The sequence below is a fragment of the Callospermophilus lateralis genome, chromosome 15 (genome assembly GCF_048772815.1).
Source record: "Callospermophilus lateralis isolate mCalLat2 chromosome 15, mCalLat2.hap1, whole genome shotgun sequence".
Taxonomy (NCBI): Eukaryota; Metazoa; Chordata; class Mammalia; order Rodentia; family Sciuridae; genus Callospermophilus; species Callospermophilus lateralis.
In genome coordinates, this window is record NC_135319.1 from 81988859 (window position 1) to 82133037 (window position 144179).

At 39.6% G+C, this 144179-nt stretch overlaps 1 protein-coding gene across 2 annotated transcripts; it reads right to left on the reverse strand.

The window, feature by feature from the left end:
• Positions 1 to 61867: 61867 nt before the first annotated feature.
• Rab11fip2 (RAB11 family interacting protein 2) lies at positions 61868 to 99384 on the reverse strand. 2 transcript variants are annotated; one of them, XM_076834791.1, is made up of 6 exons: positions 98625 to 99384; positions 93428 to 93870; positions 92248 to 92716; positions 82852 to 82894; positions 71297 to 71342; positions 66030 to 66113 (listed from the first exon to the last, which is right to left on the reverse strand). In XM_076834791.1, exons 1-5 carry the CDS (start codon positions 98975 to 98977, stop codon positions 71316 to 71318), a joined length of 1335 nt encoding a protein of 444 aa, XP_076690906.1. In that variant the 5' UTR covers positions 98978 to 99384; the 3' UTR covers positions 66030 to 66113; positions 71297 to 71315. The 2 variants fall into 2 exon arrangements, with proteins under 2 accessions (XP_076690905.1, XP_076690906.1); XM_076834790.1 differs by lacking the exon at positions 82852 to 82894 and having other exon boundaries at positions 61868 to 66113.
• Positions 99385 to 144179: the final 44795 nt, after the last annotated feature.

Here is a 144179-nt window from a genome sequence, read left to right on the forward strand (position 1 = left end):
GAAGACCAAGACCCCAACTCCCTTACTCCTCAGCTGGGACAGCTCCGGGGAACATTCCACACTGTCTCCGAGTTCTCCATTGGAACTGCGCTCTGGGGGGCCACCACGGTAGCTTGCTGGGTGGTGCACATTTATTCCTTCCCTGTCTCCCTTCCCCATCGCTGGCTATGCTTCCTAGGACAGCTTCCATATAAACACCTACCGTCACCCCCGTGCCTCAGGGTCCCTTCTGAAGGGAACCAACCTGCGACAGACGTGGTGTCCTCACTTTGGGATTCAACACCACCTCCAGGAAGCACAGGCCACAAGGTTCCTATACAATTTACTTCTCCACTGCCAGGGCCTGCTGAATTAAAAAGAGAGAGAAACCATCTTCACAAATCCTAACTCTGAGGAGCATGTGGTCTGGGGCTCCAAAGTCATGTGACCTGACCCCCCCCCCCCCCGAAAGACAAACCTGGGCTAGGACTGGGGATTGAGAATCAAACGCTTTGCCGGCAAGATCTTAAAAGGGGAATTGTCATATTAAGAATTCAGGGTGCTTTCCCCAAGTTCCTTTCATGTTGGAGGATTTTTCTGTTCCCTCTGAATGCACACCATGATAGTGTTAATCTCATATAAATAGAAAACAGCCCCAAAATGTATAATAATTGCATACACCACTCCCTTTGTCAACTTTTTGATTTAGTGCAACTTGCTGCAGAGCCGGGTTTTATTGTGTTATGATACGACAGTAATCTTTTCTGTGGCTTTCACTTTATTTTGTTACATTTATCTAGCGTGCCAGATTCACACTCCCACAGTAACCATATGGGGAAAAGCCACAAAAGCTGTTAAGTACATTTAATTACTGTTTTGATGAGCTCATATTTTAATTATGTTTATTGATTCTGTGTATATTGAAATAGTTTTAGCATTTCCAGAAAAAAAAAAAAAACCCGGAATCAATATGCAGCAATTACTGAGCACTTTATGATTGTGTGTGTGTAATTAAAACTTTCATAAACTATTTTTGAAGAACATATCCCCCTTAATCCTATAGCGGTGATTAGCTGGGTTTCTGACTGTGCTTAGGTAAGCTTTGGTTTCTCGTCTATGTAGAAGGAAAATAGGGTTCAGCGCAAAATATGTTTACAGTCAAATATTTCTGACTTTAAATGTCTCCCTTCCAAAACAGCAGAATGCACATATTGTACCTTACATGATTTGTTAAAACACCGCTAACAATGATAAAACACAAATTTAAACTTCCTAACAATTCGATGTTGCCAACTCAAAGATTACTCCAACTGTCAGCCATACATATGTTGCTGCTAACTGACAGATTATTAAAAAAACAACAAAAACTCAGTCCCTCAGTGCCTGCCTCCCTCCTGTGCTCCTGCCATCGATGTTTTGAGTTCTTAAAAAATAAAATGCATAACTCCCATGTTTTTCAGAGAATTAAAATAGAACCCTTATTATGGTGTACATTTCCTTCTACTCATTCTGTCCACGAAAAAAATGAAGCAAAAATAGGAAGCCGCCTCTTTAAAAGGTGATGCCAGCCCATCTGCTCCAGGAACAAGTGCTTCCGGCTCAAACAGCCTCCCTGGCTCTGTGTTCGAGAATGTCATCAGCATCACCTGACGCTTTCAGAAAACTGCAGATTCTTGGGTCCTACTCCAAGCTTCAGAGCCCAGGAATCTGAATTGTGAAAACCTTCCAGGCTGCTCTCATGTACCCTGACGTCCGTGCACTGTGGCAGCGTTCCCAGAGGCCTCTCCTCCTCACCATGGTCTTCTCATTCTACAGTTGGGCCCTTTGCAACCTACGCCAGTAGCCATTGTAGCTTTGAGCTGCAGGAGTTACCTGCAGACAGATTGCTCACTAGCCTTTGCTAACAGATGGCTAATATGCTTTTGGGGGCCACAACACTGGAGGTGGTGGGCCACCTCCAGTCCCCTGATGAGACTCGGCCTACATCTACCCACTCTCCCAACCAGCAATGGGCTGCCCTCCAGCAGGACACCTGTCTGCTAGAACTGGCCTTACGCAAGAATTGTTTGTGATCCAAACTTACTCAAAGCCTGATTGAGATGAACTCATTAATTTCTAGGTCTCCCATGACAAATGACTACAAACTGTGACTTTAAGCAACAGAAATTTATTCTATCAGAGTTCTGGGGGCCAGAAGTCTAAAACCTAAGTGTTAGCTGGGTCGATTCTCTTTGGAAGGCTCAGAGGGAGAGGCTGGGCCTGCCTTTTTTGTAGCTGCTGCTGGTTGTTGGCAATCCTTGCCACATAGACTCCCCATATATGTGTGTGTCTATGACACGTATATACATAAGCATCAAGATGAATAAGATAGATAGACAGATAGATAGAAGATAGAGCCATGATTGTTTGGGGAGTAAGTTGTGAAGGGTCTACTGCAGAATGAGAAATATATATACATACCTACACACACACACACACACACACACATACATATATGTACACATAAATATACACATAAAACATGAAATAATCTGCTGACAAGATTTACAAGGTGGCTGTGAAGTTCCAAGTCTGTAGTGAATAAACTATAAACCCAGGGGATATAGAAGTGAGTTCCAGTCTGGATCTGCAGGCCTGAAGTCCAAGGGGACTACAGGTTAACTCCAAATCTAAGGGCAGAGGAGACCAATTGTTCAGCTCCTACAGGCCAGGAGAGAGAATTCATGCTTCCTCTGTCTTTTGTACTGTTCAGGCTCTCAGCGGGTCTGGTGGTGCCCACCCATTTTAGAAAGGAGCCTTCTGTTGTCAGTCTGCCGATTCAAAGGTTAATCTCTCCCAGAAAGTTCCTCACAGAAACACCCAGAACTAATGTTTGATCTGATATCTGGGCATCCCATGGCCCAGTCAAGTTGACACCTGAAATTTTGTACCATAAACCTCCTCTTAACTTGATACATCTGCAAAAACCCTGTTTCCATATAACATCCCATGAACATGACTTTGGGGCCACAACACTGAGTAATGTCATGGAGGGTTGTTTGAAGAAGCATTTTCATCCTTTCTTCTCCAGTCTCTCATATTCCACGTTTTGCCTTTAGATGCAGTCAGACCATGAAAAAGCTGCCTTCCAGATCTTACTGATTCAGGTCCACATAGAAATGCTTCCTGGTAAATGCTGATGAACTCTTCCTGACCTTGACATTATAGTGGTGTGTTACTTCACATGTGGCCCATAAATGATGCCTGTCCTCAAATTGCGTGCCTGTTGGTCCCCAAAGATGTATGTGGGAGGCTGTTTCCCCACCAATGCTGGTGGCTGTAAAGGACACTGTCCACATTACATTTGTCCCCATGGAGCTCCTTGGGAGACATGTAGGTTAAGGGCTGGTTAAATCCTTCCCAGTTGAGGAACTACTGTGTGTATTCCTCTTCTCACTGATGGTGTGTCACCATTTCTACTTGACACTAGGAATCTTAGCTGGTGTCATAATGGAGGCCAGGCAGGTAACTGAGAGTTTGGCTTTGGCCAGGGAATGTGAGGAGGTGAGAAGGGTCAGAGGTTCAGGCTACGTCAAACTTGAAAGCACATAACTCATCTCATGGCATTCATCTCAAAAAATTTTTAAAATAAATTCATTATGGGAAATTTCGAAATACACAAAAAATATAGGGGTATGATGAACTTTCATACATCCCTCATTCATATACAAAAATTAACATTTTGCTAATCTTATATACTTGTTTCACTTGACTTTTTAAAAAATTTTGCTTATCTGTTTTAAAGTAAATCTAATTTGCAGCTTTATTGGCATATATGCCATTATCACACTTAAAAATTAATAGTCATCCCTTAATAGTAATCCCTTAATATTTTCAATTCTTAATCTATATTTAAATTTTCTGAATCCAAAACAAAGTTGATTTTAAACCAAGTCCCTCTACGATGTCACTACACTGTATTTGGTAGTGACAGCTCTTGAATCTCTTTGGTTCTATAATTTACGCCTCACGTTCCATAATTTGTGAAACCTGCCAAAAAACTCCTTTTACGCATTATGTGGACCAAAGAAAATGAAACTTCAGCTCTCAGTTGGTCTCAATGGCTGCCATTTTGCAATATTTTCTTTCAATTTTTCCTCCCATCATTTAACTTCCTTTTAAAACTTCTGTTTTCTCTGGTTCCAATTTTTTTATTTGATTTTTATGCTACCACTTTGTTCTATGTGTTTGGGGCATAAGCTCTCAAATCCTTGATGGGCAATTTGGGATGTAAGTAAGTTGAATTACATTAACAAATGTAAAAAGTCGTTCAGAAGTTAAACCCCAGTGTTTAACCCTCATCCCTAGTGCTCAGCCTGCGGGTCGTGACGGGCTGGTGGGATCTGATGGCTAGTTGCCCACAGCGTGTGGGGGGCCCTGGGATACCAGTAATCCCTCCAATCGGAAGGAAGGGTGGAGCCAAGGAAATGCCTCTTTTGCCTTTTTATGTTGTGACCAGAAAAAAAAAGCAAACCCGTGGGGTATAATAACCATAATCTAGAGTTTGACACTTATGCATGAATTCATCCATGTGTTTGACATAAAATCCAACTAAAACCAACAACATTGGGGTAGGGAGCCAAGATCTCACTGAGTTTTTATGGCATTTTATTGAAGGTCTTCAAATAGTACTAAACAGAAAAATAAAACAACTTTTAAACAAAGCCAAACAAGAATTAACAGGAAAACTTCTTATTTCTTATTTTGAGGACTGGGACATTTCCAAACCATCTTTAGGGCACATTTGCTAAAGGATTTACATTTGGTAAAGGATTTACATGCAGAGAGGGAAATTTTTCCTTGTAAAAAGATTTACGGCATTTTTCTCTCAGAATTCATATGTAACGTACATGCAGGACAACGGCTTAGGAGTCATTCGAAAGGAAAGAACAATTAGCTCATGCATAATGTTGACAGGGGTTGGTGGGACTTGTGCTATGTGCTCAGCTTCAGCCCAGGTTTCATAGGGAATTAAAAAAAATTGCAAGGCCAATTTTGCCATCCAGGAATCAACAATCCTGATGGAGGTTGGAAACCAACACAGGGCAATCAGGGTATTGGCTGATAAAATAAATGGTCAAAAAACAAGCAGCGCCTAAGGAACTTGGTGGGTGTATACCCTGGTGACTCTTGTCACCGCCCCAGCCCATCCCCATATGCTAAACAGTGAGCTCATCTGAAATGAAGGGCCCTCCTCTCCTCACAAGCCTTGGGCACCTCCCCCTGGGTTAGAGTGGGATTCAAGCCCCTTCACCTGACCTTGAGCCCTCCTCGGTTTCTTCCTCATTCGTCTTTCCAGCAGTTTCCTCTCCTGCTTCTCTCTGTCGGTCCCTAACACAGGCCCAACCCACCAAACCTTAAACCCCCTGCGACATCTCCCCCAAGAATTCTCAGGCTTTCTCCTCCCTGAATGGAAGGTCAGGGTGGTATAGGAAACAAGACGAGCGCTGCAATGTCAGTTTTCACCATTTATAGCGCTGCGTGATCTTGGGCAAAACCCTCTCTCAGGGTATTGGACAGTTCTTTCATGTCTGCCCTGTGGTTCTTGAGGACCCCCACTCGGTTGCCAGTTTGCTACCTACACGTGGGTTTGTGGGCCCTCTTCCCTCCGCTCCCAAAATGAGGAACGTAACTCCAGGCAGGAGCACAAGGAAGAGACCCACCATGAGGACACAGCTGGTGACCAGGTCAGAGGCTCAGGGAATGAGAGGGAGATGTCTGCGTTGGCACTAGGAAGACAGGAGGAGTGGCTTTTGCAGCATCCCCGGTGCTGGCTCCTTCCTCATCCCCGTTCTCTGCTCCCATCACAGATGGGCCCTTTAGGACTTGCTGAGCAACCTTACCCAGTAAGCTACACGCACTCGGGTCTTGACTCAAGCTGTTGACAGCCACCGACTTTGCCACTTGCCTCCAGCTCTCTAAAAGCCTGATTTCATAAGAGAATGATGCGATCCCAGAGGCATTTGTGAGGTGTGGCTGTCCTCGTGTAATCAGGCCCAGACCACTGCAATGTGCGGGGCAAACCTTTGGTTCCAAAGTTTCCACGACTTTCCTTATTGCTATCAGTCTAAAAAAAGAAAATGTCACAACCCTGAAGGTCTTGAAGGTCTACTTAGAGGTAGGAGATGACAGGGATGTCTATCAAGAAATGGAAGACCTGCTGAATAGCTATTCTGTGCTCAGAGACCACTCCCTCCCCCAGAATCCACCTTTGGTTCCTGTACGTCACTATGTGTTCCCCTGGATAGCTAGATGAGCTGGGAGAACGTCCTTTTGACCTGGCTTTGCCCATCCCTTTCCTGGTCACGGCCAATACATGCTCAGACACATAGCTCCTCCTTCAGAAATAATAAGAGCCATAGGAAGCAGAATTCAGGAGAGCAGCAACAGGCAACTCAGGTTGGATCATGTGCCTGAATTTGTCCCTGTAGCAAGAGAGTTAGTTTTTGAGACGGAAAAGAACCTCTGACCTCTGTGTAGCTCAGTACACTTGCTCCCTTTTTGAAGTTATTTTCACCCCACAAGAGGTTCAGTAGCCATGCTGAAAGTTACCGGAGTCGGCCAAATGTCTTCCCAACACACAAAGGGCCGACATCCTTCATTTAAATCTATTCTGCACATCAAAAAGGGACCCAGTATGAAAAATTATGCTCTATATGTATAATATGAATTGTCATGCATTCTGCTATCATATATAACACATTAGAATAACAAATCTTTAAAAAAATTAAAAACAGATGGTGGAATGAGATGGACATCATTACCCTAAGTACATGTGTGAAAACACAAATGGTGTGAATATACTTTGTATACAACCAGAGATATGAAAAAATGTGGTCTATATGTGTAATGTGAATAGTAATATATTCTGCTATCATATATAACAAATTAGAATAAAAAAGAAAAAAAAAGGGACCCGGGCTTCAAAGACTATGCCCCTCTCAATGGTATTTTTCTATAAGAAATATACTAACTGCTATTTATCAAGCACAAAATATGTGTCAAGCCCAGTACTGAGAGCTTTGTATTGGGGCATTTAAGTTCAGTGGCAGAACTAGTATGTTGTTACATGCAAGAATGTTGCTATCAGCATGTTACAGATGAGAAAGCCAAGTTCAAAGAGGTAAAAAAAAAAAAAAAAAGCTCAAATAGGAAGAAAGGGAATGGAGATTCAAATCACACCATTAATTCCTTTAAGGATCAATTCTGACAACAGTCATTCTCTTGCAAACCACACAGGACTTGGTTTTGCCAACCTGGAGCTTCCAAAAGTGGTCATATGTTCAATAACATGGCCTATGAATATTTCCAGCTCACCAGGTCATAGAAAAACTCAGTCCCCCAGTTTGTGCCTTCCTTTTCCCATGTAAGATAACGTATTTGAAGGTAGTGAGGATTAGGATACAGATATCTTTGGGACGTGGCTGTTACTTTGCCCATCGCTGTGAGGTTGTACATGCTCCTAGTCCTCGTCTTCCCAAGCTAGTTTATAGAAAACCCAAACAAAAGCAAGTCCAAAGCCCCTGCATCTGTCTCAAAAGGTGTAGTTCTTTCCTTAAGCCAGTAGCTATGCCTCAGTATTTCACAGAAGCTGTAATCTTGTGTCAGTGCTTGGGGGAAAGTGGAAAAACAGAATTCACACACATCTAGTGCCCGCCATGGGCGCTGGCACATGCATGGAGAGAATCAGGCTGGGGCCTCAGGAAGTGCAGCCCGGTGAAATGAAGGCAGATGTTGGGAAGAGGCCTTTCGTTGACTTTGTGGGTTTTCTCCTTTATGAAGGATTTTCTCTGTATCTCCAAGACCTCCTCTGGTTTCCCTCCATCCAAAGCATAGGCCCTGTGCACAGCCTTTGTGCTCTGCTCTGGTCTTACTACTTCTCCCTCTTACCTGTCACCATGGAAACACATCTTGGGATCCTGTCTCTATCATCCTGTTCTCGTCCTTCCTTTCCCCAGTCCTTTCCTAAACTCACACCCTGCCACAGATTTTAGCTCTGTCCTCTGGGTTCATTCCTTGGTTTTATCTTTGGTTTCAGGAACCCTCCTGGGATGCAGACCTTCACTCAGGTCAGGTGCCTGCATCATTTGCGACACGATCCCTCTGTAATTGTAATGTGCCTGGGCTTGCGTTTTCTGTATGATTAATCAAGTTATGACTGGGCAATGCAGGCCTGTTCCAAATTTTATAAGATGCCTGGGAGTTCCAGTGCTATTTGGGGGAAGATATAAATAGGAATTGTTCATTTAAAAGTCTTCCCAGGTGTTGAAAAGCAATCACCCAGTAACGCCACAGTCCTGTATTGAGAAATTTGCCAGAAAGACTCTATTTCTACTTGCAGGTTTGCAGATCTCATACTTTAAAAGCTGGATGGAAATCTTCATACATCAATCAACACTTATCTTTCAAACAGCCTTCTGGACCTGGGTCAGTGGAAAATTAATTTCATAATAGAACCATGGCTTTCTTCTTGGGAATCTGAGATGTTTGTTCATTGCCAAGAGCACAGAGCTATAAAAGATAGTCCCTCATGTAACAGATCCTACTTCATAAATGTGAGATCAGGGTAATCCTTTAGAATTTGGGGAGATGTTTTCAAAATGGTGGAGCTCAGAGCCACTGTGGTCTCTTTCTGTGATTGCTTCAAGCAGTGGCTCAGCAGCTTGGCAAGACTCATCAGGGTTCATGCTTGACCAGACCCTCCCCACTTCCTCCCTATAGAAAGAAGGTTCCATTCTTCTCTATTTACTGAGAACCTACCATGTGCTCCAGGTGGTCAGTGTCTCCAGCGTATGATCAGCAAGGCCCGTGGCTTTTATCCTGGAGAGTCCGCATGTCTCCACCTTCAAGTTCCTGCCTGGTCTTCTTGATCTGCACCTTCAGTTTCTCTAGTGAGTTGAACGTCCCAGTTCCCCCTGCACCCGAGTGGTCTCCCTCTCGTGACAAAATTAGCCTAAAATCTGAAGTTTTCTCATAGCCTCTGTGACAATATCTAAACTCCCAAACATGGCCCCTGCCTCTGGCCCATCTGGCCTCCCCGGGTAGCACTATCTTAAACTCCCTGCTGGAGCCCTGGACTCAAACCAGAAGGAAACTGACTGTTCCCTCAAATGCCATGAACTTGTTCTTCCTGCCTTCATCCAAGTGGCTGCTCTATCTGAGATGCCATTGTTCCCTTCTCCACTATCTCTATTTGGTCACCCTTCAAGACTGAGTTCAAATGGAAGGAGAGAAAGAGCAGTGGCCTGTGAGCCAGGGATCCTAGATCTGCCATTCACTGGTTGTGTGACTCAAAGCAAGTCACTTCTCCTATGTAGGCCTATGCCAATATTTGTAGACTTGGAATGCCAGATGGGTGATCTCATTCCTTCCTGGGATAAGTCTGTGCCTTTGACTATTTTTCCAAATCCTCTAAATCACCTCCTCAAATTCTCCCCCAATTTAAAAAATACACACATTAACTCACAATTTCATTTCTGGGAAAGTAACCCTAGAAATGAGGGCTTCTTGGTTCTTATTGTGGGATTGTTTGTGCAGACATACCTACATGGAAACAAAGCAAGTGTCAATCAATGGCAGAGTGGTCAATGAAGAATAGAACCGTGGAATATTAAATAATCACTAAAAAGAGTGATTTAGATTTATTATAAGTTAGTTTGTGGGGATTTCTGATTTATATTGTTAACTAAGGGGAAATAAAGGCTACATACTAACACACAGAGAAATGGTGAAAATATGACTATGCTTTATCAAAGAATGAGTCTCACAAGACTTGCTCTATATGTTTGAAGAGATTTCAGGGCATGGAGAAAGATATGCAAGGATGTACTCCAGATTGTTGGTGACCTGAGTGCAAAGGTGGACGAGAGCTGGGCAAAGAGAAAGAAGTAAACCAAAAGTAAAGGTGTCCAAATTTTTTTTAAAAGTTTATCAATTTTAAAAAAGAAAAGTATACAATAATATTCACTTATGTGAAATTATATTTCTGGGCACATTTATCTTCAATAAGTGATGAATTGATATATGGTCACTGAATAGGAAAGGCAGGTCTCTCAGGACAGCAGAAGTGCAGACAGCTGTCATTTTTCACTGTCGTCCTTTTCAGGACTCCTTGCCTTGGTTTTAGTGTGTGTGGGTTCTGATCAGAGCAGCAACTGTGGCTAAAGCCCAGGGGCTGTCTTTTGTGCACTGGATGCTTCACGTCCAGTTACTCATCAGGCCTCAAGCTGACACGTATGACATTGGTCTAATGAGCAGCCCCACTTCTAAAATTATCCAATCAAAGATGAGATTATCAATTTAGGAGGTGGCATGGCTCAAAACAATTCCCTTTTACTTTTGGAAGACGTCAGTGCCATCAATGGACACAATATCTAGTTCAGTCACTTCCTCCCTCCTATCCTGCTCCCATGGGAGATGAGGTTCAAGGTCAATGACTGAATCAGAGTCAAAGCTAGGACCTGAACCTGGGCATCCTGTCTCCTTCTCAATCCCTAGGACCACCCCTTATGGGGACCACAGACACAAGGCCTCTGTCTCCCTCTGTCCCTCTGGCCCCTGATGTCTTACTAGCTGCTGCCTTGAAACTGGGATGGGGCAGGGGTACCGAGTGGACCCTTCCCTAATACTACCATGTATCCCAGGACTGGAGGGATACTCAAGTACTCTTGGCATCTGCCTTATCAGCAAAGGTCCCCTGTGAGCCCACTGCCCCTAGGTGGCAAGCATGGCCTCTCCTCAGCTCAGTGGCCCCCCTTCTCAGGTCTGAAAATTGAATGTGGCACAGGGAATGCCTGTCTGAACCAGAGTCCCACCTGGACACTACACCAAGCACAACTGCCTGGCTGATCAGGTCACAAACACTGGGAAATGAGTGACCTCCCTTCTTGCTGCTTCCCCTGACCTGGCGGGGTCACTGCAGCCCACCTGCCACACTGTTCCTGGAGTCACCAGAAGGCAGCTCCCTGCATTCTTCATCTTCCTGTCCTGCCCTGGGCACAGAGCCGGTTCTCAGTGAAAGTTGACTGAAGTAGGATAGCTAATCCCCACTCTCTCTCTCCAACAAAATGATGAAGCTGGGAAAGGGTTTGAAACATAATATCTCCTGGTTTATGAGAGTTCATGTGCACATAGAGGAAAACAATTGATTTCTAATATGAACCTTATTAAAGTTATTACTGGGTTTAAAATTGCATTTTGAAGACTGAGTCTAATGACTAGAGAAAACTATTAAGCCTTTATATAGAGGAGAAGTTATTTTTTAAATGCACCCTCTGTAGAATATATATCCCCAATTAGACTTGCCAGAGAAACTGACTTAAGTTATCACTGGTGCTGACTTCAAAGGAAAGCCGGCCTCTGAGCCACATCCGACACTGCCAACTTTTAGCTGTTCTCTCGCAAGTCATAATTAACATTAAACTGGGCCTAAAATTATCATAATTTATGTGGTAGTGGATTAGCAGGGAAACCCATGTGCAGCTTCACCACAAACATGGGACAGAGTGACAGTTTGCATTAGTCGGTGTGTCACGGGCCCATTGGGAAGGCGCTTGGGATAAATTGCCACAATTGTGTCCTCGTCATTCTACAAGTTGCAACAAACCCAGCAGCAGGTCAACTTGCAGGCCAAGCTGCCTGGAAGTTCTGTTATTACCATGTCAGGACCTTGAGGGGTGGATGCCCTGATGCCCAGTCTTCATTAGGGACATCAGCTGAGTCCTTTCCTTCTCAGTCCAGATGGAGAAACTGCGACGGCCGTTTCTGGTTCATTTCCAGGCTTTTTTTTTTTTTTTTTTTAATTTCTCTTAAGAAATCTTTGCTGTTCCTTTTATTACTGTTAATAATGATACTCAAATCATAATATTAATGAATCAAGCCGGTCCCAGGAGCCAGCACAGGGCTAGGCACTCCACCTGCCTTGGCCCTCAGCCAACTTGTCAGAAGTGAAAAGAGGGAGAGGCAGGGAGGTTCTATGACCTGCTCAGGGTGACACAGCTCATGATGGCCACGGATGCGGCTCCATGTCCTTCTCCAAGGCATGTCATTTCCTGAAGGTGACTTGGAAAGCTTAGCAAAGCTTCATCACCCTGATAGCCTTCTCGTGTGTGACTCAAAAGGAGGGAGTAAAGTTATTTGTTCCCATTATGTTGGTGTTTGGGTTTTTTTCAGCAAGTTTGAAAGGAACTACCGTAGTTAGTCCCAGGTCTTTGCTTTGCTCATTTACTTTCTATATTCATTTTTCAACATTCTAGTTCCAGAAAACTCAAATTATCCAATCAAAGATGAGATTGTCAATTTAGGAGGTGGCATGGCTCAAAACGGTTCCCTTTTACTTTTGGAAGACGTCAGTGCCGTCAGTGGACACAGTATCTTGTCCAGTCACTTCCCCCCTCCCACCCTGCTCCCCTGGGAGCTGAGGTTCAAGGTCAATGACTGAGTCAGAGTCAAAGCTAGGACCTGGACCTGGGCATCCTGTCTCCGTCTCAATCCCTAGGACCACCCCTTATGGGGACCACAGACACAAGGCCTCTGCCTCCCTCTGTCCCTCTGGTCCCTGATGTCTTCTGTCTGACCCTTCCCAGCCCCTGCCTTGAAACTGAAGTACTCTTGGCAGCTGCCTCATCGGCAAAGGCCCCAGGTGAGTCCACTGCCCCCGGGTAGCAGGCATGGCCTCTCCTCAGCTCATGGCCCACCTTCTCAGGTCTGAAAATGGAATGTAAAGCCTTCGTAAGTCTTGCTTCGTTAATCTCCGTAAATTAATCTCCGTAACAACTGGGGCCGGGGCTCACTGTTAATTTCTCATTTTACTCCTTGAGTGAGGAAACCAGGAGCTGAAGGTTAATTGACTCCCTGGTGCTTGGCCCCTGACTCAGAGGCTCTCAGGCAAGCACTTCCCTCTGGGCTGAAGAATGGAAGGCTCACGGCCAGGAGGCTGGGGGAGCGCTGGGCCCTCTGCTCTGATAGAACCTCCCTCTTCTTCTCTTTGTGCTTCTGGCCCCTGCCGAGTGCTGCACCTGATCCCCTGGCAGGTAGAGAAATATCTGGAAGGATGAATTCCCTCCCATCAGTGCTCAGGACTTCTTGGATTTCCATTCATTTGTTCACTTCATAAATATTTGCAGAATGACTTCCAGGTTCCAGGCACTGTGCTAAGTGCTGGGGATGTAACAGGAGAAGTGGGGCAAGCTCATTACCCTCACGTGTTCCATAAAGCATCTCTGAGAGTATTGGCCCCTTATTCCTTCATCGCTCTGGTTCTTTGACTGACCCCCCCCCATCACTCCTGGAGCAGGCAGCTGAAGGGAGGGGGTGGTACTCTTACATTTTCACATACACACCCCCCTCCAGCCCTGGGATCCATCATAGTATTAGGGAAGGGTCCACTCTGTGCCCTGCCCCATCCAAATGATTTTTTTCTGCCTTTCTAATATGAGGGGATGTGGTCAGTTCCTTAGCACTCATGGGCAGGTTCACACGTGTACCTGTCACCTGCTCAGGAAGGCTTTCTGCCTTTTTCATGAGCTGGGGCATCGTTGGCGAACGTCTTACCAACAACAGGATGAATTTCTCACAGTCCAAGATCAGGGTCAGCAGGGGCAGAGGCAGGTGAGAGTTCTCTTCCAGGCTGCAGACGGGGACCCAGTGGGAGGAAGGTGAGAGAGCTCTAGAGCCCCTGGTACAAGGGAGCCAACACCATCCATGGGAGCCTCACCCTGATGACCTCGCCACCTCCTTGTTATTCTTTTCTTTTCGTTTGAAAAAAAACAACAATGGAATGGAAGCAAGTCACTTTGGCTCCTTCTTTTTGAATCATGGGCTTGAAGGCCACCTGGATGATGAAGCTTTGCTATTTTCCAAGTCAATTTTGGGAAATGACATTTTGGAGAAAGATGTGGAGCCACGTTCATGACCATTGAGCTGTGTCACCCTGAGCAGGTCACAGAACCTCCCTGCTTTCTCCTCTCTTTACTTCTGACAAGTTGGGTGCACATGAGTGTAGCACTGAGGCAGGGGGAGTGCCTAGCCCTGCACTAGCTCATGGATGGCTTGATTGGTTAGAATTATGATTTTATTATTATTTGGTTAGAATTATGATTTTATTATTAACAATAAAACAATAGGATCATTGAATAAAGAAATTTCTATTGTAGATACTTCTAACTTTGTTAATTACGAAGAATAAAAAGGTATAAAAACAAAACAAAATTAAAACACAAAACATTTTTCTAAAAAAACAAGTCAGCCCCAGATGTTCACACAGGTTTTAAGCACCCAAAGAGGACACATTGGAAAAAAAAAACAAAACAAAAACTTTCTTCCCTCAATTTCATTAGGCTTTAGCTCAAAGCAGTGTAGAATCTTCAGAAAACTCAGGAAAGGCTGGAAAAGTGTTATAGACTATCAGGTGCCCACTCGTCAGCCTCAGAATGCCTAAGCCTGTTACAGTGTGTCAGGATGTGCCTAAGAGGATGCATACCTTTGTTTTCCTGGGCGTGTGCACATGTGCGTGTGTAAGCACAGGGTGCACACTTGTGCACATGTGTCTCCTTCACCTTCAGCTAACTTGCCATCAACAGGGCTGAATTGGTACTGCCTGGAGGTCACTTTTAGAAACTCAGGGTGGGCCACCAAGGGGAAGGCAATAAAAGTGTCCTGGTGGTAGACAGCAATCGGAGCGGATACACAGTTTCATTCAGCTTCAGATTAGTCTAAATTAAGTCCTGCGGCCTGCAGAGGGGTCTCGGCTTGGAGGGCAACCTGATAGTGAAGCTAGAATCTCAGTCTATCGATGTACTAAATTGATGGCAATGAAAAGAATCCTCCCCAGACACAAAGTACACTTGTTTTCAGATTAATGTGTCCTGAATGTACGCTTTTCAGTCCCCACTCGGGAGGAGTCAACGTGCGCCTGCTCCGGGGCAGAGGCAGGGCCAGGGGAGCATTATTTTGTGAAGTATTTGTTTGCAGAGGTGACCTGGCCACTTGCTCGTGAATACACTAGAGGACTATTCTTTCCTGACATCACATGAGGCAAATTCACAAGAACACTAAAGAGTTTGTTTAAGTTGGTGGCGACGGAGGGACAACCTAGAATGCATGCCAGATGCACCCTACATGTTTCCCCTGGCAGAGTCTAAAGCCACCTTGGCTGGGCCCCATTTCCTCCTTCCACTTGCGGAGGAGCCTCTCAATTACCCGCTGTTAAGCATCTTGGCCTTATCTTTGTGTAACCAATGCCTGTTTCTCTTTTCGAAAATGACTAACAGGAATTCAGGGCATTGTGTTGAATTTTAATGGGTTATTTTGTTCTCAGATGCCGATTTTCTCAAGGTCCTATCGTGGCTTCCTCTCTCTTGCTCCTTGAAAAATAAGACTGGTAATCTTCGTCTCTGACAAGGTTGAGGGTTGGCACCTTTCTAATAGCAGGGAAGGCTCAGGGGTGTAACACTTGGGGATAGTCATATGGGAATCGATAGCTGAGGTTCTTTGGGATTATGATAAGGAGTTCGCTTGAATTATGAATGGGCGAAGTCAAGGGGTTCAGGCACTGGTCTTCTCACGTGCTCAATTGTGTCGGCCTTCCTCTGGGCGGATGGTGAGAACCCCTCGGCTACTTCCACAGGAGACAAGATGAGCCATTATCTACCTGTTACTAAAGCCATCTCTAAACTCATGAGCAAAAGTGGAGAACAGATACAGCTCATGGGAACACAAGAGCCCAACAGCTGGGCTGGGCTGGGCTGAGCTGGGCTAGACTAGGCTGAGTCTCTCTCTCTCTCTCTCTCTCTCTCTCTCTCTCTCTCTCTCTCTCTCCCTCCCTCATGCCCTCCTTCTCTCTCTCTTCTTTTTCCTCCCACTTCCTGTCTCCCACCTTACTCTCTTGTATTTTTGTTTTCTGAGAAACCAAATTCAGAATGCTGCCTTTAAATTTCAATAACTTCTTAGATTCCATGTCATGAAAATGATCCTGGCTTCAACAGCCTTGACTTAGACTGTACTTCCTGTGAGTATGCCGACATTCCCAAGACAATTATTCCCTTTGCTAAGACCACCAGAGGGGATGCACTGCACCCTTTATAGCACACACCAAGCCCACCTTTCTCTACACAAAATTCGGCCTCAACCCAAGTACAGACTCCTTCAAATTTGAGAGACAGAGTGTTATCCTGATTTGGGGAAACAGGAGATAGTAGAGTTAGCTCCACTTGAAATTCTTTGAGGCTATTATATGATTGGTGCAAACATGAGTTTAGTTGGTGAGCCAACCTCTATTTGGATTCAGTGTAAACTATTCGGGGTTATATGTTTTGCAAAGCAAAAAATAAATGTCATTTAATGCATGCAGCATTTTTCTTGTTGCTTAAAACCTTGTGTGGATAACCAGTATTTTGAACAAATAAAAGTCTATTTCAAGAAGCACATCCTTCATTCATTTAAATAATTATTAGGAACATTTGATTCCTAGTCCCTATTTATAATTCTTCCTCCTTCACATGAAGTTGGACTGAGTCAGTACCTGTCCCTCCTAAGCAGTGAGGAAGGTTTCTTGCCTGGGCTCTTGTGGTATCCAGCTTCCTCTGCCTGCCTCAATCCAAGATCCACCTCATACGCCATACCAGCTACACAGTCTCAAGTCAAGAGTCAGGTCTAGTTCATTCTCTGACTTAATGTATTCAGTAGATTCCATCTATTCCTAGAAAATTAGCTACAAAGAATCCACAGCTTTTTAACACGGTCCCAAACCACTTCCCATTCATCTTCTCCTCCCCTTCACTCTGACACTGGACCCTTCTTCTTGTTTCAAACAGGCCTGTACTTTCTCTCCACGGGTTTCTGTTTTCAGTACCCTTCCCACCAGAAGTCTCCTCTCGGCCCTAGCTTCTGCCTGCTGAAATCTTTCTGACCATTCTCAAATCCCACCAGTCATGGAGTCTCCCTGGATTTCTTCACAGATTGGATCTTTCCCCACTTTGTCTATGTAGCTCAATATTTATCCCCCTTATTATAGCCATTTATCCAGTGGAGATGTCACCCCTACTAATTATGCATTTGCAAAACACAAAGCCAATGTCATCTTTGCAGCCTGGCAATACTTTGAACTTGGTAGGCATTCTCTGTGGCATTGAACTAAGGAGCTGTTAGTGCCACTTTTGAACCCAAATGCTAGAATCATAGGTAGTAGCATATGGAGGGACCTTCACCTAACCCACCAGTTATGACTCAAATTGAATCAGAATAACCTGGCAGCTTCTTCAACATCCGCTGTCTGAAGTCTTCATCCTAGCCATCCCAAAAAGAACTTAATAAGAAAAGTTGGGCATGGTAGAAGAGGAGAGAAAGGTAACAGGGCAGATGCGTGATGGCGCCCTTATTATGAGTGGTGTGATGAAGCAGAAAAGAATGAGCTTTGAGATCAACAGACATGGACTCAAATCATGACCCTGAGGAAGTTACTCAGCCTCTCTGAACCTTTGCTCCTCCACTGATAAATTGCAAATACCCCTATCTTAAGAGTTGTCACTTACAGTAAGTGAGAGTTTGAATGGAAATTGCCTTGTGTGTTTTATGGCACGTGGCAGGCTCTCTAATGATGGTTAGTTCTTTCCTCTTCCTTGCTATGATTCACATGCAGTGCTGAGTGCAATTCTATGCTGTATACTTAATTGAATAAGTCAATCTGCATTCACTCACCAAGATGTGTAGTGAATGAGCCAGACAGTGTACAAAACCTCAGCACACTCCAAACTCAAACATCCCCTAATATCATTTATCAATGGATCTGAAGTTGTTATATTAAATTATTATATACAACATCCCTCTTTGGAAGCCAATGCCAGACTCAACATCTATCATGAACTGCTCTGCAAAGGTTTGGAGCAACATAAGTTGTTTCTCTTGGTTGTTCTTGTTCTTGTTAATCTACTTTAACCCATCCTGATGTGAATGAATGGCTTTCAACCTAGAAATAAAGGTGCGATATAAATTCTAGGGAAAAGGGGATTTGTTTTTACCAGTTCCAGTTTAGTCAGCTTTTCCTTCGAGCACCCGTCTTCCTTTCTTTGTCTGGTGTTTAATAAAAGGTTTATGAGTTTCTGTTTTTCTTAGTTGGGAGACCAGAACCAAATTGAAATCACCATTGCCATTAATCCAATATGGCATATGTGGATGGAGACACACACTATGACATTGTAATGTGTTTTATAAGCAATGTCTATTTTCTTTCATTGTTTCACCTTTCTGTTGAAAATTTAATCTATTTTCCTAGAATCTGGTTTTTAAGGATGTATTAGTTGGAGAATGTATATTTTACACTGTGGTTATAAGTAACTTGTAAAAATCAATAAAATGTTCTTTGTTAACTGTTGTACAGAACTGGCAGTGAACTGAGAATAGTTTTATGTGTAAGTCCAGCCCTGGGGTCTACTCCAAAAGTTGTCAGATGTCGTCATAAAATAACCCTAAGTTAGACTAGTAAAAAAAATTCCCGCAAAGAGAAATTTTTATAAAATGAATTATATTGAGCTATCACTGCACATACTGAGAAACAAAGACACATGATTTGCTCCAATCCAAGTTTCTTTAAAATCCCAGCTAACACAGGGACAACAGTGAATATACACATCTCTCTACATTTTTCAAATGCTTTTATATTATTAACTCAGTTGGCTAGTCTTTCTGCAAACACCTGAGCACTTAATTATGTTTTTGACACTGCACTAGATGCTGAGGATCTGATGGTGAGAAAAATGAAGAATATAAATCCATAAGAGAATGGCAGGACACTCTCAATTCAGCAGCAAGAAAACAAAAACCCAATAAAAGCAGGCAAGACTTCAACAGACACTTCTCCAGAGAACAGATAGTTGGCAAATAAGAAGATAGATGCGTGTTCAGCACCATCAGGCCGTGAGGATGTGTAAATCAAAGGCACAGAGACACATCTCAGAATTGCTCCAATAAAAAAACAACACGGGCAAAACTAAGTGGATGTGCTGTGGATGTGAAGCAGCCAGGCCTGTCTTATGTTACTGATGGGAACACAGGATGGTACCATCATCATGCTAAGAACAGTGGGGCAGCTTCTCATGAGCACATACTTATTACATAACCTTGCATTTCTGCTCCTTGATATTATCTAAGAAAAAAAGCACATTCATATAACCCAGTACATGAATGTTGATAGCAGTTGTATTTTCCAACTGGAAAGAACCCAAATGTCCTTCAACAAGTGACTGGGTAAGCAAATTGTGGTACATCCATATCCAGGAATCCCGCTCAGCAATGAAAGGGAGCAAATTATTGATTCACGAGAACAACTTGGATGGGTCTCAAGGGAATTGTGCTGAATGCAAAAAGCCCTTGCCAAGAGTTACACAGTTTATGACTCCATTTCTATAACATTCTCAAAGTGACAAAATCATCGTGATGGAGAACACATAAGTGGCTGCTGGGGAAAGGTGAAGCCATGAGGGGGTTGAGCAAGGAAGTTTCTTTGCTTGGAAGGGGCAGTTTCATAACTTGATTGCGGTAACAGTTACCAGAATCTAAAATCTCATAAAACAATAGACACACATTTATGTACAAACTGCTAGAATCTGAGTATGGTTTCCATCTGAATTAATAGTATTGTACCAACAATTCCTGCTTTTGAAGACAGGCTGTGATTGCCACCAATTCCAACCCTGCAGGAAACCAGGAGAAGGAGTCACACGCATTCTCAGTACTGACGTTGCAACTCCTGGTAGTCATACGTATTTCAAAATAAAAAGTCGTAATTGGAAATAGCACAGAAATACACATAAATGACAATTTGCGGACGTGCCATGGAAGAGATCCACAATGCTCTGAAGGCCTCTGAAGCAGGGATTGACCTGGTCATGCAGGTCAGGGAGCGCTGGAAACCGAGCCAAGATCTAAAAGAAGGCTGGAGGTTAATGAGGTGAAAAGGGCAGGAGGTTCAATCCATTTCTCGTGACTTAGGAAAAGTTCAATAAGGTAGGAAAATAGTTCCTTCCATGAACTTCCAGAGCCAAACACACACGAAGCTGCAGACCAGCCGTGATGGCTAAGGTGGGCTGGGAAAGAAGTCTACAGGGACCTAGAACTAAGCTGCTGGGTAAATTAGGAGGGCAGGGGGTAGCAAGAGAGGAGCCGAGGAGGAGCCAATAAGTCAGGAGCCCTCAGAGCTAGTCTGGGAATCTCTGCAGGGCTGCTGGGGTAGGCAGCAACCTCCAAAGCCCTGGCCACTTTTGGCAAAGGTTTCCCACAGACAGGTGTATTCAGCAGGCAGGGGACCTTCCAGGGCAGCCTGCCAGAGGTTTCTGACTTTGAAGGGCAGAGCATCAGAGCATCGGCGAAAGAAGAAGAGGAAACGTCAGGTTCCTCCCCTGCATCACATTCCCTTCCCCAGCCTGGCTGTCAGCCCAGGGGGCTCGGGATGAAACCCAGGCCATTGCTGCCACCCCCCCCCCCCCCAGCGAGTCTCCTCACCTCCTTGAGCAGCAACTTCTCCTCCAGAGTGTAGATTTAGACCATATGACCTCGCAGCTGCCACAGCACTTGGGTTCAGTGATCCTGCTGACGTATGACACCTGTGTTCAGCTTCACCTTTTGCCTAGCTGCTCACCTTTGTGAGTACCTCGCTGAAGACCAGGAGAAATGGCCATTCATATTACAAGGAAGTTTCCTCTAAAGCCATTCTTTTCCCCTAGGGGCTTCCACAGTGATCTGGAAGCAAACCTACAAGGTGTTGCATCCCTGCAAGTTATTTTGCTAGGTCAAGTACAAAGATATATTTCACTAAGTTCTGATGAAAATGGGAAATTGGATGTACCATTATATAGCCTCCCAACTGAGGGAGAATTTAAATTTTCTCTTAGTAGTGATTTGACTGAGCTAATATTTATACATTTAATAGGAGTTTTAACATTTTAGTTAAAATGTTATTTTTACAGTAGTCCCCTGATCAGAAAGATTTAAATTATGTTCATTAGTGGTGGCATGTTCAGTAACTGAAGTCATAACATTAGAGTGAATCCGACTGACAGGCAGAAGTATATTTGCTTAACCAAAAAAAAAAAAAAGAAAGAAAAGAAAAGAAAACTTGTGAGACAAAGGCAGGCGTGAATAGGAAGGGATTTTCTTTCTTTGAAGGTTGTCATTTTTCTACTGACAAATGTTTTCCCACAAACAAATCATTACTTACCTTTCCACCTAGTCTGATAAAATAACCACAAATATTTTGAATGCCTGCATTGAAAAATGGATTTAGAACATTCGGCGCTTACAATGGCCAGTTCTGGGGGTACAGAATGGCTTTCAACTCTCAACCAACCGAAACATGCATGTTTATCTTTAAGCCTATGCAGCAGAAGCATCTAATTGATCCCACTTGGGAGACAGACTGTGAATAATAGGCCATTATATTTTGATGAGACACACAATTGCCTTGAACCTGTCAGGAGTTCAGGTGTGGGATCCAGCTACCTGGGGCCGTTGGTGGAATGTGATGGTTTGTGGGCTCTTGCTCACGCATCTGCCTGCCGCAGCCCATGCAGGGCCCGGCTCCATTTCACGGGAATAACTCACCTATTCATGAACAATGAGGTTCAAATTGTACTTTTCCTTAACACAACATTAACTCTCAAAGAGCTGGAAATTCAGCACTCGGTTCCGTGAGCTTAGATTGCAAATCAGTCACTGAGAACATTATATGAGCAGTAATCCCATTAACTATATCATCTTGCAAATATCTAAATCCAGTTAATTAACTTGTATTGCAAAAGAGCTCGAAGATATAGTTTTCAGAGAACAACCATACATTTTAGGGCCCTAATTATACTTAAAGCAAATTTCAGGCTCTGCTTTTTATACCAAAAAGGTGGAAAACTGCCTTCTAAGGGGGGAAAAAAAAGATTGATGGAAGGCTACGTTTATGAGATTTGAACAGAAAAGATATTCAAACATTTCAAAAATTAACTGCTTTCTTACATAAACTTTTTATTTGCATTGTAGGGAGCTTTTTTAATAAAAAGGATTAAACAAAGTCTGTTATTTTAATTAAAATTCATAGCGATACAATGTCATCTTTACAGTGGTCATAGAAATTAACTAGTTCATGGATTTGGCTACCCTTCAGAGTTTATAATAATTTGACTTGAGCATGTTACTAAAAGCTATAAAATAAGGTGTCTTAAAATTATCATAGGAAGGATTTAAAAATAAAAAAAAAAATAATTTCACCTAATGAAAATCCCTGTCACTGAGTTGGAAACATATAGGACCAACAATTGCTTACTATTTTTTCAGGTGTCAATGATTGTCTGGGATAGGTACATACCTCTATCACTGTCTGAGATATGTCCATAGACATATGTGGGTATATATGTATTTTGCATAAAATTTGTATAAATGTGTCTACACATACGTGTGTGTGTGTGTGTGTGTGTGTGTGTGAAGCCTCCGATAACACCCACTCCTTCCATGTTCATTTTGGACTTGCCCATAACATCACTATGGTAGATCTTCATTGGCATTTGTCAGCAAAAATAAATCCTCCCAATATGTGCTTTTCATTATGCTTCATGAAAAATCCACACCCTTTAAGTGTGAAATTCAAGACTGACTTATTTTGCAACAGTTTAAATTGTGGCTTCTCTAGACTATTTTTCAACATAGACACATAAAGAATAGCAATAAAATATAACAATACTTTAAATGTAAATTGTGTTTTTCTTCCAAATAGTTCAAATTCTTATCCTCCATATAAATCCATACTCATGTATGTGTATATATTTACATATACATATATACACATGTAATATATATATATGAAATAAAATATTTTTTAAAACCTCAGTGCAAATTGAAGTTTGGGGCACATACAGTTTTTAAAAGATGTCTACAGGATTGGATTTATTCATGCTAAAATCCAAGACCCAATTTGGGGCATCATGGTTCATTGTTCCAAAGAATAAAGTCCTGAAAACATCCAGGGATTCTAACACTGTCATTCTCACTCTCCAAATGTCATCAACATAAAACATACTATTTTTATTAGAAAAATGTGTCTCATTGGGGTTTATGCCAAAACAGTTTTGAGGGGCTTTGTTACTCAAAGGCATACGGACAGACTTAGAAGATGAAGAATTTAGTTGCTGACCCAGCCTTTGAGACAAATTGTTACTGGAATCTACAGAAAGCATGATCATCTGACTCCAGCATCGTACAGGCAGCGGCCTTCTGATGGGCTTGTAATTTGGGGAATGTATATATTCTCGTAAAGACTTTTGGAGACTCCACTTCATAACCATTGCCAAGTGTCTTCTATGTGTTTTCCAAGTGATGTTCATCCCCGTGAGAGAATCATCTCATTTTTTCCCTCCTAACAGTTCTGTGAGGCAGTTGCTGTCATTTTACAGGGAGTACATATAGTACATTTTACGGATGAGGAAAACTCGGCTTAGAAACTTCTAGTCCAAATCACAAATCTAGAAAGTTATGAGGCTGATTCCAAAACAGGCCATCAGATACCAAAACTCATACTTCAACCCAATTGGCTACGCCACTCTGAGAGTACCTCTCCTTACATCCTTAACTTTGCAGTACCCAATTTTGCTCCTGGAAACTCACATTAGATTTAGGAAATACATTGAGTATTGATGTTTGACCATGCATTCCGCAGTGGTATAAAGGAGCTTAAAACAACATATTCCACAGGAAACTGAGCACAACTCTGAACGTGAAATCTGTAAATGCCGTCTTCCACGGGATAGTGTGCGCACCTAGTCCCTTGCCGTCGAGAGTTCCAATGGCAACGTTCACACCATTTGTGTTGACACCTTTTACCTGCAACGTGGCCAGAATGCCGCAAAGCACATTTCAAATTCTTGAGCTCAACTTGGAGGACTTGGCTGTGTCTGGTGAAAGGGTTAAACGTCCCCCAGGCCTCTCACTTTCACTTGCTCCTAGATCATGTTGTCTGAGAGCCAGGCCCCCTGCACCATGGCAAACCGAAGACGTATCCTAATGACAGTATAATTAGAAGTATCATTGTGGTAATGATTCTTTTCATCTGGAGCACAGGCTGCACAGAAAGGGGCTCTCATTCAGCTAATTCCACCTGCCTCTCCCCTGGCTTCTCCTGGGCTTCTCCCCCTAGGTCAGTAGCGAGTGATAATACCAGGTGTTTGACAAGTCCTCCGACTTGGGGCTCATCAAACTAATTAAAGAGAAACACATCCAAATTCTAGTGAATTATTTTACTTTAAAAAAATGCTCCCCATTCATCTGGTTTGGTGGGTTTGATTAATGAAGACGACAAAGGGACCGTTGTTCTTGCAGCCCACAGCCACTTGGTTCGGGTTCAGTGGGCCCAGGAACAGGCAGCCAGACCTTAATCTGGTCTTTCTTTCCTACTTAAAAATCCAAAGGGTAGAAAAGTTTCTGATTTTATCAGACCCGCCAAGGCAGGAAAAGAAAGACGAAAACCATCTTGATCCACTCACTTGATGTAGCCAGAATTTATTTGTTTAACTTAAACACCCCTTAGAAGACGTCCATTGTTTATTTGCCACACATAGAATAATACAAGACATTAGGAAAACGTTAGATCCATTGATATATTTTAATATCCCTTAAACTAATAAACCCCATGACCTTGTCCTTGAGAAAAACCTTTGCAGTACTGTCCCTCTGCACTGCTCACACCTCTCCTGGGGTGCTATTCTCCCCACCCACCGGCATTACCCAAGGACACCCAGGGGTTGAATTTGGGAGTGAAAAATGGAGGTTTTGATTCTTAACAAGAGTGATTTTTTTTAATCAAAGGATTTTTCATTTTTGCAGATAATTAGGCATCAAATCTATATCTTAAATGAAGTTGTTTGCTGCATTAGCAAAATATGTCTGCATAATTAACTAAGTAAAGCATTTGGAGATACAGTTGAGCATTTAAAGGTAGACTAGAATGTATGTGCTCCCGCCAGGTTAAAAACAAAATCCAACCAGACAACTATACTAATAAATTTAACATATTTTGTAAAAGCATAGATGCTAAATTTAACATATTTTGTAAAAGCATAGATGCGTAAGATGTGGCTTTTAATAATGTTAGCCAAATTCATTACAAGATTATGGTTTTAAAAGCCGTAAACCATAAATACACTCTCCAAGTTTCAAAGCCCTAAAATGTCAAAATATCCAACCCAATATCTTCTCATATGGTATAAAGGCATTGCATAACTTTTCAATATTATCTTTTTAAAAAACTAGGCATTTGAACACCATTTTTAAATCCATCACTTATTTGAGCCTAAATTTTAAATGAGATCTTTTCTTTCAGCAAGTTTCTCTTAAATTTTTGAATTTATTTTCATGAACCTAAGTGTATTGCTGATGTAAACTGTTTAATGAAAAACATCTTTTCCTTTCTCTTTACGTGCTGAATGCAAATCCAGTCTTGTTAATATCATCTCACCAGCTTTGACTAATAATGAAAATTAATTTATGTCTAAGAAATGAATTCACACCTGTGATGTTCAATAGTTCCCAACCGTGAAGTTTCAGATTGAATCAGTAAGTCCATATTCAAATGATTCTCCTGTTTGTCTGAAGAAAAACTTGATAGATGGTAAAATGGGTTCACTTCATGTTTCCTATGGGGTTTTGAGACATGTTAACTGCAGGATGTTAATAGAAAAAAAAAAGTTACATTGTTTGGCTTTAACCCATTATAAACATTTAAGAAATATACAGAAAAGTTGAAAGAGCAAACAGCTTTTTAAATCAACCGACAAATCTCCAGGGAAACAAAGCTAAACACATGTCTTCCCTGCAGGACTTCTCAGATCCTTCAACGCACCTATGTGCCCAGGCAGTCTCCAAGAGAACAGAAAACTTGTTGTGTTCCAAATTGATTTGCAGCATCTTGCAGTGTTAGAGTCCCCTCTGATGTACCTGAGATGTGCTGTTTTTCAGCGAGATTAGAGGTTCTGTTATCTCCATGTAGAACTCTACCCTCAAAAGCAGGGAACGTAGTACCAAGCAAGTTTATAAGAAGAAAGATGCTTAGGAGAATCATGACTTGAAAATTCATCTGCACTTGAAAGGTTCACAGCCTAAAATTTACAAAAGTGTTTGGAAGCAGATTATTTTGCAGTTGATTTAAGCAAGTTACCTCGCTCTGATTGTTAAATTGCTCCTCTCTCAAATGGACTCATGTTGTTCTAAAAAACCAGGCAAGGATTTGAATCTGGCAAGAAAATAATCCAAATGAATAAAGGTCTTGTTTCTCTTTAATCCTCCCATTACCTTATAAAGTCCCTTTTTAAAAAAGTGAAATGTAGTGGTTAGATTTTTTTTTAAATTTAATGTGAACACTGAAAGTAAAACTGTGGATAGTAAGTCAGCTGGAGGTTTTAGCAAAAATTATTCTGAAATTCTCCCTTAATTCTTACTTCGCAGTGTGGAATCCAGTCCATGTCAAGTCCTGTGTTATTGAATGCCCTGCTTCTTTTGTAAGGTTAAGGATTTGATTTTGGAACACATGGGTTTTCACATGTTAATGTTGGAATTGAATTCATTTGTGAACATGTTATAAGACACAATAGGAAAACTATCAAGAGGCAGCTTTAAACCTTTCAAAAATATATATTTTTAATCATTATTTTATTTCGCTTCTTGCTATAATCCTGACAAGCACAAACTCAGCCCCCACCATCAGCTCTTCAAGAAATTGCTAATATCTAAAAAATAAATCTTATCTTTTCCACTCTCATTTCCATTCCAAAATAATGCATTATTCTGTTTTCCCCCTGCGTCTTCTTTTACCACCTAGCAAACAAAATTCCAACTACGGCTTCAAAAATGACAGATTTTGTGGGTTTTACTTTTCAGAGATGATGTCATTTGTGGGGAATTGTTGGGTAAACCATACACTCTTTTCAGAAACCTGCAATTACCTCTCTGAATAAAGAGATCAATGTCATGTTTCTAGAAATAATGGCTAATGATATGTCTCTCGAAAGGAAGTGGTGTTATTAATTACCTCACTGTGAACACACAGTTTATAGACAGCTCAGAGGGCCACTCGCCCAATTAAGTATAATGACTGAAGCTTCAGTTAGTCCATCTGCACGGCCTTCTAGAGTAACAAGCCTGCAGCTTCACAAGACTCCTAAGGCTGAAGCGCACAGCGAGGTGGGCTCAGAGGCGATCCCTGGTCAGCTCTGGACAGTCACCTCACTGCCCAGCAGGCGGCAAGACTGGTCCCTCCTCCAGTCTAATCACCCAGCTTTGTCCCCATGTCAACTACCTTGGGACTGACTGCCCACAATTTCTGTGCCAAGTTATATTAATTTATATCACACATTTAAATAGATTTGATATTATGTATATATATTTAAGGGAGTATAAATATATAAGCTATTTAAGGTTATATTAATATACTTGTATAAAAACTATATAAGTTTAATAAATCATAATTATATATATTTTTATAATATACTTTATGTAAGTTTTATAGGTAATTATTGAACTATACATTTATATACTATATAAAATATAGAGTATAATAATTTGAGTCCCATTAACATACAGAAGGAACCAGAACAAAGCACCTGCTAACCCAGGGGTTCGCAGCTAGAATTCTCCTCTGTCAAGAATAAAGGCCTGAAACACGAAAAAACATACTCCACACACATGCACCTCTATTATTATTAAATGCTCCCCTTCTTTCCAGCAGATGAGTCTTTCTAGCAATTGGGGTCCCTGCCTGTAGATCGTGCTTTAGGATCAGTTGATGTCGCTCAGAGGACATCCCACTCCTTTCCCTCTTGGCACAAGCTCGTCACAACAGTCCTGCTCTGTTTCCTTGATTTTTCCTAATTGGCTATGGGGGATGGGCATTGAGCCCCGAGGAATGACGTGGAACCTTTGGGGACAGATTGGCAGGGACTACAGGGGGAGGAGAGCTGGAACTCGGGACCTGGTCCTCATCCTCAGGCTCCCAATGACTTCAGGAAAGACACAGCTTCACCTTGCCTGGGGCCATGGGGAACACTGGGCCCACATTTTGGGCTCTCAGAATGGTGGTTTCTCAGCTGCTTTGGCCACCCAGCTCCACGGTTCATGACGTCCGCGACAAACCTGCCCTTCCCCATCCAACCCCAAGATAACACCGTCTCCCTCAGGGTTGGGGAGACTAGGGAGGCCTCTTGGTAAGCATCTGAACCCTGCATGAAAAGCAGGGTCAGGCCTGGCCCCTGGAGGCCTCCTGAACAGGCACAGAGCAGCCAGGGGTCTGTCCCCATTGGGAGAGCCACACCTGCCCTGCCAGCTGCTGCTTCCTGTTCGGGTGTTCTGAAGGTCAGGGAGCATGATGAGTCCCCAGAGCCTGGGGCTTGCATGGTGCTCTGTTTGCTTCCTGCAGGAATACCCGGGCCATTTTCTACCTGGGCCTTAGCTCCACCACGTGGTCATGTCAGGGTCCCATGGACAAGGCGGCCCTCAGAGAATCACAACCAGACGTTGCAGTCCAACAGAGTCGTATCCGTTTCAGTTTTGGTTTGCCTTGATTTGGGTTTTAAACACCAACTCCCACTCCTGGCCTTCTTTTCTTTCTTCATGCATTCACAGATATTTATGGAGTGCCAACCAGGTGCCAAGAAGCACCATTACCCCTGAGAGGAAATGTTGAGGCCGGTTTGGAATCCCACCTTCACTAACTCCTGATAGTGACTTTTGAAAAACTGCTCAACCTATAAGAGCCTCAAATAGCCCACCTGCTAAATGGGATCCAAAGTGTCTGTGTCGAAGAAGAGCTGTGATGATCCAGACAGCTCTTACACAGTCGAGGTTTCCGGTGAACGTGTTCCCTTCCCCCACTAACAAAGGTGGCTCACTAAGTAAGAAGTCATGAAGTCACACTCTCTAACCCTGAAATGTGCTTGTTTGTAAGTAGGTATGAAGATGTCCCACTCCCCAACCAAGGAAATGCTGGACTTTCCATGGCTCCCACCAAGCCCACAAAGGACTATTATTCTCTTACAGATGAGAAGGCAGGTAATGTCCCAGAGGAGGGATTAGGGGTACCACATATTTACATGTTAACTGTGTGGCTCACCCCATCTTGGATGACAGGGACTCCTGAAACTTTCCTTTGGCTACTTTAAAAAGATGCCCATGTTTCCAGTGTAGAACACATGGGGGAAAGGATCTGTTACATTTAAACACACAAAGCATGAGCATAACTCCCAGATAAACAATGGCATGAGATTTCCAGGAGACCGGACATAAGGTTCACAGCAGAATCCTTTGTGTATCAAAAATTAGAAACAAATGAGGTCCCACAGGTTGACAAACTGTGGTAGTTATTCAAAGGAGTAGTATGTAGCAATGATAATTAATAACTCGTCCATATGTATAAATCTTAGAGATAGAATATCAAGTGAATAAAAGAATATATCCATTGTGATTCTAGTTATATGCAAGTTAAAACATGCAAAAGTAAAATAGGTGTCTCTGCATATTTTAGAGAATGCATACCTAGGTGGTTAAACTGTCCGTAAAGTGATATCAGACATGAAATTTAGGGTAGTGATTGTCCCTGAAGGGAGAGCCAGGACAAGTTCAGTGGTCAAGTATGGCTGCACTGTGAAGAATGAAAGATCGACTCATCATCGGAGAAAATGCCCGTTTATTGAGGAACAGCTCTGCATATTTATAGAGCCGGGGGTGGTTTGACAGTTATGACAGTTTAATGGTTGAAGGGTTTGACAGTTGGCATGGGGTTCTTTCTGATTGGTGGGTAAGGATCATGTGAGCCAGCAGGGCTAGTCTGATTGGTGGGTAAGGATCATGTGAGCAGCAGGGCTAGTCTGATTGGTGGGTAAGGATCATGTGAGCCAGCAGGGCTAGTCTGATTGGTGGGTAAGGATCACGTGAGCCAAGAGGGCTAGTCTGATTGGTGGGTAAGGATCATGTGAGCCAGCAGGGCTCACTATTGGATGGCTCTTCTCGGGGGATGGGGAAGTTAGTCTTTGGAGCCGCATGGACTCCCAACAAAGAGAAGGCTTCACGTGTAATATACACTCATGTGCGAGCAATATTTTATAAAAAAAAAATGCTTTAATGTTTCCCATTCTATTTGGTTCTTGAGAGCTGAGTTTCTTAGGAGAATAAATATAGACATAAAGAGATATGTACAAAGATATGCACAACAGTGTGCTTTATAGGAGAAAAAGGAAAATTAGCAGCCAGATGTTCCAGTGTGGAAATGGCTCGATAAACAATGGTGTGATCATTTCCTACCAAGAGTCCTTGGCTACTGGTTTGTAAGAATAGAAAGTGAGGAAACTCATGAATCTCCCACCTTCCAAAGTACCACTCAGGAGGCAGACTAGTCTAGCAATTGGGAGGTGGGATTCTGTAGTTTGGGTTCTTTTATTGACCAGAGATATTCATTTTAATTAAAATTCTCTCTAGATCTCTAGCCACATGATCACAACGCAAGTAATGTAAATCTCACATTTTCTGAAAATATGAGTTATTGCTGGCAGACACTTTTTAAAAACTTTCTTGAAAAAACTTACACAGCAAAGAAACTAGGCTTTGAACCAAGAGTTTTAAGCAAGAAAACCTCCAGGATGGAGGTTGCTAGGAGTACAAGAGGTCCCATCAGTGGGGGGCACTTCCCTTTCCCCCTCCCAGGGCACTAGCGGGTCAAGCAGTAGCTCTCAGGGCCTATCCTCCACATACACCTTGGAGTCCCTGCAGCTTTGTTGCTTCAAGTGTCCCTTGGGAACTTTATTTGGACACCCTTTGAAGCTCAAGAATATTGACATTATGTAGCAATGACCATCAAGTCTTCCAGCTGCCTGCCCAGCTTCCAATCTCCACCTCACCTTCCACATTGGCAGGGGACCCTAGGATGACTTGTTCCACAGCCGCCTGCTGAACAACAGGTCTAAGATGAAGGATTTTCCTCAGTCTCCACCACCCCTTTGTGGTCCAGGGATGGAGCAGGTGTCTCAGGTGTCTTGGACCATCTCTAACTCAGAGGATATCAAATCCATCCAGAAGCCACAGTAGTAGCCATCAATAGCAAATGGCAAGCTTTGTGCTGGGGTGTGGCAAGGCCAGTCTCTCTAAGGTGCACCTCGATTCAGAACATGCACTAGTGGCCCATCTCCCATCCCCGTGTTCCCTTGCTCACGCACTCAGCAAGTGTCTTTTAAGCCCCTGCTATGCACTGTGCACTGTTCTGGTGGGTGATGTGCAGTAGTGAACAAGACCATCACAGCCCCTGGGAAACAGAGAAAAAGCACATAAGCAAGCCACTAAATAAAAAGTATATTTTCTGCCAGGTGCGGTGTCACTTGCCTATAATCCCAGTGGCTTGGGAGGCTGAGTATTATGAGTTCAAAGCCAGCCTCAGCAACTTAGCAAGTCCTTAAGCAACTCAGTGAGACCCTGTCTCTAAATAAAATATTTAAAAGGGCTGGGGATGTGCCTCAGTGGTTAAGTTCCCCTGGTTTCAATCCCCAGTACAAAAAAAAAAAAAAAAAAAAAAGTATATTTTCTGCGACCAAGGGCATGAAAAGAAACAATCAAAAAGTTGAAATAGAGAATATTCAAAATGGAGAACAACTCACTTTAAATAGGGGGCTAGAACACCTTAGGTTAGGAAAGGTGAGGAGAAGCAGGAAAAGAGAAAGGGAAAGGGTCTCCCCAAAATCAGAAAGAGCTGCAGATGCCTTGAGATGGGACAGCAGCTATGTGTTAGGTAAACTGAGCAAGGCCAGAGAGGGCAGGTGCCATTCCCTTCCAGGAAGCGCAGGACTGCCTGCCTGGCACAGGAGTCTAAAGATCATATTAGCCTTCTCCTCCTGCTCTTGCAGGTGACTTGGGCTCAGCTGTTCAGACTCAGGGTGGGCGCACTGGCCAGTCTGGCCAGAAGGCTGGCTCCCAGTCTGGTGAAGACAACCCCCTTTAGGGCTCTGTTAGAATACCCACAGTGGGAAAGGACCCTATTTAGTCCAGATACATCTCTGGCAATCCCAATAACTAGAAGTCCCTCAAACTCCTAATCTCCCACTTAGGGAAGCTGGGTAGTAGGAAAGCTTCCAATACGATCAGGCCATCAAACAGTTTTGCTCCGCATAAAATCCAGTGGAAGCCCAGCCCAATTCTTGATTCATCTGGCCAGCTGGGGATTAGATAATCCTAGAATGCCAAGCCGTGAACAGAGGAAAATGAAGGGCTTGTCTGGCCCTCCGGGCAGCTGGAGAAAGTAAGTAATGCTTTTCCAATCATACTTAGACCCTCTGGTCTCTGGGCTTTGGCTAAACTCCAACAGGCAACTGCTGATGAAGGGACCCCAAGATGAACGTATCTAATGAAGCGATGCTAATAAACGCTTAATAGTAGCTTCAATTTTCTACTCTACCATTTATTATATAATATAATATGCATGCTATATAAAATCATGTCCTGAAATAAAATATAAAAGAAACTTTTAAACCACCTATAACTTCGCTATCTCAACATTAATATTTTTTTCTGTATAGAGTTACTTCTAGTCTTTGCCTTTAAACACTTTTACCTAGTTCTAGTCATATCTGCTCTTACTTGTGTTTTTAAATTTTATATTGCATCGTGAACTCTTTTTCACATTCTTCCCAGCCTTTATAGTTAACATTTTATTAATGGTATTATTATACTCCTAACCAAAGGTACTATAACTTATCAAAGCAATGCCTTTCTTTTGGACAGTTATGATTTTAGTATTTTACCATTCTGAAGAGCCCTGCCATCAATATTTTCATGCCTATCACCTTTTTCACAATTTGTAAGAAGCTTGATATTATTAATTTTGAAGACATTTGTTCTTGGTAGCATTAGGTCTTTTTCAGCGGTCCATTACTTTTCTTAGAGACACTTCTAAATGCAGGTGATTTATTATACAGCTGCTTCCTGGTGAAAAACTTTCTCTTAATGACTTATGATGCCAAAGATACAGATGTTGACTCAGCAAACTTCCCCTTAGCTCCTCTGGAACGTCCTGGGCTTTTCCCTTGTGTGAGAGGCTCTAGGGGAAGGGTCCTATTCTATTCCAGTTAAGGCAACAACATCTCCCTCTTATATGCACCTTATCTTTTTTTATGTCGCGTCATAGAAAGAAAAATGCAAGCCTCTCTTGGGAGGGAGAGAGCCGGAAGGGGCCTGTCCTTAGTCAACAGTGATGGGCCATCTGGAAGGGAGCTCCAACCAGAGAGGAGCAGCGTGATATACAAGTCAGAAGTCCTTTCAGAGGGCACGGCCTGTGGGCTGTGCATACCTTAGTGTCCTAGGTCTGTCAGAAACCCATGATGAGATGCCATGGACTGGGCAGTTTGTGGAACAATGGACATTTTTTTCTTATAGTTGTGGAGGCTGGAAGTCCAAGATCATGGTACCAGTAGATTCACTTCTGGTGAGGACATTCATTTCCTGGCTCCCAGAGGGCACCTTCTTGCTGTGTCCTCACTCAGTGGAAGGGACCATGAAGCTCCCAAGGGTGTGTTTTATAGGGTCACTAATCCCACTCATGAAGGCTCTGCCCTCATCTCTTCCCAAAGACCCCACTTTCCAATACTATCACCTTGGGGTTAGGTTGGGAACCATGAATCTGGAGGGGCCCAAACATTGAGACCAAGGTGCCTGGGACAAACTACATGGGCGTTTTCTTAATCTTACTGAGTTAGAAGTGCTCACTGCATTGCGGGATCCGACACTAAAGAGCATGCTTTGTAATTTTCAAATCTGTATTTATCCAACCCTTGACACTCACAGACAAGCACCAAACAGGAGCACACGCAGCCTGGATGTTGAGTCCGTCTCCACATCTTTAGCCTCATAAGTCATTAAAAGGGGTTTTCACCAGGAAGCAGCTTTATACTAAATCACTTGCATTTAGAATTGTTGGTAAGAAAAGCAACAGACACTTGAAAAGAAGATGCTCTACCATGAACAAATGTATGAAAAATTAATAAATCCATGTGTTCTCAAAGTGAGTTGCTTAGAGAAAATTTTTCCCTGAAGACTTTTTTTTCCCTTCGGGGAAAGTATAAAAAAGGGGGATAGGAGGTGGATAAGGGGCAAAGAGCACTGTTCACAAAAGTTTCACTTTTGACAACTTGGTTAAGATGACTCAATACAATTCCTAGCTCCCCTAAGCAGAAGGGGTAAGAAGTTACAGCTGTGGCACACTTTGGTAAATCTAAAGAATGACATTTTTGAGAATGACTTTTTATCAATCTAGCCAAAATTATCAGTGGAGAATTCATGTTACTATAAAATAAAAATGCCAAGGAATTCACTTTTTTACTGTCAAATTGAGATTTGATGGAAGAAACAGCCAGGCAATTAATTATATTTAGGAACCATGCATCTTGGCTTTGAAGTTAACTGTATTTCCCTGTGGCTTTATATTGGGAACAGCTTTTATTAAATTCAATTACTTTTCCCTCTGGTCTGCTCCATAAAGAAAGGTACACTCACAGAGGAGGACAGCTCTTAACCCAACTATTTCCACTGGAAAGATGGTGATGGAGTGGCTTTGGCCGCTAATATGCATCTGACCTTTATGAGCACAATAACAGATGAGAGGGAGTTTCTGGTGGTCTTCAAGTTTCACCACTCTCTTGTCAGCCAGCAAAGAATGCAAGGGTCTTCTTCTCGTTCATGTTGCCTACATCCCCAACCCAGAAGGGAACAGCTCAACTCACCCATAAACCCTGGGACCAAGGGACTCCTCCCAAGAGATTTGTAGATGCATAGTCACTGGGATGTGGAAGAACTCTGAACAAAATCCCAGAAAGATCATTGGAAGGAAAGTCACCAGTTCTAGACTAGCTCTGTTCCAGCCAAAAGAAGCTTCATCTTTTCTGCTCCATAAACCTCCTGTTCTTCATCTGACCAGCAGGCAGACATGGTACCTCTGGACCTCCCTTTCGCATATGGCTGTCATTAGGATCAAACAAGACAGTGAGATAATAAATGAGGGATAATTGCAAAGCATCAGTAGGATTGTTGGTAATAATGTATGAACTAGCAAATTTCTGCTTCAATGTCATTTAAAACAAAGTGTGGCTTTAATAATTCTCTTGTCCAAGTGTACTGAGATATATCTCACTGTAAGAATGGCTTCCCCTCCCTGAAATGCACAGGCTAAAATGTTTTTGAGAGCTAATGCATTATTTGATTGGAAAGTGACTGAAAAACTTGACTGTGTCGTCCACCAGTCAGGTGGCAGCTCCCAATGAGGGCATTTTCTAACTGAAAGTATAATGTATTTCTGCAATAAAATGACCAATTTTACAAGTCCCAGGCATTGCTTAAAAAATGGTTGTATTAGGATCAAAAGCTTCGGTGCCACCTGGGACCAATAAGTGGTCTGTTTCTTCCAGAAACATCACCTACTTCAGCCCCAATCCTGGCTTAGTGAAATTAAGAAGCACAAGAAAACACAAGGCAAACTCAAAGAGCTCTAGAAGAATTATGTAGGCAGAATCCAATATTATGAGCAGGTCATTTTCCTCCAAGTTTGTCACCCAAATGAGCCAAGGTTAAAGTACAATCAGCACGATTTCTACCCGACAGCACTTCCAAGGCTGGATTCAAGAGCTCAGCGGGAAAATCTGTAAGAAGCAGCCTGGCTAAATGGAACTGAATCTGTGGTTCAGACCCTGGATTTTCATTGTTAATATTGTGGATGTGTCACTTTTATCACCTGTGCCACTTCTGTCACTTAGAGTGTCTTTGTGACAAAAGATCATTAAACTGCCACATTGAGACATCGAGTGGATGGAACGTGTCTTCTGGTGTTTTCTTTGGGTGCCTGTGCGCCAAAGCTCAGTGGGATTTAAGAGAAATGAAAAACGTAGGCATCCAGAAATGTTGGCATCAAACCACTGAAGAATTCTACTCACTGGCCCAGAGAATGGGATCGGGATGGAGCACGGGGCAGGTTCTGAGATGGGTGTGCTCTGAGTACAGTTTGATCAGCCTGGACTGTAACTTACACAAGATGGCGTACTTCATTATAAAGGTCGAGTCGATTGTCTGCCGTGTGCAATGAGTTCATTTAAGGTCCTGGAGAAAGATACAATGAATCTGCAGCTTGTGAGCTGCATCGGGGAAGAGTTGTGTGTCTTGTTCATGTATTTATCTGAAGAGAGAAGCATAGGGCCAATGTACACTAACTGCTCAGTAAACACTTCCTACATGAAAAAAATAAACAAACTAATGGCATTTAAGATTAGGTATAGGCCACCAGCAAGATGGAAAAAGTGAGTAGAGGCATTTAAACCATTGCCTTCAATTCCAATGACCTCCCCCCCCAAAAAAATGGGGAGGAAAGGGCAATTTTGGGTTATTTCTAGAAACTAAGAAGGGTACCAACACACTTTACCCCTCATCACTTAAGGATGTGCAAAATTATTAGAATTCAATATTTGTCAAAGTTTCTTAAGATAAAATATATGTGCAGTGCCATGAAGAAGTCTCAAATATACCATCCTATGACAGACACATGCAGCCATGTGATCTAATGAGAAGAAAGTATGATCACCAGCACATTCCCTCCAGTCCCATTTCTGTATAAATCTCCCTCCAACATTCCCAGAGCAAGCTGCAATTCTAACTTTGCTCCTGCCATGGGTTAGTTGTGTCTATTCTTAATGCAGAATTAATGGAATTGTATAACATATACTTCCATATAAGGCTTCTTTTACTAGGGCAATGCGTTGTCTTGGCTTCTTTCAGTAGTTTGATACTTTTCACCGCTCCATAGAATTTCTTTCTGGGAATATACCCTCTATTAGCTTGGTAGTTTTACATATATAGCATTATTATTTTAACAGATACTCTGGACATTTTTTAAATTATCTGCTTATTTTGAGATCATCATAGATAGATTCACAGGCATCTCTAAGTCCAGTTTGTCTGTTTTTTCTTTTGTTGTCTGTGAAGCACTTACACTTAAACTTCTTGACTATTGAGTCTGAAGTTTCAATCATTTGTGGGTCTTTTTCCACTTGCTTTTTTGCTCTATCACCCTTGCTATTGGTCATATTCCTCTGTCTCTTTGCAAGTCTCGTCTTATTGGTGCACAATTGATAATGTGTATAAAGAATCATGGATGCTTCACATTAGGTCTTTCACCAGTGATGGTGTCTTCTTTCCTCTGGCAAATAGATAAATGGAGGGGCTGTTCACTGAATCCCAATCAGGGATTGAACTCAGGAAGGACTCAGTTGATATTTCAGTAACATATGGTTCAGTTTGCTGAGTGTGGTAGTGCACACCTGTAATCCCAGTGATTCAAGAGGCTGAGGCAGGAGGAGTGCAAGTTGGAGGCCAGTCTTGGCAATTTAGCAAAATCCTGTCTCACAATAAAATATTTAAAAAGGAGCTGGGGATGTAGCTCAGTGGTAGAGAACCCCTGGATTCAGCCCTTAGTACCAAAAAACAAATAAACAAACAAACAAAAAAACCATCCCAGCAGCTCAGGAGGCTGAGACAGGAGGATTGAAAGTTCAAAGCCAGCCTCAGCATAAGTGAGGTACTAAGCAACTCAGTGAGACTCTGTCTCTAAATAAAATACAAAACAGGGCTGGGGAGATGGCTCAGTGGTTAAGTGCCCCGAGTTCCAAAAAAAAAAATCTGATTCATCTCTATTTCTCAGGTATAACACCTCTAGGCTTTGGATGGAGAACATGGGTGCTCTGCCCTAAAAGACTGCAGATTAATTTCGCTCTTTAGAAGTTTTGAGAATGATTTTTCTGTTCAATCACTCCACAAAGCTTCAGAATTTAGCCAGTGTCACAGATGACCAAATTGTGTACATAGAATAACTAAAAGAATTGACCAATAAATACATAAATAATCTCTTAAAATTAATAAGTGATTATTGCAAAGCTACAGAATATAAGGTTAATATACAAGCATCTTTTGTCTTTCTATATACCAGCAATGACAGTAAAGGTTGAAATTAAGAAGAAATAATCATTCACATTATTACCCAAAGCAATAAAATGCATAGGTAAAAGCCTAGCAAACCATGTATAAAATCTGAGTGAATAAAATCATAAAACTATGATGAAAAAAACCAAAGGACTAACTAAATGGAGTTATTCCGTGTTTAAGGATAGGAAAACTTGTTAGCGTTAAGTTGTTAATTCTTCCAAAATTTATGTCCAGATTCAGCACAATCTCAGTGAGAATTCCAGCAAGTTATTTTTGTAGATATCAACAAACCGATTCTGAAATCTACATAGAGAGGCAAAAGACCTAGAATATCTAACAAATGTTGAATAAGAGAAAGTTGGAGGACTGTGATTACCTGACTTCAAGAACTAGTATAAAGCTAAAATAATCAAGACAGTAAAACAATATAGACCCCAGAAGAAACCCATGTGGATATTGTCAGATGATCATTGACAAAGGAACAGAGAAAAATCTCTCCAGAACGTGGTGCTGGAATAATTGGACATCTACATGCAAAAAGTTAAAACATAGAGCTTATACTTTTTGCAAAATTTAAGTCAAAATGCATCATAGACCAAAATGTACAATGCAAAAATATTAAATTTTTAAAATATAACAGGAGAAAATCTAGAAGACCTTGGTTATGGTGATGACTTTCCGGATATCGTTCCCCAGACACCATCTGTGAAAGAAATAATCAATAAATTGAACTTCTTTAAAATGAAGAACTTCTGCTTTGTGAAAGACAAGATAAAGAGAGTAAAGAGAAAAGCCAAAAATTAGAAAAAATATTTGCAAAAGACATATCTGATAATGAATGTTATCCAAAATATACAAACTTAAAATTCAACAAAAACCCAGATTTATTAAAAATGGGCTAAAGATCTGAATAGATATCTCAGTAAGGAAAATATACAGATGCAAATAAACACATGAAAAGATGTTCAACATCATATGTTATTAGGAAACTGCAAATTAAGATGAGATCTTATTACATTCTTAACAGGATGGTCAAAATCCCAAACACTGGCAACACCAAATCTAGATGAAGTTGTAGAACAAAGGGAATCCATTGCTGTTGGAAATCCAAGATGGCACAGCTACTTTGGAATGGTTTGGTAAGTTTCTTATAAAGCTAAACATACTCTTCCCATATGATCAGGAAACTGCACTTATAGGTACTGACCTAAGTGAACCAAAAACTAATATTCACACAAACATTTACACTTGGATGTTTATGACAGCTTTATTTAAAATTTCTAAAACTTGCTGGGCATGGTGCTACACACGTTCAATACCAGCAAATTACAAGTCTGAGGCAGGAGGATCACAAAATTTGAGGCCAGCCTGGGCAACTTAATGAGACCCTGTCTCAAAGTAAAAATAAAAAAAGGGTTGGAGATATAGCTCAGGGATAGAGTGCTCCTGGGATCAATGTCCAGTACAGTTAAGAAAAAAAACAAAAGGAAATTTAAAACATAATTTCTGAAACTAGGAAGCAGTCAGTAGGTGACTAGATGAAATTGTCATACATTCCGTCCAAAAACAAACAAACAAACAAACTACCACCACGCCATGAAAAGGAACAGAGGTACCTTAAATGCATTTGACTAAGTGAAATAAGTCAATCTGAAAAGATTACATACTGAATGACTGTAAGCATGGAACATTCTTGAAAAGGCAAAATCATAGAGACAATAAAAAGATCAGTGGTTACCAGGAGTTGCGGACGGAGGAGGGAGTAGGAAGGACACAGAGGCTATTTGGGGCAGTGAGTCTATTCTACGATACTCGAGGTTGGATACATGTCCTCCTCCGGTATACATTTGTCAAAATCCACAGCATGTACCACACCAAGAGTGAGCCTTAATGTAAACTATGGGCTTTGGTAACCACATTGTGCCAGTGCAGGGACCTGGATTGTGACACTCAACACCACTCTGCTGTGGGGTGTTGGTGGTGGTGATGCATGGGTCAGGGTGAGGCATTGGTGGGAAATCGTTGTACCTTCCACTCAATTTTGCTATGAAAAAAAAACTGCTGAAAAAATGAAATTTATTAAAAACAAAGATAAACATGGCCGAGGTCTGGCAGGGAAGGCTGGCTCTGCATTTTTGGCCGGCTTCTTCTCTTTAGTGGGACTTGGCCTCTAAGTGCTATGAAATTGTGGAAGATTTCATTCTGGCTTTTAGAAGCTTCCAGTCTATTGCTGGAAGTAAAACTTATGTCTCAAAGTGTTGAGAGCCACAGCCAAATCGGCCCCAGCAAACTTCCAACTGATTGGCTCACAGCGGCCCCAACAAACTTCCAGCTGATTGGCTCCTCTGCGGTGATGCTCATTGGGCTGTTTCCCTGCCCTTTCAGACCACGGAGCTGCTCATTGGGGGACTCTTTTGGCTCTGCCCACGCGACCCAGCCAATCAGCCTCAAGAGCGGGAGGAGTGGGGGTTGAGAGACTCGCTGGAAGCCGGTGGTGGCATTTGGGCTCAGAAGGAATTCCTGAAGAGCTTGTGTGGTTCAGTGTGTGTTCTAAAAATAAAGTTTGTTTCTGCTTGACAAGTGGCTCCTGAAATTGTGCCGAGCCAGACTGTGGCATCAAAGTAAAGTATAGCTTCCCAGACCACATCAGAACTCATGTGTTCTGATGTACTGGAAGAAAACTTACTGAGTGTCTGACTGTCCACCTGCCACCTGGTTTGTCTTTCCCTAGGAGAGCCCTCTGCCCAAGGTGAGTCTGCACTCAGCCTTGGAAATGTACCTGTGGTGGAAAGTGGTAGAAAATAAGCCCCTCACCTTGAGCCACACTGATGGGTAGGCAGTGACATCTCTGACTTTCTTGAAGTGATATCACTTGCTTTCTGTATTTTATACCAATAATGTTCAATTTTTAAAAATCCCTCTCCATTATATGCTTCAAATCATATCATATTATAACATCGATGACTATGACCAACCAGCTGTAATTTTATGTGAGAGTGCAGAGTTTTTCACAATACTTTCATCTGGAATGTGAGCAAAATTTATTCAAAGACAACTGAGTAGGCTAACATAATCCACTTCTGAGGAATAGTTTTCCAGCTATTTACAATAAAGACGGGATAGAAGGAGAAAGACTGATTGCACAGCCTTAGAAAAGGGCTGAATGACCTAACCAACAATATGCTCATCTTTGAAGAATTTGGGGGATGACATTATTGTGTGTGTAATGATGAATCAGAACAGAGATATGCAAAATCATCTGACAAAGGCAAAGGGCCTCCTAGGACTTCATTGTTGCACTGTAACCTGGCAGAATCTATCCTGTTGCAAAATAAAACTAGTAATAAGAAGAGCTTGGGATGTGGCTCAATGATTAAACATCCCCAGAGTTCAATTCCCAGTACCCAAAAGGAAAAAAAAAAAGCCAGGAAGACAGAGACTTGTGTAGCCAAACAGCAGGGACAAAAGATGGTCCACAGAGGTTGATAACAGTCACAAGTTCTGATCACCAAATAATTCTACCTCTCTCCTTCTAGGCACATGGTAAAATTGCATCGCCTGACCCTCCTGTGGTCAGAGTAGAGCTATTTAACCAGTCCCAGTCAATAAGTTGTGAACACAAATAATGTGTCACTTCTAGCCTTGAGGATTTAACTAGTCTCTAGAGAGATCTCTTTTCTTCTACTATAGTCACCAAAAACATTCCATAGTGTCAACTCCATCATCCAGGGTCCTAGAATAAAGAAATCTCAGAGAAGAGCTTTCAATCAACCTGCAATGGATTTGTAGCAGAGGGAGAAATACAGGTTTGTTGCTTTTAGGTACTGAGATTTGGGAGGTAGTTGGTTATTGCAGCATAACCTTGCTGATCCTGACTGGTACAGTATCCATGCTCTTTAGGAGAGAGCTCCCTCCCCTAAGGAGTCCATCTGTCATTAGGACTCCATCTCATTTAAGGAGTTAAAAACTGAATACTTCAAGATGTCTAAATATCACTGAATATCCAATTCATTAAACAATTCATACAAACAACTCCCCTGGCTCTGACCCCAGATGCATCCAGTGATCTCATTACAATTGGGCATTGCATAAGCAATTGCTATGGAGAAAGATACCAGTTCTTTGAGACTGGCTAAAGTCGATGGATCTTCCCTCAGTGGCTGACAAATCAGATCTCTGAGTGTGGAAAAAGCCAGAGATTTTTTAAAGGCCAACTGAGGGGCTTAAGCAATAAAGGGATTTATTGCCCACATAGCTAAAATATTTTACAGTCATATGAGCTTCAGTCACAGTTCAAGTCAAGGGTTCCTGGTGTTCTCTGAGGTCCAAATATGTTTCTCCCACATTCCCCCACCTTTGCTTTGCTGGATGTGATGATGTTGCCTCAGGCTGGCTTCCCTCAGAGTATCAGATGACTGCTCCCATGATTCCAGGCTTTACACACTCACACCGTCTAGAAGAAGAGGGAATGTCTTTATCCCAGAACCCCAAACCAAAGACTTAAGATTAACTCATTGAATCACCTTGGAACCATGTCTCCCTCAGAATCCATCATTGTGGGGAAGAGTAAAAGGAAATGAACAGAAGGTTCTGGGTGACGGGCTTGAGCTAAGTCATGAGCTCCATCTAGTTCAGGAGGCTGGGATCAGCTTCCCTGAATCACAAGAAACTCCATCCATAAATATGGACTGTTGGGGAATAGCTCAGTTTATTTTGTGTTACCATAACAGAAGAGACTGGGTAACTAATAAAGGACTTGGATTCCTTTCTCAGAGTTCTAGGGGCTTGAAGTGCAAGGTCAAGGTGCCACCTCTGGGGAGGGCCTGTGTGCTACGTCATTCCATGGCAGAAGTCAGAAGGGCAAGAGAGCAAGTGCAAGGGAGGGAGAGAGAAAGAGAGGGCTGAACGCACATGTGTACCAAACCTACTCTGTGATAACGAACCCAGTCCCTCCATGATGGCTTTAGTCCATTCATGAAGGCAGAGCCCTTAGGACACACTCACCTCTCAACGGTGTGACATTGGGGTCAAGTTTATAACACATCGACATTGGGAGACACTGTCCAACCACAGCAGGAAGGTTAAATCATAGACAGTATGGCTGTGTGCACATGCTACATTGCCAGCTAGTTCTCTCTCTTAGTAAAGGTCCAACCTTCACTTTCCTCCAAACTCCTGCACATGAATTTTGATGCCATATAGCAACCAGTCCCCTTTCTCTCCTTTCCTCACGCCCCACAACTGCATCTGTCCGCACACACTGCTGTTCCTCAATCCTTGGTGCCTCCTCCACAGCTTGTGCTCAGTGGCCCACCAGAGTAGGCCAATGTTTTGGACTTCTTTGTTCCACATGAGGCATATGCTGCCGTCTGCAGGTCAGATTATTCCAGAGGGCTCAGGTGTCTTTCTGCATGGATTCCAATCTAAATTTCATTTTGTGTCAACTTAGAATTTCAAAGAAGGAGTGGGAAGGCATTGGAAGAATCATGCCATTAGAAGATTTCCCTGGAACGAGGACAGGCCTAGTCTTCTTGGGGGGCAGTAGTTTACCAAACTTCTATTATTTCAACTTAGTTTCCATTTCTCCTCCATCAACTATGTCCCTCCCCAGTGGTAGCAAATGTTGACTAAGCCTTACTACATACCTTTCATGTACTCATTGAAGGTTTTTACAACCATTAGCTCATTTAATGCTAACCACAACCTAATTACCTCCTTTTAAAGGCAAGGAAACTGAGAATCTGAGAAATATGGAGGCTACTCATTCAAAGCCACATAGTTGGAAAGTGCCAGGGTTGAGATTAAAATCCTGGCAGACTGGCTCTGGCATCCACATCTGTAGTCACTCTGCTGACACTCCCCTGTCATTCAGGATGATCATGGCCCAAGGCTTTTTCAGCAAAATTTTTTGAACAAATCAGTTCAATAACTTCCTTCAGTAATATAATTAATTAGGTAAATAATAACAGTAAGAAGTCATGGGATTCTTACTGTGTACTCAGCTTTATGCTAAGCACATAAAAATATAAAGCTGTTCATGTCATATAATAATACCCTGGGGAAATGGGGCTTAGAGAGCTCAGGTAACTTGTTTAAGGTCACACAATGAGTTAGAGGGGAGGCCTGGGTTCGAACCCTGAGCTTTTGATGCCATATCTCATGACCTTGGCCACTGACCTGTGAGAAGTTTGCATTTTGGTCTTTTGGTCAAGATTTTAGATCAAGAGGGAATCACAGTTTCTCAATTTTGAAGTCTTTTATCACCCATAATTCCAGGAGCTCAGTAGACCAGGGCACAGGCACCGGGTACTCAATATTTCTCCAAACTGACACAGCTAATAGCTGGTTTTTTGAAGTCTGGCGTTTAGATGACATTACCCGACAAAGACACGCTGGCTCGATTCTGTGTTAGATACCATGATAAACTGGCTTTGCAGAGGAAAGAAAACATATAGAATCCCATTTCACACCTATTATACTGTCAAGGGTATCATAGCTTGTAACCAGCAATAAAAGCAAGACATCATACATCAATCACTCTGGGCACAAATTATCGGGTCTAAGCAAGATATTAAACAAGGACCTGTTGAGGTTCTGGTTGAATATTTCTAGTTTAGGGATTAACAAATTGAATAGCACCAAAATTAAAGAAATGCTCTGTTAAATGAGAAAATGTACAAGGGCATCATTTATGAACCACAAAGCTCCACGCCTCTCTCAGTATTGGTAGCGGCCGGATGACTCTAATACTTCTAATTCTGAACCCTTGGTCATCTCATCCCCTACTACCCCCTTACTGTTCCTCTCCAGTCTTACTCGCCTCAGGAACGGGCCTCCTATGGAGGGCACAGGAGGCCTGTAGGGCCATTCCTGAGCATCCACAGGTCCATCGGGATAGTAGAGCTCAGCTCTGCCTATCTCATCTCCACCTTCATCCCAACAGCTATTATCCCTTCCTGGATGTTAGCAATGCCAGTAGCAGGTCCCCTCTGTCCCTTCCAATCTCTTCTCAATGCTGCTGCTTGAATCATAATTTCAATATCAAAATTTGATCTTTCACCCCTTCCCATGCTTAAAATGCCTCAAAGGTTTGGCAGTAAACAGAGGCTCGGCCCACTGACAGATTCCACCCGTACAATGGTGCAATACCCATCCACCGGTCTGCTTTTTACTCAGTTTTTATATAACAGGGTTTTTTTAAATGCTAATTTTGCCCAAATGTAGGCTGATGAGCGTATTCTGAGCACAGTTAAGTTAGGCTAGGCTAAGCTGCGCTGTCTGGTAGATTAAGTGCATCGTAGGCTTTTTTTCCTTGTATTTTCAACTTGCAATGGGTTTATCCAGGTGTAGCCCCATTGCATATTGAAAAGAGTCTATATTTCAAGTGAAATTGCCTCTCTTTGGCATGATCTGTTCTCCACCAGTGCCCCACCCAATCAGAACTCCTCTCCCCAGCCTCTCTCCAGTTTCCTTCTAGCCTCCCTCCAGCCTCCCCTCAGCTCTCACTCTTGGGGTCTCCACTCCATTCTCACTCCTTCTCCGGTTCTCAGTGCAAATGTTACCTGTCCCAAGAAGCCTTCCTTGACCATCTGCATTGTCAGATAAACTACAGGACACCAAGTTAAATTCAAATTTCAGAAAAATAATGATTATATTTTTAGTATATCTTAAGTCCAAATAGTACATGGGGCATAGTTATACCAATGACTTATTCATCTTTTATCCAAATTTCAAATTGAACTGGGCATGGTGTATTTTTATGAATTCAATCAGGCAACCCTACTGACCCAAGTGACTCCCCATATTGTTCTCAATCACATCACCCTATTCATCTCCCTCATTCAGTCACCACCATTTAAAAATATACATGGACACATTTACTTGTTGATTGTCTCTGTCTCCACCTAGGCTCCGAGCTCTTTAAGGGCAAGACCTAGGTTTATTCTATTCATTAGTATGTGCTCAATGATTAGGATATGATGAAAGCTCAGTACATGCCTAGCAAGGAGGTCAATAATTATACAACAAATGAATAAATGCATATTATTTTAGAAGAAGAGTGAGCATCCTCTTTTAAAGAACTTCTTCCTAGGTAACATGGCAAAATTTCACAAACCAAAGCAGTAGAATATGTAATCATAATCCAATTAGCTCAGTAATTAGACCTTAATGTAACTAAGTTCAGTGGATGATGAATTGAGGAGACTCAGTGTTGAGCAACATTAATGTTACTTTGACATCTTTCCAAATGATAAAAATCACTGGAGGATTGTGAGTTCAAAGCCAGTCTCAGCAACTTAGTGAGGTCCTATGCAACTTAGTAAGATCCTGTCTCTAAATAAAACATGAAAAGGGTTGGGGATGTGGCTCAGTGGTAAAGTGCCCCTGGGTTAAATTCCCAGTACAGAGAGAGAGAGAGAAAGAGAGAGAGAGAGAAGAAATTGTAATCCTAGTACTCTATTTGGCTCAGTGGTGAGAAGTATTTATAAAATAATATTAATTAAGACATTAAAACTGGATTTAACCTAAAATTGTGCTACACCTTTATTTTGCAGATGAGAGGGAGGGAGGGAGAGAATGGATATGTAAAATAAAGTTGACTTCATCTTGCACAGTAGAAAATGATAAAAATGAGGATCTAAGAGAGAGCACTATAAATTTAAGAGAGAAATGGAGATAAGTATCAAAAGCAAGAAATAAAATAAGCTTCCAGAGAACTCAAGTAGGGTTGGACAAAGGGGAAGGAGGGTGTGAGATTATCATTTTTAATTTTTTGCATTATAGAAATTACAAACATTTAAATTATATGCATGTATTACTTGAATGAAAATGTATTGGACAAAAACTTGCACCAGCAAAAAAAGTCATAAAACAAAAAATGATAATCTTTCTATTACATGCTGAGTTAGTTAGAGTTCTCCTGAGAAGAATCAACAAATAGTGCATGCACACAAACACACACACACAGAGAGAGAGAGATTGAGTTGAAGGATTTCAGTCACATTGTGTCAAAGTCCAGAAGTAAGGCTTTTAGGAGCTGATTGAATCATAAGCATAAGGGCTTTAACCTCATTAGTGGATTAATCCATGAAGTGGATTATTGGGAGCTGGTACCTGGTTGGAGGAAGTAGGTCACCAGGTCACTGAAGGCATGCCCTTGGGGACTATATCTCATCCCTGGCAACTTCTTCTTTTTCTCTCTGCTTCCTGGTTCCCATGAGCTGGGGAACTTACCTCTGCCATGTCCTTGTGCCATAAGGTTCTGCCTTGGAGCCAGATGACCATGGATTTCACCCTTTGAAATCATGAGCCAAAATAAATCTTTCCTCCGTTGACTTGTTTATGTCAGGTGTTTTGGTCACAGAAAGCTAACACACCCAGCTCTCTTCTTTTCAACTTAGTGGGAAGTGATATTTCATTGCCCTCTGAATCCAATGAGTATTTCTAAGATTAACGCAGTAAAATTTCTCTGAAATCTCAAAAAAGTCTTTAAAAACTCAATTGTGTTCATCTCCAGACCTGGAAGGTAGATGATTCTCATTTATAGTTGACTCATCCCACACCAGAAGATAGAGTCAAAATCTTTTTCTTCCCAACAGTAAGTGCTTTGAGACATTTACCTGTGAAATTCTGACTTCTACCTACAGATAAGAAGGTAGGGATGGAGCTTGCCTTTCTTCTCCTTGTACTCTTTTGGGCAATAAGAAGACAGACTTTCTACCTCTGACCATGATGGCACATGCCTCTACTCCCCGCAGTTTGAGAGGCTGAGGCAGGCAGTTTATGAGTTCAAAGCCTGTCTCAGCAATTTAGCGAGGTCCTAAGCAACTCAGACCCTGTCTCTAAATAAAAAATAAATAAAAAATAAATAAAAATTTTAAAGGGCTGAAGATGTGAGATGTGGCTCACTGGTTGAGCACCCCTGGGTTGAATCCCAGCTACAAGGACAATAAAAAGGAAGACAGACTTTCTATTATGGAGTTTTTTAAAGTTACATAGTAGAGCTCCACGGCATAGTTGTTAGAGCGAGCCTTTTCAAATGACTTTTTTAAAAAAGAAAACTTTACAGTCTCAATTTAAGATGAAGAACATCTCTGAACACAGAGCAGCTTAATAAGAGAATAAGAAGATGACTGGGGCAGAGTCCTGAGGATGTCACCTTGTCATTATCGACAGTATTTTCTTCCTTTTTAGCATGGCATAATGTAATCCTCCAATGCTTAGGTACTTAAAAAATATTTTCCCTGCAGCAGCAGGAGTGATTATCATGAATGATAAGTGAATTTGTCAGCATTAGCACACCCAAGTAGCTCCCATCAATCCACACCGAGACGTGCCTGAGGCTGGGGGACTCCTGAGGCCTGGGCTGAGGCTCTGCAGAGCGGCTTGGGTGGGTGCTGTCCTCTGTTTTTCCTCCTAAGATTGCAAGAATATTATGTGTAATCTAATATTTGCTAAAATATTGAAAACTCCTTTTAATTGAATAAATTTACCAAAAAACTTCATGGATTTAAATGGTCTTACGAGTCATTTGCCAGAAAAGATTGATTCCTCTAATAGGATCCAGCTGTAACTTGCCTTGAGCATGGTACAAATTCTTTAGGGGAACTGATGGCTTTTTCTTTTTCTTTTCTTTTCTTTTTCTTTTTTTTTTTTTTTTTGTCGTTTGTCAGTGTAGTTGAAAATGATACTCAATAGTTCTATTTATCAGTAGGGGAAACTTGTTTAAACACATTCAGAATGCTGCTCCTGTTTTTATTAAATCTAATCCTTCTGTTTCTCTTGTTAAGAAGGTTTAAATATAAACACAATCAAATTTGTTCTTTGTGAGCTGTTAAAGCCCAACAGTAATACAAAGTGAACCAAAATAGCTCTCCAGAATTCATATTTGAGATGAAATGCTATTTATTTGTAAGGCGGAATGATAACACCTAAGGAGATCAAAAGGGGACTGAGGCAGAACCTTATGCTCAAGTGAAACTAACGACTGAATTGCAGAATCCTAGAACGAAGATTCCTCAGGACAGACACCAGGTCTTGGTTCCTGGAACGAGCCCATCTCCCTGGAGGTAACTGTTGATTGGCTTATTATTATGGAATTGCAGTGACCACCATAAATAACACCTCCTTCTTCCACCCTGAGACACACAGAGGATCAGACAACTGGAGACAAAAATATGAGTTTTCATAAGTGGTGTATATGTTGCTCAATTTAGGTTTTCATAGTTGTCTTATATATAGACTAGAATATTTGGGTAAGATCAAACTAAGTTAGAGGACATGGCTGAATCATGCATCCACAGTGGGCTTCTTAATCCTTCATCCTGAATGAGATGCACCTGGCCTCTGTGGTCATGCATGTCTCTAGCTGACTAGAGGTCCCCTTGCAAAACACAGCTGCCTCCTGAGCTCACTGTGTGACCAAGACATCCCCGGAATGCACACGTCCTGCAGACATGCTGCCCAGAGTGAAGGTTCCCAGTATCCTCTCCAACCCACCAGTCAGCTAAGTCAGACCCTTCCTGATAGATAGCTGAAATTGTCCCAAATGCTTTCCCTTCTGGGAGAAGAAGGGAAATTGTTGCTCCTCTATAGAAATACACACCCATGGAAGTGAAAATTTAGTTAAGTGTGGGGGGGTGTTATTTCAAAATTAAATGTTTTATTATTCTCTAAGAACTTCACTAAGAGCTGGAATTCTCAACTTTATTCTTATGACCAGAGCAAAACTGTTGGCAAATATCCCTCCGGTTCACTTTAGTATTCATTCCGATGCTTAGATCTGTTTGGAATCTGCCTTCTATTTAGATTAAACCATGTTATTGTCAAAGGCATTACTTGATCATACTTTCATGTACACATTTGCATTTTCCTTCTGTTCTCTGCCACGATTGATCTGGCATAAGGTTTTTGTAACCTGTTGCTGGGAAACTCAGTCAGCCTATGCTTAGGCAACTATTTAAATCGGGAAACTGTTCTTTAATGACCTTAATTGGCTGGAAAGAAAAATCCTTGTTAGAGTGTGCCTTCCTATTCTGTTTGGGGTTTCAGAATTTCCGGGTGTGTGACAAATATTAAACAAACGATCAGATCACTTTGAGTTGGCAGTTCGGGCTCAGATCAAAGGTACCATCATCAAACACTTAGCGAGAGGTGATGAAACCTGTCGTGGCTGCAGTGCAGGCTGCAGAGCCGGCAAGGCGTCCTGGGGTGTCTGCAGTGGCTCCTGGGAGAGTCAGATCAATGAGGAGGACACCTCCGTGTTGATGTGCTGCAGGTGTCTCCGCATGCGCCACTCTTTGATTTCCACACGGCTCTTTTGATATTATTCAAGCCTTGGTTCAGATCAGGTTTGACTGCTCAAAACTAAACTACTAGAATTGTGGAAAACTTGGGACCTCCTCTCTGGATTTAAAATGGTATTTTCTTTAAAAAAGAAAAAAAAAAAAAAAAGGTGAGGGAGGTGGGGAATGTAAAAGCCCAGATCACTGTATTGTATAATCATGGGAGAGACTAGAGACTCACCAAATCTACCAACCCCACAGCACCCCAATCCTGCCGGGCTACTTCCTCGACCTACCAAATAAGAAAATAGAAGCAAACAAGTTTAGTAACTGGGCAGAATTTCAAGGCTTGCTGGTGAGTAGTTTAGGCCTTCCACTGAGTTTTGACCCTCTGTTTACATTAGTCTCTGCTATTTTGGACACTCGAGTGAGGAACTCCTACAGATAAATACAGGGCACGGGTCGGGTGCCACCTGGTAAACTGTCTTCTGCATACTGTGCTCATTTGTCCAAGTGGCAAGTCCTGCCATGGGTTGCAGATTCAGTCCCTCCACATCCCAAGATTCAACCAAGCGTGGATTAAAAATATTTTTTTAAGAAATGCATCAGTATGGAACACATACAGACTTTTTTCTCATTATTATTCCTCAAACAATATAATGATCTAGGTAGCATTTACAGTGGATCAGGCCTTCTAAGTAACCTGGAGGTGACTTAACATCCACGGAGGATATGATGGCGATCAGGGACTTGAGCATCTGTGGATGTTGGTGTACAGGGAAGTCCTGGAATCAGTTCCCGTCAGATACTGAGGGACAACCAAACCGCTTTCTAGACCACAGCACGACAGTCCCTTGGTTCACACGCTTTTCCAGTCTGGTCAGCTGTCACTTCCCTTCTAAATCTATCCTGCATCATAGTCGCTGCACCAATAGTCCAACTCCACTGGAAAGGTCAAAGCTGAATCTGGGACACACAGATAAGCATTGACCCCTGAGTTTTTGCCTCCTTGCTAGAGTGGACTCAGAACATAATCATTAAAAAGGTGTTGGCCTCGAGGTTGGGATCTGTTTGGGGAGTTATTTGGAGGGTCCTGGAGGTTCCTGTGGAGTGACAGGGAGAGTTTTGGCATCAACTTTCAAACTGTGACCCTAAAGAATCAAAGCAAGAGTGAGGGGAAGGGACAGAAGGGCAGGGCAAGAGCACCATCCTGGCACAGGTGGCCTCAGAGAAAGCAACCGCTGAGGATCCAGACCCACCAGGCCCCACGTGTGGGGTCTGGAGCCACATGGGTCCGTCTCACCCTGGCCTTCCTGCTGTCTGAAAAGGCCCAGAGCTGGACACCTGGGGAGTCTGCAGGGCTCAGGGGAGAAGGCCAGGGGTGGACGCTGACAGAGGGTCCCGACAGCCCCGGAGGATAAAGGCCCAGGAAAGAAGACTGCCAGGTGGCACCACTTCAGTGTAATTAGACAGAGGAGGGGGCTCGAGGCCCCACAGCAGACACCTGGGGGGTGAATGCAGAGAGGGTCAAGGGCAAAGGTGGAGACACACAAGCCACCTGGGACCACTGATGGACACTCCCCCCAGGGTTGCCGAGTGAGGAGGCGGGTTGGTGAGTCTCGGATCAGAGGGTGGGGGCAGGCAGCGAGGTTCAGGGTCTGGAAAGATGTTTAAAATGCTCCTCTCCTGCCTGCCACCCCCTGACTAGCTCAGAAAATTTCAAGAGAAATTCCCAGACTGAATTCCACAGAGTTTATCGGGGAAACCCTGGAGAATCTGAGGAGCAGCTCCTTGCTCTGTGGTGTTCCAGCAGAGACAGCATCCGCTTTCAGGGCAGCCTAACTCATGGGTGCTCTGCTGGGACAGCCAGAGGACTCTGGAGGCCAGCTGCACAGTGGGAAAGCCCTTGGCTGTCACCCCAAGGAGCTGGACTCTTGTTCTTGACTAGGTGTGCGCTCCTTGCCTCTAGGGCAGTGGTTTCCTTGAGATGCTCTACATATTGTTTTCCAAATACAGACCCTAAATTATTCAGAGAAATAGTGTCTTAAGTCAAAATCAGATAGCCAAATTGTCCTGAAATTGATTAAAAGATACATCTTATTTCTAAAAGTGGCACATGCATATTGAAAAATTAAAACAGATTAAAGGGGATTTAGAAAAAGTTAATCTGTCTCCCATACAAATATCTAGTCCTGCTCATCAGAAATTACTGCCATCGGTCTCATCTATTCTTCTAAGGAATGTTCCAGCAAATACATACATACACGTTTCAATGTACAAATCATAGGAGCAATCTCTGCATTTTAAGTCTGTTGCCTTTTTCTCATCCCTTAACAGTATCTTGGATATTTTGTCATATCAGCCTATATACACATCTTGTGGCTTTTTACTTGCTGCATAGTATTCAATTTGATAACAAAAACTGTTTGACTAGTTGCTTATCTCTGGCTTTCCATTATTAAAAATGCCACAAATACACATTTTAAAACATGTTTTAAGATATTTATAAAACAGAATGATAGGATAAAATTGCTGGGTCAAAATTGTTTGCATCAGAGATATTAATAGACATTGTGAAATCGCCCTCCCAGGAGGAGCTTATCTCAGTCTACTCTCCAAATGATGCCTGAGTTCTCTCACCCCAGCAAGCCTGCACGTTCACATGACTGACTGGTGAAGTGCTTTGCTTATTCTAGTTCACCAAGGTTTATAAAGCTGTTTGGACTTCTTTGGCCCATTCATTTTCTGAATATTTTCTAACAGTTTGTCCCTTTGGCCATTTGCCTATTGACTTAGATTACACTGCTTTTCGTTCCAACAGTGAAACATTTATAGAGTCAAATGGAAGCATATTTTCTTGATAGAATTTCAGTTTTATGACTTGAATAGAATCTCTTTTCTAAGATTATTAAGAAACAAAACAGAACAAAACTCCTATGTCCTACTCAGAACTCCTCATCTTTTATGTTTAGAATTTTAACCCCTACAGAATCTACTTTGGTACAAGGACAGAGGCAGGATTGGAATTTGCTTTTTTCCCAGATGATATTTCAGTGGTTTCAAGACTCTCCTAATCCACTGTTTCCCACTCTTTGGACCTTTGCTTTCATTTTTGAAGGTGTCTAAGTTTCATCTTGTGAAGGCAATTATTCATAGTAAAAAGGCAAATCAGACATCATTATTCTTGTTTCTGAGAAGTGTTCAGTTCGTTTTATTTAATTTAGAAGCTGCTTTTTAAAAATCCTTTTTATATTACAACTCAATCTGCTCAGTGATTTGGTATTCATTTTTCTTCAAACCAAAGAATGCATGTGTCATAAATGTTGATGAAGTTTTCTTAAGTAAAATTTAATCCATCTTTCATTTCTAAATGATATGGTTGCCATTCCAGGTAGAAAATGATAGTGAGTTGTTTGCCATGCAGCACCAGAAGGCAGGAAATGGACATTATTGCTTCAATTATTCAAGAACTGTCCCTACACTGGAGATATTTTAGTGTTTTTTCAATCTTGCTTAGAAACATCTCCCAGGTTTCAATTACATTTATTTCAAAATTAAACTCATAGATGAACTAAGAGAGTCATGCTGGAGTTGCCTGTGAGCTCATCATTAATCCTTTATGCTAGGGAGTGTATCTATCATTAGCTCTTGCCTTGGATCTGCACTAGAGAGAAGAGGAGAAGTCCTGACCTCGCAGGAAGATCATAATCAAGTTCTGCCAGCTGGTTCTGCCATTTTTAACTCAAGAGCATTTAACTGGCTACTTTAGCTTGAGTAGGCCTTAAAAGATTTTAAAATGCTCTTCAAAGTGGGAGTGTGGGAGGAAGCGCGGACTTCAGGAGCCCCCGTAGACCTCACTAATTGGTCATGGCATTATTTCTCTTTGCCCATCTTGTTAACACTCTGTATCGTTAGTATTTAGAACAGTGTTTTGTACAAAGCAGATTTTCAGTACATGTTTGTTGGGTGGAGAGAAGAATGGATGGTGAATGTTGGATTGGATTGATGGGTGGATGAGTGTTTTAGTTAGCTTTTCATTACCGTGACCAAAAGACCTGACAAGAACAACATAAAGGAGGGAAATTTACTTTGACTCTCCATTTCAGAGATCAGTCCCTGGTGGGCCAACTTCATAGCCAGAGGCCATGGGGAAGGGAAGCAGCTCGGGACATGCCAACCAGGAAGCAGAAAAAACATAAATCCCACAGGCACAACCCTAGTGACCCACTTCTTCCAGCCACACCTTACCTGCCTAGAGTTAACACCCAGTTAATCCACATCTGTGTGGATAGATTAATCCACTGACTAGGTTAAAGTTCTTGTAATTTAATCATTTCACATGTGAACATTTTTTTGCATTGTCTCACACATGAATTTTGGGGGGACACCTCATATCTACACAATAATGAGACCGCCAAGTGAAGCCTCAGCAACTTCCACAACCCAGCAGCAACTATTGGCCGATCCATTAACACTCAAGATGAAATCTATTCACCAGGCCTCACTGAGGTTTTATTCCAGACTCATTCTTCCTGACTAGTTAATGAAATTCATGTATATTAAGGAAGTACCTTACAGAAAAGGCTATCTTGCTTGATGTTCTTGCCACAATGATGTATTATTTACTTTGCATCATGATATAATTAAATAAACTTTTTATGTCTAGAATTTCTGTAAAACTCCTAAACAAAAGGATCGATGTTCTCCCTATTTCAATTAGGGACCGCTCAAGGTTTCTTTCCTTCTCCTTAATTACAAATATAAGTCAAATTAGAATGGGAGCTCCTCCCTCCTCCCTCCATCGAGGACAACGTAAAGTATTTTATAATAACCATAGTTGCCATATTTTAAAGTGTAGATGATTAAAATCTCAGCATGCTACCCTCCAAATCACATGCAACAAAAAAGTAAAACCTTCTTGCAGTGTTTGAAAGAGCCAGCCACTGCACTCTTCCCTCCCCTTCCCCCTCAAACCTGCATTTACTGAGGACTGGATGTGACCTGAGTTACAAGCAGCAGGGAAGCAAAGGTGAGCAGGCGCTTTCTCCTGTGTGTGCACAGAGCGGGGCTCTGGGACAAGTCCACCAACATCTCCAGGGGTTGGGAGCCCTCCCTAAGATAAAGGAGTGAATACAGAAGTCAAGTGAGCATGGCCATCGAGTTCTGGTCCACTGCCTACAGATTTGAAATGAACACTTACTTCTCCTATTCCCAGTTCACTCTGGCACTATTTTTGCAGCCACATTTGTTATCTAGGGCCAATTCTGTCTGCCTGTTAAACACTCATATCTTCATTCATTTCAGAGCATGCTCCTGAGTAGGTTCACATAAGTGCTCATAGAGTCTCATCAAACCATATAGATTTTAATAAAAATAATGTTCTCATATATACCCAACAAAACAAGAAGACAGGTACTGAGCTAGGTGTCCATGTCAGGGCTGTGGTGACTAGAGTCCCAAAACCCTTTGCCAGGAATTCTTTTTTTTTTTTTTTAATAACTATTCTATTTACTCATTTATATGTGGTGCTGAGGATTGAACCCAGGGCCTCACATGTGCTAGGCAAGCACTCTACGCTGAGCTATAGTCCCAGTCCCTGCCAGGAATTCTTAGTATATTTTTATAAAATCACTATTATAGACCTCGAAATAAGAACAAGAAAATGTATCAGATGGGAGGCCAGCAAGGGTCAGCTGGGGAGCTCTGAGCAGAGTGGAGTGAGCAGGATTGGAAATGACGCCAGATTTTAAAAATGTATCCACAGGGAGCTCCCCTGGCCATCGATTTGAGAGAGTTTCCAAAAACATACAATTCAAAATGATCAATGTGTTAAACAGAGAAATCGGAATATGAAAATACTGAAGGTAGGAGTTAATTTGCCATTTAGACATACATATGGAAGTTTGTTTCATTACTAAATATGTGGATTCATTCCCTATAAACAAAACTGAAGAGTAACTGAGGTGAAACCCGTTTGACGCACAGTTTGCTCAACAAATAGGCAGAACCAGGTGTAAAGACAACTGAAAGGCAGTTATGAAATGGTGGGTTAGTCTGCGGGAATCAAGGGAAGGGAGAGTGGCACTTTATTCTATGGACATAAATTTTCCTGGAGTCAGTGATAATGTCAATCAGGGGGAAGGCTGAAATGATATGATAATATCCCAACAGAGACGTATGTGGAATAGACAATCAGAAATTAGATATGGCACACTGTTGTGGTTTTCTTACGTTTTTGACAAGGAGATAGGCCTTGGGAATTTGGGAGACACTCATGAGTGGGTCACCGTGGCATTGTGAAACCATAGAAATGGGCATGAAAAAAGTTAACTGTTTTTAATTCCAAGGGGGTATAATTTGGGCATCAAAACAGGCGGGTACTGCTAAAGTGAACACTAGGACTGAGAATCCTGCCAATCCAGACATTCTCTTGGTTTCATGGGGACCAAATTTTGTCCCATGCATGTACCATTCTGACACGTTCTTATGGGAGGCATCCTGACAGGCAGTAGCTCAACAAATTGAATGAACAAGGGCTCCTGAGGGCAGGGTGTGATTTTTACAATGGCTGGAAGGTGGCTTGATCTCAGAATCCAGGTGTCCCCATGTAGCCCAGGGATTTAGAAAAGCTGAGCTCTCAATCTTTCACAAGTGCCCTTGCTCTGAGGGACCCACACATGGTGTTCTCTTCACTCTCTACTGCCACAGTCTGGCTGGGCACAAACAACCAAGCCACCACAAAGCACTTGTAGGTTCAAACAGCAATTCTTTATTCCCAGAACTCTCACCAGCACTCTCCACATACGCTCCCCGGGAACACTCTCACCCTCCACCAGGCTCTGCGTGCACTCTCTCCGAACCCCATGAGAGCTCAACAGGAACTCCCAAGTAGCCAGCGCCCTAGGCAGCAGGAGCCACCCTATTCCTGGAGCCACCCTACTGCCAGACAGCAGGGGTCTATATACAACTGAATACACAGCTTAACTTAACCATCATCATCTCAATGGCTTGGTGGCATCACCTCTTTACCACTCCTTCTGGCAAAATGCCATGCGCCATCCAGACTCTGTGGCCCTCAACACTCTACCAGTTCAGAGGGAAGAAACAAACAGGTACCCTCAACCTCCACTAGGATTAAAGTACCCTTCAAGGCCTAGGATTCCAGAAGCATCAATGCACTAAGCTCAGTTTTTGCAAGAGAACAAGTGACACCTGGTGCTCCCCATAAATATACACCCTGTGACTGACCCCAGGCCCTTGAGTCACCTCCTCCTCACAGCCTCCCTCTCTCGTTTGGTTCATGGACTGTACACATCTCCATGGCCTCTTCAGTGATTTCTCCCTCTTACTGCTGAGTTCTTCGAAGTGCAATTCTGATTTGTATATATTTGTATATTTCTATATATATATTTGTATATATATTCCTATATTTATATTTAAAATTAGATCAAAATGAATATGATTTTTTGATGCCATCTCAGTATAGTACTTACCTAAAATAAGAAGACACCTTCAGTTTTGGAAAGACTTATGACTAGATTTCACACCACATTTTTAAAAATTAAAATACATGGATTGTCTTCATCACAAACTCTTCCTGAATATTTCATGTGTTTTGAGCTTTATTTGCTGTACATATCTTCACAGTGTGCACAGTATTCAAATATTCCCAACAGATGGTCTCACGTGCTACATATTATATAGCATTAAATGAATAGTTTGGTAAACAAATGAGTCAAGAATTAAAATATTTTACAGCTTATAAATCATGAAAGATGTTCAATAACAGTACATTAATTTAAAAAAGTCTTCAAATGTAAACATAAAAACATTAAATGCCACTATTGGATTAGTCAACTGTTCATGACAAATGAATTATTTCTTTAAAAGAAGTGGATCTCATAGACTATGACCTAAATTCATCAGGTTGATGGCTTGTTTCCCTTCTCAACCCAACTCCTGCGGCTTTCTCTGCCATTTCCCTCTCATTAATGCCTCCTTAATAACTAGGAGAGGAAACAAAACTCATGAGCCAATTTTGTTCTCTTAAGATTATCTTCAATAAAATGCCCCTGACATTACTCCACAGATGGGCAGAAACCACTGACACTCTCCCCTTGGATGTCATGGCATACCCCTACGTCACTTTTAATGCACAATGACTTTTCCCTAATCACTCGGTGTCTTTGATACTGGATGCAAGACTCAACTTTTAAATTTCATTCTATTTCCCTAGAAGTGAGACCTCAATAGTCCTGACTATGAAAAGAATATAAGCTCTTTATGAACAAGTCATTTGACAGAATAGCATAGCAACGTTAGAAAATGGCCATGGTGTAAAATCTCCCACCTAAGTCACCGCTGGCTTCATTTGTTCATTTAAGGTCCATTACACATCTTCAGGTGCACATTCTTACCTCTGCCCTACTCCACCTCACAGGGGCTGCGTCCTCAATTCCCTGTTCTACATTGTCATCTAAGCACACTGTGAAGCTGGGGAAGAGCCCTGAGAAATCATTCTAATAAGTTCAGGTGCTGCGCTAAGGACGACACTTTAAGCCAAGGATACAACAACCCATCTTTCCTGATCTGGCAGGGATAAAAAAGTATGGCCAAATTTTAAAAGGCTAATGTACAAAAGCAAAACATTAAATAGAAAGTTCCACAAAAAACCAACCCATGTGATTTTCTGTTACTGAAAATCGCCATACACAGCACAATATTATGTAAACTGATCTTTGGGATACTTAATGGTTTCTAGACAATTTTTAACAGAAAAAGTAAGAGTGCCATCAATAAGATATTGCAAAGTCACAACTACCACAGAGGAAGTGTGTTTGGGTTCCAGGATACCCTTTTAGAATGCTCTAAGCACTAGGGCACTGGTCTCAGACCACATCTCTGGTTACCAGCATGTTTTCTTTCTTCAAGCTACAGCACAGCCAGGCTCAGGGACAGGTAAACCAGAGGAGGTCTTTTTTTTTTTTTTTTAATTAAAAATATCTTTATTGTGTTAAAACATTTAACATGAAATCTCATTTTAAATTTTGAGTGTATAATGCAGTAGTACTCACTACAGACACAATGTGGCACAGTGGATTTCTAGAACCTCAGTTTGTATAGCTGAAATTTTATACCCAGAGGATACTCACTCTCCATTCCATCTCTTCACATGCAGCCCCCCCCCACACACACACTATTACATATGGGATACTCCATATCGCATATGCCACACATACCCCTCCACCAGCCCAGCTTGGAATCAGACACAAGATCATTTCTGGCAGAAGTACACAACACTGACCTCTCAATTGTTCTTACCCTCAGGATAGTGACAATGATCATAAGATGATGCCCAATGGTACGGTACATCAGCAATACTAAGGAAGAGACTGCAAACTAGTAGCTCTAAGGTTTTGTTTTGTTTTTAAATGAATTTTCTGCCAACATTTGTAGTCATATTTCTCACAAAAATCTGTACTGCTTTCAGTTTCTCTAAGAAGATCAGGTTAAGCAACCCTGGCCTTGCGTTCATTTCCAAATGGCAATATGAGCAGGAGCTGAACAGCTGTTGCTCCCTGTGAGTGGGTACAACTAGCTCTGGATTGCCACTGTCCTGTGGTCCCTGTTCTTTACACCTGAGCTGCCCTCTCTCAGTTCCCCAACCTGGCTCTCCTGTTGGAGTCTGTAATCCTCACACCAAGGGTGGCAGCACAAGTGCTCATGTTTGCTATGACCTGCTGTCTCTTATTCCACTTTCCTGTCACTCACCAGAGTATAACAGAAGGCGAGTTAATGGTAAGTAACAGTACTGTTCTAATTTATTAAAAAAAAATATTTACAAACTTCAGTACTCACATCAATAATAAATAATCAGACTTCACGGTTCACCACAACACATCAGAATTGAAACCTCCTGACAAAGAAACTTGATGTCTTCCTCCCAGCACAAATCTTAACTTCTTAGTTAGTACAGGCAACTAATGATGAAAACATTGAACATTTCAGAATCGAGTTTCAGAGTGCAAGTAGTTTAAGGAAAAAATAAAGCACTTTTACTTGATGTAATTATAGATATATAAGAATCTTGCTTTATAAATACTTACTGGATAACCATAAAATCATGAAGTTGTGTTGTTGTGTATAGTTATTTAAGGAGAAATGTAAAATGTTGGGCATTTAGATGACAAGCCCATTCAAAAATAAACATTTCTGAGGCAGGCATTAAAATAAAACCTAGATGAAAAATAGTTACCTTTAAGAGAATAATAGCATTCTATTCCCAGGTTGCCCCAAATATCTTTGTCTCAGCAGATGGAGAAAGAAATGCACACGCTAGGGGGTAGACAGAAAGAGGAACAATGTAGAGGAGACTCACTTCGGGTTATGGAAGTTGAGAGCAATTAAGAGAGCAGGAAGGCATTCCGACCTGTGGAGATATCCCTTGTTCCAAATGTATATGACTTAGATCTGAAATGACCACGGATCACACCTCATCCTCTAGAACAATACAGTTTACCCACACACTTCCGTCTACACTACACTTGGATACACATTCACACATTAGACCCATGATGCCCTCTGATGGCATCTCAGATGGACAGGTGGGCACTTGGATTACTATTTTAAGGGGACTGGATGTGTGATCACCTGTTGAACTCTGGAGAATAAGTGGTGAGAAACCATAGGGTGTGCCAACCCCACTCTACTCTTTTTTGAGTACCATAGTTTTTTTGTTTTTTTTTTCATTTAACTTTCCTCCAAATCTTTGTATGTTCCTTAACTAACAGGGCCGCTTGAGGGAAAAAAATGAAAACACAGAAACAGAAAGCACTTGGCATAGGCCTGAGCCTACCTATAAATACTCAAACATCATTTTCTATCAAATTGTAAGCACCATCCCTATGAGGAATGTCGTATATGTAGAGAGTATTCACATCTATTGAAGAATGTTCATACCAACATACTTAGAAAGTACTCTTCTGCGTGACTTTCCAGGGTCATTTTTATAGTGAAGCAATTCTACAGGTCTGAAGGAATACTTGCAACAATACACCAAACAAGGGGCATCCTAAGTGTTTATTAACTGACAAGGAAGGCTGGGTGTGGCGCTGCACAACTGTAATCCCAGCTACTCGTGAGGTTGAGGCAGGGGGATTATGAGTTTGAGGCCTGCCTCAGCCAGTTAGTGACACCCTGTCTCAAAATAAAAAATAAATAAAAAGGGCTGGAAATGTAGCTCGGTGATAGAGCATCCCTGGATCCAATCCCCAGTATTGCAAAAACAACAACAAAAACAATAACAACAAACCTTATGTACAAATGTATTATGATAGCACTGTTTTACCTACAATAAGAAATTCTGAGGGCTGGGGATGTGTCTCAAGTGGTAGCGCGCTTGCCTGGCATGCGTGCGGCCCGGGTTCGATCCTCAGCACCACATACAAACAAAGATGTTGTGTCTGCCAATAACTAAAAAATAAATATTAAAAGATTTAAAAAAAAAAAAAAGGAAATTCACAAATGAATTACATTTAAACACTTTAATCACCTACAATAAATCAACAATCATATATTATATAAAAATTCTGATTCATGCATCAGATTACATAAATTATACAATTGCCGCATAATACAATTTACATACTTCTGAGTTTGTACCTGCAAAAATGAACACAAGTTACTAGAGCATTTACTTAAGAAGGTAGGTGTAATACTCTTCAGTTATAAATAATGCTTATATCATCCAAATACATTTCTAAATCTGCAGCATATTTTTGTACCTTAAAATACAAACCATCTGGAAGCTTCAGAGATTAATAGGACCAAATGCATCAATTCCATTGTAACAGTGGATTATTTAACAGAAAATAAATGAAATAAAATGTCAAATCTAGTTTAATTCTTGAAAAGCTTCTACCCTTCTTATTAAATAAATCAGAAACTCCTTCATATGCAGATTAATTAGTTAAGGTGCTACCTATTGCATATTAAATACTTTCAACAACTGCATCTGGATTATTCAAGTCCTTAATCTGTGAAAACCAGGCTCTCAACGTGTGCTGGCAGACCCTCACCTCCCTCCATGAGCCAGCAATGTGATCCTTCCCGTCCTCCTTCAAGAGCTGAGGTGAATGGGCATGGTTTCTGCTGTACTCATCCACACAGGTGACACCTACCAGATCTAAAAGACATGAGTTTACGAACATCAAAAAACTTTCAGCTTGCTTTACAAATCCAAGGTAGAAAGCTTTCTAAAAATCTACAGAGGAAAATAAAAGCTCTAATGTGACAATTACTGTAGATACATTAAAGACAGCAAGGTCTGGTTTTTCTTTTTTTAAGATTTTCCTTGTTAAAGAATAAGCACCCTTATAAGTAAGGGTGGTAGGTGGGGGATACTGGGATAAGGGAGATGGTGAAGGAAGAATGTGAAGAAAGCAAGTCTGTCACTAATGAGCTTAGTTTCACTCAGGTTTCCATTCACGAAACCCTTTTAAATACAAGGCAACATTTTCACAGCTGGAAAATTACAACTAAATCTTGATTTACTGCCAAAAGCAAGAGATGTAGTTATGTATAATCTATGGATAACAGTACCCTCATGGGAGGAGGCGAAGCTAGGCGCAATACAGAAGATAGCAGCAAAAAGCAATACTTAAACACTGCTCATAAATGAGTTACACAATGATTTATATACAATTCTAAGTAATAACCCTGGTACTCAGTAAGTGAAACTTGACGCCTAAAGTGGTAGAAAGTTTTGGTCAATATTTTCAAAGCTGATTTTTAGAACTGGGAGGCAAAATGGTGGTAAAACAATACTGGTTTTAAAATATGAGCAGAAAAGTTTAATTACATAACAAAAGTATATTAGTATAAGATAGACCAGATAACATCAATTCTGTAATATTAAAAAATCCTCTTGTTGGTGGAAGCGTTTCTGAGCGAGCATGCACTTTTAGGCATAAAAGCAGAGGTAAGATCTGCTTATAAGTCTATTGTACTGTGCATTATTTAATGTGAACATGTATTTAATTTCCATTTCTAAGCTACTAACAAAATATATCATTAGAATACTTAAAGTTACACTTTGGAAAAATAAACTAAAGTGATCTTTTTGGCCTTTCTTCTTAGAATGCCAGAAATTAAAACGACACTGTTTATACTTCTGCTCAAGCACAGGAAACACTGTCATGTTTACTTGGGAACTGGTTTTACTTTTTGTTTTTAGTTTGTTATATTGACTGATTATGAAAATACATGGTAAGTTTACTCTGGTCATGAGTGAAAATTCATAAACATTGGAACAGAACATTTTTAGGCAGTAGTAAATGTAGATTTAGTTTTAAATACAACACATGTTAGCTTTTAAAGATAAAAATAATGATCTAGTTACAGCCAATCACTTATAGACAACAAGTCTACTCTTAACAATTTTTATAGAGGGAAAGAACTGCTCCTGAAAAATAATTTCCTCAAAAAAATAACAGTACTTCTTGAACCACACTTTTAAATGTTTTACTTATGGAAAACATACTCCCAATACAAAACGGACATCTCAGTGCATTCTAGAAAATAAAAATTTGACGATAGCAAACCATAGTAATCTATAGATATCTGTCATAATTTTGAAAACACATGTATTTTGGTGTTTTAAAAAAAACTTAAAAGAGTCCCAACAATACTATCAGAAAAACCTGCTAAGAGCAATGTTTTGTAACATTTAATAAATGCTACTTTAAAATGGCACCACGCTAAAAGATAATAATTAGCAAGACCTCAAATGAGAAAATAAAATCCCACTCTAGATAAAGAGGTTTAATATAGTGCTTTAATAATGAGTAGAGGGGAAAATTGATGAAAGCTATATTTCTTAATTTCTTAATTTTAGAAAAGTATTTAATTTTTTTGTATTGGGAAAAATTTTCACAATTTCAAAATGCATGTTCTTATAGGAAAATTAAAGAAACTCAGAAAATACAGACAACAAGGGGTTTTAGCTTTTGAATATAAGCTTGGCCAAGTATTTTCTGATTCAAAATATTATGATAAATAAAACTATTATGTCTGCTTTTTCTTTAACTTTCAATGAGGTCTTAATAGAGATAAGTATTAAAAAATGCAATTCATTCATTCATACATCAGCCTCCATATGGAAATTAACTTTACCTTTTAAATTCAGAATGACAGAAATACACTTTCATAGTATTTTAGATTTTTAAAGCTGAAAAATTAAACAGAAGATTAGCAACATTCTTAGATCACTGTTTTTTCCCACTTAAATTTCAGAATAATTTTGTACAAATAAATAGAGCTGATCCATGGAAGGAATAAACATTTTAAGGGAGTGGACTTTAAAAAAAAAAAAAAGAACCCCTAATTTTGTGATAAACCAATCACTGGAGAGTAGATATGGAATACTATGTAATGTCAAGCTAGTAAAAATCTGCTCTAAAAATTCACTTCTCTCCAAATAAGTCTTATTTTTGGTTCAAGACCCAAAGACAACCATCTGTTCTGTTACTGATGAAACTTGAAACCAAGCCTAATTTTTCATTCCTAGAAACTGCCCATTGCTTTGGGTTATCAGACACAGATGAGCACCTACATTTTTCCCCATTATTTTCAGATGTAACTTTGTAATATTTTCTTTGCTAATGATTTAAAGGCATGCAGAATTTCAACAAAACAAATTGCATTAGCTTATCTTCTGCTTAAACCTTAAACAAAACTCATGTTAGGTAAAAAAGCAAAGTAATTCATGCTGCTGTGAAGTTAATGACGTGTCTTAAAATTTGTCATTCTTTAAAAAGGGACCGTGGATCACAATTTTTGGAAAAAGAGCAAAAGTGTGACGCTGGGATCATAAACAGCAGCTCACTCTGAAGCCAAGGCTCACAGTCAAGAGCAATTTGAAGCAGCTTCTCTAGAGGGACCGCAGTACCAGTAATGACGATTTGTCTTGCATCAATACAGCGAACGTACCATTTCCAAACTCAGAAATTGGTATCCGTACCTTAGAGGCAACCAGTTGCTTTTCAATGTACTAAAAACACATGTATATATGAGGTATATGCATGTATTTTATATACAAAGATACATGAACATGTATTCATGTATGTATATAAAATTTAAACTGATTTTTGTAGTGTTTACAACGAGCTATATTCATGAAGCTAACTAAATCTGCAAATTGACTTCTGAGAATTCAACCAGTCTCCATCTGCTTAATGCAAAAAAATCTATTCCTGAGGAGTAACTCGTGGGCTTATGAAGATATTTCTTGGCCTATGGCAGATAAGTGGGCCAGCACCAGCACCCAGGTGAATCCTACAGAACTGCTTATTCATTGAGAATCTGGCCCATTTTCACTCAAAGGTTGAAAGCATTTTGCTCACTTCAAAGGTCCCTTTTGATAGTCCCTGCTAGTAATAGGTACGGCCATTTTTCTTAGAGGAGGAGAGTATGCTATGAAACCTGGCAGAGGGGCCTCTTCAAGTAACAGTTTTTTTTCTTTATTTCTTCTTCCCCTCTCTCTTTCCAATTATAAATGCAGTAGACTTGGCTTTATGAACTATTGGCAAACTTGCCAGCTTTCCTGGATGGTTCATATGGCACTCTGAGAATACTGGGCGTTTCCTCCATTACCCTGACCAAGAGGTTGTCAATGTAGTCCTCAAGTTCCCGGATGTGGGTGTCTTTCCTCCGAAGGAGTTCTTTGTGTTTCACCAGCTCCTGTAGTACCTCTTCATAGGTCAGACTGCGGTACCCTGCAGTGGCATCAAAAGGATTGCTGTCCTGGAACAGAATAGAGACTGTCACATTTAGCAGGCAGAGTATCAGGGACAGACCCTATGAATTATTTAGAACTTCAAGTTATGGTTTTTCAAACCCTGATGAAGTTTTCTTCCATCCTCATCTACAACTAATGTGCCTGTTTGCAGACTGGCCAGCCAGTTCTGAGGCAGGAACTAAGGCAGATGTACCAAAGCCTGCATTGTAACCCTATGTTCTAAACCCCTTTTTTTCACATTGTGAACAATTTCCTAATATAAGACACTGACCATATAATTTAAGACTAAATTAAAGGATGAAATATTCTATAATTTAGAATTTAAGTTAGTAGCTGTAACTAAAATAGGGTAAAACAAAAGCTATCCAAGATATTAACTCAGAGGAACCAAACTACCACTTGGATATCGGTCCTCATGGAATTGCTTCCACTGAACTGTGGTTTAATGTTACACCTCGGCTTTTTGTTGGAAGATGCCTACAAGAAGCAGTAATATCAAATCTGCTTCACCAATTTGCTGTGACATGTTGAAGCACTTGGAATTAAATCAATGAGCATCCTTATGCAAAGCTGCATGGGAATAACTTGTTTTAATTTAGAGGCTGGCTGGGCCTCTTCTCCCCTAAGTTAGTGGTTTGTTTCCTTTTCTACAAACAACACCTATCTGATTTACCTTATTTCCCTTTTTGCTTTACCTTATTTCAACTACAACTATATTAACACTTAGGGTTATTGTATCTGTATTCTTTACTGTCTCACTGCTTATAAGCTTATTCTATTGATAAAAAATTATTTTCAAACAAAAGAAGTATAACCAAACAATAAAGAAAGGGGTACTGATTTAATTGATTTTTAAGGAAAAGAATTCCAATATTAATATATGGCAACCCCCCCCCCCCGCCTCAAAATATTTCATAGTAATCAAGAAAAGCACTTCAGCAACTCTGCAGGCAGAAATTCATGCTGGGCATTTCCAGCAGTGGGGTCTGCTTGGTCATTAGGGAATGAGGTTCCAAGCCAGTGGCCAACAAGAGGCCATCAGTGGAGCTGGGCTAGAAAATAAGATACAGAATAGGGAGCAGGGAGGATGAAATGGTAGGTCCCAACTATACTAAACATCTTGAAAACTATGATTAACGATTTTTAGACTCTATGGTAAGGGAAATAAGAAACCAAGATTTCTAAACAGAGAAATTATGTGGTCAAAAGCTCTGTTCTAGGAAAATTAAAATGGCAACAGTGAGTGAGATTGTTTGGAGAAGCTAAAAGTAAATCCAGGGCTACTGACAAGATTTAACAAGAAGGAACAGAGAGGGTATCAGAGAAAAGGGAGTTTAATCTCTATAAGCTGTATTTAAAACAAGTTATTTTATTTTGGCATTAGAAACTGGGAAAAGATGCAAGTATATTAGTTAATATTTATCTCTGTCCCTAAAAATATTTCAAATATTGATCTAAAACTACTGAAGGAAGAGTAAGTGTTGTCTGAATTTTTACCCTTTTCTCTTTCAGATCAATTAAGTCCACACAGTTCCTAGTTTATTTAAATGGTCATAAGTAGTGTAGAGTTATATATCTTATTATACATTTCCTAATTACATTCTTAAAAAGAATTTATCATATATTAAACAGCTATCTACAGAAATAAATAATGAACACCATAAAGATGAGTAGATTTGGAAGTTTGTTAAATACTCGCTACTGTTTCTACTCAAAGTAGAAACTCTGCATACACTTAAGGCAGAACCAAGCTGGGGGTCATTTTCCTAATCTGACCAAGAAGGAATCTCCACAGTCCCTTTCAACTCTAAAATTCTGTGCCCTACAGAGTGAGTTTTTCTAAACATCATTTTAAAAAGTAATGAAGTCCATCTAATGTGACTTCAATTTTCTAATAAAACATTTACTGAAAATAAGGAGTTTGGTGAGAATTGCAGGGGTTAATGAAATTAAACTAAATGGAATGTGAGTGATTGGTTGACTGCTTTGTTTTTTTCTTAATTTAACATAACAGCAGCATCTGCTGGAATCTCTAATCTTAATGAAATTATACATACATGAACTGACTTCTCCAAACTAATTAAGTGATGATATACAGCTAAAAAATGATTTGCACTGTTATATTTAGTACTACATCAGTAATTCTTAATGTAGCTAAAAAATTTTTTTAACATTTCATCAGAAGCTCAGGATGAAAGACATGTTAAAAATTCGTCATTTTGACATAAGTAGTCTAAATTAATGCCATCATTTAAATCAGTCTAACAACTTAATCTCTCAAAATAATCTATTATCTCAGAACACTGCTCAACACTTTTAGCCATAATTGAGAATATACAGAAATATTATTTGTCTTATTTTCCCCCCTCATAATGACCTAATACTAACACATGGAAGATTTCTTGGGAATACATTTCTATTTTTTTTTTTTCGGCTAATTTTTCCTTTGTCCTTTTATGTGAAAATTTTACCCCAAATTTCAGCATCAAGTTTCTGGGCAGGAAAACATCTTAGAAACACATGTACTATAAACTATATTCTGGAAAAGAATATAAAATAATTAAAAACAGTTTCAGGCTTAGTTCCAGATTTTATTCAATATGTGGAAACCACGTAAAACTTCTAATTTTAGGCATAAGGTTCTTAAATTGAGAGATCTACTCAATGAATACATTTATCCTTCAGTTTACTGATATGACACCAAAGAAAATAATAAAGATTAAGATTAGCTAACACAAGCAACAGAAAATGAAAATATTTTCTGTTTATAAAAATTAAGAGGAAAGCTCTCAGGCAAATATAAAGATTGCTTTTTTCAAGATACATTTACTACTAGTCATGAAAAAACTTCAAAAATTGAGAATTCTCCAAACTGGCAAAGACCAAATGCAGCACCTACACCAGGACTCCCAAGTACTCAGTATTTTTCCTGAGTGCTCTATCCAGCACATGTGTTTTTAAGATGTCTTCTTATTTTGAAATTTAATGTACATTTTCCTTCTCTCTCCTCCTTTCACAATCAATCCTTTCTCATTCTTATTCCACCACTGCTAAAAAATGTCCATAAGCAGATATAAGAAAATGGGGTTTGGGTTAGAGAATAACAAAATTATTACATGAAGCTTTTTTAATTGGAATTTTAAATAACAGGGTTGGGCATGAGACTCTGAGAATTACTAGTGGTCTATTTTTGCTTTACACATAATCTAGCCTTTTAAACCAGGAAATATACATTTTTTACAATATTTAAATTTAAACAAAAGCAAATTATCAGGACTCAAAATAACTGGAGATTTAAAGAAAGGTTGTCCTGGTAACCAAATATTGGTGGGGCGTAACTGACATCCAAGGCAACTACAGGAGAGGGAGGAGATGAAGGCCTGGCATTCTCTCATCATCTCATTATTGTTCTAATGAGGAACTTTGCTCTGGGAATATCATCTCAGCTACTTTCACATCTTTTGTCCTAGTCCCTTCATCTCCCTTTCAGTTCTTAATTAGGCCTTAAAGAGCTCACACTGCCCTTTCAACTGGCTACTGCTCCTGCTTAAACACCGCGCTTTCACAGACAGGTGTTGGCACCAGCATAGACGACATACAAACTTAATTACAAAATACTATGTCCAGAAGGGGAAAAAATAACTTGCTGGATGGCTATTACTGGAGAACTTAATGTAAATTATTTCAAACATCTTATAATCCTCAACATAAAAATTGTTCAAATACTTTTCCTCAATAACCATCAGTTTGAGGATGAGCTTTCTCCTCTTAATTGTATCTTGCAGTAAATTAACAACACCTAGTAATCCTTTCACTGTCAGAATAGTTAGGATCCAGAGAAAAATAATCACACATCAAGGATTCTTTTATCACCTTTAAATCCTTTAACTAAAACAATTTTCACATTTTATTTCTTTAAAGAATTCTAAGGATGCTTTTACAGCAATAAATTACAAGATTTGGAAAAGTACATTTACAAGCACATAGAAATTGTAATTAAAGTTACTTAATAAACAATAGTTACACATTAAATCGATTTTTTGATGTTGCATTTTGAGATTAAGTAACCGCCTGATAGAATTCATTTTACTATCTGATCAAAGGCTGACTTCATATAGTCTGACATTTCTTGCCAGACTGCCGTATTATAAAGACTTGAGTATTTATGAAACATCAAAACTTACAAATCATTTACATAAAACAGCACAAACAATATGAAGTCCCATGTTTCTATAATATTTGTACAACTTTAAAGACAGACAATTGAACTTAAAATAACTCATAAAATAAACTCTAACCCCACCTCAACCTCTTTTAGGCACATCACATCTAAAAAAATCATGATATGTGACTGCTTAAAAAAATTCATATTATACATCTGGATCACACATATTAAGGACAGATGGTGGAAACAGCAACCACCAGCCTCTTGAAATAAAAATTCTATTTCTGTTATTCAGTGAGAATTTATTTTTCTACCCAGAACATTTGCCCATATTTTTGTAAAATAAAGTGTTCTCTAGGTTTAACAGATATAGAAATGACCACAAATGCAATGGAATTGTGAGATCCAACCCTGGACTTCAGCTAATAGCAGGATAAACTTCAGATATCTGAACAATCCCTGCAAAATACGTGAACCGACTTCTGATCACTGCCAACCCTGCTAATATATTTGGTTTTGTTCTGACTAAGAAAATAAGTGTCCTAAAGTATTTGCTGCTTCTTCAAATGTCTTCCTGATTAACTGGGTCTCTTGCCCGGGTGCTTTTCCTATTGTTGAACGTTAACAAACAGCTTATTCTTTCTTCAATCCTTGTCCCGACAACAACAAAAAAACATTCGTCTTTGCCGCATGTTCTTATTTCATAACTATGATGCTGACTTTGACATACAGCTTTCATATTAATTTCAAAACAGCCTGTAAGCAAAATCTGTGCACTCTAAATTGGCTCTAATTATAACTGTTCACTGGAACTTTAATTGATCATATACAGAAGCCACACCCTCTAGTATATAAAAGGCAAAAGTCTGAATTTCACTTTCTCTCTTTCTTCCAAAATTACCACCCTGATTTGCAATACTTGGGCAGCTGAGATATTCAAAGAGACAGAGGCCTTTTTAAGAACATGTGCCAGAGAGGAGATGGGCTTGTGTCGGGAAATTCTCTAACCCCTCGGCAACTTACCGGGATTTTCCTGAGGTCTTCATTGCTTGTTGGATTCATGTGAAAACTAAGTAATAAAACACAAATGTAAATGTTAGAAGTGTACCATGGTCCTAATGGAGGAAACAAAAAGAGAAAATACTTTTTTTTTGTAAGTATTTTTAGTTGTAGATACACACAATTTTTGTTTTATTTATTTTATTATGTGGGGCTGAGAATCGAACCCAGTGCCTCACCCATGCTAGACAAGCACTCTACCACTGAGTTACAACCCCAGCCCCTAAAATAGAAAATTCTTAACCAACAATGCCATAAAAACTTCTGAAGTCCTTAGTGAAGTTTAATCCAAGTTTAATCCAAGATGCAGAAGACAGTGTTTACTCAACATTCTTCAAGTATCTATGATTTTAAACTCTGCAGGTAAACTCTTCAGTTATTATCAAAACCGAAGAACCATACATCACACATTGAAATATGTAGTTTCCACACGTCTTTAAGCATAGTGATTTTATTTTACTTGCTTTTATATTACTCTTCGTATGTATATAAACTCACTCACCTTTAGCCTTTAACTTTAGCATTAACTGAACTTAAGAATAGAAAAATTGCAGAATAAAAGCATTAAGCACTCTTTGTATAAAATACTAGAAAATTTAACTTTCAAAACATTACCCTATCAATCAGAATGAGTTCTGAGTATAGGAACCATTTCTATCATTAATATGATTTCTAAGCAGCTAGCTTTCAAAACTTAAAACTGAAATGGACCTAAAAACAAAACAGATTTCTTCCATACAGAGAATAAGAAAACATCATAGCTGAATGCTCTAACCATTTTCATCTTTGAAACATGTCCATTAGGAAGGGGACTACAACCCCAAAGAAGCTCAACTTCAAAGCCATCTGATGAGTAAATATTTCATCAGTACTCTACACATTGAATTTTTGCACAGCACTTAAAGAGTATTAGCCTTAGAATCCGCTACAAAGCATTACTGAACTAGAAGCCTTTGCATTCCACACATATTAAAAAAAAAAAAAGACAATGGTTAAGATACGTATTTTTCCTTTATCTGTATATTATCAGCAAAATAACTGGAATCCTCTGAAGATTTAAGAAATTTACTTTAGAACTTATGATTGTGTGACAGAAATCATAGACATGGATTCCTGTCTGGAAAATAATTTTTTAACAACAGATACATATCCCATGCTGCAAAATCTGCAAGGCATACATGAGTGCACAACACATCAAGAGAATTTTCCCCATAGCCAAGATTTCATTTGTTATGGCTAAGATCTGTGGCGCCTGCTTCCAAGAACTAGTTGCTGACCTTTACTAGGTAGAGCTCCTGGGATAAATGTGGTATTTCAGCAACCCAGGATGACTCAGTAGACCCGTGATTTTAAATATCCAGAGTGCATTCATTTCCAGGCTTAGATGGCTGCCACATTTTCTCGTTCCCTATAGCTTACCATGTTTTTTGGTGTTCTGCATGGTCCTGGACTGGTGTTGCTGTACCAGCAAAGCCTCAAACGCCTGACAAAGAGTCACTGAAAAGAAAACAACGAAAAATCCCCAAAGACAACCTCAAAAGTCCACCTTGGCCTAGAGGGCCATGGGAGCAGCTGCTGACACCTGTGACTTCCATCCTCTCCAATTCTGAATCCCAGCTAGTCAGCAGAAGAGTCCAGGGGGCTAATTCTTCCTTGCCCCACTCTCTCTCCACGTTTTCTGAAGGGTCAAGAAACACAATTCTGTTCTGTCCTCCTCCATCTGACTGTGGTATTCTCAAGGACAAGGTGATTTACACTCGGGTCTGACAGTGTACCGTGGTGCTCATGAGCAGAGAAACGGTTGGGGGGCCCCCAAAGACAAGTGGTGTGAATTTAAATCCTGGTTCTGCCCTGTACTTGCCATGTGACTTTATGCAAAATTATTTAAGTTTAACTGTCTGAGTTCCTTCTTCAGTAAAATGGGAATGGCAAAAGAACCTACCACACGAGACTACTGTGAAGATTAAATGATTTAATATGTAAAAACAGTGACTAGTAGGTAGAATATGTTCAATAAGTTAGTAAATAAACATTACATGGCACTTAATCTGGGCCTGACAACATTTTAAGCGCTTTATCAAAATCAACTCAGTTAATCTCCATGACCCTTAAGAGTGTCATACAGTACGTATCATCATTTCTTCCATACGTTCATTTTAAAAATAAGGGAGCAAATTGGGTTAGACAACTTGTGAGTTGTCTTAACTGGTGGAGTTGTCTAGCTTTAAAATCTGTCCTTGTAACCACAGCCCTAGTTCCATTCTCTGTAAACAGATCTTCATGGACGCTGGCTACACTGCAGAAGCCCTGGACACTGAGGCCACACGGACTGACCAGACAATAAACCTCACTGTGAGAAAGTGCTTGGTCAAGCAAGAGGCAGGGAGACGGTATTAAGGCCATGCACTCTCATAGCAGTAGATCAAGCCAGGCAGGATTTGAAAGTCCATGAAGCACAGGTTTGGCAGGCTAGAAAGAAAGACACTGCAGACATATGGCACAGCCCAGGGCTGCTAGACAGTGTGTCACAGTGGGACACTGCAAGAGCAGTTTCAGGGGAAAGTGCCCTGAAGGGCTCTGAGGCCCAAGAGGAGGCTCTCAGACCTGAGCCACTGAGCAAGAGGCAATTTCTTGGTAATGTGAACTTTCTCTCATAAACACTGTTTGAAGTGTCTTGTGTTTGGTGGCACAAGCCATCCCACTGCATCCACTAGAGTGAACAATGTTATGATGATAAATTTAAATATGCGCCTCAGGAAGAACTAAGAAATAGAAACGCAGGCATTACATTTGTTGTAATAAGGGATTTTAAGGCAGAGGCATATAGAACAAAGAGTTTACCAAAATCACCAAATTAATAATATGTAATATCCAATCGCTTTCACTTATGGAACTAAAATGAAACTCAATGACCTCCTTAAAAATGTCTGAAAATTCTTAAGAATGATTAAGCTTAAAAGGCACTACTGTGAGTGGGAGAGCATCTGGGGCCCTGAGCCCCAGCTCCTTCCCATTGTACCTGAGCCTGCTAGGGATCTGAGGTCCCCAGCTGAGCACAGAGTAGGCCAGGAAGAGGGCCCGCCCTGAACGGGGCATTGTCTGAAATCCAAAGGCAAAGCCCCTCCCTCGGGTCAGCTTTGTACACACTAACATGTCAAACCCATAAGAACGCTGTCACTCATGGCTGCCTTTTTTGATCTGTCCTTAAGGGGGAAAAAAGAGTTAACTGAACTGGATTGAATTAGCTTGGTGAAAATAAAATGTCTCTATTTATTGAAGTGTGGCACCAATTTGTGATATCTTTCTCTTTGGACTGCTGTCCTCGTGTCAGACAAGATATCGAATAATACAGCCTGACTGCTCAGCTGAGCTGCTGACAGGCCAGAAAGTGGTGTTTCTAAACAGGTACTAAATAAACTTACGACGTGCTCATGCGGAAAAAAAGGTATAAATAAACTGAAACTCCAGAATTTAGAAGTCAGAACTGAAGAAGTTTGGAGGCAACAGATTTTAAAATAACTTTTAAACTGATAGAAATATTTCAAACTAATAATTTAAAAAATTTTAAATCAATAAAATGTGCTAAGCTTAATATTCTGAAGAAGTTTTTAGGCAAAAGCCTGATAGTTTTATTTCATGATATTTTTAAATTTTCAAGAATTTTTCCAAATAAACTAATTTTAAACTTTGAAATAATTTTCAAATATATATTTCTAAGAATTACTGGTATATCTTCTATATCACTTATTAATTTATCTCAAAGTTAAAATTAATAATGAGTAAAGATAGTAGAAGCAAGTTGATGGGAATTTAAAATTGCTCTTCAATTTGTGCTATGGACCAATCTCCCACATATAGGTCAGAAAAATAAACCAACCTTTATAAATGATAAAACTGATCACTTCAGCAGTGGTAAAGGTTTTTTTTTTCTTTTTTAAAGAACATGCATACATTCTTTTAGAGAAAGAATAACTAAGAAGGGAGAAAGACTTTTTCAGTGAAAAGTGTGAAGTACTTGTAAAGACAAAAAAGAAATCCATAAGGATAAAGATCTATCAAAAATGGTTATAGCATTACTATAAATCAATGCAAGCTGTGTAACTCTCTGGCTCTAGAATTTTAAATCTTTCAATTTGAAGGCATATAACCACACATAAAGCTCTCTGGAAGACTTTCAAAATCAACTGTGACTAGAGTTATCACTGTACCTTTCACATGAGCTTTCTAAACCCCATTACTGCTGAAATTATAAATCAAAGTATAATAAAATATAATAATATAATATAAAATAATAAAATATAAATCAAATTCTGGCCTACAGCTTAACCCATTTTGTTTTTAATAAGTTAATTCAAACTATTTGTAAACTCCAGAGGTGTGCCACCTGGTACGGAGGGGGGAAGGCAGGGGTAGTAAGAGGAACAGCTTCCTCAAACACAAGTCAATTCCTTATTGTGTTTGGGAAGTAAGTCTAACTTTAAGCTATCAACACTGGTAATTTTCCTATTGATCTTTAGTTGAGTGGGCTCTAGAGACCCAGGGCTTCACTTCAGTGACAAAAGCGGGCGGAGGAGGTGTGTGCTGAGAACTGCAACACCACAGGGACCCTAATGAATCCAAAAAGAAAAGAGAAATGCCTCATTTATAGCTCATCTCTACTTTGTGATGAAGTACAGAACAACATTAGCTCTAAGTATGATTAGTACTTATGAAGCTATTTTTATTTCCATTTACAGATGAGGAAATGGGCAGAGAAGTTAAGAAGTTTACCCTAGGTAACATAGTAATTAAGTGTCAGCGTCAAAATTCAAAGAAAGGCATCCCAGCTCCACAGTCCAAGCTCTTTGGTCACATACTTTTCTTCTTGCCTAGAGAGGCTCTAAGCTATGTGGTCTTACTGTGTTTCTTGGTGGATTTCAAGAAATCAATGCAACTTCCTGAGGATTCTCTCGACCAGAAATGTTAAGAGAAGTCTAAGTCTCAGTTGTAGAACAATGACTAAAAAAAAAAAAACAGGATTTGAAATAACCCTGCTTATTATTCTGTTTGTCCATCCTGATCCACACTGACCCCACCCCCTCTCCCCAGGAGGCTGATCTCTGGACAGTGCACCACCCAGGCTCCCCCTCTGGCTTCCTTGGAAACTGGAGCACCAAGAAAAGGGGAGATGGGTGTGATATCCCCAGCCACAGTCCCTGCCATCACCTCCCCAGTCCCTCCCCATGGCCACCTCTGTAGCTATTCTGACACCTAAGTATGGCAGCACCTTCTAGGCAGTGCTGGGCTCTGGTGCTACACTAGCCCTTCCTGACATCCTGAACCCTGACCACACCTCTTCACCAAACTCTCTTCAACTATCCATTCTGAATGTATCCTTTGTTTCCTGCTAGGATTCAAATGATATAAGATATATATACAATTATATAACAAATGCCACAAATTATTCACTCAATAATTTAGAATGATTGAAGAAAAAGGATTTTTCTGTTTCTCAGAAAGAAAGAATCACAATTTAAGTATATGAACTATCTACACTTTCCTTTTCCCTTCAATTTCTGGCTTATGCTCCATATTTACTTACAAATGACAATTCACTGCTAACCAAAAAAGAAAAAAATAAAAAGGGAAAACAAAAATAAAAACTTCCTGACTTCCATTTAACACCTTTTACATTCACAAGGCTAGAGCACTTTATGCTCAAAATTATTTTTGATTTAGAATTACACTTTTAAGGATTCATTGCTCCTGAAGTTTTGAAGTGGTATGACTGAAGTGACCTGGATCTGAACAATGCCACCTCATAGTTACACTGCCTTACAATTTATAACACATTTCCACAAACAATTTCTCTGGACATGTTTCCAAAAGAACAGTGGTCAATAAAACAGGGTTAAGTAACTCACTGTAAAATCTTCTCTGCACTCAAATCCCACCTGCTCAATGCTCGCCCTTTCTCCCTTCCTCCTAGGACAGAACTCTCCCCAACACACTGATATTTACTCACCTCTCACCAGAGCATATTTCTGGCCCAATGCCTCTCAGATATTCCATGACTGGTCCTTTGCCAATCTCCAAAGCACCCCTCAGACACCCTTGCTGGGTTTGTGACTTGGTCGGTCTCACCCAATGCAATCTACATCACATCCCCAGTTCTCATTGAGGACTCACTGCTTCCTTGGTGAAGGTCACCAAAAACTACCTGCCTGAGGACAGTTGCTCACTCTGCTCGACCCCTCAGCTCCATCTCCTACAATGGCACTTCCTTCCTCCCTCCCGGGACTCTCTTCTGGCAGCCTAGTTTCCCCTGTGTTCCCAGCACTCCTTCTCCTTGTCACCTTCTTCTTTTCACCCTTAACTTCCTAAGGCTGTTTTCAGGCCTTTCCTCTACTCTACCCTTGTGATTCCATTTTCTCCACTATCTTGGCTGCCACCACTGACCAGATGGTGGACTACTAAATCTACTATATCTTGTTAACCACAACTCTTTATCCTTTATAATACCATGTTCACAAATGTCTGGCAAAACCCCAAATTGGAAATATATATGCACCTCTCTTTCAGATCAGCTGTTGGGTTTTCCTCCTCCTCCTGGAACAAGCAGACTTCTGAGCATCCAAAGTAAAGCACTGAGACACCCTGCAGCCCAATCCTCAGCCTGGCCTGCTTTGTAAACCCACTCCCCCTACTCAGCTCTGGACATGATCTCTCATTACCCCCCTGCTACTCACTGGCACAGTTACCTTTCCATTACAAGACCCAATACCTCTTACCTAGAGCACACAACAGCCTCTTACCAGTCTCGACCCTCCTCATCCAGTCTACCTAGGCAGGCTGACCACTGCCTTCTCAACAAGTCTATCCTACTTACCCAACTATCAAAAAACTTATGGCCTCTAACTTCCTGGAATAATGACATACTTTTTTAGCCTGGTTTTAAAAGCCCTTCCTTCAGACTGTACCAATTCATCTTTGCAGACTGACCGGACAACACTTGATGCCCAGGCACAACCTACGCAACTCTTCAAAATTTCAAACAATAAAATTTAAAAGACAGAAATGCCACCATCTATTTCAAAGAATTAAGATTAGCAGAGGGGTAGAAGAAATGAATATGAAAATGTTTCATATGACAAGGTGTGATTCAAACATAAGGTACAAAAGGTAACTTTCTCTGTTTCTCCCTTCCCCTCAGGCTTCCCATCCCTTCTTACTGGACTCTGCTTAAAGGAAGGAACCAGATCTCATTAACCTTTCCATCCCAGGATCTCACAGTGTCTATTGCATAGCAGATGTGTAATAAATGAATGAATACCTTAATGCCAGTATTTAATAAAAATCTGCAGAAACTGGAATAATAGTTGAATAAGTAAATCAATAGTGGGTCAATTCAAATTCAACCAACAAGATGTGAAGTCACTCAAGAGCAGAAGAAACTGTTTTCCTAAGAATATATCCTGCGAATATATTCTATATCTGAGAATATTTTTCAGTTCTTTTAAGATAGGAAGAATTATTCTAATATTTACAATTGCCACTAAAAACTGAAATAAGTTTTCAAATTGATGGGCTTCCAATAAAATCAATTCAACTAACCAATTTATCCAGGACGCCAAACAGGTTAGGTATTTAACCACAAGACTGATTAATTTGAGATTCTTCTGGTAAATCCAGTTCTTATTCCATAAAGGTTACATGTTAAAGGAGTCTTTTGTATGTTTTTTAATAATCTTCTTTTCAAATCCTTAAAAAAGTAAAGTGTCCACAGAGAGACTGCACCAGTAACACAATGTTTATTAGCACATTTCCATAACAGAAATGCACATAAGCATATGGAACTTAGAAGACAAGGTGAAACTCAGTAATTTTTTTTCCTTCTTTCTTTTTAAGAAAAAAACGAAAGAACTCAGGACCAATCAAATTAATGATATTATAGAGTAAAATACATATTCTCTCTCCTGGGACTGGGCATGCACATGAAACACTCTGATGACAAAACAGAACTAAGACATAAGTGTCTATGGGGATTAACAGTAATTTTCTTATTAATATTCTCACAGGATATCTTTTATGAGATCTCAGAGGCAAGACAATTAAAACTTGTGGTCAGTGTCACCAAACAGCATGGACAGCAAATTTGGACCTGGTTGCTTTTCTATAATGAATAGTATGTTTTTGAAGAAAGACCAAAAACTGGAGGATTTAAGGATGTCCATGAAATTAAGAACATGTTTCATCAAGAGTATAATGTTCACTAAGTTTAATGTACTACTTCCTCCAGGTGAAGAAAAGAAACAGTAATTATTTCAAGGACAAACAATTCACATATTTCCAAACTCAATTCCTTTAAATCTAAGCTTCTCAAACCTTTCCCCCTTTAGTACCCTGTACTACATGACAAGACTAAATCCAGTAACAAGCAAAACTTTCTTTGCCATCTGAACTTAAACTTAAAAATTCAGATGAATTTTTGCATCATGTATCTCTTAATGTAAACAGAACCTTTGTTACTTGGGGCAGTTTTTTATGCTTACCCTGTTGCTCTGAGCAGACACTAGCCTGCCATCTGTCACATACACTAGTAATTGTTATTTTTGTTTTGCTTTCTTGTGATCAAGTCCTTCTGATTTTTGAAGAAAAACGGTGGAATTAGGAAGAAGTGATGAGAACAGGTTCCAGCCTCTTTGGTGGGACCAGAATCTGCACAGTCTCCATCTGTTTATGAGATTAAGACCAACTCAGCAGTCTCCATCTACTTTCCCCTGTGAGGAGAGGGTGAGGAAAAGCCTGGGCAGAGGTGACTCCTTCATGAGGGTGAGGATGAGATGACCCTGGGCTTCTCTGGACCAGGTGAAAAAGGCTAGAGTGCCCATAACACCCTTGGCCAAGACAACCCAAGGTGAATCTTTCTGTGTCTAAGAAAAAGCCATGTCCTAGAAAGGAAGCTATGGTGCCTTCTGATTCCAGAGAGGCCTCAATTGCTCTTTAACAACTTGCAGCAAGGGCCTTGGCCAGCAAGCACCCCTGCTCTGCAGAGCCTTCAAGGTGTGTATCCAAAGCAGCCAGACTTCTCAGGGCCCTCCCTGGAGTGAGGGACAGGCTCCTACATATACTTTGTTTTGACAGCAGAGCTGCTGGTGACTTGAGGACTTCCCCATATTCTACATGCCACGCTGAGAAGCCCAACCTAAAAACACACTTATCAATTTAGAGTGTGTTTCAACAGGGCTATGGAATTATATTTTCAATGGAAAAGAATACATTTTTGTATGAAAAATAATACTCTCCAAGTCCCCCAACAAATGAATAATAATCTTATTAGAAATTGTAAGTTATACTACACACACACACACACACACACACACACACCCCTCAGCTTGTTCTAAATGTTTCTTCGTAAAGAAAAAAATACTATTCAAGAACACAGGTCCCCACTAAGTTAAAGGCTCCAGCTTTGATATACTTGAGTATCTACAGGTTCCTTTGCCATTGTCCCGATCCTGTAAGTGATATAATTAAAATTACTTTTCACGGCAAAAAGATTTTGTTCTCCATCTAAAATGACACTTAAGAATGCAGTCTCACTGGCATCTTTGAATTCATGCGTCTCGGTCCTTTTTAGACACATATCAGGCATGCAACATCAGTGTCCCTGTTGGGAATGTTCATACAAGACAATTTCTTAGTATCATTCAAATGTGGAGCCACAAACTATTCATACTTTATTTAAAAATTAGGTACAAATTTGAGTATAAGAATTCCTAGAATTCCTAAGAAGTTCCTAGGAATAAGTCCCATCTCCACTATCTTTAATAGTTTTAGGTAGGCTGGGTCCTTGACAGTCCCTCAAAGAACTCATCTTTTCCTTTCCCCAAAAGCCCTTTCTTCTCTCCTCATAGATCCATCCTTTGAGATGCTGCTAATTCTACCTACTCCATAATGCCTAGGCTGTCTAATTCTGTCCACCTACCCTCCTGTGACTTCCATTTCCATGAACACTTACCAATGGAACCACCTATTAGCACTAGTAATTACATATTTTGTATCAGACACTCTGCCTTATGCATTCTTTGAATCAAAGAATCAACAGAATTCTTACATGAGAAAGGAAAGTGATACATAACAAAGTAAGGATAAAAATTTTCATCCCTTATATCAAGTTTGAAAGCAAACATCTTTATCTTAGAAAGTCACCTTATACATACTGTCTCACAGTCCAACGACACAGACCCAAAGGAGGTGACATTATAAGATCTTACCCATGTCTATAAGTACAAGAGATATTCCACAAAATAACTTGATGACAATATAAGAATATTTAATTTTGGTCATGTATTTTTTGTTCAGTAAGGAATAGATTAGACTGACAGAACATTAAAAAATATAAATATTACTTCAGGCATATTAAAGAACCTCAAATCCAGAGACTGCTCGGGCACTATCATATACTCTTAGTGAAAAGAAAAAAAGGAGGTACTTTCACGTATAAAGAAATAAAAGAGCCCTCCTCCAAATCTTGGTTATAAGAGACACACAAGGCCAGGCATGAGATGTGCTTGTGATCCCCGTAACTTGGAGACTGAGACAGGAGGATTGCGGGTTCAAGGCCAGCCTCCAGCCTTAACAACTTAGTGAGACCCTGTCTCAAAATAAAAATAAAAAAAAATTTAAAAAAGGGCTGGAGATATAGCTCAATGGTAAAGCACTCCGGAAAAAAAAAAAAAATACACTAGTCTTGTGTGAATTCCTAAGTCTGGTATGTACCCCTTTCCCAAAGGGGATTCTGAAATGTTCTAAAGAATTTTCAATATTATGCTGCACTTATCCATCTTACTATGAAAGTTTGAACTGCCTTCCTGAAAAAATTCTAATATAAGATTTATTTTTAAATTGAGAATATATTATTACTTAGAAAAATTCCACCCAATTTATTGAAAACAATTGATACGTTGATGCTGAGTGAAAAGATCATAGCAAAAGCCCCATTTTCAGACACCCTATGTGGCCAACACCACCCTCAGCACTTCCTGTGCGTCCACTAAGACTATTATCCCTTTTTACAGTTCAAAATATGTAGCTGTGAAAAGCTGTAAGGTCATACAAGCTATTACAGAGAGCGCCAAACCCAGACCAGACTAGACTCCCTTCAGAACATTCTTCTAACATTCTTTTAACATTCTTTTAACATTCTTGTAACATTGTAAAATGTTACATTGTAAAATCCTTCACTGGAAGAAGTGAATGAAACATACTTGTGAATCCAAACTGAAATAATGTTTAGCATGATTTTCATTTTTAATAATTTTGGGTAATTAATTTCTTTGAAGATGAAAAATCTTTGAGAAACGAACACATTGTATGCATCCAATAAACAAAATATGTGATTAACCTGAATAGCCCCATTCCCATACCAGGCTCCATAACAAAGAGTTCATTATACTTAATGTCGAGCTGCTGCAGGGCACTTGCTAATTGGCTCCTTGGTCGCCTACAGTAGCAAATATACTTCCTCAGGAACCTACCAGGCTGAGAATGACAGACATAGATATTGCTCCATAACTCCAACTAGAAAAGAAATGGTGAAATTACTCAGTGGTTAGTAGATAAAGACATAATAGTGTAGTCACTATTAATAAAATATCCCTTCAAAATGCATCTAACCATTTTTTAATGAGCTTTCTTGCTATTTTCTAAAACAGAGGTGTCTATCAACTCATTCCCCAATGCATAAAATCATGTTCAATGGTCAAGACCAAACTCAAAGGTCTCTTCCTCAAAGGTTACTTCCCAACTTCCAGGAGACTGAACTGCTTTTTCCTCCACCTTTCCACAGCAAACTTCACTTTCTTCTGTTCAACACAGTTCATTCTGTATTGATTATGGGTCATTTCTTACTGTCCTCTCCATTGCTGGTATGGCTAGGATTTAGTGCTCCATAAATTACAAACCTCTAGCCCCAGTGCAGTTTTACACACATTTGTTTAACCATTAACTTAAAAAACTGGCGATTTGAATTGTTTTACTCTAAGAAGGCCGAACTGATTTAAATAATTGCTGATACATATTTAACAGATATTACATATTTATGTATACTTATATAGTAACATTTGTGGGGTTTTGGCAGTACTGGGGATTGAACCCAGGGATGCTTAACCACTGAACCACATCCCAAGCTCTTTCTTTGTTTTTTTGTTTTTTTGTTTTTTTTTTGGAGGCAGAGTCTCACTAAATTGCCCAGGCTGACCTTGAACTTGCCATCCTCCTGCCTCTGCCTCCCAAGTCATGGGGATTACCTGTGAACCACTGCACACAGCTATAGTAACATATTTAATACACAAATCAAAGAGGAATAATTCACCCTTAAAAATGTAAGTTCAAAGACACAAATGTCAAATGTCAAATGTCTGGATCCTATTATTCTTAGAAACCAATTAAATATATATAAGGAAAACTTTCTTCATTATCAAATTAACTGCTTCATTTTATATCACCAGAAGCTATTTTAAAAACCCTGGTCACAAGGTAACACTATAACCACAAATTAAATACACAAAAACATTATCTATATTTCTAAAGGTAAAACTTTTGTTATTTAAAAAAAAATTAATTATTGCCAATTCAGTGGCCCAACTGGAATGTTCTAGGCACAGAAGAAGAGGGCATCTATCTGAGGTGGTGCACACAGAAGTAAGAAATACAAATTATTCTCTTAATGAGAAACTACCAGAAGGAGTGCAATAGGCTCAAGATTTGGTAAAGCCAACACCACTGGGAAAAAATGCACATAGTAATTACAAAGCTAAAGTGAAAACACTTTACATGCATAAATCCATAAGCAGTTATTGAATTGGCATTCTTGTGTTCAAAAAAAGACAGTTTATTAAGGTTTGAAAAACAAACTGTCAAGAACTGCTACTGTTTTGATACTAATTTGCTAGTCTCAACTCAAAACACATATTCCTGGTCTCTAACAAACATGTACAATAAGACAGCACCTCATGGGGGGAAAAAATAAAACACCTCAAACCTTTCCATCAATACTAATATCTGATTCAAAGACTATAGACTTGACACTGTTGCATTAAATATGTTTTTTTCCAAGTGCTGTTTTATAAAATTTAAGACACATCACTGAAATAATTATGATTGCTTCTTCTCCCCTACCACTGCCCCATCCACCCAAAAGTAGAATGGGAAAGTCTTGTCTATTTTAGCCCAGAAATATTTCCCAAAGATGTTCCCTTCTTTTCCACTCTCACTGCCAACGGACCTGCACCAACTCAGTTCAATAATCATAGCAGCTTCTTCACTAGTGTCCCTGTCATTCTCCTCCCCCTCCCTGCACCACAAGTACGCCATGCTTGCTAGGCTATCTGAGACATTAGCTCAATCATCACAACCCAATTTAAAAATGTCCACGGTTCCCCAGTATCCATACAAAAATCCAGTCCTTAGTATGAAATTAAGACCTAATATTTACAAACCTTCTCTTCTATAAGTTTAAGAAGCAGGACTGATATCTTAATAGTCTGATTTCTTTATACGGCAAATACTCAAAAAACAGTTATAATGGAAATATCATTTGATTAGCTGAAATTCAGAAAAAAATTATCCTGATAGACTGGAGTAGCCACACTGAGACAAGAAGCCATGGAAAGAACTATAAGATTCACAAGGGGTTTTGGATATTTCACTTTCAGAGTATAACACATGTGGGAGGTTTCTGAACCAAAACTCAAGATTTATACCCTAGCAATATAAAATAGCTACAGGAAATAACTGTATCAAATATTTGCAACTGGGAATACCATCAACTCTCAAACTTAAAGGTATTATGAGAGCCTGATTGGAGGAACCAGGGCTAACAAGTAAAAAATCAAACTGGCACTAGGCATTCTCCCCTCTGGCCTAAATCCTGATCATTTTAATGTCAACAGGAGAACAAAGTTAGTCTAGAACAGACATGTTAACCTACAGGCCACAGATGAAAAACATACAATAAATGTTTAAAACAAGTGAGAACCATATAATTTGTGTTTCCAATGTATTTTTCTCAATATACATGTTCATTACTGGCAATTAACAAAGAATGTTAATCTACATTAACAAGCTCCCCTGCTAGTTGATTTTATAAGGAAATAATTCTCTCAAACTACATTGAACCAAAAAGCTCACATATTGATTTACAAAAATTAACACACTGGGGTCACTGGAATATAATCTTAATACTTTCCTATCAGAAACCTCCAGAGGACTTACAGACTCTATCTTGTATTTGATCATATCCTAACAACCTGTTCTCTTTAACTACTGGACTCGCTATGTGTTATCCTGTGTCCAGTGCCTAAGAGCTCGTTAATTACCTAAACTATATCTCCATAGGTCTTGTTAATTACCCGTCTCCTGTCTCAGAGGACCTTGTTAATAACTTGTACAGTCTCTCTAAAGAGGTCCTAACAACACATTAAAATTAAAGATGCTTTTCTTTTAGCACCTGTCAAGTGCTGTAAATTGAGAAATTTTCACATCAGTTTATTAGCCTACAGTAGTTTTTGTGGGGTTTTTGGCTTGTTTTCTTCTCTCACACATAATTTCTCTATATCTCAATCTTCTCAATCTCTCTGCTTAAGAAAAATAACAAAGTTTGTCTTTTTTGTTTTCAATTTTAAGATTATAAATATCAATTTGCATTAGCGAGTTAGTAAAAGGATGGCATGGTTAGTATCTGCAAATTAACCCATTGGGAAATGCACCAATTAATGAGACCTATATAATGAGTATTAGGATGACAAAGGCTAAAAAAGTTTCAAGTAGTCTCAGGGGAATTAAACAGAGAAGTTCTAGTTAGTGTTATGGGAACTAATCACATCATATATTTCATGTTCACGGACACTGCTACATTGGAAACATTCTGCAAATCCCTGGACACTAATGGATTAATGGCTCTAAAAATCATCTCAAGAGTTTGTGCTTTCTGTCTCATAAATGAGGCAAATTTTTGGCTGCGTAAAAGATTTACAGCCTAAATAACAGGCAAATTATCTTTAGACAAATATGAACAAAAAGTAATTATTGCTATTAAAATAAATGTTATGCACAATGAGGTTTATTATGTCAAAGATTGAGCTTTAAACTCATTCAGGAAAAAAATTGTTCGTAGGGGACATTATAAAAATGAAGTTTTAAAACCCATGAATAGGATCTTTTCTTTAGGATCATTTGTTTACCATTCTTCTTAAAATCAAAATGTAACCTTATACAAGACCATTTTTTTCATGGACATCTTATACAACTGCATAATAATGGTTACCTGCTAATAGGCCTATTGTGATTTTTTATTTGGGAAAATTAGAAACACTTAAATATCCATTCTGGAAGCCAATGTTTCATAGTTCCTGAGAAAGGTAGGACACAATAATAGATAGGAATTGATGAATTTTAATAGGATTAAAAAAGAGAAAGAGGGAAAGAGGTCAATCTGATGTTAAAGGCACTCTGTCATGCAAAATTATAAAATATGAGTGATGAATATGAGTTTTGATCTTAATATTGCCCTAAATGAATTTTTGGCCTGTTCATCAGCTAAGAGGCGGCAGGCTCTTGCATACAGCAAATATTACAAATGGAAATACATGCTCTAATAAAATCAATCATATGAGGAATAATATTATAAAACAAACCAGTAAGTTATCCTAGGGTAACTAAGAATTTGTTAACCTGGTATTCATAATTGCAGTGAAGCTGAAAGTAATGGAAATGGAAGCAAGTCACACACCTTTGTGCCCTAAGCAAAATTCTCTGGTAAGAGTCTCTCCCATTCATTGTTTCTCTGATTGGCTGCTCCACTAACCTCAAATTATATGAGTTTATCACAGAGTAGGCTTATATTCTTGACTTTTTCAAAATTTCAAAGTAAGACATAGGTAGCAATTTCTTCTGTATGTTAATAAAATGTCTGAACTAGGTGGTGTTCTGAACTTACTCAGGGAGTCTGGAGCTCCTGAGAAAAGCATATACCACAGTTCCTCTTCAGTTGTCCACAGGTTGCACACCATTCAGCACACTGATACCCTGAATATTAAATAGATATTTCTATCTGGTCTTTACTGTTCACTCTAATTTAGGTACTTTTTACCTATTCAGCCAAATCTCTTACTTCTCTTTGTATCCATTTTAGCCAAGCTGACTTATCAACTCAGTTAGGGTCTGTCAGCCCAGTAAGCAAAGCTAGTGGCACTAAGTTGCCTTCTGTTCAAATATGAGTTTATTAGCACAACCAATCATCAAAAGAACATATTCAATACTTATAAAAAAGGCGATACAACTTCAATCAGCAAGTTTCAAACTTGTCTGACAATCAGCAGGAAGTTTTTAAAATGTTGATTTTTTTATTCCAGTGCCCACTCACTAAAGATTCTAACTCCCTCTAAGGTGAGATCCAACAACCTGTGGTTTGGGAAAAAAGAAATCTCCAAGAAACTGTGATGATCAGCATATAGGACGTGCACTGACCTAGGTGCTGGGGGCCTCTAAGAAAGAAAATTCAGCATGACTGGTAGGAAGTTTCCCCAGCTCAGTGGAGAAGACTTTTAAGAACTGGACACGATAAACATCATATAGCAGTTTCGATTTACGTAATAACAGAAATCGAGAAAACAAAAACACCTGGTTATTATTCAGGAAAATATTAGAGTTCTTAGCATTAAGGATAGATGGACTGATGACACTCAGAGACAGGTTGAGTGTAGCCCACAACTGAGCCCAGGAATGGAGATGGCATGACTTACCAGACCCTCAAGTTAGAGAGGTACGCTAAGGAAATTAACTTACTAAGAACAGAATGAGGAATAGTAAATGTTAGATAGGTAAGAAAAGTCTGAAATACAATAAGCCCTGAATTCAGAAAGAAGAGTTTGGATTTGGGGTTGGAAACCAGTAGTTCTTAAGCATTTCTGATCTGGGTTTTCTTAAATAGAACAAAAGGTACTATAGTTTACATACCCTGCTTAGTAGGATAAATAATGTTAATTTCTGTAACAAATATATAAAAAAAAAATTCAGCAACTTATTATTCAGAGAATCTTTCTTTCAGTCAAAGTCCAACTTGTTCCTGCTCCAGGGCCTTCCACACACATGTGGGGGTCTAGCTGCTCCTATCTCCTGGCTCTGCCCTCCTTAAAGAACCCCTGCATTCAGTTGGTGCTGGGGCAGCAGTCTATACCTGTTAAAGGCCAAATAATAAATATTTGGGCTTCTCAGGCCACACGGTCTCATCCACTGTACCATAGTAGCACAAAAACAGTCACCCAAAGATGCGGGCGGCTGTATACCAGCACAACTTTATTTACAAAAACAGGCCAGACTTGGCCCACAAGCCTCAGCTGCCAGCCCTGGTCTGGACCTGTGGAGGACTGCGTAAGAGGCTTAGAAGTGATATTTATCTTTCCATTAGCTCTTTAATAAGGTAGAACTTGGCCACTCATCCCTACCTAAGGGAAGGGTCTAAGCTATGTCCCAGCTTAAAGAAAAAAATAATTTTTGAAAACACCCAACCATTTCCACTTTTCAAATTATTTTTGATAATCTCTCAAAATCAGTGGTTATAAACAAATTATTTAAAAGCTATAAGAATCATATAAGCATATTTGTTTTTAGAAAATGATATTCTGCAGATGCAAAGAAGAGCTGCTTTACAAATTGTGGGACAACTATAACAAATTAGTTGATGAGTCAGTTGATAAATGGTAAAGGTAAAACTCGCTGATAAGTATGTCGTCAATCTACTTTTGTATCAATAAATAGAGTAGCAGCATTTTTGATACACAAACAACTCAATACCAAATATAAGCTGATAAAACATTTTCCTGAAATTTATAAAAATTCCAACTATTCTCTCAATTACACCGCTGTAGTTCTGTAGATACCCAGTGTTACAGCCTCCAAACTTCTCAGTAGAAAGCTGACCTTGTGTCAACCCAGTTCCATTTTCTTCTGGGTACACAACTAAACTATTTCTTAACTGATTGCAGCGGCACTGGGACATGACTGAGCCCTGGCCAAGGGGATGTATGGGGTAGCAATGCAAACCACTACTAGGCCTGACACACAAAAATGATCCACCTGTGATCCTCCCCTCCCTTTCCCTGCTGCAATGATCTTGGGGGGCTTGTGATAAATGGTAACACTACAGGAAGGAAGGAGCCTGAGAGACTATGTGGTGCTGAATGACTGCATTAAGAGAGCAGCCGTGTTTTCCATCCCCACCTCCGTGTACTGTTTTGTGACAGAAGTGAGCAACTTTTACTGTGGTGAGCCAGTGATATCTGAAGTTGTTTATTATAGCTAGGGGAACTATTCCAAACACAGAAGTAAAAAAGTATGTTTTGTGATTTCCAATGTGATTCCTTCAGGCAGACTTCACTTGCATGAAAAAATAAAAACTCTAACTTCTTTAAAAAAAAAAAGTTCCTTAGAAATTTTAATTGTTTGCATAAAGAAAATTCTCTAGTTTTAATCATAAGTATTATTCACTTAGACAGCTATCACAGAGTTTCTCTGTTCCTGCAATCTCAGATGGACCAATCCCCTCAACAAAAACCAAGTGCAGCAAGTGCAGCTTCACAGCTATATATTCCCCTTCAGCTTTGTTCAGTGTTCTCACAAAGACTAGTCAGAAGGGTCCAGGAGACTGTAAACAGATCTATAGTACTATTGGAAAAATAATGCACAACACGTGTCCTTGTGATTTGAGTCTATAGCCTCAAAAATGACTTGGATATTAACTTGAGAAATTCAAACAGTCCCAAGTAACCGGGGGATGATACTGGGAGGATAAACAAGAATGCTGATGCTGTTATGTAAAGAACACACTATCTTAACAGTATCTGCCCAAATTCTACCCAAAACAAAGCTGCTTCCTAAAAACATGAACTGTATTCCTTCTCTGGGTCAACTTACATTCAACTCTTCTTTTTTACACTATTAACTAGAGCTACCCCTTTATTTAAATGTTTTACATTTACCACAAAGATGGATTATGACAGAAAATGAGAATCTTCCAGGAATTTATACACTCTGTCCTTTCTGTCCTTATATCTGCCACCTCCTAAATATGAAGAAAAAGGCCTTAAAATTTAAAAAACCTATTTTTATATACATGCAATCATTTTCTACATACATCATGAAACAGCTCTAATTTTAACAGGAACAGTAATAGTGAAGTAACCCAACCAAAGTCTTCATCTACCAATAGGCCACACGTACTTTTAAAGCTTTTGGAAATCCATGAGTGCAGCCCAAGTTCAGGGCAATTAAATATATATTTACTTTCATAATTATTTTTCAAATGCTAACATAAAATATTATTTTTCTATCATGTCCCATCTTCTTGCTTTTCATTAACTCTAAAATTACCGAAATTACTCCATCTCTAAGGTACCTCTTATCTTGCACAGTTGTTTTCAACAACATTCTGCAAAAGAAAGGTCAGTAAAAGTGGAGAAAAGCTAATATATGTTTATTTACGCCTGTGATGTAGGACTTAATGAAAGACATGAAGGATACTACATGAAATACCAATTACAAAATATTTTAGAATAGCACTTCAAAACTTTTCATGAACACATTGACACCAATGGTAAAAATTTATTTCTCTGCAGTATAGTCTATAAACAAAACTGAATGATGCTGATAAAACTACAGCAAATACCCATTTATTGATAAAAGAGAATGAAAGAAATACGCATTTCCCTTCCAAAATTTAAATACATGGCTTTTGATGTGATGGAAGATGCACAAGGGAGGGGGAGAGCAGAGCCTCCAAGGGAGACTGTCACACTACCCTTGCTGCTTGCAGTGGGACAAAGCAAAGAGCTGCTCATAAATAAAATGACTGACAACACAAAAACACAATACAGGTGGGGTATCCCTTACCCAAGATGCCTTTAAGCTTTTTGGATTTGGGAATGTTTGCAGACTTTACAGGTTGAATATTCCCAATCGAAAAATCCAAACTCTAATAAACTGTTCCAAAATCCAAAATTCCAAGAGTTCCATCTACTATAAAACCATTAATGCTGAAGTCCACATTTCTTAAGGAAGAGCATTTTGGATTTTAGATTTTCTGACTGGGATGCTCAACCTGTATAAGTCACCATTTAAGGGTTCCCTATTTGGGCTAGCTTGTACTATGTACTTCATGAGCTATTTATCCTCACTGAATCATTCACACCTACAAAATTCATTAATTGCATTTAAAATATAAAGTTCCAAATTCTAAGGAACAAGAAAAAGTAGCAGTACATATAAAACTGAAAACTCAGGAGTTTGAAATTCTAATCTTTATCATAATGATTATTCTTATTATTATAAATCTTCATAAAGATCTCTTATGTATTTACAGTATCCATGCGGGTCACTGAATTCCAATGAACATTCACAAAACTATTCCTAAACAATCATTTAGTAAGGATATTTATTAAATCTATCCTGAAATCATCAGAATAGAAACATTAATATTTCAGTACTAATTCTTAAACAACAGACTATGTTGTTACTGGTCTACTAAACCTCTCTAGACAGCCCAGGACTTAATCCCTGGAAAATATCTAGGAATACATCTCTGGCTTGCACTCCCACCCCTGGATTATTCACTGTCACCATGTCTCATCAAAAGGCATGCTGTTTCTCCAAAGTTTTGGTGAGTTTTGGCGAGTTTTGGCTTACATAAGTGAGAGCAAACTAGGGTAGGAAATAAAAATCTTTTATCCTTTCAATCCTTCCAAGATAAAAAGTTCAATTCCAAAGATGTATGCAAAATTACTTGGCTCTATAAGCAATTATAAAAAAGAAAAAAATTCCAAGCAAAATAAAAAGAATTTATTTTATAAATAGCACAACCTTCCCCATTCAAAGCTTACCTTGAAGGTGGCATTATATTTGAAGCCCTGAATTTTGTTGTAAACGGATTAGTTGAGTCATAATCAAAATAGTCCTGACGATTTTCATTACATGCATTAGGTGACTTCAAGTCACAAGGGCTATCAGATCCCCCATTGTTAAGTTTATCAGATCTTCTACCGTCTTTTTTCCCAGTCACTCTCTCAAATAGGCTAACTTTCTCCCTTTTCTCTCTTTTATTTTCTTTTCTTACTTCAATTGGTTTTGAAAATAAATTCATGCTGCTGTCCCATGATTCACTGCTTTCTTCAAATGGATTTTTCTTCCTTGGCAGTGTTGCAAATTTTTGGGGTAATGAAGCAGTCACATTTGTAAATGGGTCATTTTGTCTTCCAAAAGACGATTCACCTTCACCCACAATGCTGTCAGGTTGGTTCATTTTAGAAGTATCAAAGCTTAATGCTCTTCTGTGTGGAGACTTAAGACTTCCTACAAACAATTTTGTAGTTAGTACATAATCAGTGACACATTACATCATACTATTTGACACATTCTGCAGCTTTTAGAATGAGTGCAATTAGCTATTTAAAGGTATTAACCTTAAAAATAATCAAGGAAAACAATCTTAAAATGGAAAGGTATAACGTTCTGAAGTTAGGCTACTAACAATTAGTGTTTTATTAGACAATTAGTAACTTACTTAGCTCAGAAACCATCACACAAACAAACAAAACTAGAGGACCCACTGGCATGATAATGCTAGAAATTCTCAAAGTTTGTTTTTTGTTTTTTGGCTTTTTTTCATCATTAGCATTAAATTGTCTTTCTTATTTCTGAACATTAAAGTTTTTTTCCCAAGAACTTTATGATGAAATTGAATGTTCATTTATGCTTCAGGCTTTCAAGGCTGGAGAAACAACAGTAAAAAAAAAAAAAAAAAAAAAAAAGAAGCCAGGGCATGAAGAGAAACTGAAACTCATTTTATTATCACCTAATAAAATATATAAAAATGCAAACAAACTCTGCTTTCAATGAACTTATCAAGGGTAGACACTCAATAATTGATAGACGACTAAATCTGTAAAATACCACCATGAAACGACAATTTTAGTTTTTCAACTTTAGAAGTTACACTTAAAAACTACAAGAGTAATTAAGACTACTGAGGAAAGACTACACTGGAAAGAAGGTACCACTTACCATTTTCTGGAACGGCTCCAAAGGACTCTATGTGGCGTCCAAGAAGATGTGTGTGACCTACAGCACCAGACTTCAGTTTCTCAGAAGACATGTGGGACCCCGTTAAATCAGACATTGAATGTGCAGAAGAGAGACGCTGAGGACCCAAAAGAAAAGGCTTTTTTGGTTTGGATTTCATCTGTATTTCACCACTTGAAAATTCAGTACTGGCATCAGGCATGGGAGTACTTGGAATGATTGCAGAAGACGTATCAGAATATGTCCCATCATTTTTTCTACCTTTCATCTTATCTTTCAATTTTGCAAAAGGAGATCTTGTTTTGTCCTTCATTGATAAGTCAAACATACTTGCTGTCATATTGTTCCTCATAAATTGAATATTGACCTTTATCTCACCCCTGTTTTTGACTCTTTTTCCTTGTTTGGATTCTAACCTAAACCACCTTAAAAAGAAGAAAAAAAAAATGTGTTGTAACATGTAATGAAGAAAGGCTATCAGACCTTGGCATATACACACAGTTCTTTAGGTAAAGCTACTGCACACATCAGGGCAACCGAGCACTAGATGAGAACCTATTGGCCAGAGTGTTTGTGGTTTCGCTCATGGTTTCACTTTAAAAAACAGATCATTATTTCTGTAATGTGACATGTACTGAAGGAACAGGTCTTTGTCAAGTGTAAGGATTTTGGATAAGTCTTCTTTCACAATTTGAAAATTACTCATCATCAAAAATTCTTATCAACAATAGTTAATATATTTCCATATGAGATAAGTGTTACCAATGGACAGAGAACATTTTTTAATATTAAAATACACTGAGGCAGAGACTTTGAAAGAATTCACTAATTCAAATTGTTTTTGAGTATCATAAAAATAATAAATACACTTTAATAACATTAATATTTTGCCCATCCCAAAATATTACTCATGTCAAAGTATTATAAGAATTTTCTTAACACTTAAAACCACTACATACAGTTTGCTAATTATTAAACTGTGAATGATGTAATTTAGATTCATATAAAATGGATCAAAGTCTTTTCCTAAAGAAAATAAACAAAAATGAGTGAAACACAGAAAGTGACAAATAATAAATCCTATAAATTTTTTTGAAAAGTTGAAATATTTCCTATTAGAATCTATTTGCCTCACTTACTATTGCTACTGTATAGCATATTAGAGTATCGTGCTGCCCATTTTTAAATTATGTGTAAGAAGCAAAGTTTATTTTGGTGTTGTCTACAATATTTTTATCCATGAGAAATTCTCCAGTTGTTGGTGTCACAACTGGTCATTTTACAGGGCAAACAGCCAGAAAACTGCAGAATCAAGTCTAGAAAAGAGCTCCTATGATGTTTTCACATTACTTAGCAATGAAGCATGATATCCATTCCTGCAGACAAGTTATTTAAATATAGCTTTAATCAAGTGTAACAAATTTTCTTAGCTACAAAAGAACTCTGATCTAATTTTACATTAGTTCTTTTCTCATTGTTAGCAACAGGATGTACCAAGAGAAGGCTGAATCAAATGGTAGACTGGTTCATAGTCCTTTCCAGGAAAGACAGAAATGACACACGACATCTACACCAACTACAAGCATGTGGGATTTCCATGTGTATAATGAGTCAAAGTAAATCTGAGGAGAAAATACACCAACCCAAAAATGGAAAGTGGGGAAAACAGTCAAAATTCATAGAATTTTAGAAAGAAGATCAAATAAAATCATCTGTTTTATCATCCTTATTTTATAGGTGAGGAAATTGAGGCACAGAGAATGATACACAATTTCCCAACGTCAAAGCAAAGTCAAAAGAAAAAAAAAATGAAGTTGATGAATAACATCTGCAGGAGACTAGAAGTTCTTCCTTATTTGATGGATCACATGTGTTAATAAGGTTAACCACATGGTGCCACATATTACAGGATGCTGCATTTAACCAGGAGATGTGACAGCCCAAAAGGAGGCAATGCAGTTCTTTATTGCTAGAGTATAAGCTCTTTGAAGGCAGTTTGCCTTGCACTAAATAAATATTCAATTTTTCATTTCTAGAATCACATTCTTAAAACCATCAATCCACCATTTTGTTTTTTAGTAGGGAATTCCAAAGACCTAGATAACTTTAAAGAATAAAGCAATCAGTGTCTGAATACAACTATAAAAACAGTACATTTTCTATCCCCCCACAAAGAAGAAAAATAATCTGCAAATAACTCCGACAAATATACTAGTTTAAAAAGTAGCAATGACAAGAAGCTTTAGTGTCTTTGTTTTGAAACTGACATAAGGGGAAAGGTTTCAAGACTGACTCCTGAGATGTTTGTTTCCCCATCGGATAAAAAGATAAAATGAAGACACAGCATTTGAGGTTCACTGAATTAATGCTGGGTTTTTTTGTACTTTTTTTTTAACCTCTAGAGTACTGGGTTTAAACTGTATATGGCCTCTGTTCAATTTTTTAGTGGGCACAGGTCCATGTTCAAAAACCACCACACATGTGGGAACTATTCCCAAGCAATTGGTGCTGTGTGGTCAGAAATGGGACAAGATTGGCAATAAGAGTGCCAGAGGCCAGGACGCAGGTGCACTGCAGAGACCCATGCTAAAGTCCTAAAATCTATGTATGCTGGAATCATACCTAACTCTAGGGACTCAAATTGTTATTACTTTTTACCAGCATTTTTTAAAAAAATCAACATCACCTTCTATTGTAAAAAATCAATGGATATTACATAATAGCATCAACGATTTTACCATTCTATTATTAAACATTGTATTATATCTTAAATCTCATGCCAGAACCAACCCAGACATCCATTAAAGGTGGAACTACACAAGTACTCTTTCCACTGCTAGGATTTGGGCTTGGGCCCTTTTCCCTTCTCCTTAAAAGAAAAAATATATATATATTTTCAAGACATGAAAAAAATACATAAAATAATAGTCTTAACCATCATGTTTCAACACAACTAGAAGACATGATGTAAATACTTGTCTTCAGTGTCAAAAAGTAAAAAGCGTCACACCCAGCAGTTTCATGGGACTTCTAAATCAGCTGGTAGTCTTCATCACTTATACCAGTTTTCCAAAAAGCATTTGGGAATATGCTGACAAGGTTTAGCAATGTGCAGAATATTAAATATCTTTCTTGCAATACACCGGTGGCTGAAATCTGTCTCTTACTTTGCCACATGTACAGCTGTGCTGGAAAAGGAAACTATTAAATATATTAAAAATCTAGAATTATTACCAATAAACATACCTCATCAAATACATGGTCCCCATTTAGCCACAAAGAAAATGTTAAGGGTTTCATAACATATGAAAATTGCTTTGAATGCAATAACATCACAAGCTCTGTTGATAACATTTCAAAGCATTTTCCCCAAAAAAGTTCTAATCAATTTTATATAGACACTACAATATTAGAGCATTGCTCATAGCCAAATTTATTGTAAATGTGACACTGCCAAAGAAAGAAATAAAATAAGAAGAAATTTTAAAAGGCTATTTCATCCTTAGAACTTTGGGTTCACACTTGGGCCTACTTTAACTTGAAAAATTTATGTTCCAGAGGCCTACAAGTACATTATTCCTCAATAAAAGTACTACTTAAGTACAGTAAGAAATCTGAAGTTACAATATACTTAAAAGTTTACATTCAAAACATTTTACACAGTACATACTGACTCACCCCAAATTGGCAATTTGAAACAAATTCTTTGGTAATTACTCACTTCTTACTTTAAATTTGATGAAGAACCCTTTGGAGGAAACTGAATACAACTTTTTAATAAAAAAGTATCGAATAGTTTTCTTTTTAAAATCATTGATAAATATTTAACTTTACACTTTGTAAAAACTTTTTCTCCCTTTTAAAATATTCTCATCTCTTCAATTAGGTTAAATATTTACCATTTTTCTTCTTGCATTCCTAGTATTTTTTAACTCTACTTTTTTACTCAAAGTGTATTAAATCTTAGAAAAAGAACAGATTCAAAATAAAAACACTCTGATCTAGAGAAGTGCAAAGACAGATATGTTCAGAAAAAGTAAGGAGTAGTTGTTTTAAAATATAGTTTCAAACATAAAAAATTTAACATGAACTTAACAATATCATTATGAAAAAAAGTTTCTTAAAGGGTAAATAAATTAGTTACAACTGAAAGAAACACAAGGGCTGTTTTGGAAGTCCAAGTAGTCTTACAAATTCCACCCAATTTTCTCCCATTAATTCCATTGGTCTTAATTTTCTCTCGACTAGAAATATTTTAAGAATGGGGTATACATATTTATTTGTTTAAAAAGCATACTATTTTTTCAATTTAGATATAATTGCTTGTCCTAATTTGTATTGTAATTTTAAATTGAAATATATCTAAGTCAAGCATGAAAGTCACACTAAAAAGGCCATGTTTTATTGAAGAAGTCATTAAATCACTAAATCACAAGAATTTAATCACTGTCTGTAATCTTATAGCCGTTAATATGATCTAAACACACTAGTTTTGCAGAACTAATTCTGAAGTAATATAATAACAACTCTACTATAATGCAAATTCAGAGGAAAACATTAGTGGGTGCAGGATTGAGGTTTGTGTGCACTTTTAAAACTGTGTTTTATCCTTTAACAGCTTCATCCCCTATCAAGATGTAATGACCCTAAAAAGAGGCTGGGCTACAATAACAGACAACTGTGTTTATAATGCTCAAATTAAATACTGAGTTTTAAATTTGATAATTCATCTTTCCACAGTCACAGAGTTCAACATACATACAAACATTACATTGGCACATTTAATTTTCTGATTTTCCATTTCATGAAAAGTTGTAATGTTTTTTAAAGATTATAAATTACACCTATATCAGTTTTAGTTGGTCAACAATGAGATCCAAGCTTCTTATAAAAAGGAAAATAATGTTAATTTTCTCAAGTCATATTAACATTCTTAAAATCCTATCAAAATATTCAATAATAGATATTTACCTCTAACAGAGAGAATGGGTCATTAATCACTCCATTTAAAAATTGTTTCATTACAAGGACTATTTTTACTTCACAGTCATGCAAATAGCATGCTTAAAACTGGCCATATTTCAATCCAAAAACCAATGCCCCCCGCATTCAAGTAATTTTCAGGATCAGAAAATTCATAAATAAGTGCCCCCAAATTCAAATAAATTACAAAACTTACTCTGTTTTCCTTCTTTGTTTGTCCTCAAAGATGTCATTGAGATTGATTGCCACCTGCCCTAAAAATTTATCCAGACCCACCAGGGACCTGTGCATAACTATGAGGAAAAGAATGTATTTCTCTGGATTCCCCTGCATTAGCAACCCAGGCAGCTCAAAGGAGGCCTCTTCCTTCCACACTGGCTCAAGGGTTTTTTCAGCTACAGAGGTGGAGTACTTTTCCTTGCCCAGCTGAATTATAGTGTATGTGTCATTGGTGCCACTTTTGCCTTTTGGCTTCAGATCTTTGGCTTGGAGCACTGTGACCTGCACGTGGGTTGGAAACCACTTTTGGGCTTGCTCGGACAGCATCATTCTGCCCTTTTTCTCTGCACCGGGTTCTGGAGCGCAGGGAGTGCCCCTCCCGTAGGGAGAGCCTAATTCCGTAATCACTGCATCCTAAGGACACTCGACCCGCCAGGGCCGACTCGGGCTGCCCAGCTACCCTAGGGCAGATGTCAGAGCGCCTCGCGGGGGAAGCCCGGGGGCACGGCTTCTCTGGGGGTCCCTTTCCTCTGGAGAAGCACAGGGGCCCACATCACCTGGCCGCGCCGTCCAGGCCTCCGCGCGGACCCTCGCGACTCGCGTAGCCACCGTCCCCCGGTGCCCGCCCGGGGACGGCCCTGGGCGGCGGCGGCTCCGGGGCCTGCGGGCAGGTGAGGCCTGGCCGCTCGGGGGCTGCGGGGGTGGGAGGCGCGACCGGCCTCCCGCCTGCCTCTTGCGGCCAGGCCGCCTCCGCCTCCCCACGCCTCCCGCCCGCCCCGCTCGCCCGCCGGCCGGCCCGGCTCCTCCTCCCAACCCCGGTAATACGAACCGCCGGCGGCTCGCGCGGCCTCGCTCCCTCTCGCAAACCTCTCCCTCCTCCTCCCCCTCGCCTGGGCTCCTCCTCCCGGACGGGGGCGGGTCGCCCGAGGGCGGAGTGGGACGGGGCGGGGGACGCGGACGCCCCGGCGCCGGCGGGGCGCGGGGCGGGCCGCGAGCTGCAGGGCTGCGGGCGCGGGGCTCGGCCTGGCCGGGCCAGCGGCTCCTAGCACCGGGCGGGCGGCGGCGGCGGCACTTCCGGGTTCGCCTTCTCCATGTTGATCCTGGGAACGCGAGGGGCGGGGCCGGGCGGGGCCGCGGGGTCAGGGGTCGGCGCCTCCCTGGTTGCCGTGGAGACCGGGGCGCGCGGCGAGGGATGCGGTGCCTGAGCGCTCCCGCTAGGTTCTTGGTGCTGCTGGGGCCTGGCCAGTGCTGGTGCTTGCATGGTACGGACCTCAAAGGCCGACAGAAGGGTCCTGGAGAGATCTCCAGGATAGGAACCACTTCTGAGAGAAATCACCAGGCCCTGGGGACCGCCCGAGCTGGGGAGAGACCCAGTTTCAGTCTTTGAGGGCAGGGAAATCTGCTCTCGCTGACACAGCTGGAGTTCCCTAGCAGATGGAATGGGTCCTCTAAATGTCGGAAACAGAATTTCTCCAACCTCTTATCAATCCTTTTTGAAAAGAGAAGATCCCATCAATTTAATAAAATGGACATACTCCACCCAGTCTTTGGGGGAAAGGAAGCAAACAGAAGATGTCAAAACTAACACAGACATTAATTAAGACCTCAGGACGCACTGAACTGGCATCAGAAGACCTGATACTGTTCCGACCTTTACCAGGATCAATCTATGAGACTTTGGCTGAGACACTTCCCCTCCCTGAACCTAGGTTTTCACTTAAGTAGAACAGGTCTCCACAGTGTCTCAAACCCCATCGTGACTGTTGGGACCAGCCGAAAGCATCTACCCCTGTACACTAACCACCAACTGCACTATCTGGATTGTGTGGAGGCCACGACCCAATTTGGGAAGAAGAGGCTGGAAGAAGTATACTGGAAGAAGTATAGGTGAACTTTTCCTAATACAATGGCACATAGTTTCAAGGCTCACTTTGTTCTTCTGGTTCTCAATTAAAAAAAAAAAAAAAAAAAAAACGTATGTCCTGCCTTTATTTCTATTCATGTCTTTCCAAGGAATTCTTGGAAGTTTTTTAGACTACATTGTATATCATGGAAAGCCTTCATAAAGCTTAGCATGCAATGTGTGCACCAATTTATTGTATAACTTAGTGCCTTTTCTCCCATTACAGGACTAATTTTGAGAGTAAAATAATGATAGATGTAAATGCACTTTTTTCAACTTAAAATGGCCCCCAAATGGGCAAGGTATTGTGTTTATTGTTTTCAGGCTAAATTTTAAACTTCTCCAATCGAAGCAGAATTTTCCATCCCTGGGAGAGAGCGAATGAAAAGGCCATGTGTGGAAAGCAGAACAGAATTATCGCATTGCACATAGCATCTGGATCCCAGAGTGGGCAGTTGTCAACTTTAAAGAAAAATATTCTTAGGGATTTTTAAAGAGTACATTGGAACCATCAGTGGTGGAATTTCACCAGGATCTCTAGGGAGAAATAATTTGACACCTGAAACTTACAAAAGCAAAATAAGCATCATGAAATCCAATTTAATTAAGTTTAGAAGTTTTATAAATTGCATTTTTAAAGGCTTCAAGTCTCTATTAAATGCTGTAATTAAATAAACAATAGATGACTAATTATAATAGTGAATGTGTGTTTCTAAAGAGCTTAAATTGTTTGGTAAGCTTTATTAATGATTATAAACTTGTTTACAAGTATCATTTCACTCATCTCTGAAATATGGCCATCTCTGGGGTAGAAGCTGGCAGCTGTAGTTCGAAGCAACGCAATAACAGACTCCAACACAATTCAGAGAATACTCTAAAGGCAAGAGCTAACCAAATGGAATTGCTAACCTTTCTTCCTGTAGCACCTAAATTTCTTTCTGAGTGTCCTAAAACTTGAATAGAGCCAATATCATTCAGTTTCACTGCTGGCAAGATCAGACATTATGACTTAATATTTTTAAGACAGAACAAGAGAATAGCATATTTTCCCCCATGGGGAAAGCAAATAAACAAATGAGTTAAGTAGAATCTTGAATTATGTTATAAAAGGGAAGAAATTTCCTAGTGTTTCTCTCATTTTATTATATTAAGAAAATAAAAACTTGTTAGTTGGGTCAAGTATATGGTTGACTCATAATGAAAAATATGTCAATTACATAAGATCTGGAATCAAAGTGGTTCTGCCAAAATATTTTACTAAGATAGACATGGACAGTAACTTTAAAATGATACAAAGGATTGCGTGCATAAGGACAACATACCAGAATTGAAGAGAGCCACATTTTTTTATTGTTATCCTATTACTAATGATATGTCCGGAAATGTTTGGTACAATTCCAAAATCAAGGGCTTGGGAAAATAACATTTTATGGGAGGAAAATGCTGAAAATTCTAATTTTAAACTGTTACAATTCTTGCTGCAATGAATAAGGATGATTTTACCAGAAAGTTAAAATAGTCAACATTATTCCCTAGGAGTAGAGGATTTCACAGATGAAAACATTTATTAAGTGCTGCACCTTTCAGTGACGTCCCGGAAGGGTACTTGCTCCAAGCATTTCGGAAGATATTCCCTTTGGATATTAGCATCTCTAAAATCAGGTCTTGCAAATCTATTCTAGGACAATTATGATGCTCTCAACATTTAAATAGCCCACTGAGTCAAGAGTGCTAATGCTCTTATACACATTATGTAATGGGTATTAATTCTTTTCCAGATGGAGATGTAAAAACATCAGCAAGAAGCTTTCCCAAGGTATCATTACAGCCTTCAGCCTTCAGGTACATACACACGCTTCAAATACATGTACTACTGAGAAGTATATAAAATTCATAGGGGCTGGAGATGTGGCTCAAGCGGTAGCCCGCTCGCCTGGAATGCGCAGGGCGCTGGGTTCAATCCTCAATACCACATTAAAATAAAGATGTTGTGTCCACCGAAAACTAAAATAAATAAATATTTTAAAAATTCTCTCTCAAAAATTCATATATGTATACACAACAGAGTTAAACTGGAGGCAGATCAATGTCCACGGAACCAGTCACAAACTAAAAAAGTATTGGACAAAATGATCTGAAGTTACAATGGCAATGAACTAGAGTTGGGAAATTTTGGTAATTGTTTTGTTTTGTTTTCATCACTGGGCTGATGAATGTGTCTTCGGGGATTGGGCAGTGTATGGATGCAGTCTTTGATGCATGAGAAGCAACATGGTATGCGGTGTACAGAGCTCGAGTCAGCAGCCTGGATCTTAATCCCAAGTCTGCCTATTACTAGCTACATCATATCTTTGGGGAAGTAATTTTTCTTCTCTGGGCCATCTGTAAAACAAGTCTGTAATAGCAGCCATCAAAGCATCCTCTAACATTTAATAATCCTATGTAGTACATCCACAGCACAAAGAAGCAAATTGCCTTATAATTATCTAATTGAATTTGGAAAATAAACTAAAGTAGATTTCCTTTTTATGTAACTTATTAATGAAGGATCCTCTAATTCAGGAAGAAAAAAAAATATTCTTCAAAATGTCCTAACAGTTCTCTCTACCAAATGAAAGTAATTAATGATCACAGAGGAAATAAATATAACTTTTATTAATAGGCCCTGCATGAGGAAATTGACACCAACAGCTCAAGATTTGGAAGAAATTATATGTAAGTGCTAGTCTTTTGAAAAGCCTTAAACTTTTTACTTGTAGCCCTAAAGATAACCTCTATTCATATTATTTGTAGCTTCTTAAAACTGTGAAAACATGCTGAGGAGAGTAAAAACTTAGGGAGTAGAATATATATGTGTACATAAGAATGTTTTGTGTGGATGCCTGTATTCTTTTTTTCATGGTATACTATTATGTTATACAATTTTGTCACCTCAAAAAATCAATGCACATTGATGCATACAACACAAATTGATGAGATGACTAAGCCCCATTTGATCTTTTGTCCTTCCAAAGGACAGTTGTTTCCAATTTTTCAACTATCATAAGCAATGCAGTATAAACATGTAACTTATGTCTCCTATGTACACATGCAGGGACTTGGGGGTAGCATTGGTAATTATACCTTTTTATGACAGCTGACATTGAAATCATGGGAAATTTGTGGGTAATAGGGTGGAAAACCCATGGACTTGTGCAATAGACCTGAGTTCTAATTTCAGTTCTGCCAACTGAAGAGCTATAGCCCTGGCAAGGCTTGATCTGTCTATTCCTCAGTAAGCCCTTCCAACTTCAGAATTTTCAAAGTCCTTTTCTTATATTTACTGAGAAGCAGAGATGATTGTTCTTGAGATAAAAATTTTTGAGAATACTTAGATATTTGTCTCCAAATTTTAATTGTGTTACCATCATGAGTCTTTCTAAAATCTTCCAGAACTTGGTACTTACATAAATTTAGGAGAATCTTGTTGCTGAAAGAAATGATTATTAGAGTTTTAGAATCTCATCATCTTTATACTTTGTGAACATTGGTTAATTAATTAATTAATTAATTTTTAGAAAAGATCCCTCTTAGTTGCTGAGGGTCCTACTAAGTTGCCAAGGCTGGCCTTGAACTTGTAATCCTCCTGCTTTAACATCCTGGGTCACTGGGATTATAGGTTGATACCACCACGCCTAGCTCCTGTTAATTTTTTATATATAGTTAAAATCCAAAATGGGATTTTAAAAAAAAAGTAAACAATTGAATTATATTTCTGGGATATTCTGAAATACATGATGTTTCTAGAATAAATGGAATAAATGTTCATTTGGAAAGCATTTAACTCTTCAGGGGTGGCAAAAACATTTGGTAGTGGTATGTCTCCCCACTACAGCAGATTTAGTGCTTTCTATTTGATCTTGTTAAACAAAGTAAAGAACTTTTAAAGTATTTGCTACATTTGTTATAATTTTTCCTACTTGTTATGTTTTATATATTGATGCAAAGCCTAGGGGGAAATAGCAGTTTAAGGGAATAGATGGAACTCTCCTTGTTTCAGGGTCAAATTTTAAACAACTTTTCCTAAAGCAAAGTTCAATCAACCTGAATAATGTCTTATTTCATCTGAATATCTGATAACACAAATATTTTTGGCTTATCTTTATATCTTCTGAATTCAGTTATTTTCAGAACACCTTTAGATTAAAATATAGGGAGGATGGTTCCCAGCCTGTATTATAAACATTTTCTAGCAATTGGAGTATCATGGATGACCTGCATGACCAAAATTAAACAGAGGATTCTCTTTGGGCTTTGCTCACATCAAGATGTGGCAGGACACTTGGACAAAAGATTCTCCATATTCTTTGAACAATTCTTGTACTTCAGTTGAGCTTTAAGCATTATCAGAGCCTTCTTGACGTGATGTCAGGGCCTAACACTGCTTTAGTGAAAGCACCACAAGCGAAAAATAATTGACCTAATTTTGCTACTCAGATGAGCAGCAGCCTGTACTGTAATGTTTGGCATCCATAAAGGGCAGAGGAATTGAAATGTATTAACGAACTTTATACAGGGAAGAAGACTCATCTAGGACAGCCCTGAACTCTTCAACCCTCACAACCAAAGGACAAAATGCTAAAAGAGTGTCCCTTGTGGAAATACATTGGGTACCCGCAGCTCACACACCACTGTGATCTTCCTTGAATATTTGCTGGAATATAAAGCAAAATAATGTATGTAAAAGCCTTTTGTAAGCTCTAAAGAATTTTACAAATATAAAAAATTTCATCATGATTTTAGGCTTATAACATATGCATATGTATGATCACTCACACTTTTTCTTCTGGCATCAATGTTTGCTTAAAATGATACAAGTGGAACAGATTAAGACATAAGAAAATTCTAGTTTACCATCACTCAAACTATATTAAATATGACTCAACTTTATCAGGTAAGGCACTTGTGAAGGACAAATCGGAACCTGGTAGCTCCATAGATAAATACATGTGATGGGCCAAGACTGGCTATTGCAGAGCAAAAAGAATAGACTGTATTAACACAGGCTAAATATAAGTGTATTGTGGAAGTGCAAACCTAGTGCTTTCTTGGAAAAACGTGCCTTAACAAGCTCCTGTGGTTATAAGGTTAATAATAACTTATGTGTTTCTCATTCCTAGTAATTACCAATCCCCTTGTGACCACGCTCCTAGTTTCAGGCAGCAAGTAGGAGAGTCAGGCTTACTGCTCCAGAGAGGGGAAGCCAAAAACACACCAAAGACTCACTTCTCAGCTTTCCCACTTGAAAGTAGACAATAAGAGATAACAGAAGCTAATGTATGCAGTAAATAAAGAATTTGGGAAGAAGGCAGTTAATGAAAGAGCTAGACTAGGCAAAGATTTCACTGGGTGTGGGGGAATAAAGATAGGAGGGCTGAACAGGTAAATTGTCTCCAAGATCTTCCATTCTCCTCTCACCTTGTCAAAACTGAGACCTGAGCAAATTGATGATAAACTAGAATGAATATGAGCATCCAAAACTAGATGTCCTGTGTACTTCAAAAGTGAGCAAAGTCCCAGAGCTTCCTAATTCCGTGCACCATGTTGGCTTGGAGCAGCAATGGCAGCAGGAGAGAAGCAGGATGGGGAGACAGCGGATGCTAAGCAGAGAAGGTCTGAGCAATCCCACTCCCCAGCCTCCTGCCATCAAAGAGGCCCCAGACAACCTCTGAAAAGCTCATCTCCCCTGAAAGTGATCCAGAGAGGGCTGGTAAACCTAAAGATTTTGCCAGGTTGGGACAGGGAAGATTTGGAGTAGAAGGACCAAGGATCAGGGACAGACCATGGTGGGGTCTCCACCTATTACTTCATACAACTAGATGCTAGTGGAAATGCCAACAGCTATAGACCTGCCTGGGATTCTCCCAGCGGCTTTAACTCTAGTCCTGCCCTTAACTCGTAATTTTTGTCCTGGAGAGGATGGGGAGGAGGAAATTCTGAAACTATATTTCTGTTAATATGTATCTTTCAAATCCTGAAAACTTGAATTGATTCAAATATGACATTTTTCTGGATAAATTTTGACAGGAGTAGAAATAGGGGAATCAAAATAGAGATTATGTTGGCTAATAGGAAAATAGTTTTACTTCGTATCTATTGCCTGAGTGTGTGGCCTTAAACATATCAACAATAAAGGAGGATTCATTATAAGCTGGTGTACTCTGCTCATTTACCATATTTTTTCAGTTATGTTTAAAATATATTTCACATTCATTCAGTGCACCTATCAGCAAATTGATTAGGGAACTCAAATTAGTTGGTTCTCTAAAAAAAGCATGAACACTAAAAAGAACTCCATTATGATGGTCTCATTGAAGACTCGGATCTTCGACTTTAGATATAAATATTTATGTCCGCAGACTTGTCTCTGATCTAATAATATATACTAGAACCTATAATTTTATAAACATAGAATATAACATATAAATATATACTATACGTAATTTCTTTATGTTTAGTATTATATATTACTACAAATATATAAAATGTTGTATGCTACTATGTTATAAATATAATTCATAAATATATAATACATAATTACATAATAACAATATGTTATTATATGTTATATATAAGCTGTATATAATTAATATGTTTGATTTTATACATATGCATATAATTACAGGTTCTTTGGCTGCAGGAATCTGAGATTCACAGTCGTTAATTTGTTTAGAATAATTTTATTATATTGGTAAATGTGACACAAAATTGAAGACATGTTTCATATTTAAGCCTAGGGCCAATCCTGGTGACATAGCTTGGAGACTGAAGTTGGGGTATGGGTACCTCGACAGCTGGGGCTCATGGCTGGGTTGGATGAGGGACCCTGGCATGCCTCTGGGTTTTCTGCCTCTCCCTGTGGCTGTCTGCTCACTGTCACTTGATCCTCTGTATTGTGCCTATTCCTGTTGTTCTCCTCATCTTAATGCTCCCTTTTCTTGTCACAACTCCTTGTGGCATTGACTTTCAACCTTTATTTGCCCGCCTGAGAGAGTTTCATGGGCCGAGCTCAACTTTTCTTGAGGCAGGGCTTATCCTGGAGACTCCAGCTTCAGGACCTGTGGCTGCAGCTGGGTGGAGAGAGGAGCAGATCTTGGAGGCAACAGAGGAATTTCCTCTACGAGGGGAGGGGGGTCCAGCTATCTCAGACCGGGCTATTGGGAGGCAGATGCAATGACTGATAAATATATAAACATATTAAAATACGGACAATGAAGGCTTTTGATGTGATTCAAATTTCAGAGTCAAGCTTCGTTTAAGAACAAAAATGCATTCTACTGCTCAGTTAAATGAAATAAAGTGTTCAAATCACTAAGTGTAAGCTCTTGTAACATAGATGTTTATGATAGAAGCACATATTACTCCAAGTATTTCTCTCTATATTCCACTAATGTTTGTGGATTTTTTTTTCTTTCAATCGTTGGACTAATAATGACTTTGCAAATTATAATTGCTAATATTCTCTGGAGTAGAAGGCTTTTCAGATCACCTTCCAGCATTAATACCTATTTAAATTAAAAAAAAAAACCACTGAGTTGCATTTGGAATTTCTGGTTTCTTCTGTTTGTCATGCAAATATTCAGTTCTGTTCTTTTTATGATAATATGAAATAAAGTAGTTTCTCATAGTAACATTGTAAATCATTTGCTTTCTATTATATGCAGCTGGTTTTGTTACTATAATGATTTTCTATGAGTGCATATTGCAGAGCACATAAGATGCAATGTGATATTCCTTTATTCAGAATTTATATGCAATTATTATTTGCCCAGAAATAATGAGACAATTTGGAAATATAGTAATTTATTATAATACATTTCTTTTTAATACATATCTACATTGGGTTGGGGGGGGGAATCTAAATTTCTGAGAATGCCATGCCATCTCTTTTTGTTATATGGACTAGAGTTTTCATCTCACTGAAAATTCAGAATCAAAATCAAAAACAGCTGAGGTAGTTACTCGGGTGCCTTCCTTCAGCTTATTCAAAAGAATATAGGATGAACGGTAAGAATTAAGTAAACCACAAATTATTTTGGAGTGTCTGGTTTGTATTATAAATAAATTTTTCACTGCTGGTTGTTTTTTCAAAAATATTGCCTGTATTTTTGATATTCATTCCTATGATCTAATGTAAACTATGTCCTACCAGTTTAATGTATTGTTAGTTCATGATTACATTTTTTATTATACTCATATGCTATAAATATTTCTCACTCTGCTCTTTGGATCTCCCCCAAATAGCAATAGTCTTTGAGACATGCCATGGAAACTGTGAAGGGAAATATCCCCCTTTTGTGTTGGCACATATTAATTTCACACCTTAAATAGAATCTAACCACATCAACAATGAGGCACCTACTTTTAGGGGTAGATTTTTAACAAGTATTTGTAAGAGAGGAAAGTTATTAACAGGCAACAACAACAAAAAAAAATCAAAATGGACTAGCACTCTGCTTTCAGCATTTCCTTCCTCATTCATCTTCACTAGAATTTTAAAGGACTTGATACTTTTACATTAGTTTGTAGTTTAACAAAATCCCAGTAGCTAAGTCTTCAGCTTTGAAGTAGAAATGCTTGGGAACCTTTTCTTATATACTTAAAAACAGTACACTCAGAATATTTTCACATTTTTTCTCCTTAATTACCAACGCAATGTCACCTGCACAATGGACTGCATGTAATGAGGAAGACAGAAGATGACCAATTACAGTCTTTATGTCACCTATTTTAGCAGGGTATTGGATTTCTCACTGCCATGTTTTGTTGTTATTCTCGTTTTCTTAGTGGTCCCCCTGGCTCTCCATAAAGGAGTCCAGAGTTTGTAAGAGGAGGCAGACTGGTGCTGCCCTGCACCAACAAGGGCTTTTGGAAGCAAGAACTGGTGGATATCAATGACAGAGGCACCAGTGAGATGCTGTGTGCAGAGAAAACCATACCTGCATCTACACAGGGGCCCTCTTAGCAGTGAAGAAAGGGACATGTGCAACCAGCCAGAGCAGCAGGAGGACAGAGTCCCTGCACACTGCTGACTGCTGACCACTCAGCCCATCCTTCCCCCTTCCTGGAGGTGCCAGGTCTTTAGAGGGGTTGGAGGGTAGAGGCATCTCACTCCTGTTTGAAGAGATGGGAAGCAGCCTCCCCATTCCAAGTCTCTTGGACCACACATCTTGGGTGAGATGAGGTTGAGCGAATGCTTTAAAGAGAATACAAACTGACTCTTAAGTCAGACAGATGGATATGTATTTTAATTTCATGTGCCTTGACTATTTTGAACCCTGCTAAAGATATTTTTTAAGGGATGTTTTGATCATTAATTCTCTTTAAAAATCCCTAGGGAGACCTGATCAAACTAAGAGAAGTTTCTTAGATCTACTGCAATAAAGGGAGAACACCATCTTGCCAGAGCCTTAGGAAGGCCTCAAAGTAGAGATATTAGGAAAGGGAGCAGGGACCTGGGTGGGCGATTTAAGGAGGAAGATTTGGGCAGTCTGTGACATGAGAACTTTGAATAGAAGCAAATTAAGGATAGGGTCTTGAAGTGGACCCTTTTAGCAAGTTGCTGGTCTTGAGCTGTTGATTGAACAGCTTATCTTACCTATACAACTCTTCTTCTGGACCGAACATCCAGGCCATTTTTCTTGGTCTCATTATTGCTGAACATAGGGAGAGAAAATCGGTTAATTCACGATATCATTTATTATGCAGCCATGCTATAAATATTTCTCACTCTTCTCTTTGGATCTCCCCCAAACCACAATAGTTTTGGTCTCAGAACTGTTAACACAGGAACAACAATTATAAGGGTTTTAATTCTTTTTTTAATATTTATTTTTAAGCTTTAGGTGGACACAATATATTTTGTTTTTATGTGGTGCTGAGAATTGAACCCAGCGCCTCACGCATGCTACTCGAGCACGCTACCACTTGAGCCACATCCCCAGCCCCAGGGTTTTAATTCTTGACTGACAGATGTAGACCACCCCCCACCCAAACAATGAGAAAAGTAGTAATTGGAGAAAAATAATAGAATGTCATGTTTGTGCTCTCACTTCACCAAAGCTTTGAAATAAGTAAATTGCATCATGCTATTATCCTCATTTGGAATTGGAAGCTCAGAGTTAAAACATTTGTCCAAGATCACAAAATGAATGAGCAGAGAAGACAGAGTTCAAAACCAGGTTGTGTAAGGATGAGCTGCTGAGATATTTACTGCCTCTGGGATGACCAAGATTGTCTTGTCTGACTTTAAAATCTTTGCTGTCATGTTTCCTCACTTACCAAAGTAAGTAAGGGCTTAGTCATTTTTCTTGGCAGAGATTTGGTGCAACTTAATTTTTTCATTTAGGACTTCAAATGAGAATCTGTCTTTGGCATGACACGTGTTTGAACTTCATTACACACTATCTTCCAGAGTTCTTTATTTCTGTCTCTTCAAAAAAGATCTTAAAAGGCCGGAAGTGCTTCTTACACTTCCTGTGTACCTGCCTGCCCGGAAGAGAAGCTCGGTGCTGCATGTGAATTGAACTGAAATATTTATCATTCATGCAGCAACAAACATACCTCCACCACAGAGTTCTAACTACTATTTAAGGCTCAGTTGCTCCACCAAATATTTGTTGTGAAGAATAAGTAAATATTTCCCAGAGTGTTCCGGTGAGCACATTACCACTGCAAACAGATTTTTCACTGGCTTTTCTCTTATGTTCAAGTATCAGGAAAAAAGAGAAAAAATTATGTTGCCTCAACTGTGTCAGAAATAAAGATAAGACTCTGGGAGCATTCAAAAAACCAAGACCAACTGGTTCTAAAACAGGGTGGATTTCATTCTCCATGTGTTAATCAAAGATGGTTGCTTCAGCCCCTGCCCAGTTGGACTAAACAGTAACCAGGAGATGGAGGAGGTAGTTTCCCATATGCATCAAAAACAAAAGAAAATAACAAAAAACATCTCTTATATCACAGGGTGTGGTGCTGGGGAGTGTGGTATTGGGGAGTGTGGTGCTGGGGGAAGGGAATGGGGCATTTGTTTTCCTGAGAACATTCTCTATAAACTGTGGCCTTTTACTATTTTCTTCCTTTTACTATTGTCCTTCCCCACCTCCACGGATCACCTTCAGACTGCCTTTCCTTAGGACTGCCCAAAAGGGTCACGTAAGTTAATTTTTCACCTGGATTAAAATGTTAGCACCTGGGGACCTCATACCATCGATGTTATTTGCCAAAGTTCCCACATACATAGAGATCATCAGAGCCACCATCCTTTGATCAAAATCACCTGCTTTCCACAGTATCCTCATTGTTAAAAAGATGGAGGAAATGAACCTGAGGTAGCCAGTGGTTGTTGAGTGTTCTCCGTGGTCTGTCTTGAAGATGAGTGAGACAAAGATAGATTCTACTCTCACCATTTTCTGGTGGTGGTCAGGGGCTGTTTTATTAAAAAGGCAGAGAGGCAGGTGGAGGTGGCTTTCAACCATGAGCCTTGGAGCCACCTGCCCTATTAAAATAACCAGCGTAGATGGGATGTATGTATTTCCGACTGGAAGACAGCATTTGTTCTATGTCTCCAGTGAAGATCTACTCACAGAGTGGAATAGAAAACTGGGGAGTTGCTTTAGATATGAGTGCTTTGATCTGAAACTACCTACAAAATTATACATTTTATTTTTGTCATGGTTTTAGAAACTGAAGCAGCTCCGAATTCTTTAGCAAATAGCTTGAATTATCCATTTAACTCAGTTTATGGACTCACTGTCAAACATGGGGGGAATTCAGAAAATACCCAGTCTCACCTGAGGACAATTTTCAAAGCTTTGAGTCTGTAGCTGAAATGGCTTCTTCGTGGCATAGCAAGGAGGCCTGTGGCCCTGCTGCTGACAGGGGACTTGGAACTGTCCCTCCCATACCACCTATTATTTCTTCTTTGATCTTCTCTTGTCCTTCTACCCTCTACTTCCTATAAAAACTTACTGTGTTGCTGTTTCCAGTTCAGAAAGCTCTGAGTTGTGTAGACAAAACATTTTATTGTTTGATTTAAAAGGTTCCATTTTTATCCAAGGTCACATTCAAGTTATTGTCTACAATATTATTATAGTTTCTTCCTTATATATATTTACCTCTGTTGGGGCTTCTGTTTTTAAACTATACCCTTTCTTTTAAAAAAATGAACTAAAATGATTTGTTCTAAGTGGACTTCGAATGAGTATGGACTTTTTATAGCCAAACCCTCCACAAGGCCACATAAATGTCACAACCTTCTTTTCGGGTAAGATGGCCAAGGTTGCCTGCACACAGAAACTCTGCAGAGAATTTCCTCTAACCGTATGATGGCCAAGAAGGAAGGACTACCTGGATCGTGAAGAATGCCACCTATCTACCCTCAGCTCTTATCTCTGTTTGGTGTTCTGGGAGTTGGTCCCCTGCTCGATAACAGTTCTCGCCCTGTCCTTGTGACCTAAACTTCTGGTATCAGGTGCCTGTTGTATGCCTTTGCAGTGCCCAGTCTCTGCTTTGTCTTCTTGTTTTGACCTTGGTTCATTAACCCCATTAGCTGGGGCTACACAAACCTCCAGCAGAGGCCAACCGCACCCCTGAGGCTCGAAGCTGCCTCTCCAGACGGCTGCTGGCCCAGCTAACTGGGAACAGACACCTTCTCTGGGTTAGCATCTTCCCTTAGGGAGCCAGATTGGAGTTCAAGTAGGTTAAAGCGTTACATTTGTAAATTTGTAAAGGATCAAGTTGTGAAAAGAAGGGCAATCTTGTTCTTTGAGACTTTATTAGCCAGTAAATGCAATATGATACATTTATAGGAGGGAAGACCCAGATCCTCTGCACTTCATTGAGCCTGAAAGATGTGTTTTATTTTGTGGAGTTGATGGAATGCCTGCTAGGTACGCTTTTACAAGGCACTGCATGGATGCAAGGGTAATCAGAAAGTAAAAATGGGCAATGAGTACCTTCAAGTCTAAGTATAATTTATATACACATTTACCCCATCAAATGCGAAGACCCAAAGCCATATGTTTTTAATTTGGGGTTTAATTTTTAAGTTTTTTAGTTTGATTTTTTTTGAATCATGATTAACTTTTTTAAAAAATGTTGCTTGCTCTTTTCCACAAACCTGGTATCAGAATAAAATGCACCAACTCCTATCAGCAAACACTCCTATCAGCACAAAGTGACGTGAGGTAACGTTAAAGTCCTTGGCTGTGAAACTAGGGTCGTGGCTCAGAGATAGAGTGCTTGCCTAGCATGTGCAAGGCTGTTCTATCCTCAGCACCACATAAAATAAATAAATAAAATAAAGGCATTGTGTCCAACTACAACTAAAAATTAAGTATTAAAAAAAAGTCCTTGGCTGTGACAAAATAAATTGGAATTGTATAGGGAACTCCTTAATGCTTGATATTATTCTGCTAAGAAAAGAGAGCCACTGGAATCTTTGATAGAGGGAAGCGGAACATGGCAGGAAAATCTTCCCAGACGATGTTCAAATCCTAAGCCATATCCTCGCACATGTCTTCTATTTCTTGTTATCTAGCGGAATTGAAAAATAAACCTTCTGAGAAGGAAAAGGTATAAATTTTAAGTCTGGACTGAGAAGAACCAAGACCAGATAGAGAGTATAAATGGCAGGGATAGAGAATTGTGAGATGATAGGTAGATGGATGGATAGACAGACAGACAGATAGGTGTTTTTCCTTGATTTTGAATCTCATTTTTACGTTTATCACAAGCCAGAAAATTGACTGACTCAGTTAGCAAGTAGTTTGCAAGGAAGTACCTTAACTTAACGGGCTGGTTTAAAACAATATTTTATTCATTTTTTTTATTATTGAATTTTTTCTTTTGTTTTTTTTTTCACTTAGAACAGCAGAGAAATATGTGGTGCCAGTTCATGCATTTCTGTTCCCACTGTGCATTCTTGGTGCACAGGAGACAATCCAAGTTACACAAGCGAGGCAGGACCGTCTCTCTGGCATCCTCTGCCCTCCTACTTGATCCACCAAAGATGCGCGTGGTTGAGAGTTGGATATGCGACTCTCAGCCTTCCTAACCTGTGTACGCGTCTGCGCACATCTTGTTCACATAAGAAGCTCAGAACTCATCTGTTGTTCTTCAGCTTTTTTCACTCTTTTTAAGCAAGTCCACACGTCAACTTCATTCTTTTTATTGGCTCATAGAATTTCATAGTATGGGAATGTCATGTTCCCATTCTCTATTATAGTATATTTAAGTTATGTCCAGTTTATCATTGTTATAAAATGCTATGATGAATATTCCTGTGTGTTACTCAAAAAAAAAAAAAAAAAGGTAGAAGAATTTCTTTGGGGCAGTTTCCCAGATCTAGAAATGCCAGGTCAAATAAATAGTAAGCCTTTTAAAAATGTTGTAGATTGTGTACACTTTCTTCTAAAGAGCTTATTTATCTTTTCATTAAGTGTGTGAGTGCCCATTTCTCACATTCTTGAAAGATCTTGACATTACACATTTTTAAGATTTTTCCAGTTGTGTGAGTGAGTATGTACCTGTCATTATTGTCTTGATATTTATTTACTTAATCATAAAGGCAATTGTGTATTTGTCTCCATACATATGTTATTGTTCTTTCAGAATTGCCTTTTCTATCTTTTGTCCATTTTTCTTCAGTGTACTTTGTTTCTTCTATGGTGATAGGCTGCAGCTTTTTTTTTTCTTCTTCTTTTTTTTTTTTTTTTTTTTTTTTTTTTTTGTATTTTGGGTATTAATTATCTCTTTGTTGAATACGTTGCAAATATTTTCTCCCAGTCTGTTGCTTTGAATTTTTAGCTTTTTAAAATTTCTGAATCCTATTTTAGCATGTAAGACGTATTGCATCTTGAAGAAATCAGCTGTCTAATTTATTATTCAATTCTACATTATTTAAGTAATTTTTAAAATGTAAACTTGAATTTTATTTACTCTATCCTGAAAGAATTTATAAAAACACCTTTTTAAAGTTTTTTCCTCTCTACTTCAATGTTTCCCTTTATCCTGCATTATCATCATTTTCACCTTTTAAATTTTGTCTGCTTTTGAATGTAAAGAGATAACCCCCCAAATGAAGTATTTTATATTAGCACCTGTAGCAGACAGACCCCAAGGAGACCCCCACTAAGCCCTGCTGTCTGGTGTTCACCTGCTTGTGTAATGCCCTCCCACTGTGTGAACAGAAACTCTGACTTTCACTTAACCTTTAGAATATGGCAAAGGTGATGGACATCACCGACCATCCTTTCACATTCTGTAAGACTCCATCTTGCTGGCTCTGGCTCATGCTGCTCTTGAAGAAGCAAGCCACCTCGTCTGAGGCTAGGCAAGGTTGGTGGCCTCAGGGAACCAACAGCCTCACTCACCCAACCACAAGGGGTGAATTGTGCCAACAACCTGAATAAGCTTGGAAGCTGATTTTTCCTCGTTTGCGTCTCCAGATAAGAGCCCAGACCAGCCAACACCTTGCCTGTCCTCTTGTGAGATTCTTAACAGAGGATCAAGCTAGGCTCTGCTGACTCCGCAGAAACAGAAATTCAAAGACAATACATATGTGTAGGTTTTGAAGCTGCTAAGTTTGTAGTAGTTTCTTATGCAGCGATGGATAAGTAATATAGCACTCACATTTGCAATATATCTAGACATCTTTAGGGGGGTGAAATGGCAAAGACTAGAGAATGGAATTATTAGTGTTTTGGCCCTAAATAATCATATTAGAAAAATGTGCTGTAAAGTAAAATGTAGGAAATGGTTATGTTTTTCTAGTTCTATATTACAATAGGTTCAAGATTTTCCTATTGTATTATTGGTATACTAAAGGAAGCTACTAGAAATGGGGCGGGAGGGATACTAACAGACTTTGCTTTAGAATTCCTAGAAATAGATTGGGTAATAGGCCAAGCATAATTTATGACAAATATAATTATTGGTATTTCACTTGTGTGGATCCTGAAGCAACTACAGTCACATATGGAAACCTTCAGACTCATAGCTGTTATAAGTTTCATGACCAAAGATGGGACAATAGGAAATGAGAAAGTAAAACCTCTGATCAGTAGATTTCTTCGTCAGGAGCCTTTCTATTTTTTGCTCCTCTAGTTCTTCGTGGTGTTAACTTCTGGGATTTGTCTTTTCTTTCACATTCTCCTTCCCTTTCTTTCTTCTTTCCACTTTTTTCCTCCTCATCATTTAGATAATCCATATTTGAGATACCATTTTTTAAAAAAAGAAATGTGTTAGCTTTAAGGATTCGGCTTTTAAAACTATTACATCGAATAATTCTGTGGTCAGACTTGATATTTTTTCTGATTCAGCATGGAAAATAATTTCATTCCTAAGCTACTCAAAGACAGAGACGAGTGACTTCATTTCCTCTGTAGTATGAAGATTCCCTTGGGACTCATAATCTGTCTCTTGGCTGTGGCCCTTTAAACTTTCTTGTGGACAGTTTGTGTTTATTTCAAGCTCAGCAGGTTTTGCCTTTCTCCACCCTTCACTCAGTCTTGACAGGAGGCTCCTTTTCTATGGAAAGGTCTAGCCAGTGACTTTCCTGCCACTTGACATCTCGATTCTCACCTTTTCCAGCCTTGCCTGTGTTTATAGGTGTCAGAATAAATTTCCAGCTCATTTTCCAAACTTCACACAGTACTTTTCACCTTCTACCTTGCATTATTATTCCTCTACCTACCTTTTCTTTCATTTCTGGAGGGAGGACTCTCATGATGCCTAGCACTAGGGTAAGCCCTGAATAACTGGCAAATAAATGGACAATTATTAGAATTTTAATACTTTAAAGACATTGAATTTGGTAGCTCTTGGATTTTGGATTTCACAGACTGATCATATCAGAAGAAAAGAAAATAAGGAAGGGAATATCAAATTGCCAGTTTTTATTTTACCAAATAATTTCAAACAATTATCTACATCTGTGATATAACATTATACAAATGCATGTATATAAAATTATAAAACACATATAGAAATAAAGCAGAGTTTATAAAAAAAAAAGTCAGAGGACACAATGTCAGGACAAAAGATTGGTCCTTTACGAAACAAATTGACACTAGAATGGCTGATGAACTTCATTATCTTGGCTTTGCTCATCTAGCAGCAGACTTCATGTGTACTAATTTTGAAATAATTAAAGAATCACAAGTTGCAAAAAAAATAGTAGAGAATTCTCATACATCCTTCACCTACTTTTGTAGAATCTCATAAAAATCAAAGTAGAGTAGAGGAAAAGGAACAGAGGGAGGAAGGAGGGCGGGGAAAGGCGAAATACTGGGGAATGACATTTGCCAAATTACATTGTTATTTTATGTGTATGTGTGAATATGTAGCAATGAATCGCACCATTATGTACAGCTATAATGCACCAATAAAAGTATGGAAAATATCATAATACCTTATGAAAATCTGACATCAGCATAACAGCATGCACCACAGGGTTCCATTCAAATTTCACATTTGCGCTGCATTTTTTTTCTTTCTGTATGGTATTATGACATTTTGTCCACATGTACTGATTCACTTTAATACCATCACTATGCACAGAAAAGTTCCCCTATCATGAAGCCACTCCTGAGCTACCCTTTTACATTGTTCATTTTAAATAAATTTTTTAGAACAGAGTGATCAAGAATCTATTCATTTAAACTCAGAAAGTGGAGGATGAAATTCTCGGAGAATTGGAGGATATGCTTTGACCCCAGAGAGCTGGGGTCATGCTTTCTGCCTGGCCACTCTTAGATTTACCCCGAGCATGTACAGCCAATCAGACTTCACGGAAATGAGGGAAGGAAATACACCAATCCCAGAGACAAAGTGGAGAGCAGAGAATTATACCAGAACCTTCTACATAGTTATTCCAAGTTTTGTGGGGCCTAAATCCTTTTAGGTGAATATTTATTTAGAAGTTTAAGTAAATGAAGATTATGTTCTAATAATTCACAGCAAATTTGCCTTTGGACTAGTCTTAAACTAAACATTTTGACAAGATAGGTCTATTAATTTGTACACTCTTTAAAACTATAAATACCCCCTAGAGTAATTAAGTAAATTAAGCAGATGCTTATGACTTTGCGCGCTATGAATGAGTTGCCATCAGCCTCTCTGGATCATTCACCAGATTGGGGGAAGGATAAGAGGCCATTATCAACTACAGATATGAAGTCCTTGTGCAGGTCCCAGGGGATTCCAGGGTACGATCACAACAGTCTTTTCAATGGGGACAGGGGAGACAGGGAACAAAATATAGAAGTGAAAGAAACCTTTGTCTATTTTTGGCACTAGTTGGTCTTCTTTCTAAGGAGGTATGGGGTAAAATGCTAAAGTTTTGGCCATTTCCACACACTGGAAACATCTGTGGGACATTTTTGTATAAGGTGCTCCTCCAGGGAGCATGTCTTTGGACTAGGAATGGGTCATGACAAAGTACTCAGAGTGCCAGTGTCCATGTGATAAACAGGATTCTTATAAACACACTGTGCCTTTTTAGGAATTATGGGAAAGGTAGTGTATATAAAGCCTGCCATGCAGTGGGTCCTCACTAAGCAGTAGGAACTACCATCTTCATTTCCTCCCATGATCTCGATTGGTGCACATGACAACACCGTGAAGTCATGCTCGTTATCCTCAATTTCCCAGAGGTGGACACGGAGGTAAGAAAACGGAGACCTTTCCATGAGATCACAGAGGGAGGGGAGACATTCTGTTCCCGACTTCTGATTCTAGATTTTTACTCTTTTCTGTGGACACAGACACCTTTCCCATTCAGAAATCTCAATGCATGATTTTCCTCATTAATATAATTTTCTTTAATTTTCATCCAGGCAGAAAGACCTCTCCATCTCAGATAACACATATTCTTTTCTGCACCCTTGTGTGGCAGTCTCTCAAGGAAACAGGGAAGCTTGGAAAACATCACCGTGGTTCCTGACTTTGCTTAGCTCTGGACCTAAGAGCAAAAAAGCTTCCAGAGCCAGTCTCCCAAACAACCTCCCTCCACCTTTAATGTCCTGTCCCCAGATTTCCTTTCCATCAACCCTCCATCGAACACCGTCACCTGTCTACATACTTAGGCGCTGGGAATGAAAACATGGGCCTTGGGTCCTTCCTTGCCTTCCACAATTTCTAGCTGAGAAACAGGAAGTGACACCCGCGGAAATAACGGAGCACAGGCAAAGGGTTGGGATGACAAGGAGGCAAGGAGAAAGCAATTGATTCTGACAGGACACTTTTTACACTTGAAGTGGCGTCCCAGCTGGTCCCTTGAAAGAAGAGGGAGATCAAGGAGAAAGGGCATCAAGCAGAGGAAACACGGGGTATAAACGCTGAGTCTGAGCACGCCCCACGAGCGTGGTCAGAGTTGTTCCACTTCAGAGGGCTCCAGAAGGAACATGCTGGAAAGACAGGTAGGGGAGAGGCGTTGGCTGCCTTCTGCTGCAGAGTGGGGCGAAGCAATTGGAAGCCATCAAAGGATCTGAAGCAGCGATGTGGTATAACCACATTGTCCCCCTCAAAATAAAGACCACTCTAGTGTTAGTGTGGAGAATGGATTTTAAAAGGGTGAGAGACTCGAAACTGGAAGATCACTAACAGGCAGACTTTCACAATGGCCTCTTCCCTCCAGGAAATAAACCCATCTACCTCCTGGTGAGGTTCAAATTAGGAATAAAAGGGTGGGTTCTTTTTTCTTATGACAAACTCAAGATGAAAGTAGAGATTCATTGCTATAACTAGTGTTTTAATTGAGGTTTCGTATGGGAAAGACACCCTAAAACCTGCGAGTAGTTGAAATTTGATTTTTTCAATCAGATAACTTTTATTTTTCCCTGGGATCTTTCGTAATCAAATATCTTCATGGGTACTTGGGGGGAAATGCTCAATAAATACTGCATGAAAATCTAATGAGATCAATCATTTTTGTAATATAAATAGCACTTCTCTTATGTGCTGAAAGAATGATTATTTTTAAGAGGAAGAAAAAAAAAAATCCCAGAATTTAAATTTAAATTCTTCAGTTTGCCCTAGAAGGCCTCCCTGTCACCTTTCCACTGCATGGTGACATTGAGTTTTCTTGTATTTATTAGCTTCTGCCTCTCTGGCTAGGTCACATAAAAACACCTACTTGGAATATCTAGCACTAATGGCTTAATTTGACAATTTGTAGATGGTATTCTTCTATTACCCTTTAGGACCTTAATAATTAGTTTTTCTTTAGTGTGGTATTAAAGCATTAAAGGTCATAAATTCCACAGTCACCTGTATCCATTTATTGCTAATTTATTATAGAACATATCATAAAACTTTCCTTGACATATAGGCCTCTTCATAACTATAAATCTCTTTTCAACTGTTTAGATAACTTATGCCTAAGTTCAAGAAGAGACCTCTAGGAGCAAATATTTAAAGCATCTATTTATTACACATTAATGGTGCAGGATAGATAACCGTGTGAAGCTGCTGTGAAGTATTCATTTACATTCAGTGTATTTATCACTTCAAACCCTGATAAAGATAAATTTGTTTTCAAGAGGGAAAAATGTTAAATGTCAAGTTGCTGTTTTACTAAGTGCTTTAAAATGTCCAGCTGAATAAAGCCATCTTTCTAGTTAGCATACAACGCCAAAAAAAAAAAAAATGTTTCCACTGAGATTAAATTTGTCACTAGTATCCTTTTTGTCTTTGGTTTTAACTATGGAGATCATATGCTGTAAAAGACTTGCTTACAAAGTACATGGACCTTTACTGCTTCAACTTCTATGTGACTGTATATTTGTTACATATGTATTCAAAAAGAAAGAGAAAAGAGAAAAACTACTTTCTGGAAAACCAATTTGTTGAATGAGCAATTTACTGAAAATCAAATTGCCTGCATTAACTTTGTCTGATACTATCAGTAACCATGATGCATGAGATATTTGCAACATTCTCAGGGAGTTTTTTTTTTTTTTTTTTCCAAAGCCTTCATTTGGCTTCAGTTGTTTAGCAGTCACAGTGGTCAGCCAAACCAGGCTATCAGAGGTTTAGCTTCCTCTGACTCTAGGTATATTTCAAATTACAAATATAATTGTATCAAATGTCTTATGATTTATAAACAATGGACTGAGGTTTTCTTTTCAGCAGACTATCAGCCCAGCCTTCTGCAGTTTTCTTAATTCACCAATAAGTTAACCAATCCAATGCAAAATGAACATTTTGCATGCATTTTAAGCATTTTAAAAATGCTCAGTATTTCAAATATTAAATGTACGTGAAATTGACATCTAACTAAAGCATACTGACACGTTCACTATAGAAGGCTAAGGTGAAAGAAATACAGCAACACTAAAATGGAACTATAATCAAAATTTTGAGAAGCTGTTCAACAGTTGAGCCACATAATTTGTTGAAATCTTGCTATCCAGAAGGGGCCTCTTGAGGGCGTGCTCTGAGTGCAACAGCGAAGCAAAGACTTAGAAGGGATTAGTACGCTATATTTACAGTGAATAGAACCTCACATTTGAAATACATTTGACAGAGAATTTTGCAAGAAAGCATAAAATGGTTACGGATCCCTAAAATAGTGCTAAAAGGTGCGTGAAGCAAGACACCAGCAAATGTAACTGGAAAGATACAAGAGCCACCACATTGCAAATTAAATTGGGACCTCATGGATAGAAATAACAAGGTGAAGTTGCTTTCTGACTTGGAAAATCGTGAAATAATCCTAAAAAGTGCTAAAAGATCTGTCAAAAGGTACAGTTGGAAGTGTTCATAAATCAGTGGATTTTAGCATATTCAGATATTCACAAACCATCATCACAGTCAATTTTAGAACATTTTAATCACCTCAAAAATCCACCCCATAGGGGCTGGGGTTGTGGCTCAGCGGTAGAGTGATCACCTAGCACATGCTAGGCCCTGGGTTCGATCCTCAGCTCAGCACCACATAAAAATAAAGTATTGTGTCCAACTACAACTAAAGAATAAATATTTTTTTAAAAATCCACCCTGTAATCTTTAGCTCCCAGTCTTTTGTTTCCCCACCTTTCTCCCCACCCACTGGCCCTAAGTAACCACTTAATCTACCTTTTGTTTCTACATGTTCCTATTCTAGACTTCCATATAAATGGAACTATATGATACGTAATCTTGGGGGATTTCCTTCTCTCACTTAGCATGATTTCAAGGTTTATCTGTGTTGAAGAATGCACTGGTATTTCATTCCTCTTTCTTTTGGGATTTCCCCTTCATCCTTGTCTTATCTTTGTTCTCTTTCAGTTTGAACATGATTCCACAGAGGTAGTTTTCTTTTGTTTATTATTGTTGTCATAACAACAATTCTAATTCTATTTAGTATTCTCTGACCAACCTGGATCGTGGGCTTGATGTCTGACATTACTTTGTGGGAAGTTCACAGTCAGTATTTGCTTTAAATGTTTCCGTTTCTTCTCCTTCTGGCTTTTTCTTTACACCTATTCACACCTCTGATTGATGTCCCTCGGTCCCTGGATCTTCTGTTCCATTTTTTCCCTTTGCTTTTCAGTTTTGGAAGTCTCTATTGACAAATCCTCAATTTGGAGATCTTCCTCAGTTGTGTTCAGTCAGCCGATGAGCCCAGGAAGGCATTTTTAATTTCTGTTTTGAACTCTAGCATTTCTTCTTGAGTTTTTCTCAGAATTTCCACCTTTCTGCTTACATTGTCCATTTGTTCTTTCATGCCACCTACTTTCCCCATTGAAGTCCTTAGCGTATCCTGTATTAAATTCTCAGGCTGTTGAATCCAACATTCCTGCCTTGTCTGAGTGTGGTGTGTGCTGTCTCTTTCAGCTCTCATATTCATTTTCTTTGGTCTCCAGTTCACCTTGCAACGTTTTTGTTGAAAGACAGAGATGACATACTAGGTCAAAGGAAGTGCAGTAAATATGCCTTTAGTGAGGTGATGGTAGGGAACGGGGCCAGTTGAATGTTCTACAGAAGCGTGGCTAAACCTTGGCCTTTCAGTGAGCCTTGGCCCCTGGGCTGTGAACTGCACAAGTGCTTCCCAGTCCCTTTTCTGCCCATAGGTGCTGTGGAAGGGCCTGGAGTGGTTGCTTCTTTCCCCTCATGTGGAGGACTAGAGGGAGCATTTCTGTTCATCCTGGTGGGTGGGTCTTGAGAGCAGGCTTTGTTAAAAAGGACAGAAACCTCTGGAAATTCCAAGTGTTACCCTTCCCTCCTTCTGCCAGAAGCCCCAGGGGATTTTTCTCTGGTCTTCTCTGTTAGACCCTTCAGTGTTAGAGCACTGTAACTCCTGGAGGTAAAATCCACAGCAGTGCCAGGCACCCCCTTAAGCCCAGGCCCCCTGGAGTTCCCTGCCTTGCTGCTCTGAACTCTGATATCTGTCAGTGATGGCGTAGGTCTTCCTACTCCACGGCTAGTTCCACGGAGGTTTCTGCTCCAGTGAGCTGTGATTTCCGGCAACTGCCTTCTTTCTCTACAGTTTCAGGGGCACAGTTTGTCCTATGACCTGTTGTCTAACAGGTTTAAGAAGAGCTGTTGAGTTTCAGTTTGTTCAGCTTTTTGCCTGATAGGGTGACAGAATGACTTCCAAGCTTCTTTGACGCTGGGCAGAAACTGCAAGCCCCATGGTGAGCTTCTATGGCTGAATGATCCTATATTCTGTTGTAGGGATAATATTTCACATTTTGTTTATTCTTTAGTCAATAGACAAATATTAGAGTTGCTTCCATCTTTCAGCCATATTGAATAATGCTGCTATAAACATTCTTATAGAAGTTTCTGCATGGACATCTGTTTTCATTTCTCTAGGCTATATATACCAGAGTGGAATGGCTCATTCATATTTAATCATTTGAGGATCTACCTGATGATTTTCCTAAGTGACCGTGTCATTTTTTCTTCCTATGAGTAGTGTTGGAGGATTCCCTTTTCTACTCATCCTCATCAACACTCACGATTATGAAACTTGAGATTCTTTTTTTTTTTTTTTAAAGAGAGAGTTAGAGAGAGAGAGAGAGAGAGAGAGAGAGAGAAAATTTTTTAATATTTTCTAGTTTTTGGCGGACACAACATCTTTGTATGTGATGCTGAGGATTGAACCTGGGCCGCATGCATGCCAGGCGAGGTGCTACGGCTTGAGCCACATCCCCAGCCCAAACTTGAGATTCTTGATGTAATTCTAAGAAAAATTTTAATTCTGGTAAAATACACACAGCATACATTTTACTGTATTAGCCATTTTAAATGTTGTGTTCTGTAGGGTGAAATACATTAACATTGTTGTGCAACCAGCCTCCAGAACTCTGCATCTTGCAACTCTAAAGACTCTTGTGCCCTTTAACCCTTCATCTCCCCACATCCCCACCCCTGGCAACCATGGTTTTGCCTTCTCTCTCTTTGTCTGTTACTATTCTGAGATACCTCATTTAAGTAGGATCCTACAGCATTTGCCTTTTTTGTGACGACTTTTTTCACTTAGTATAATGTTCTCAATACTCCCTTCTGTGTAGCATGCATCAGCATCTTCTTCCTTTTCAAGGCTGAGTAATAATTCACTGTCTGTGTATAACACATTTTGCTCCTCTATTCACCCTCGGTGGACATGTGGGTTGCTTTCTCTTTATAGCTATCACGAGCAAGTCTGCTACAAGTATGGATGTGCTAACATCTCTAAGATCCTGCTTTTTCAGGGGCTGGGGCTGTAGCTCAGTGGTAGAACGCTTGCCTAGCATGCATGAGGCACTGGGGTCGATCCTTAGCACCACATAAAAGTTAACAAATAAAATAAAGTTATTCTGTCCATATACAACTACAACTACTGCTTCCAGCTCTCTTGGATATACACCAGAAGTGCAATGGTTTGATCATATTCTATTTTTCATTTCCATAGCCACTGCACCATTTGACATTCTCAACAGCAGCACCCAGGGTTTCTATTTTCTCTACATCCTTGCCAACTCTTGTTGTCTTCTGCCTGTTTTGATAAACCTAATGGGAGTGAGGTGGTATCTCATTGTGGTTTTGATCAGCATTTCCCTAAGGATTAGTAAGGTCGACCTCCCTTTCATATTTTGTATCCCAGGACATTTAAACAGTGAACCAAGTTTCAGTGAGCCTCATCAGGGTTCTTAGCAAAAATCTAGCCCTCACTCAGACCAAAATCTCTGTGAACAGTGACCTAAATTAACTGGGATGGTTAACAGACTTTAGTAGGTAAGACTCTTTTAGCTCTAGGAAGATTTAGAATTAAGCAATGGGGGATTGTGATAATTGAACTTGAAGTATTAATATTTGAGGTTTAAGAAGAGAGCTGTTCATATTTTGTTACTTTATGAATTCGATATTATGAAAATGACAGTCTTTTTGAATATGTGCATGTGGGTGGTATAGGGTGCTCTACCACTGAGCCACTTCCCAGTCCTTTTATTTATTTGTTTTATTTGGACACATGGTCTTATTAACTTATGAGGTTGATCTTGAACTTGTGATTCTTTTGCCTTAGCCCCCCAAGTAGTTGGGATTATAGGCGTACAACACTGAGATTGGCTAAAATGAAAGCCTTATAACTTCAGTTGAAATTTTATAATTGTATGATTTTGATTTAGAGTGATAAACTTGTACTGATTTGCTCAGGGTTGTTTTTATTTTAAAAACGAAAGTCTTGCTTCTCAGACACGCTTCATTTTGGAATGGTTAATCATTTTACTTAGAATTCAGATTTTAAATTGAACTCTTACTAAACTCACGTTCAATGTTGGACCATTTATAATAACTTTAGTGTCATTGTGTGTTTAAGTTTAATATGCTAGATATATAAAAGTTACTTAAGTATACACTGTGGTTTCCATAGTTCAGATAATTGAAGTACTTGAAAATAAAAAGCATATTAACTTTATAAACAAAGTTTAAATGTTTGAAGGTTACCAAACATTACCCAAAAACCCTGTTTAAATAATTACTGACATTTGCTATCCTCACACTAGAGATTTGTGAGCTGTACTTAAAGACAGAGAGGGTATGGAAGGAAAAGTCTCATTTCATTCTGTGTCATCACAACTCAACCTTAGGGTTTTTCTTAGGTAAATGGAACCTCAATTCTTTAAACCAAAAATAAATTGAAAAACAGTCTTTTGAGTTATTAAAGCTACTCTAAAGGACATCAAAGCTGATGTCATCTGTGGTCCAAGGTGTTTGAAAATACTCCCATTGGGGAGTTTCAAAAGGAGTCCTATTGTCTTGGTAAGAGGGGGACATTAACAGCTGCCAGGCAAACCAACAGGACCCATCACTTGCCATAACAGTACTTATGTTCAGAAAGAAAATATATCCTTTCTGAAATTCTGAAGATCAATCCAATTTGCTTTGCTGTTGGTGGTGATTGCTCCCTGGAGACAGCTCCCCTCGACCCATTTTCAACTGAAAAGCAGGCTCAGTATCTGCCTTCTCTTGAGGGCATGCGGCCTCTCCTGTGGCTGCGACTGAAGAGGACTAGTGCCCTTTTACAACATGCAAATGTCACTACAGTTTATTATTTTTAGTTGCATATACTTTAGATTTAAAGGAAAATCCTCTCAAGACTCATAATGATTTTTATCTAATTTGCTTTATTTCTCTGACAAAAATTATCTTCAGAAATACTGTTCCTCCTAAAGCTTTACCAAGTCATAAATTTCAGCAAAAAGTCTAAGAAAATGCCACATCTAAGGAACCACTGAGCTGTAGTCAGCAATATTTATAGGCACGCCGATGATTCACACGCTCTTTTCAGGCTGTGAAAGGCTTCAAACGGAGCTTCCAGCCTGTTACCCTACTGGGGGGAAGCGGATCTTGAATACTTATTGGGGGTATCACAACCAGATGACCAATGACAATTGCTTCCTAGCTTCTCCTCTTCCTTATATACTTACCTCCAGAATGTGTTCTATTGCATCCGTGATTCATGGCTACTGGTCTATTTAGACTGAGAAGCAAGAGAAAGACTTCCATTACAATCTCTGACACCAAATGCAATTTTCTGTTGCAAGATTACAGAGCAGCCTGCAAAACTCACAGGTTGCCAAAAACTTCCACTTTGTTACCCACAGAGGAGGCTGAGGATCTAGAGGACACACACACACATGGACACACACACACATAGACACACACACACACACACACACACACACACACATACACATACACACACACACACACATAATCCCATTTTGTTTTGTGTTGCCAAAACCCAACCTTAAGAATTAAATACTTACAGGAAAAAATTACAACACTCTATAAGATATCCTTATAATTATTATTGTAATGGATATGTTATTACATTAAAGAGACAACCTCAGCCTTCTTATTCATTCTTAGATGATTTAAACAAATCGTGGTTAAAGGGAAAAGGCGAAATTAAGAATACTATGAAGTCATTTTTATCAACACGAGTCCAACATGTTTTTGAAAACCCTGCTATGGAGCTTACTATAAAGAACAAAATTTTCCCCAAGGTTAATATTTATTTCTTAAAAGGATGGTTTCTTAAATTATAGTTTTTAAACATTAATAATTGCCAGTGGTTTCCAGAAAACTTTCTTTTATGGAAGAGCAGGAACCTTGCATTCACGAGCCCTCCTTGATCTTAGTCTGTATGAATTGTTTAGTTTTATTTGGTGCCACAGGGACTCCTCCAAACTTATCAGAAGCCTCAGTTTAATACAGAAAAAAGAGGGGCTCAGACATGTCAATATAATACTGTTAATGTTTTCCACGTTTACGATCCCAGGGTCAAAGTCAAACCTCTTATTGTATTAATAATAGCAAAGCAAAAATAAGCTTTGTAGTTGTGAATTCATGGTTTTAAAGAATAATTTCCCTATGTTTTTATTAATTCAAGCCATCCATTGAACCACTGAGGGACTCCATTATGCATTTGAATGACATATCTCATGCTGTACCTTCAACTCTGGAAGACTATGAGAATGGATATGTGTGTGATTCTTTACAGTCATCAACATCGGCACTTTCCTTTGTTCAAAAGTTATGTCAATTTATAGCATTAGAAGTTATATTTAGTAAAATAAACTGTAGAGCTTAGTAGTGAAATCATTAAAAACCAGCCTTCCCCCGCTGCTCTAAGACCAGAGCAGCCCAGTTCACATGCTGCGCATTACAAAGCGTGGCCAAGGATTCTGGATTCTGTTACTTGCTGATTTGTAGGCCGACAATAATCAGAATTTTAATAAAAAAACCTCCAAGGAAACCTCAGCCAGCCCCAGCTCATCTGGCCCTTTCCTTGTGAGTGTGTATTGAATCTCATTCCACTCAGCACTGCTTGGTGGTACCCAAGCCATCCACTGTGTTCCAAGAGGCCTTTGCTTGCCCAAAGCTTTTGTTGAAGACAGAGCTGGCACTGATGCCTACCCCTGGTGACAGGGGACAAGAGTGGAGTGAATTGGCATTGTCTTTTTCTACCTGTGGGCCTTGCTCACCATTCTTCTGCACCTTGAACTTGATCTTGGTGAATGGGGACAAGAATTCACAGATCAGCTAAAGATGCTGCAAGCTCCCTGTTCTATGGACGGACCAGGACTGTGTACCTCTCAAAGAAGACAAACTTATCTTCCCTACTCCCCTAAAAATGCAGTTTACCTAGATCTACATTTCCTCCCTAAGGTCAAATACAGACCTGTGCAATAAAGTGCTGTTCTATATTAGCTTTTGCATCCAGTCTACAGAAGTTGGCTGGCATCTGTAGGAAGGAGGCCGAGCTGGAACCGTTCATGGTAAAATGTTGGGCCTGGCTTTCAATCACTTTGGAGAACAAAACATTTCTCAGTCTTCATTCCTCATGAACTTCATAGTATCGATTGTTTTGATATTTAAATAGCTTTGGTTAGTAACTCAGAAATATTTAAATATATATATATATATATATATATATATATATATATTTAAATATATATATATATATATATATATATTCAATGGACATTTATTTATTTATTTATTTATTTACATATATGTGGTTCTGAGAATCAAACCCAGTGCCCCACACATGCCAGGCAAGCACTCTACCATTGAGCCACAAACCCCCAGCCCTTAAATTTTATTTTTAATAGAAGGCAAAGAATATCTTCCTTCTCTCATTTGATAAGTAAATTATATCATGGAAACTGAAAGCTCAAACTCATCTCACATTAACTCTCTCCTAAAGTTAGGAGAATGTCTCTGATTATAGCTCCTTTTCCTATTTAGAAGGTCATACATTTGTCTTATAAGGAAACAAAGGAATATGTGCTTCTGGGCTCACCACATGATGTTCTGGGTATTTTGATTGGTACACTGTGGTCAAATACATTTGGGAATACAGGGCTAAAGCCAGCCAAAGTTGTTTGCAGCAGCAGCAGCAGCACTCTGGAGTGGCAGGGAGTGTGGACAGGATGCCCTGCTCTCCTTTGACTCCTGATTTCACCCTAAGCATGTGATCATGGACAAGTCACTTATATCTCTGTGCCTCAGTTTCTCCATCTGCAAAATGAAGGTGAAAATAGGGCACATCTCTCAGGGTGGTTGCAAGAATGACTCAAATTTATGTATGAGAACTCCTTAGAACAGAGCCTGACAAAATAAGCACCTTGCACGTGCTAGTTATTATTATTGTACAAATTAAGTTTCAAAAAGGGAGATAATATAGTCTTTCCCAGAATTGTTTGTTTGCTCATTAGTTCACTCATTCATTCAGTCAGTCTCTTCTATCCCGTATAGATGGCTTGGGGTGAGAGGAAGTTTGAGAGTAACAGTAGGGTTGAAAAAACAAATAATTGCATCTTCATCTGTTTTATTATCTGTTTATTATTGTTGCCTATCTATATTAGGTATCCCTTAGTTTAAGTTTTGCACATGCTAGGCAAGTGCTTTGCCACTGAGCTCCATCCCCAGCATCTCCCCCTTTTTAAAAATATTTATTTAGTTGTAAATGAACACACAGTATCTTACTTTTATATGGTGCTGAGAATTGAACCCAGTGCCTCACACATGTGAGGCAAGCACTTTACCACTGAGCTACAGCCCCAGCCCCGCCTCCCAGCCCTTTTTATATTTTATTTTGAGATGGGGATCTGCTTAGTTGTCCAGGCTGCCTGGAATTTGTGATCTGCCTGCCTTAGCTTCCTGATTGTTGGGATTATGGGTGTGCCATTGCACAGCTACTTTGTATTAGTTTTTAGAAATGGGTAAAAACACATTTGAGGGATGTCCCATGAAAAGATGGAAAGATTACATTGTGTACCAGTTGGTTCCTGTGGGTCTCCCTAAAGTATCCTTTTTCTTAAGAATGTACAGTTGGAAAATTCATATACAAAAATATACTCATTTTCTTTTTCATCAAATTCTGTATGAGCATCCACTATGTGCCAGGGATTATTCTAAGCATTGAGAACACAGCACTGAGTGAAATAGACATCCAATTCTCAGGAACTCAGATTCCTGGGATCACAGATATGCAGCTATTCAGAAGCTGATCATGAATGCATTTAAAAAAAATCAAAATCAGGCTTTATAAATTTTAATGATCGTACTTTACAAATTGGTGCTTATAAAATAAATAGGATAACAGTATATTTAACCTTTTGTAGAAATAGCCACAAAAGTGAAGATGTGAGGCCCCAGCTTGGGCCCTGAGGGGCTCCAAGAGACCTCGGCGTCACCCTGCTACTTCATCTCATCCCAAGGCAGCTAGGTTCCAGCCTTGATTAGATCTCAGTCAAATAATCTGCTCTTTTTTGACAAAACTAAGGAAGTTTCTTCTTTCCCTCCTCAGCCTTTGTTCAGAGTGAACCTCTTAGGCATATAGTTTGTATTTTATCTAGACTCAAGTTTTTAGTTTAAGAAGTATATAAAATAGTATATCAACACTAAAGCCTTAAATCAAATCAGAAAAAGACATATTTGTGATTTTTTTAAATTTAAAAATATGCAGCCATATGTGTGAGTGCCTCAGACTGGAATCAAGCTCTGATATAAGACATATGAGATGGATTCAACTTAGCTCACTAATTTTTTGTTCACAGGGCACAATTTTGGAAAGTGATAACAATGAATAAATGCATTCTATTAAATTACAAACATAAAAAGAACAGATCTGGGGTGGTCACTGGACTTCGAAATCTTTTTAAGATAGGAAAACCATGAATACACAAATGGTTAGCATAAGGGCCACTACTTAACAAAATAAGAAGTATGCAGTTTTCTTGTTTTAACCTGTACTTGCTTCTTTACACAAACATGATATTTGGCATTTTGGCAATATATAGGATCTCAGAATCAGATACTTTTACAGCTAGAGAGAGGCTTGAAAGCCCTTTTATTGAACCTATGTCTTTCCCAAATGGAGAAACTGAGGACCATATTGGGTAGAGTCAGTTGTCTTTTGACTGGGTTGGAATTTTTTGTGAGAATATTTTATTTAAGGATTTATTTAAAACAGGATCCTTGTATCCCACTAAAATTTCCTCTATTCTATATGAAATCATCAAAGTGTCCCTGAGCTTGCAAAGGAGAACATAAATGGTATGTTTGAAAGTATTACGTTTCTTTTAAAAACTTTTCAGTTGCTTGTTTTGGGTGTACCTTTTACGTCTAATCTTCACTTTAAAAAGAAACAAAAATCAAAACAAAATTCCTGTTTTTATTATTCAGCTATTTTTCTAGATGAATTAAGAAAACAAAAGGGCAGAAGGGGTAGCCACTTTAACTTTCCTGCATTAGTATCTGGGAAGCACCATTTTTAAAAATCCAGTCGTAGTTTTCCACGTAGTCAAAGTAGGTAAAGCAGAGGGCTCAGTCATCCACCAGCAATAAGAGGCAATCTGGAATTTTCTTGTTAACAGATGCAGTTTCTTTCACAGTCTAATAAAAAGTTTGTCTCAATTCATTATTTCTGTGAAGTTGTTAAAAAGAGTCTTAACTATAATTTTTAAATTTGATTTTATGCCTGTAACATTTAGGTGATCCTATATAATTAACGTGCAATTCCATAAGGGACAGGAAGTTGAGCCTGGCACGCGAATCATTTCTCCAATGTGTGACTGGCTTTTGTAGGAGCTGCTTGCTCTCCCTTGGGGGTGTGAATGTGTCGTACCTGTATTGTTTTAAAGCAAAGGTTATTTGTGATCTCTGTGGGATGTATCAAGGTAGGAGATGGAAATAGGGAAAAAATGTGACAGTAGGAAGGGACATTGGGATAAATGAAGACCAAAGGGAATAACAAAAGAGAAAGGACGCACCAAGCAGAGAGCGGTGACACAGGCCAGCTGTGTACCCCCAAAAGTGGCTTTGTGCTGCCTTCTGTGCCTGAGCCTTTTAAAAAATTGATTCTACTTTGGACACTTCAAAACAGTGCTTCCCAAAGGGAGCTGCTTTTAGGTGGCAAACTGTTCTGTGTGCATATACATATAGATAGTACACACAAACACATACACATATATATGTTAATACATAATATACTTAATATATTTTAATATACTTAATATATTAAGAATATATTTATATATACTTAATACATATACATAATATAAATATGTATATATGTATATATGTGCACTTAATATATTAAGTATATTAATATATAAATATATTAGTATGACAAATATTAATGTTTTATATTAATATATTAATATATGCACATAATATACTTATTTATAATATTTTCTGAAACATACATTTATTATGTAATATATTTAATACATATCCAAAATATATAAATATAATAAATATACTATTATATATTCATATGAATTTATAATATATGTATCTCTAAAATAAATATATAATTGACCCTTCACAGCCTTGGTTTATGAATTCAAAGATTCAATCAACAGCACATAAAAATATTTAGAAGGATTCAGGGTGTAGCTCGATGGCAGAGTGATTTCCTGGCATGCACAAAGCCCTGGGTTTGGTTCCCAGCACCACAAACACACAAAAAATTACACTTTCTTTTTTTGTCATTATTTCTAAACAATACAATTTTAACAGCTATTTGCATACCATTTATATTGTACAAGGTATTTCAAATAACCTAGAGATGATTTGAAATACTGAAGGATATATGTAGATTATATGCAAATACCAGGTCATTTTACCCAAGAGACTTGAACATCCATAGAGTTTGGTATCCATAATGGAAGGGGTCCTGAAGTTAATCCCCAGTGAATGTCAAGAGGCAACTATATGTTTTAAACACGCATCAAGTATGATAGCAAAAGAAACTTCCCCTTAACAAAATGAATTTATTTAGGTGTTTTTCAAAAAAGAGTCAAACTTGTAAATAAGAATTAAGTAACTTACAGGATAGTGATACTTGAATATATCAAAAAATCCTGACCCTCATATGTCAGTGACAGGTTCAGGAAATCTCTCTCTCTACCAAGAGCTTCTGTTTAAGTCTTCACCCTTCAGGTTTTCAAAGCCTAACAGTATAAGGGAGGGATCCTGAAGAACATGGGGTGGATTCTCTCTAGAACTGACTTTCTCAAAGTGAATAGTACACTGCTTCCTCCTCACCTGTTTCTCAAACCTCTGACCTGTTTAGTCCCTCCCCTGTTCCCTCTGTCTGTACAGAGTGCAGGGTTGGGGACAGCCAACCACATTATGGCAATCCTGCTTCTTTCAGGTAGAAAGAAGGAAGGAAAAACCAACCACAGCAAACCACCCTCAACACACATACACAGAGTACAGAAACGCACCCAGCACAGACACAGACACAGACACACACACACACAGAGTATGCAAACACACCCAGCACAGACACACAGAGTTACACAAACAACCCAACACACACACACACACACACACACACACACACTCTTTCCTTATCCATTGTATTGAAAAAAGTAGGAAAAACCAACTTGAGACCACAGTGCCTACTTAAAAACCCATTTGAATTTGCTGTTGTGCAGGAGGGTTACTGGAGGTAACAACTGAATACTCGATATTTCAAAATGTTAGAAGAAAGGATCCTAAATGCTTTCACCATAGAGAAATGATAAATATTTGTGGAGATAGATCTGTTTAGCCAAGTTTAAGTAAGTAAATACACAATGTATTTACATATTGCACATCACATGGTACCCTATTAACATGTACAATTCTTATGTTTTTATGTATCAGTTAAAAATCAAATTTTAAGAACTCTTCAACTATTAAAAAAAAATTTGGTTAGTGGATTAATTTTATAGTCTTACATTTTTTAAACAAGGGAGACCCTTGTTTTAAAATACATTTTAGTTTAGGAATACCTCAAGGAAGGGATAGTCTTTTAAAAAATGTCCTCAGAATAAAGCAGGTTAATTTTTCAGAGGAACAAACCCTCCCAGGCATTTTTTGATGTTCTCTTGGAGAGGGTGATGAATCCAAAAGGGGCTTAACAAACGTGATTGTCATCGTGTGCTGGGACCATAGTGGCCTGGGAACAAGAAACTGAATGCTAAAATAAAATTCAAGAGTTCTTTCCTTCCATGCTGACTCCCTCTCCAAATCTCTAAAGCATTTGTTTTGTAAAATCCTAAGTGGAAACACATTTTGGTGCCATAATTTCAAACAAACCATCCTTTTTGAACTCTGCAGCCTTGAAGCATTAACACAATAGCATATCAAGTTCACAAAATCTCAGATAAACCACGTTCAAGCAATAAAAATGACTGAAAAAAAGTCTTAATTTTTCCCACATCTCACTTCCTTTTCCCACACTGCTGTAAGAAAGCTCAGCTTTGCTTCTTTGGTGAGAGGGCCTGCTGCGGAAACACAGCCTGTTGGATACTGACTGAACCTAAGTACAGCTTGGCCTAGGTCACCTTCCCCAGGCATCCTGATGACCCAAGGTGAAACCATTTTGTCCACACTTACTGTCTTGTGAAGCACACAGCAGGCAATATTGAGCAACTGCATCCTAAAGAAATAAATAATTGGATTAAAATTGGAGTACATTGACTGTCATTCATATAAGAACCAACCTGTTTTTCCAACCCACTCTGACATAGAAAGAAAAACAAAAGGGTGTGAAGTATTATTATTCTGAGCTCTATGGTCTGCCTCAACTAGTGTGTTTAAAGCAGTTAAATGCTACTACATTGCTTTTTAAAGTCAAAATATTGAAGTTTGATAAGTTTTTGTAGTAAAAATTCAAGTTCCATTTATTTCTTAGGATAAACAGGACTCTTTGTCCAATTTACTTGTTAAAATGGTACTAAAATAAAATAACCTGAATAAGAGATCAGGGTAAATACAATGACCCGAAAGTAGCTCAAAATAATTGCAAAGGGGCAGGGGCGGGCGAAGGAACCCAGGACAATGTCTCTTCAGTCACGTACCAAATGTTTTATTATCATACACATGATTTATAGTTATATTATAATAGCTGAAAATTTAAGAAAATATGGACATTCTTTAGGGAACAGAGGTGCAAATCTTGAGAAGGTCGAGGGGAAAACTTGATTTATTCTGTTTTCCCGGTATTGCAGGTTGCCAGGTGTTCACCTTTTGATCCGGCTACAGGCAATGATTTTCTGAAGTGGTTTCTGATGGTGTCTGACATCATTTATAGTACTCTTGAACAGTCTTGTCATGTGCTAAACTGTACAAATTAAGTGAGTTAGTGGCCCAAAAAGAGCCCAGTAGGCTCCTGGGTATCCTGAGTGTTTTGCTATTTGCGACCTCTTATAGTCATTGCTCAGAGAGAAGAATTGAAGTTTCTAGAATCTCTAACCCCTCAAGTGGTAGATTTGGTAGAGAGTTGTAGCAGATCTGGGATGAGTATAATGGATTTGACCGTCTTAAGCATGTGGAAGCTTACAAGTGATCCTTGTAAAGTAACTTGAAAACTATGTCCCTTTTAGTGGTTCATTCATGTGTTCATTCACTCACTCAGCCGCCCAATTTCTTCTGAAGTGTCACTCCCTGTATCATGGCAAAATACGTCATGTGGGAAATCAAGATAAGAGAGATCTTGCTCTTGTGCTCAAGAAGTTTATCACAGTAAGAGAGATGACACATTGAAATGAGTGGATTTGAAGGCAGAATAGTGTGGCGACATAGAAAGTGACATCAGGTGTAAGTTCAGAAGAGGGGGCGATTCCCGCTGAGGTGATCAAGAAAACACTCATTCATACATTCATTGATTTCATAGATACACACCGTGAGAGACCATGGGCAGCACGGAGCACACGATGGTGAACAAGACCCAGGCAAATGGGCAGAGAAAAATGCACTCATCCACTAATTCAGCCAGTATGCTTTGAGGATCAGTTGCATGGCACATATTGTTCTGGCCCCTGGGGATTTTTTGATGACAGTCAAAACCCTTTGTCACCGAGCTTACATTCTACTAGGAAAGATCATCAACAAACAAGTAAATAAATGTTAATGTAATCTTACATAATTTGTGTTTGAAGAAAGTAAGTCAATTTATCAAGGTGAATGATGAAAAGTCATGGAAGGTCATCTTAGCTGGGATGGCCAGGGGAAGGCTCTGGAGAAGAGAGATCTAAAGGAGGAGAGAAGTCGGCTGTGGAAGACTCTAGGGGAACAGCTTCCCCAGCAGGGAAGCGTCCATCGCAGGACTCTGCTGGGAGGAGCATGGTGGAGGATGGAGCTGGGCGCCACTGAAGGCCAGGCCATTCGTCCCATGAGTCCCTGGTTGGTCTAAGGACTTGGGAAGCCACTGGAAGATTTCACTCAGGTACAAAATGGTATTTGAGTTTAGGGCTTGTCCTCAGTGGTTCAAGAATGAAAAAAAAAAAAAAAAAAACCTGGAAGATAAACTATTTAAGAGGAAAACTTGACAATGACTTGAACTCAGTAGAAATGGTGGATTGAATAAAGAGTAAATCAGGTTCAAGGTAATTTTTTTTTTTTAAATAGAGAGGATAAATGGGTGGGATGTGAAATGGGAGAGAAAGAGAAGAATCAAGAATAACTCCTATGGCTTTAAATATGAGGATATTGGTGGATTTTTGCATTCTTGCCTAATATGGAGAAAAATGAAGGAAAAAGAAGGTTTGCCATTAGTTTCCTTGAGCTGCCATAAACCAATGACCTAAACTTGGTAGTTCAAAATAATAGAAATTGAGGGTTGAGGGTATAGGCTGAGTGCCACCTACCATGCACCAGGTCCCAGGTTCAATCCCCAGTACCACAAAACAAACCAGAACAAAACAGAAACTTATCCTCTCCTAGTCATGGAGGCCAGAATTCAGAGGTCAAGGGTCCGCAGGGCTGTTGGCCTCTGGGGGCTCTAGGGAGAATCCTTCTAGCAGCTCAGGTGTTCCCTTGTTTTGCAGCTGCAGCACCTTAGTCTCTGTCTTCACTTTTCTTTCTCCTCTGTGTGTGTCTTCTCTTCTGCCTGATAAGGACATTGGCACTGAGTCCCACCCAAATAAACCAGGGTGATCACATCTTGAGATCCTCATTGGAGTACATGTGTTAAGACCCTTTTCCTTTTTCTAAACAAGGTCATGTTCACAGATCTGAGGATTAGGATGTGGACATATTTTGAGGGACCACCATTTAATCCACTGCAGCCATGTTGGTTCCGAGCAGAATTCCTGGCAGAGGAGCAGAAGTCAGTCAAGAAGTCAGCCTCCAGTGATGTGGGAAGAAAACTGAGACAGTACAGTGTCCTGTAAGTATGGGGACAAAGGACTTCAAGGCAGAATTTGTGAGCAGTAGTGTCAGATGTCACCGAACCTTCCATTGTTCACTGGTGTGGCAACATGGCGACCTTGACATATGTAGTGTCATTGGAGTGGGGGAGCTGAAGGGCCTAGTGGCGTGGATCACAAGCAGACTATGAGGTGAAGAAGGGCCAGTGGTGCAAATTTGTCCTCAGTGAAGCAGGTTTCATAAGTGGTGAGAAAAGATGGAAGAAGAAACAAAGAAGCCTTGGGTGGGGGACCAGAAGGATTCCAGAGGAACTGACAATCTACACTGAGACCTGAAGGCTGAGGGCCAGTTGGTCAGGAAAGAAAGAGAGGAAATGAGGAAGAATGAGGGAAGAGAGGGAGGAGGAGGAGAAAGAGAAGAGGAAGAGGAAGAGGAGAAGGAGAAGAAGGGATGGAGATGAAGGAGGAGGAAGAGGGAGAGAAAGAAGAGGAAGAGGAAGAAGAGGAGGAGGAAGAAGAGGAAGAGGAGGAGGAGGTAGAAGGGGAGAAGAAAAAGAAAGAAAAAAGGAAGAATGAAAAAGGAAGAGTTTTCTAGGTATATGGAAGCAAAAGAGCCACCAACAGGTTTCACACAAGACAGGGATAGAAACAAATTTGCCTTTCAGAAACATCGAATGAATCAGAGACTGAAGAAAGACAAGGAGCACGGAAAATATTTCTTTGTTGATAAGCAGTGACAGACAGGGGTGATCTTAATAGTACTCAATAACTGGAGATCCACAGCCAGAGCCAGCCCAAACAATGCTCTAACAACCACTGTAACTGTGTTGGCTCATAAAATTACAAATAGCATCTGCTTGTACCCTTGGTAGGATTGGACATATCCTAGAACAGCTTAGAAGCTACAGTTGACAAGATTTGTTCATTAATTGGATGGGAAAATCAAGGAGGAAGGGTCAAAGACAACTCCAGTTGAGGGAGGAGGACCCTAGTTAGTGAGGTAAGGAGCTTGGCAGGAAGAAGAGGTCTGGGGAAGGGAGCAGCTCGTGTTCAGTTTGCATCAAGCTGAATTCAAGGGGCTTTGGAAACATACAAATGCAGACATCACTAGGCCACACAGAGGGCTGAGCTGGCAATAAGGACTTGGGACTCCTCAGGATACAGGAATGGTTATAAAAGCCAGCAGAGTGAATAAGAAGAATCAGGACTGAAGGCCAAGGTTGAAAACATCCGTCCTTGAGGCAGGAAGCGGAAGAAGAGGCTTCAAAGAAGCAGGGAAAAAGGGGGCAAGGCAGACAGGAAGGAGAAAAGCCAGAGAAGCAAATGGAAGAAAGTGCACAGGAGGAGGAAATGGCCAAAGGAGCCATGTGCTGCCAAGATGTCCACGTCAGAAGGAGGAAGCCATCCTTCAGATTGAGCAGCAGTGAGGTCACTGGTGGGTTTAGCAGGAAGGGTTTCATAGTGCTAGAGGAGACAGAGGAGGGCAGCAAGGAGGTGACCAGAGTTAGTAAAGGCAGAAGCTCCTTCAAGACAAAAAGGGACCGGAAAGAAGGAGGTACGCACGAGGGAAGGTGGAGCTGGCTTGGATTGCTTCCTGACTCGTGCTCTCCATTCCTCTTACACAGAGATGGGAAAAGTGCTCTATGCCAGGCTCCTTGGTGGCTTCGGGTTGGGAAAAATTCAACAGAGAAGGAACGCTGAGCATCCAGGAGGGACACTGAATAATGAGGAGGCTGGAAGAGGGCAGGGTAACCCTGAGAGAGGAAGAGGACTCCCTGCTCCCCGGGAGCTCCAGAAAGGCCAAGGATGGCTGCCAACGTGGATCCGAAGGCTGCGTGGTAGAGGGCAAGGAGGTCGCTGTCTTGTAGTTTGTATTTCCCCAGTCATGTGGAGGAGGAGTGAGTCTGGGTGGTGACTCAGCCTTTGGCCCCCATTGCTCCATTGGAACTGATCTTATCAAGGTCATCATGACCTCTAGTGTTGCTGAAGGTCCATTCTCAGCCCTCATCTTACTTATTAGCAGCACTGCACTTTTGATCATTTGCTGTTCCCCCAAACACTGTCTTTTCTAGCCATATCAGACCTATTTCGTGTGTTATTCAAGTTCCCTGAGCTCCACTACTTACTCCAGCCACTGCGCTGGGGAGCCTTTGCATAGAGGCTTCCATCAGCTTTGGTGTATGTGAGCTGGCCAGGTCTTGCTTCCCTCTCTCCCTGACCTCGGAATTCTCTGACATGATGGAATGGGACATTCAAGAGACAGCAGGTGGGACCAACTCATGCATGGTCCAGAAATGCAGGGGAGTTTTTCCTTGGAGCAATTCTTTACTATCCAGGGACAGGAGCCAATGGTAAATTCTTTTTCCATTCCTCTGAGTGGATGCTCTGAGACTCATTTCATCAGGCTTTTATGAAGGTCTTATAGGACTGAGTCATCCATATGTTTTTTTCCCCATTTCTGTTTTACTATCCTTGTCCCTTAGTCCCGCTTCCTGGGACACGTTCCAAAATAAACTACCTACACATGGGCCTTTGTTTCAGTCTTCTTAGAGGAAAGCCAGGCTAAGATTCTTCATATTGGGCAGAACTGTAAATGAGCCTGAACATGCAGCCCAAACACGTGCTATAGCTCTGTTGCTTCACAGGTAGATCCTGGGTCTAATTTTTAGCAGTCTCTCTGTGGCTGTAGAGAATTCAGGCTCCCCTAACGTGCCAGAGTCCTTCAGGACTTCAGTGCACACCTCCTGTTGATTGTTGGTAAGCAGAGCTTATGTTGTTGCCAAGATTTCTAAGTGGAGTAAACAAAGGCTCCATGGCCTGTTATTATTTCCCCCATAATTTAAAGTACCAAAGACACCTTTCACATGTGTCTCTGTGCCACACTTACCACCAGCAATGCGATACTTACCGACACGTGGCTCATAAAGGTTCCAGCTTCAAATCCTCCCTGAGTTCTGCTTCCTGTGGTGACTCTTGATACTAAGAGTCATAGTCCGGGCTCCTCAAAGGAAGGACCCCCAAAATACATGCTTTATTTTGGAATGTGATCCTCTGAGATGTAAGATTCAGGAACAAGAACAGAAACATGAGAAGAGAAACCACACTGGATGCCTCGATTCTGTGGGAGTGTCATAAAACCTTGTGAAGTGCACCCCCAACTTATCACTCAGAATAATGGAAAATGTATCCAGCCATTGCAGGTTGCAGTGGATAATGGGAGGTATTTTCATGGGAATTAGACTTCCTGGGAATCATGGGGATCTGGACTGACAGACCAGGTGGTACCACTTGGTCCTCAGAGACAAAATGAATGTGATTACTAACATAAGCTGCCGCAGCCTGGCTGGCTAGGCAAAATAACCGGGGGGTAAAGAGCAACTTGTGTACATTGATACAGCAGGAGTGGAAGCCGTTTATTGTAGGCCAGGAAGGGTATATATACATTACACACAGCTTATCTTAATTAACATAAACTAGATACAGCAGTCAACCAATAAGGAATCTCCACACTTAATGGCTCACTGGCGTTACTTCACAAACCACTCCCTCTGGCAAAATGCCAGGCGCCATCTTGACTTGTTTACAGACCCTAACAATAAGCCACAAAGGATCCAGGATGTCTGATCTTATAGGAATCTTGGTAATGACTAAGAGTGGATGAGATATGTGGACAGCCCACTAGTCTATAATAATAATCATTTTGAAGAGTGTGAGCTATCAAGCAGAGAGTCCATACCAGACACTGGTTGTGGCCTCTCACCCAATTTCCTAATCTAGGTCAGCTAAGATCCAGAGCCTATTACTTGAAGGAAGGTTGAGTCTTTCATAGTACTGGTTCTCAACTGGGAGCATTTCCACTCCCAGAGGATATTTTGTAAAGCTGGGAGACATTGTTGTTTGTCCCAAAGGGGTAAGATAAGGGACAGGATGCACAGGCATCTATGGGTGGAGGTCAAGAACTGGTAAATATCCTACAGTGCACATGATATCCCCCCATAATAAAGAATTATTGGGCCCCAAATATCAATGATGGTATGGTTGAGAAATCCTGTTGTAGAAGAAGGTCCCCACAATGTCACCAACATGTAAGATAAATGATAAGCATACTCCAAATCCTTTCCCAGAAGGACCTGCAGTTAGAGGACTTGGAGAATGGAGAATACCCAGAATTTTTAGGGCCTGTTGGGAAAGGGGGCTGATCTGAGCTTACTGGTGGCCTTGAGGATGATGGACTGTCTACCCACCACAGTGTTCTTGTTTCCAACCTGTTTCACTCCTCCCTCAGCCCCTCCCTTAAACAGACTTCGCTGTTTAACTGAGTTGGTTGTTTAATCCTTGGGAGTACCTGGGAAGATTTTCTGCATCTCCCTTTCACCTGCCTTCTCTCAGGGCAGGGAGCACAAATGGATATTGACTGGAGCTGCCCGATGTCACAGTTAATCTATCACCTTCCGATTGAAGCACTGAAGTAGAAGCTTCTGAGGATTTAGCAGCCTAGTTAGGTCAGAGATTACAGAAAAATAGGAAATATCAAGGATGGTGGCTAAACTTTTAATATTTGTATAATAGTAAGAAACATCTCATCATTCTTAGGGTTAATAAACAAATTATTAGAGCAGTAGTCTGTGTGTACCACACAAGTTCCTATGTTTGTTTACTTCAAAAGGTAAATTCATTGTATTTCAAAGTGCTGTTTGGCTGTTCTGATCCTCTTTACTTTCTCAAAGTCCCTAAAGAAAAAAAAGAGGGTCTTCCTTTTGCAGGGAAGAACTGAATCTGTAGATCATTCAGTATAGAATGCCAGTCAGATTGAGTCAAATATCCAACATTTCTCTTCCTCCTGGCCTTGTGTCTGGGAAATTACCCTCACTACCTGTTTAATTTCTTTCTGTAGCTAGAACCCTTCTATGGGTTAATAATTGGTGATATAAGTGACTTTGGAACTAAAAAGTCAGTTTTTCAAGGCAGACTCTCTCTGTTGTTGGAGGACCCTTGGTTGGAAGTACATGGCTTCTCCTCTTTCTGCAGAGCTATCTTAATATGGAGCTCCAGAAAGAGCTCTATCATAATGTTCATTTAATTTGGTGGATGAGTTTGGTGTGACTGACAAATGAATACTTAACTTTTTTTCTGATGTTCCATTCCTATACTTCACAGACTAGAGCCGTGTCTCTAAAACAACAAATATCTGCATAGGGCTTTTTATTGTTCAACTGGATAAACTAAACATGTTATCGATTATTTAGCTAATTACTAGTTGGCTTAATTACTAGGAAAAGGTTTTTATTTGGAATTAATTTTCATAAAGAAGGAAATGAGGATGTCTTCTTTGGCAGGAATCATACTGTGGCTCTCATTTCATAGGTAATAGTGATGATAATGTGCAAGATATAGAGTTAGAGATGTACGGGACCTGGCAAGACCTCTTGCAAGAGTATGAGCAAAGAGTAATGGCTGTCTTAAATAGTACCAGCAAATACCTCGGTTTTCAGACTTGATGGCACACTAGTATCAACTCTACTTAACCACATCATCCAAGCATTTAATTTCTTTGTGGCAATGGGGCACATTCACATTCATCTTAGTCATATAAAAGACACATCCATAATTTGGAAAGTAACCATGCTTGATTTGCCTGAGCCAGACAGAGTTGACAAGTGTTTAAAAGCTACATAAGTAGAAGGGGAGACAGAACAGGCACCAAAAAGGATATAAATAAAAATTAAAGATAGGTACAGAGAAAGGTGAGTGCCTGGATGCACAGAAGTTATATCTCTGGGACCACCATCAGGTTGGATTTATTTATTGAAAGTAGAAAATAAGGGCCAAGTAATAAGGGTGCATATGATTATGAGTGTGAAGATCTTGGCAACTTGTTCTATGATGCTGTTAGTTTTGTTCATACTAGGCAATCTTGTGATTTCTGGGAACTTTCCAGAAAATGTAGTATTTAGGAATT

Excerpts from the sequence above, each read along its gene's own strand:
- Rab11fip2 (XM_076834790.1), bottom strand. The coding sequence starts at position 98,977 with ATGATGCTGTCCGAGCAAGCCCAAAAGTGGTTTCCAACCCACGTGCAG. Across the intron at positions 92,717-93,427 it reads TGGAGCCGTTCCAGAAAATG|GAAGTCTTAAGTCTCCACAC; the intron begins GTAAGTGGTACC and ends AATTGTTTGTAG. Across the intron at positions 71,343-92,247 it reads AATATAATGCCACCTTCAAG|TTTTCACATGAATCCAACAA; the intron begins GTAAGCTTTGAA and ends TTTATTACTTAG.